The sequence below is a fragment of the Leuresthes tenuis genome, unplaced genomic scaffold (genome assembly GCF_036924035.1).
Source record: "Leuresthes tenuis unplaced genomic scaffold, fLeuTen1.0.hap1 SCAF_4, whole genome shotgun sequence".
NCBI lineage: Eukaryota > Metazoa > Chordata > Actinopteri > Atheriniformes > Atherinopsidae > Leuresthes > Leuresthes tenuis.
The window spans coordinates 34,003,873-34,148,051 of record NW_027325358.1 but is presented as its reverse complement, the minus strand read 5'-3'; the positions used below and the strand labels follow the sequence as shown (position 1 = coordinate 34,148,051).

Sequence of the window (144,179 nt, the reverse complement as noted above, 5' to 3'; positions counted from 1 at the left end):
CGATCCAACCCTGTCACCTGCATGCGTTTGTTTGATAAGCGTGTTAAGGCACTATTCAGAGATCTGCTGCTCTCAGATGCTCAGCCACAGGGGAAAGTGATTTACTTTTTCTACAGACTTGAGTTTCAGCACATAGGAAGTCCACATATTCATGCAATGCTTTGGGTTGATGGAGCACCTGAACTGGATGTTTGTGATGATCAGACTGTGTAATTTTGTAGACAGATACAGCACAACTACCTGACCCAGAAACTTGACCTGAACTGTGCCAGAAAGTCTCTGAAGTTTAGAAGCACAGTAAGAACCACACTAAGAGTTGCTTCAAGAGTGTGAACTCTGGTTGCCGGTTTGGTTTTCCAAAGCCACCCTGCACAAACACAATGATCACCACTTCAGGGGCCTTGTGTACAAAAACTTGGATTTCTTACTTAAACATGGCTTACGCACAAACCAAAATGCCCTCCAACATACAAAAATATCCAGATGTATCAATGTGTGCGCAGGCATGAATCCAATTACGTTTCTTTTGTACATCCCAATCATCGTGGAATTAAGCGCACATGTCAGAGTACCCGACTCCTCCCTGACCATGCCCCTACTTAAATATGCACATACATACTTAAATATCATATTTAAATGAGCCCTCCACCTGCGATTCCTCTCTCTGCATGATCAGAAAAGATAGAAAAAACAACTGAGTAAGATGGGGAAAAAAGAAAATCTTCACCAAAACCAAGATGGAAGTGCTACTTTCTGAAGTGGAGGTGTGCAAAAATGTGCTCTTTGGCACGCTATCATCTGGAATAAGTAGCAAACATAAAAGGAAGTGGGTGGGAGAACGTGTGCGAGGCTGAGAATGCAGTAGGGTCGGAGAAACGAACACAAGCGGAGGTCAAGAAGAAGTGGTCCGACATCAAGGTTGATGTGAAGCGGAGACTAGCTGCCCACCGTCGAAGTGTCAGTCTGAGGGTTGGTGAGAGGTGTCATCAGCCAGGTTTTAAGTGGGTAGCCACGGTCACCTGGGGTAAATTGAAAGTAGACAAAGTTAATTGGATATACAGTTTCCATTCGTTATTCTGCATGTATCACATACTATTGTTGCAAATTAACGCATAAGTGCGCCGAGGAAAAGGTGAGGCTGACACATTTTACACTTTTCGCACGGGGTTATTAACATGAGTAATTTCCACACAGAGATAATCAGGGGTCAAGATCTTATGCTGTAGTCTAACCAGAAAAAAAAACTGTAAGACACTAACCTTAAGCACCGTGTAATAGTGTGCATTGCACCACTTTGCCCATGCTTTTATATCCACTCTAACTATAATTGCAGACACATGGGCGTGTTAATTGTTTATCAGTGATAATTGTTCATCTGTGTCAGATGTGCACATCACTCATTCTGAGGACAAATTGTGTTTACATTTATTTATTATAAATGTTATGATTATCATATATATAGTTTCCCAACATCATCTCTAAGTGTCGCCAAAGAATCAACATCTGTAGAAAAGTGCTTACGACAACACTGAAATTTGCGAGGCACCGTACATTTCCACGGTAATTTCGCTCTTGATATATCTGATCGTTGACGTGAAAAAGTTTATACGCCACGTTTTTGTGCGTACGTACCCTTTGTACATGAGGCCCCTAGTGAGGATGATAACACTGGAACTGCAAAGAGCAAACTCAGACCTCTACTGCAGCTGCTGAATAAACCTGAAATTGTTTCCTTGAGTCAAGAGCTGGTCCTCTCTTGATGCAACTTGACACTGGCAGAGTATGAACGGCGCCTTCAGAGTATGAACAAAAAGACTGCAATCTACCTGAAGCGTGATCCCAAAGACTGCTGGATAAACGGGTACAAATCACATCTGCTTGCAGCCCGGGACAGTAACATTGATGTGTCCTTCATACCGAATGCTTACTCATGTATACAGTATCTAAATTGATGACTAAATACATCACAAAGAAGGAAAGTGGTCTGTCAGAGTACCTGAAAACAGTCATGAAGAATTCCAACATGGACCGATGACAATCCAGTGAAAATGAGTCGCCCCATGTCATTCTTGGAATCTTGTAATGTGTGGATGACAAGTTTGAGTGAAAAATACAAAGCCAGACCCGATACACCCGAGTATGAGGAGATGTGCTTGGCTGATTTTGCTGCTACCTGCAGGTTTGTCAGTGCAGACCACTCAAAGCATGATGGTGTTTTACTACTTCTGAATGAGCTGGGATTTGTCCCCACTGTTCAAAGGAGAAACACCCTGAGCAATTTTATGCCAGATTACTGAGACTTACCTTCCTCACTGATCTGAGTATGAAAGACGAAGTGCTGATCTTCCAACCTACGAGTCTTTTTACAACTCTGGCTGGGTCCAGCTACCAGGCTCAAACCATCCTGAGAGTGTGAAAAATATTGTCAAAACAAACAGAGACAAATATGAGAAAAACACTGAGGAGATTGAGAATGCACTTGTAGAGTTTGAGGAGAGCAGAGACCATGTGATTGATGAATGGTGTAATCTTGCTCCGGAATCTGAAGTTGTGAGGTTGCCGTGTGATGATGAACTGCAGGAAAGAGAGCCAGACGATGAATAGGAAAATGTGCCCGACTATTGTCCTCAGTTTGCTGATGTAACAGAAATGAGAGCCACCAGAGAACCCCCCGCTATGGATCCAGCTGTGCTACGACAGATGTATCAGAACCTGAACAAGAAGCAGGCCTGTGTGTTCTATGTAATCAGAGTCTGGTGCATTAAACTTGTGTGTGGCCTAAATGCAGAGCCGTTTTTATTTTATGTCAACGGTAGTGCAGGAACAGGAAAGTCACACCTGATCAAATGCATTTATTCAGAGGCATCTAAGATACTGAGCAAACTGCAACTATATTCAGTGGAGTTTGACATATCAAACCCAAATGTTTTACTCTCTTCTTTCGCTGGAACTGCAGCTTTCAACATCTGTGACTCTCTACTGAAGCTTTCACATAGTCTGAAACCACCAATCCAAGGACTTGGTAACCAACTGGATGAATTCAGAGCTGAACTGTTTAATGCTCAAATCATCATTATCGATGAGATCTCGATGGTTTCAAAGCCTCTTTTTGCTTATGTGGACACACGACTGAAACAGATCAAAGGCAATCAGAGAGCGTTTGGTGGAATGTCAGTTTTAGCTGTTGGAGATTTTTATCAGCTGCCACCTGTGCAACAATCTAAACCGCTCTGTGTACACCATCCAGCAGATATTGACCTGTGGCAGGAACATTTCCAGATGATCACTCTGACTGAGATCATGAGACAGAAAGATGATGTTGCCTTTGCAGACATACTGAACATGATTTGGGTGAAATAAAATGCAGATGAGCTGTCTCAGGCTGACAGAGATTTGTTGTCACAGGCTATCACTGAACCAGCCAGTTGTCCCACTGAGGTTCTGCACATTTTCCCTACAAATAAGTTGGTTTATGAACACAACTCAGCAACACTGGCTTTGTTCCATTCCAATATTATCACAATTGATGCAGATGACTTCCAGAAAGATCCCCAAATAGGCAGAATGGTATGAAACCATGTAACGAAATGATTTAGCAGACATGCTGAAAGTTGCTGAAGGTGCTCGTGTCATGCTCACCAGAAACTTTGATGTTCAGAATGGTTTGGTTAATGGTGCTTTTGCCACACTGATGAGTATAGTGACTTCTGAGGATGATCAACACATCACTAAGCTGGGCCTAAGGATGGATAATCAGACCGGTGTAACAAGAAACCAGAGTGGACCTCCAGAATCTGCCAATCTGGTTTACATCGAGAGAGCAGAGGAGAAGCTGAAACAGAATGGAGTGGTACATAAACAGTTTCCTGTGAGGCTGGCGTTCTCGTCCATAAAACCCAGGGCCTCACAACACATGCAGCTGTGGTGTCACTGCAGAAAATCTTTGAAGCAGGTATGGCTTATGTAGCTCTCAGCAGAGTGACGTCTCTCAGTGGGCTGTATTTACTGGATTTGGATGAAAAGCAAATATATGCAAATCCTGAAGTGACTGCAGCGCTTGAGACCATGAGACAAGCCGATGTGGATCACATGATGCCTCTTCTTCAGGTGAGAGAAACAGTAAACAGGCCTGACACTCTGACCCTTGCTCATCACAACACAGAGGGACTGCCATCTCACATCGGTGACATCAAGAGACATCATAGCTGTCTAGCAGATGTTCTGTGTCTGACAGAGACTCACCTGCAAGGCTCCTTTGTTGCACAGTCTTCAGCTGGACGGCTACAACATGTTCAAACGCAACAGACACACGTCCTACACTAAATATCCTCAGATGGCCAGCAAAAGAGGTGGTGGAGTTGCTGTTTATGTGAGAAACCACATCCAGGTGCGTGAAAGACAGTATTTGCATAATGTGACTGATCTTGAGTTTGTGGCTTTGAATGTTGAGGCTCATTTCTGTGCAGTGATTGCAGCTGTGTACAGACCTCCAGACTACAGTCTGAGACCGTTCCTGGAAAACCTGTTAAGCCTTTTGGATGTACTTGAGGTGTTGGACTGTCACCCTGTTATTGTATGTGGAGAATCAATGAGAATCAGCTACTCAGGTTAACAAAGCCAATTCTAGAGCTGTTTCAGTCTAAGGGATATGTACAGCTGATCACCTCTGCCACCACAGACAAGAACACACTGCTTGATCTCATCTTAATTTCCCAGCCACAGCAATGTCTCCAGCCAGGTGTCATGAGAACATATTACAGCTATCACAACCCAGTGTTCTGTGTCCTATCCACCAGTGAACCATGAAGAGGTCGGTGAGTCTTAAAAATCATGAAAAATGTAAAAAATTGCTGCCTGAAGTTTGTATTTTTGTTGAAAAGTATAAAGTAAAGAACAGAGTTTTGTCACCAAATCTGAATAGCTGAAATATGCTATTGATATTTAACAGAATCAGATAATACATTTTTCCCAGATACTGAAATTTTTCTCAATATTGAACGTTTCTCCTCATAACAGATTATTTACAACTAATATGATACTTATAATATAAATAATATGACACATATACGTTATAATGAATTAAATTATGATAATGCATTAAATGATAATAGATATAATAATATAAATACATTTATATGACCTCTACCTTCAACACGTTGTGGCCTGTGTATTTATCTGGGTGGGTTGGGTCAAGGTTGATAAATGCACAGGCCACCACTATCTGAGCAGCTCTATAAAAGCTGTTACATTTACCAGAACATAGAAGAAACATCAGAAAGCATGAGCTCTAGGTGTAGCACATGCTTTCTGATGTACCAATAACACATACCAGCTGATACCCCACTGGGGTAGAGGGCAAAGTGAGTTGGGGGTGGGGTGGGCAGTCAAAGAACTATAACTCTACTATAACTAAAATCATTTAGATGTTCAGCTTTGTTTCCTCCAGACAGGAGATATGTTCTCCTGTATCCTCCATAACAACATCCTCCATCACCAACTCCAGCACAACAACACATGCTTCAATATCATCTTCATCAACTGTCAGTCCAAACCAGAGCCATCACAGATAAACTTCCACATCCTGCCATCTCAGTCTTTCTTCAAAGCAGAGGATAAAATGGCCCCTGTTAACCCTCACCTGACCACCTGGCTGACACTGAGAAAAAACATACATCATGCTGCCTCAGACCACCAGCAACAGTGAACTCAGCACAGCTACATCACACAGAGACATGTCCTCCTCCTGCCAGTGACCAGGGTTCTTCTCAGCTGACAGAAGGTAGAGTGGAGATCTTCTCTTTGGAAAGACAAACATTCATGCAGCACTGTTCGAGGTACAGTATATACTTAACGTGCATCATGTGACCTTTAAAGACTAAAATTCATGACAATATATTTGTCTACTGTTGTTTCCATCAGTTCTACCTTCACGCCTGCATGTCATCATCTTCCTCTCCAGTAGAAACAAACTGTTGTTGACTCTTTGGTTGGTGGTTAGATGTCTTTCCCCCATCTTCACACACATCTGTAAAGTACGTGAAGGGGACTAAGGGCCTCACGATGAAGGGGAAAACTGTTGAAGTATGTTGATTCTGTTCATCACAGTAATACAGTGATACACTAATTTTAATCAACAATTACACATTACAACGTGTGCACTGATCTTCTGTAGTTTTATTGTTGAATCAAACCAGTATTATAAATGTTTTACTAAATAAAAGCTGCCACAATGACATGTTTCGTTCTAACTATATTAATAAGTGCTTTATTGTGTTATTTAGCTGTCATCTGTGAGGATGATTTGCATCAGGAGAGAGGAGGTACAAGAATCTATCTATCTATCTATCTATCTATCTATCTATCTATCTATCTATCTATCTATCTATCTATCTATCTATCTATCTATCTATCTATCTATCTATCTATCTATCTATCTATCTATCTATCTATCTATCTATCTATCTATCTATCTAATGGATAGTATTTGAAATCCATATTAGTTGGACATGACAGAACATGACCTTGTAATTTAAGTGTTTTTGAGGTTTTGTAATCATCTAAATATTAACCTATTGATTAACAAATCTGTTGTATTCTTAGTATTCTATTAAAATTTTTGTAATGCTTTGAAAAAGTATTGCGTCGCCTTCATAAAAACTGGACAATCATTAATTTTACTGGACAAGTTTAAACTTTAATTTATTACTTTCTCTCTAACATCAGAGTACATGCCAATGGTCATATTGGCTTATTTAAATATATGTTTGTTTCACAGCTCAACTTCCTTACGCTCTACTATCCAGCTGTTTGCTTTTCAAATGCTCTCAGCTTTCATTCAGCTCCAGGTCCTTCCATGAGTATTTTTCAGCCCATTTTCAATTAATTTTTTGCTAATTTGTTTCCTTTTTCTCAACTTCTTCTTCTTCTGAACAACTTTAGGTGTCATCATTTTATTATGATTGAAAAAGAATTAAAAATATCAACAGAATTCTTCTTCTTTTGTTTTTAACCAAGTCTTCAACCAAGTCTTCAGCAACTGTTTTTTCTGCTAAAATTGTTTTCTGCTAAAAATATTTTCAGCCTTTTTTTTAGCCCATTCAGCTCATGAGCATTCTCACTGCTGTTTCGCAGGAACAGCTTTTTCTAGTTGTGAGAATGCTGATTAAGTTCTTCCGTAAGTTTTTCGTTGTTTAACTATTCCTGCATACTTTCACCGGTTTTAACAGTTTTGGTCTCAAAACGTTCAGCTCCTTCAGGAGATTTATGCTATGACTTTTGGTGTTTATAACTTTTACACTTCTTAAATATTTAACTTTTATTAAACTTTTCCCATCATTCATATGAATGGGAAATGCTTTCAACTCTTCCTCCTCTTTCCAACCTAACTACTTCAGCACTCTCTAAGTAAAACGTTCAGCTCCGTCAAGAGGTGGGTGCAATGACTTTCGGTATTTCTGACTTTTATACTTTTCAAAATATTTAACTTTTATTTTTGCTCCTTCTTGGTTTTTATGAATGAGGAGTCAGCAGAAACACTGATCTTTTTCAGATTTTTCTGATATTCAACTAAATTTTCAAACAAATTCCATACAGTTACCTACAGAAAAAAATTATACCTTAAAATGTGGGAAAATGTGCCCTTTTTCAGCCAATGTAAATACCAAAGAGCTGACATTTATAGAATTTCAGCTATGAGCCGTGAAGTGAGAGAAACCTTTCAAATTCTCTCACTAACTCCAATGGAACATTGGTCTGACACAGCAGACAGGTTAAGATTTTTTCAACTCGTTTCAACACCTTTCACTCCATTGAAATAAAAACTATATTACCACGCTCTTATATTGTTCTCACAGGAGGTCATAGTATCCCTTCAGCCATTTTCTCCTCCTTGTCCATATCTGCCATGAGGACATCTCTCTTCCACTCCTCTGTTACATAATACACTGCAGCCGTTTTAACTGTTACTAAAAAGTACTACTTTCTGCCTTCATCTAGCTCCAGCTCTTTTCAAAAATACCTTTCAGGCCTTTTGAAACTTCAAATAACTTTCTGCTAAATTATCAAAAATGTCTGCATTGTTTCTCATCTTTTCGAATTCGAACTTTTTTTTGCATTTTACTTCTCTTTTCTGTAGTTTTCTGCTTTCATCTATCTTCAGCTCCTTTCAAAAACTTCACCTTTTGAAACTTCAGCAAATAAGTTTCTGCTATATTTTACAATTTTTTGTTTTTTTAGCATGGTCAGCTAACCCCATTCAGCTCATTAGCATTCTTACTGCTGTTTCAGAGGAACATCTTTTTCTAGTTCTATCTAGATTACCTCATACAATAAGTATTTTATACATTTTTAATATTTTCATTGGAATCTGTTGTTTTGAACTTCTTTAGTCATCAATAATTAGTCTCATTAGCCGCAGGGTCTGTGGTTTAAAACATGTGGTTCATATCAAGGGCCAAAGTTTGCATAAGGACCATAGAGACAAGTCACAACCAAAGTTTGGGAAAGACAGAGTTGTCCCTACTAATATTTTTGATAATATTCTAATATAAATTTTTTTAACATAATGCATTAAATATAATATTTTTCAATAACTCATTCATAGTATTAAGCATTTGTAGAAAACTATTTTTCCGACGTGCCCTCTTGTCACAATGTTCAGTGTTAGATATGCTACCATTTGATTGGCGGAAGGGTCAGCACAAGGTATTAAAGCCCCTCTTGTCACCACTCCTGACGAAGAGACGCGCTGTGTGGCAGAGTTGCTGTAAGATGCTTGACTGACGGTAAAATATCAGAATGGCTGTTGCAGACAGGCTTGACGCCACCAAATCACGAAAGTAAATCCTTACATTAATATTTTGTTTGATCAACATTTTTGCCCATGTTTCATGCTTTGTACATAGAAAATGTCACCAAAAAAGAAGAGAGATCAAAGGTTGTTTCACCACCTAGAGTAAGTAGTAGCTACCCACACTATGCTAGCCTTCTGGCCTAACGTAAACACTCATTCTGCTATGGAAAAGTGTTATTGAGGTGTTATGATGTCAATGTAATGTAGGCTAGGAGGATAGTTTTAATTTACATTCGCATTTTTTTATCGTTTTTTTTTTCTCTCTGTTTTTGAACTATAAACAAAGATGGTTCCATAAAGCCTAAATCTTGGCTATTCCTGTAATATTCAAACATTTTTCTAGTAAGTTTGAAAAGTGTAATGCATATAGTCATCATATGAGGTCTACATTTTATTCATTGATGCATTATTTTTAAGTACATTCAGGAAACTCAGAGATCCAGCACAGATCGAGTGCAGGTTGAGGAAGCAGCATCTGGACTGTCAGGGCTTCAATTGATCAAGTATTTTCTTGTTCAGCATAATTCAGTGACTACGTTTTTCTTTTCTAAAAGTTTTTCTTTTCTTCTAAAATCTTCGGCGAAACTAATAAACAAAAGATTGTCTACATTCCCTGAAGGAAGATTACGAAAATATTATGCATAGTTCTCGCTAGAAATGTAATCAAAATGCATACAAATGCTGATGCTTTATTAAAATGTTATGTTTTTCACAGAAAATAGGCCAACAGTCGGCCATTTTCTTTCGCTAAGGGAAACCTGATAGTCATGTGAAAACATGGCAATGGCTGTGTCCGAAATCACTCACTTCTTACTCCCTATATAGGGAAATAAATGTAGTGCACTATATAGTAAGCTCAACAGAAAAATCTTTCGGACACTACTCTCGGCACCGGTAATTAAGTCATCGCTGTCGCACAATTAAAACGTACCACATTAATGTCATCTCACACAATCTTGTCTGTTTACTAATGCATATTTGTTCAATTTGAGGCTTTTGAGGTTTTTTATTTAAGCATATTTTCATATTTGGTTCTCTTGGCTCTTTAGTAACAGCAAGTTACAGTGTAACCTCCTGGAATGTCTAATTATATGCTGTTCGTTTTACACATTTTTTTCAATGAATATAGGAAGCCATTTAAATTGCCTTTTTTTAATTTTGTAATAAAATAAACAATGGAATAAACTGGCTTCCTGTCTCGCGCCTGTCATACAACAGCTAACTACAAGCAATTCACTGGGAAAAAAAAACAACTTACCGTTATCTAGAAAACTCTAGAAAGCTCTATCGAAATACCGTCTTCTATCAATCTGGCCGTGTTACTTTCAACAATAATTCAATTAATGATGATACGGAATTGCAAGAGAGAGTGAAAGGAGAAGACGTGCTGCTCATGAAACACTAGACTAGCAAGACGTCGTCAAATTGTGAGTGTTAGCCTACTTTTTACTGCCTTTTTAATTAGAGTAATATAATTTTTTTTAAATTCTCTGAACAATAAACTACCCTCCGTCAAACTACAACCCCTACTGGCAAAACTTCTTGAACCTTAGGCACCTCCTTAATTTATTGTCTTACAATATTGGACAAAATGATTAGTCCAGTTGTGTCTGAGTAGTCACAATGGTCATATTCACTCAACTTTTAGTCACACACTGTACTCGCCATCAATAATAAATGGCGAATTAAGATTGACTTATTAAACAATTTTTGTACATTTTCTAGATAAAGCTGCAACCATCTCTATTACTAAAGTTTAAATATTAATTTAACATCCGTCTGCCATCCCTTAGCGCAGCCGAGAGAATCTATGGCAATGCATTATGGGATATCTTGCTCCGGTTAGTGACCAGCGGATGCTCACTACATTTCACAGTGAATTGTGGGATACATTGAGTGCACTATATAGTGGGCATCGAAAATCCCTAAACATTCGGACACCACCACAAAATGACGTGGTCACTATATAGTGGTTAGGGAGTGATTTCACACACAGCCCATGTAAATGAAAAATCCAAATAAAACGTAGTCTTGTTACAATTTTGGGGGCCAAATTGTGACATGACTACATTTTCTCTTGTGGACCAACGTAGCTATTACACATTTTGCTGTAAGACTGTGTTGCAGAATGTGATCAATCCTCCAACCTTCAGTTTGAAGGGTAACCACTCTAACTTCTGAGCTGCAGTTGAAACAAAAACAAAGAATTTCAAAAGACAGGAAAAAAGTTCAACATAATATGAAGTAAAAAACGAGCACAGGACATCTCAATATTAAAACTCTACAGCAAATTGTTGTTCGAATGAAAGAAAAGAGTCAAAAACCACAGACCATGACAGTGATTATCCATATAAAATTAATTTTTCCAAAAATCTTAGATCTTTGTTGGGAGAAGAGAATATGATGATGCAGCAAGGCCCACAGACTCGACCCCAGAGCATCTGACTTTAGCCACAAAGTCTTATTTGATTGATTCTTCACTTACTGATATTGTATGCATCACATACTGATAATCACTGACTGAGCCATCAGCAACTTATAAAAAGGGTAAGGGAGCAAAGTATCAAGCACATTTACCCAAGTTCTATTCTTAGATATGCTTGCACTGTATCAGTGACATCCTCTTTCCTTTGCCCTCTCACAACCCCTCAGATCTCACTGGTGTTATTGTATAAAACTGGTATAATGTCATTCAAACTCTCTTCACCTCCAGCAGCTTCAACTGTAACAGCTTTATTAATTTACTTTTAACTCAGTATTCTAACTGCAGTTAGAACAGTTCTGTATTTTTACTCAAGTGGAGTTTCTCATGCTGTACTTTTACTTGTACTGAAGTATTTTTTTCACCATACTTTATTGATAAATTTATATTTTGATACTTCCACCACTGTCGAGAGGATGTTTCCACGTTACTTCCAATATCTCCAATGGCACATACGTGCAGAATCAGTGGCTAACAAATAAAGCAACTGAAATGCTGTTAAATCTGAAACTTGACTTGAACAGACAGTATTTAAACAATCTTAGCAATTTCTATTTAACACGTGCTACATTGTAGTTTTGATACTGTAGTCATTCTTCATGATCAGCAGCTATCACGACTCTGGGTTTTTTAACATATGATTAAACTGATTCTATTTCTGTTTTGACGTTTCAGCGAACTGAAAAGTGAAAAGGGGCTCACAGGCAGCATAAAAACCACAAACAATTCTGAGCGATCGTTCTTGAGAGCTCATCTAAAATTAATCAGCACTTTACTGTCTTGTATTTTGGTGTCTTGATTTGCTGCAAGCCCTTCCTGTTTGATTTGCAGGTGTGTTATGTCAAAAAGATGGTGTGTTGAATGTTTTTCCTCCCCATGAGTGTGTCATTCCCTGTGTGTGTGTTTTTGTTGTTATTGTCCCCACACTTTTTAGTATAGTCATTTAAGTGCAGTTATAACATGAACAGCACAATATAAACAGCACGTGAATAACTATTTGTTTTTTTTATCTATATAGGCTTGCTTTTTTTTTTAAGCTTTTGCTGGCCTTATCTGGCCAAGTGACTTTGATTTCGACTCTACCCAGACCGAGTGTATGTGTACAAATGTCAAATAATGATCTTATTAACTAGTGAAAATTCAGAACTAAAGCAGGTCACTGTCGCCACCTGGTGGTGTCCAACCATTGACACGCTCTTTCACATCTGAACAACACCACTTTCTCTCTCCCGGGCAATTTCATGATCGAATATTATCTCTGCTACAAAGAATATGTGGTTGGTAGGGTTTCTTTGTTTGTTGAGATACTGTATTCTCCATGTGGTAGTGAAGTTATTGTAATTTATTGTATAAAATTTATTTCATAATTAGTCAATAACAATAATACAAGTGATGGTTATTATTACAGAAAATAAATAAATTATCAGATTATAATTCAATTAAATGGTTGTTTGTTCAAATCAATACAAGGTTGGGACTTTGCATCACTCTATAGCAGGCTAGAGGGAGAGAGAAGAAAGAATTGTGAGTGAAACCAAAGATTGTATATTATAAGATGCGTCACTATGTAAAGAAAAGACTTAATGCCTGCAGCTTTAATCGTGACAACAAACCATACACCCTAAAGGATGAAGCTGTTTACTCTCTCACACAAACATTGCTTTACGTTCTGCTATCTACAGTCACAAAATTTTATTTGTTTTTTGACATAGAATGGAATATGATGTACTATAGCTGTTGGACTGTGTACTGTGGTTATAAAATTTAAAGGTGAGGTTGATTAATTAATGAGAACTCTGAGAATACTTTTTATTTGATATAAGATTACTCTTGTCAGAAAAGAAGTCTATCAAACTTTCTGAGAAAAGAGCAATCATGTTTATGAAGCTGGATACTGGTGGTTAACAGTAATGTAGAGTGGTGAACAGGGTTTCACTGAATAACCACCATTAATTCTACAAAGATAGTGTTGTTTAATGTTTATATTTGAAGTCTAATCATATAACAGTTTGCTGTAGTGAGCTTGTTTACGACACAGAATTTATATGACTCAGCAAGAGTGAGGTGAGTACCATATAACATTTGAACTGCAGCTGCCACCCAGGGGTAGAAGAAGTAAACCTGGTCTGATGTGCATTTAAAACCTAATTATTAAATTAATTTAGAAGAGATCAGAAACAGACAGAGGATTAGTTAGATCCTGACAGAACACCATGAAACCTGCTGTATTTTCAAAGACTAATACTATGTAATAATGTGTTGCATACATAATCAGGAAATCAGTACAACTTCTTATCAGTGAATTTAAAACAAACGACACACTGCTCTTTACATCAGCAATGATATTTCCTGAGTTGTTTTTAAATTGGTTAAACTCTTCTGATGCTGACATTCAGTTTAACAGGTGTGTAGTCACTGTGGTAACCTGACCTCCATGTAGAGGAAACAGCTGGAGAGAGACAACTGACTGTTCTCCATAAAGACTCTCAGAGACCTCTCATTTAGTTTGAACTTTCTTTCAGAGCTTTTTATTTGTGTATTTTTGGTTAACCTTTGTTTAACCAGGAAATGTAAACTCTTGTGATTTAAGAACTAATTTCCAACAGTTTCCTAGATAAGATAGACAGCAGCTTTGGCCATTGGCAGTAAAAAAAACAATACACGTGCATCGATCGATTCATTTTCCATACCCGCTTAATTAATTTAAGGGTCACAGGGCGAGGCTTGAGGTGATCCAAGCTGTCATTGGGCAAGAGGCGGGGTACACCCTGGACAGGTCGCCAGGCCATCACAGGGCCACACAGAGACAAACCAGACAAACACCCATGCACAGTCACATTCACTCTTAGGGACAATTTAGAGACACCAATTAACCTGACATGGTGGTTACATGCAGACAATGGAAGAAGCAAGAGTACCTGGAGAGAACCCACACATACACGGGGAGAGCATGTAAAGTCTACACAGAAAGGCCCCAACTGGTATTTGAACCAGGAATCCTCTTGCTATGAGGCGACAGTGCTAATCACCACACCACCATGCAGCCCCAATGTACATACACTGAACTCAAAATATTATATACCTATAGATATCATAACTACTTCTTATATGTTTAAAATTTGCTTAAATCTATCCCATGAAACCAGCTCTTTAAGATTGAGATTATTTTTGCAATTAATATCGAGAAGAGAGAGCAGCATAATAAAATTCAGTTTTTAATCTGGCTGATTCAGGAGAAGTTCCATCTTCACCTCTTAAATTATAGTTTCTCAGCCTTTGTGTCAAGAGCTCTTGAGGGGACAATAGATTTAGTACTCAGGAATTATCTTAAAGTAACACCTGAGTTAGTACTAAGGAATTATCCTACAGTTCGTTGACTAAAGGTGTTTGTTTTATACTTGATGGATCAATAGGGTCCAATCTTAGAAAATGTGCACAAATCACAGAATGTCATCGTGTTTGCATATACTATACCTGTATGTCCAAATCAGATAACAAAATTATCCAAAAATGATCAGACAAAGTGTTGTCAAGTGCAATATAAATGTTCAGAGGGGATGAAGTCTGGTGGAAGTAAGGTCATGAACCAAGTTCATAAAATCTAAAAAAAATCATTAGAAGTACAATATGTAACTCACAGAACTCTGACCTTTTTTCACAAGGTTGTTAAATTGGCTAAGAGACATATTTACATAATTTTTTTTCTTGATCACACCTGAAAATGATATTTTTTATTACATTTGACACAGCTCATCACAATTCATTGGAAAGTTCGTTTTTTATTTTTCTTCTGTGAGGATTTTGCAACACAGTAACACACATATCTATAATTACACTCTATTTCCAGTCTATTTTGGGATATCTAACTTTTTGAAACTTTGTCAAGGCTGAGGCTAATATGGTAACATGAAAGCTTAACATATAGGCATTGTAGCAGAGTGAGACGTCTTGCTGTTTTTCATATCTTCGGAGAAAAACAACCCCAATCTGCAGTGAGAGAGAGAGGGGAAGAGAGAGAGAGAGAGTCGTGTCTAGCAGGTGTCATCGTCTCTTCCTCATTATAATCGAAAATCTCTGATTTAACATCTCCCTGTGATGGAGGATAAGGAAGAAGAAGGAGGATACCACCGGGCGGCGAAACGGCTGCGGACGGAGGAGGAGACCGATGTAAAAGAGCTAGAGGACGGAGAAGAAGATGATGATGAGGAGGAGGACTCCGCCAGTGAAGAGGCAGCGGGGAGCGGATGCATCGATGGCAGAAATCGGAGGAGCGGTGGGAAGGTGAGGAAGGACTCAAAGGCGCAGTCCCGCGGTCTCTGATGAAAATGTGCCCTAAACTGTTCACGGGGATAAATAAGGAGAAACATGAATACAATAGAAGCGTCACTGTAAATGCATAGGGTAAGCAACGAGGAGGAAACATTTAAAATCACCTTCATTTTTAAGAGGTTTGTTCCTTATATTTTTTTTACGATTATCACTCTATCTTTACTGTAGGAAAAAGCAAGATGTGCATTTTATCACACTGGGGCAGAGCAGTCAGGATCACTGTTTCTCAGTCGTCATGTCTGCACCATCGGCCTAAAGATTGAGCGTTTTTAGTTTTACGGCTGGAGGTTTAAGATGTTTGTGAGAAGGTGAGAATGATGTCAGGATCCTCATGTTCCTTCGTTTGTTCAATAGGTCCACAAATGCACAGCAAATTGGTTGAATATGAAATAGTGAAGCCTTTTAAGTGGTAAAGAGGTATCAACAATTTCTTTAAAGTTTTTTTTCTTTCTTTTCTGCCTTAGGTTAATTGCCAAATAAAACTGCTTAAAAGCCACTTCATCTCACCACTGTCTGCCATTTAGGACATTATGTGACTTATCAAGTGCAGCAGGTCGACCATCGTACACCGTGTAGGCACTTTTAATTAGCAGTTCCCTCTCTTTACGTGTCAGTGTCTGAACCCTAAACTGACCCCCTGATACTCTAACTAGAACTTTGAATGGCAGCTTGTGTGTGTGTGTGTGTGTGTGTGTGTGTGTGTGTGTGTGTGTGTGTGTGTGTGTGTGTGTGTGTGTGTGTGTGTGTGTGTGTGTGTGTGTGTGTGTGTGTGTGTGTGTGTGCGCGCATTTGTGTGAATAAGATCTATCCTGGTTCCAAATAAATGTCTGAATCTTTTCTGGTTGTATTTTTGTTAGTTCTGCATCTCAAATATTTAACATATCCATAATCACTGCACTGTAGTCTAAAGTCCAACATCAAAGAAAGTATAATTTGGTTTGGTTCCTGTTTTCGAGTCAACTGCCAGAATTTGATCCATCAGCAGGATGTATGACGATTTTATTTTTAGCAATTTATATGAAAAGAGAAACACTAAAGGTAGAAGTGAAAAAGCTATTCCGCAAGATCATTACACACCAACTAATGGAAGCAAGAGCAGCCCCATCAACCAAGAGGGCACTCAGAGATGTCATCTGCCTTTCACTTTTGCTGTTCTGGAAGCACATGGTGCACTGTCTGTGAACTGTCTGATGATGGGAGTCCCTAATACTACATTGGTCATTCAAGCCATTAAATCATGTTCGTGTTTCTTGTGGCCTCAATGGTGAATAACACCCAATACTGCAAAAGTCAAAATACTTGAAATACCCTAAGATTTAGGTATATGAAGTGAGTGCAGTCTCCAGGCTGTTGACACAAAATGTTGAGAAGGCAAGGTTTAAGCATTTATTTAATCGTCGAACTTTCCATTACATTTTCAGTGAGGTCATTTTAGGAGTGTTTAATGGAGATAAACACTCGGAGATAATTATGGATGTGTTTTACCTGGCAGGTGAATATCTGTATTTTTCTACAGATCTGCTTTAGTGGAATGATTGTGTTTAATGTCCATCTCTGAGAGCAAATCAGTATGCCTGTTTACCGCTCAAGTCTGGCTCTGAGTCTCTGCTTGGTGACACAATATGGCATATCAGTGAGGTTGTTGCAGTGACAGGAAGTGCTGGCAGTCAGCAGGAAGTGAAACCTTCTGTCTGTCTTTGTGATTGGACCTGTATCAGTCTCGTGACAGGAGTGCCATTAGCTGGGTCCATACTCTGGCCAGTTCCTTCTGTCATGTCGAAGGATAGATGTCCAGTACTTGATGATACATTAGTGACAATGTAGGGAAGGTTTCCACGAATCCTCTCTCTAAAAGAAACAATTTAATCGGTAAAGAGTCATCAGAGAATTTCTGCAGGTGGCAGGTAGATGTGCAGAAGTAGCTTGTGACTGTTGGTGATTTGTAGATAATTCCTTTAGTCTTTATACAGGGCCAACATTTTTAGGTTGAGCAATAGTAAAACTCAAACATGTACACATTTTGAGGAAAAACGTCCTAATCCAGAAGATGAAAACTTTAGATATCATGCTCCGAAAATGTCATCCTTAAAGGGGACAAACTGTAAATGAAATAACTTTTTTTGTGCTTGAGACCATATGGTGTCTGAAGTGACTATCAATTAAAAAAACACAACGCTGCTGCTTTGTTTGGGATTGTCTCGATCTGAAAATCTCCCTCTGTAAACCATTCAGATTTGCACAGTGCTGTTTCATCACAGTACCCTGTAGCTGTACAGTTATAGAGAATTATAATGTACAATTATCCTGCCTTCCCATCATTATCTCCACCCACAATTACACATCATGCTGCTTTGTTTGTACTTCAGAAGTGGGAAGTCAAAATTCTTTTTTGTTTTTCCTTTGCTGTCAACAGCAGATTTTTATTAGTTATAAGAGTCACTTAATTTAAGAGAAATGCTTGTATTTTGGCAAAGTGCAAATGAACAATTTTACATTCAGTTGGTAAACTACTATTCTGCCAGTCTTAAAATGTGAAAATTAATAAACCTTATTTAAAGTCCCAACCTGGATATCTTGGCATTCTTGGCACTTTCTTAGATTTCTCAATGTCACAAGTTGGGAAATCTAAGTTTCCCTTTGTTATTGAACCAGCATAAAAAAACATGCTCTGGCATGTCCTAAACTTGCTGGGCTGGCTGTTACATTACCACATAATTCTGTTTGGACTAAATTGGACCAGTTCAACGTTTCACTTATCGTACCTGCAAGAGGGTTTGGTACTAATGAGGCAAAACTATGGACGAGGGAAATGCAAGTATTTCAAAATAAAATTGCAAATGAGATATTTTTCAGTTTGGTGCGTGGTAATCTGTGGTAATGTCTTAGTTTGAGCTCTAAGGCTAGTTACTAGATAATGCTCCGTCATACAGTAATAACATGCTTCAATGGTTATTGAGTATTTTTTTGTCTAAATTTATGTTTGAGTGGACATATAAAACTGTGCCACAAATCTCAAATGAAAGCAAAACATAAAACAAGGGAAGAGGGAACTTCCCTTTCCCAAGGTACAATGAATGCAGTATGATTTGATGTTAAAGCTGGGAGTGTGATGGACTTTCCCCAGTAAATCTGCTCAACTAACTGATTAGCATACTTTTAGACAAACAAGCAAAGCGTCGGGGTTGCATTTTCTTCTTGATTTATAAGTTGGTACTGACTATATGAACTGTATATACCCAAGCAGAGATTTTTTTCTTTTCTTTTTTTTTATTACAATCTGACCTCTCTTAGATCCCAGTAATTTAAGTCTAAGTCTAAGTCTACTTTAGGACAGACTTTTGGGTTCACCACTGGTAAGACTCAAAGGTTCTCATACATGCAGACATGTTCTAGACTGGTGGTAAGAACATAAATGTCTGCAGCATTCGACTTCTTTCAGAGATTTTTCACCTATACCTATTAAAATCTCTGAAACAACAGGGGTCAGGGAATATTTTGGACCATTTGCACCTGCTGTGCGAGTGAGCATGTGTGTGTTGGTGAGAGTTTGTCCTTTCTTCTGGCCTGTGTACTGATTTCTGCTTGCTCCTAACAGTTGTGGATACGTACAAATACATACATTACTCATATCAACACAACAAGGACCCTCATCAGCTATTCTCAACAGTAAGGAAAGCACAACAATTTCCATAGCGTTATTTCTCCATCACATGCAGCCTTCTGTGGACACCGGTTGATTTGATATGAAAACCTTGTTCATACTGAACATCGGGCACCCATATATTAGCTGTAAAGAGACAGTCACCTTGCCTCCTTACGTACAGACTACCCTTGAACTAGGTCTACAACCTTAAATGTAATTAGTTATGTGAGAGTGAAATGTTTTTGTCTCAACAAGGAATACAATCTCCTGTGATGTGAATATGTAAATTGATGCCTTTAAAGCATGAGTAATTTAAGTGTAAACACAAACACACTCGCACCCACAAAGAGAGCTATGAAAAACATATTTGGGGTATTGAATCCAGACTGTGGTAATAGGCTTTATAAACGATCTATCTACTTGTCTTGTTAGACTTTTTTAAAACTCATAAGCTCAGCAGCTGATCTTGCAAAGTTTTACATTGAAGAGCAAGGCAGGAGGAAAAAGAAGAGCTAAAGAAGATGAAGGTAGTAGGAGGCATGACTAAGAATTAGAAGGAGAAGGATGAGGAAGTTGAATGGAGGAGCTGAGGCCACATAGAGCCGTAATGAGACAGAGGGCTGACAGGAAGACTGTTATATGTCACCAAACACCCAACCTTAGGCTCAAACTCACAGATAAAATGAAGACACGCATGTTCACCAAAAAAAACAAAGAACTGATGATTTGTTTCCATGGCGACAGGGCAACGTGTGTTCTGCCTCCTCTGCAGTCCTGTAAAGGAGGTGGAAACTTCTCATTCCAAATGCTGTCACAAACTATGAGAAAACCATGGTAAATACATCTCGACACTCTCACCAACACAAATTGAAATTAGAAAGTATGTTGGTAACATCTTTCCTCCTGATCAACATAATTTCTGCTTCAACCAACTGTCCACCACTTGTAGCTATAGTAACCAAGACCCATGTAAGTATTCAAGTGTGCTCTGTTACTTAAAGAGCACAGTCTTGAAAAATTCAGACATTTCTGACATCACATGTTTTTACTGATGGCTGTAGGATGAGGTTGGCTCTCACTGCCAACTCTGTCCTTCACTTCAACCAGAACACATTTTGTACAGAAAAGGTGACCTCTCCATACGTGTGTGTATGAAAAAATGTGTCAAAACTGCCTGGTGCAAACAATGCGATAGAGAGATAATCATAGCTTTTGAATGATCACAGTATTTCTGGTTTTAATTGTATTTCTGTCTGAATGAAGAGATGGCATGTATACTAAATTCAGCTTGTGTATCTCACATCTATGTTCACTATGCAAATTCTTGAATGGCATCGCACTTGTAGCAGCTTGCCCCAGCAGCTCTGGGCATATTGTGTCTTTCTTTATATCTTTTGTACTCTCACCAACATCCCTATAGATGCAAAATAAGAGTTAATTATATACTAAATGCAAGTATCAAAACATAAAGTTAGAAAATATGAAATAAGACAATAACTTAACATGTGAAAGAAAAGAAAAGAGAAAACAACATAAAGTGAGCAGTGCCATACATGGTTCAGGGTTCCCATCATGTCATGCTGAATGCTAGCCTACACAAAACAAGTTAGTGATAGGTTTCCATTTCACAATTTCTAACTATGAATTGAAAGTGAACAATTATACTGATTGCCAATTGGCTGCTAATCTCCTTAAAGGAACAACATTTTTTAACTCTGCACACAGGCATGTTGAAAGTTATAAAATCTATCAAGCAGATGGGAAAAAAAAAGAAATAAAAGAAAGTGAACTTATATACCGTATATATATATATAAATAAAACAAAAATTTAGTCTTAAATTCTGGTCTGAATGCTCTTTAGTAGTTTAGTAGCTGACTAATTCTGTTCCAAAGATGTGGTTTTAAACTTTTCCTTCATGTCGTCATAATGGAGATTTTTACCCTGACTTTGTGACTTGAGGATGATTTTATTAAAGTGAGCAACAAAGAACATTAGTCACTTTTGCGGTTTGGTAATTCTTTATGGTGCTGCAGACCATATTTACCATTCAGTAACACTTATGTTGCATATAAAGGTAGGGATTTTAAGTCGGCAACACAGTCAGACAAACAAAACTTTTAATAATCAAAGCTAACATTTAACAAAGCACAGATTTACTAGAGCAAATCATGAAAGCTTCTGATAAAACAAAGTTTTTTTTTAGAAATAGTCTCAGTCAAAGTTCGTTAGTAAAATCTAAATGGGAATCACAAATAACACAATTATAAAAAAACAACTCAGTTTAATCATATATCAATCTGAAAGTTTGCACTGAGCACATGATTAAAGCCATAGAAATACAGTGTTGGACTGATACTGTGAGGTTATAAAAATTAGAAACAACGTTGTCCCAACTATAGCTGGCAGGCCCATGCAGCCAGAGACATGAGAAAAACAGAAAGTGTGTTTCCTGCATACACTGATGTAAAGTGGCTGAGCTTGCATCCTCAACCTGCTGCAAAACAAAGGTCAGGTTGCAAAACTTTCATGCTTGCTCAACGTCTTCCTGACAAAGACAAAAAACATCTTTTTGTCAGCCGTATTGCTATGAGAAGATTTTCCGATTGTAACTGTCACATGTTTACACTCATCTCAACAATGATGTAAGATTCTCAGCTCTCTTCACGAAGAATGACACACCTTTAGTTCTATTTGCAACTATCAAGAAGACCTCCCTACCTCACCATATCCTGTTATCATTCTAAATGCAAACTCTAGACTAAACTAAATTTCATACTTGAGTCACAAATTTATTGCAGGTACCAAGAAGGTTTACGGACATTTTATTTATTTTTAAAATTCCCAGAGCTGAAAAGTGATTAAAATCACCAGGTTGTTGGACAGATGCAACAGCATTTTACTCATGGTTGAGCTAGTTAACAGTCAGATTTATTACATTAGTTTCCCAATTACAGGTCACAAATCTGTTTAATAAGTTTAGAATGAAAATGATTTTGGTAGTGCAGACATCTGTAGCATAGAATGGAACAACTACACAGATCTTATATAGAAAACACAAAGACAGAGCTGTTTTTCATGCGACTCTACTGAACACTAAATTTCACGTAAATTTAGATGGAGTACTATTATTATTCACTTTACACCAAAATGGTATCAACAATATCATCCAGTATTTATTAAAGCTGTCTTTTTCATTGAACTGAACTTTTATTGATTGAAAACATGCTCTGAAAAAGACTTCTGAAGAGTGAGGTGTTGCTTCTTTCTGCATCTGCATGTGTTTGTGGACAACTGCACAGAGATGACTTTATGATAACTGTTCACATAGGGGGAGCGGGTCTGTCTTGTCTGTCTTGCTCAAAGTGCTCCTTTGATCTCTTTGTGAATTACATTAGAGATGTGTGTGTTTTTTTTCTTTCCATCGCAATAGCGTCTGAGCAGCAGGGGTCAGGTGGGTAGCCCTCCTTCACACAGACCTTTTATCTAAGGAAATGGACACACATGCACCCACCTTATTTGTATACATTATTTGTAAATGTCTGGGACTGCCTGCACAACAATGTGTAGGTTTTGAGGACCGCTTAGTAAAAAAAAGGGCAGCATACAAGTGTGTCACATCAGTTAGGGTCTACAGTAACACCTGCAATCTGGGATTCAAACACACATACATATGCGACATTGACACACTGGTGCACTAAAAACAAAAAGCAATCCATAGCCATAATACATGAACATATGGAATTATTTGTTATTGTGAAGAGTTTAAAGTGATGAGATGATGATTAGATATGTCATTATAGATTTTAAAACAAAATTGTTAAAACAAAAAAAGTTTATTGTTGTTACGACAATCTGACTTAATGGTGCTGTTAAACACACACGTTTCAATGTTTCTTATGACATCTTATGTCATGCCACCCGTAGGTCACTGTGTTGCTCTGTGGTTTGTCTGAGATATCTGTGAGAAGCAAATGTCACTAACAAGCTGGGCTCTAGGAGCCCTGCAGTTCAGAAAACAATCTAATCAGTTGTGCTTTCAGTTGTCCACTTCTTTTTTGCAGGAGAGTGTGAAGGAGAGTCACTGCATCCCCCCGTCTCCAGTTGTCCATGTCCGAGGACTGTGTGATGCCGTGGTAGAGGCCGACCTTGTGGAGGCACTTGACAAGTTTGGCAACATCTGGTAGAAATAAACTTTTTGTTACTGCTTTTATTTGTCCCCTTTCAAATTTAAAAGAAAAATAGATTGATCCTTTAGATGATGTTTATACATTACATTATAGTAACTTTAAACTGCATTGCACATATTCCACCTAGTGCTAACACATAGTTCCAAGGTAACAATCATAACTAAAAGCAAACAACAGCCACTCTGCAGTACTGATTACTGAGTTGGATTGCTGTTGTTGCTGCAGTTGGGTGCATGATATGAAAATGTGAGGTATTTTCCAGAAGTTTAGATTTCTGTGTGCCTCATCCAGTTGTGTTTCTGTTGTCCATTGTGACAACCTGACTCTAGCACAGTAACCACAATGAGCAGCTTCCTGTACATAGTCTAGTTTTACTGCATGGTATGAGTACTTCCTCCGGTCTCTTTTGTCTACTCTGTCTGTGGTCAAAATTCTCACAGAATCTATCGATGAGGTCGTTTGTTGTTGTTTTTTAAAAGTTGAGACTACAAGTACAGAGATGCTGAGCCTAGTTCCTGTCTGTATGGTGGCGCTGTAACCTTTTAATAACAGTGAAGTAAAGGGAGACAAGCTGTTTGAAGGTAGAGGAGGCAGGTGATGGAGGGTATGTCAGATGTATGCCAGTATGAATAAGGCTGGTTTCTGCAGGCTTTGGGATCTGACTGTAAATGAGTTTCTTCTATATAAATATTACTAAATGCACTGGGTGACAAAACCACAGTTGGCATACATAGGATTGTAATAAACTTCTTTAAAAAATTTACACTTTCATTGTTTGTAAACTTTTGTTGACAATGTAACATTGGTGTAGGAGCCATATAGGGTATTGAGTCAGGTCTCATTGGGTAATCAGCGGCCATGGCTATATAAGGTAGGAATCTTCTTTGTCTAGGCAGGTGTTTCAATCGGAAGGAGAAAACAGTTTTTGACCGCTGAAGAGATTGGTGGATACAAGAGGTGTGGCTGTTTTTATGTGTACGAGAAGGAAGAGGAAATAAATGGACAAAGTGTTCAAGTGGCAATCCGACTCATACTTTCATGACATCAAACAAGGTAAAATATCAGCGTGTCAGTATTACCCTGGTGCATCACCTCAGTGGCTTAAAGCATTGGCTTGTCCTCTACAATTGGTATTAACTGTTAATTACATTATTACATATGTAACAAAATGTTACTATGATATCCCAGAGTGGACAAACTAATGGAGTGAAATCTGTGCATCTTGCCACTTGGCCTTCTAGTAATCTGGCAAACTCTTCTCTTGGGGGAAGCCTCCTCCTTAGAACAAGAGGATCTGGCTAGAATGTCTTCTGACTGGTCGAATTTATAAGGGTTTGCAGAATTGAGGGGGGAGTAGAAGACAATTATTTGTAAATGTGTACTTCCATGAAAACAACAAACAAACAAACAAACAAGTTTTTCAAGCATTAGAACACAACATATGTATTCCAGCCCCGCCTCTTACCTCCTCACCTGTCTGCTCTGTTGGCAGTTATGTGATGATGATGCCATTCAAGCGCCAAGCTCTGGTAGAGTTCGACAGCGTGGAGAGTGCTGAACGCTGCGTGACGCGTGGAGCCAGTGAAGCTGTATACATTGCCGAACAGCAAGCTTTCTTCAACTTCTCCACCAGCCAGAGAATAACCAGACCAACCAATGCAGATGACCCCACCAGCAAAAACAAAGTCCTGCTGCTGTCCATCCAGAACCCACTGTACCCCATCACCACTGTGAGTGCAGTATTTCCTCATCTCTAACTTCTACTATGGTTTGAACTTTTTCATCTGTTGGATGACAAATGATTTCAACTGATATAACCAGAACCATCTTTTCACCTTTTCTTCTTTTTTGTCTTCAAAGTGATACTATCCTAATTTTGGGCTATTCTGCCTTCTTAACATGTCTTCTGAGACAGTGGTAGAAAGATCTTACTTGGAAAATGTATTCACTCCATTTGGTGTTTTTCCAACTTTAATGTATTACAACCTGTCATTTTAGTGGATTTTATGTACAAAATCTAATAAGAAACAGTTCAAATCGGTTAATTAAAATGGAAAAAATTTAAATAAAATATCTTTAAAAAATCTGGAAATGAAATATGAACCTTTGCTGTGAAGCCCCTGAGATTAATCTGGTGCTACAAAACGCACTAAATTAGGTCCATACATATGTGTCAAACACACACACACGTATATATATATATATATATATATATATATATATATATATATATATATATATATGAAAATAGGAAAAACACTAAAGAGGGATGAATACTTTTGCCATCCATTGTGTTTATTTAAGTACATCTTGCCAATGAACAGCAATAAAATTTGATCTTTGAAAATAAAATTTCTTTCTGCATTTTGATGGTATTTCTAAAATAGTGATAAAAAATGTATCAAAAATCACTTATGGACAAATATTGATTTTAAAATGTAAACAAAGTGAAACAGGAATTTTGAATCTGCCTTTATCCAGTGTTCACTTTTCGGTTCTTTTGTTCACATATTCAAGGTTATTTTTAGATATGGAACCTTAGTCACATATTTAAACATAACATTTAAGGAAGCTTGTTCTGCAAAATAGATATGAAAAAATCTGTTGGACATTTAATATGATAAGTTCTGATTTACTTTAAGATCTATTTTTCATCTATTTTACATGAAACAGGCAAAACAATCCAATTTCATGAAGAAAGTAAATATAATAAAAGAAAAGAAAATTTGAGTTCAATCTGGTCGAAGGTTCAGTTTGTACTCGTTGATACTCATGCCAAAGAATGCAGTGTAAGTTGCTGTTTGACGGTGTGATCTGTCTTTTTCTCACAGGATGTGCTGTACACTGTCTGTAACCCTGTCGGTAATGTCCTGCGCATCGTCATCTTCAAACGAAACGGCATCCAGGCCATGGTGGAATATCCTGACTGTGTGTGTGTGCGCGCGCAAGTGTATATGCATTTTTGCTATTCAGTAGAAGTTAAATTTTTTTTTGTAGTTTTGTGCTTCATTGGCTTAATTTATTTAATTATTTCACTCCTATTGATGCAAGATGATGATGATGATAGAAGGAGGATTGCGTAGGGAGATTCAAGCTGACAGGACTTGTTTTGTCAAAGTCAGGTCAAGTTTAGTCAGCTCCCCTGAGGTTTGTGCGGGTCCAATTTCTGTCCTCTGATTGTCTCGTTGCTTGTTTTCATGATGAGTCATCCTTAATGAGCTTGTTAACGTTTGAGTCAGTGGAAGATGCTCAGAAGGCCAAACTGGCTCTGAACGGTGCTGATATTTACTCTGGCTGCTGCACACTTAAGATCGAATATGCTCGGGTAAACACACACACACATACACATTCTCCAGCACGCAGCAAGTGCACGCATACATATGCACTCTCATTCTCATGCCCACGCACACACACCCACCCAGAGGTGCTGTGCTCTGTCGCCCCCTGCAGCCCAACAGACTGAATGTCGTCCGCAATGACAACACCAGCTGGGATTACACCAAACCCTTCCTCCTGCACCGAGGTAGGACATGCACAAAAACACATGCAGCTAATCTGACTGTTACACTCAGTGTGAAGTTAGAAATGTTGGAAATAGTTTATTCTGATCAATCAGCTTGAATTTTCAAGCACTTACATTATGAGTAAAGCAAGCTAAAAAGTAACTGTTTTTATCTGATCCTTTATCAGTTATAATGTAAAACAGATTTATATTTCATGATTTGTTAACTGATTACATGAGTAATTGCTTACTTCTGAGTTATGATATTTTTACTGTCACCAAATGATCCTACATATTTGCCTCATTAGAATTTCTTTAACTCAAACATGAGCCATGAAAAATTAGTGTTACATAAATAATAACAAATCTTAATTATGTAAAATTCTCTGAACTAAAAAAGTGAACGCAAGAGTTGAGATGCAATGACTGCATTGCTAAAAATAGGATGTGGTTCAATGGGTCTTTTTTCATGACAATGCTGTTGATCTGCGCACAAAATGAAAATTCAGATTGATAGTATCAATACTTTGGAAAAAATAAAGATGCCTTCCTAAGATAAAATCAGCTGTGGCATAAGGCATGCATCTAATTTAAGTCAAATTGTGACAGACAGTTCTCTGTAATTTCCAAAGAAAAGCTACATGATAGTTGACAGGCTTTGCCGAGAAACAGACTTTAAAAAAAAGTGGTAAGTATGATGCTGTTAAAGAAGAAGAATAGAATAGAAAAATACTTTATTCATCCCCCGTGGGGTAAATTCAAATATTTTTTATATTATGATATAATAATATATTATATATAATAATTAATATTCAATAATATTACATATTCACATTCAAATAAGAGCAGACAAAATCACAGAGGGATGAGTTTTTCATGCATTTTTGTGTTGATATTCATAAACTTTACTGTCCCAGTCAGATAAATAGATAAATAAATTAAAATGCAGCAGTGTAACTGATAAGTGAAATCCAAGCTTGTTTACTAAGCAGCATCCATGGGAATATATCTATATTATTATATTAGTAATGGATATTTCCTACTTACTCCTTATTTTGTAAAAACTCTGCTGTTCTTATGCAGTGCTGCTGCTGGGCTGTTGCACTGATACAGTCTCATCCATATCTCCTTTTTGTACCGCAGTGTCACCAGTAATGAATTTTTTATTTTTTAATGGCATGAGAAAATGTACGTGTGGTGTGAGAACATGAGAGAGTTATTAAATGCATGTGGAATGCATCAGACAGTTCAAGTTGAACATTCTTGCCAGCCTGGTTCAGGGGGGTTGCCAGAGGAATTCACATGGTTTGATGATGTAGGTTGTGTGATCATTTTTGTCATTAAGGTTTGTCTATTTTGACACTGTGAAATGGAAATTAATTTTCCTTATGATATCCTTATTAAAAACATTAATTAGAGAGCTAACACAGAGACAGACAAACAAATTTACCTAGAATCACCAATTAAGCTCAAACACATTTATTAGGAGAAAACTGGAGCAACAAAGAAAAATCACGAAAGCACAGTGAGATCATGCAAATTGCATGTAGCACGAGCCTAAGTGAGATTTGAACCACAAATCTTCTAGCTGAGGTGACAATGCTCATAATGCTATTGCTATTGCATGGCAACCAAACACAACCAAAATATATGTAACACAAGAGAATGCTCCTACAGGGTCTTTTGTCATTCACAGGACATTTTGCATGCCACGTGCAGATGTATTCAGTACCTATTAGACCTTATTATGGTATATATACAGCCTCTCAAATAATTCAACTCACTGGCACCTGCAAGTACTTTTTCTTTCAAATATAGGCCTTTGTTAATAGAAATATTGTGTTGCTCACTGATTAACATTATATATGTATGTACACCCATGGCAATCCTCAGACTACAGAGCCATGACTTGACAAATTAATATCTAACGTTATCACAATCCGATAACAGTACAACCGACTTTTAAATTTTAGACTGTAGACAGAACTCAAAAGTTGTAAAATTCTACTAGAATTCATAAATAAATAAAAACACAACAGATGAATGCAAGAAAGCACTGGGAAGCAGAGACTAAATTACCTAAACTACACAAATTGTATGATTTATAGGTCAGATCTATCTCAGAATTTCAGCTGTATTCATGATCTTTGGGTAGAATCAAAGAATGAATAAACCCTGTATGGTGTTGGGCTTATCCTAATCAACAACATGTCGAGTTTAGAGCTCGAAGTAGAGCCACCGCTTCCCTAAAAAGTGGTTGATTAAGGTTTCTCTGGCATCTGATTGTCCACAGGTTTTCCAGGCATTTTCAGATGTGAGGAGACCAAGGGTTAGACCTGAACCGTGCAGAGAGATCATACATCTGATTTGAGTTTAGAAGGACTTGGGTTCCCTCTGATGGAGCTTGAAAATATTACTTGCAAGAGTCCTTTCTGGACTAACTTACTTAACCTGCTTTCACTGCAATCCTGAGTGGCAGAAAGTAACTTGATGCATGAATAAAAGATACCAATGAATTATACCATTCATTTTCTGTTCCTCAAGTGTTTTTATCAGTTAGACTTATTTTCTTGATTTAGATACTTTATTGGATCTAACATCCTGTGCCTTTTAGTAAGGCCCAAGCTTTGTGGGGGGTGAAATACGACAGAGCTGTGTTTGCTCTGCCTAGAGCCTCAAAGGGTGAAGCCAGTCAGTGGCTGGTGAGTGTACTAAAGCAGTGTTTCTCAATCCTGGTCCTCAAGGCACCCTGCCCTGCATGTTTTCCATTAACAAACCATTCATTTGAATCAGGTGTGCTGGAGCAGGGACACATGGAAAACATGCAGGGCGGGGTGCCTTGAGGACCAGGATTGAGAAACACTGTGCTAAAGGTTCTGTGGAGGCTGATAATAGAAATAGTTATCTTTCTGTCCTTCACTCTATGCCTGCACTCTATTTCTACACTGTAACCCCTGACAGAGCCTGACTAGTGTTTTTTCTTCTATGTAGCTTATTGTTTGCTTTGATGTTAGATCCTCATTGTAAGTTGCTTTAGATAAACGCATCTGCCAAATGCATAAACATATCAAAGAGAGAGAGTTCTCACTTCTCACGTCTACTCAGAATTTATTTTGTTCAGGCTCTGCTTTCACTTGACATTACACTGAGACCCCCATGTTTTAGTGTTTGTGTATGTGTGGGTGTGTCCCTATAAAGTCCCCATAAATGATTGAGTTTTATGATGAGTGGGAACTTTGTGTAAGGTGAGAGAAAGATTACTGTTAGTGTCAAATATGTTCATAGTTACTCTAAATGGCTGGAAAAAAATGAAAGCTGAATTGGAAAACTGCTAAGTGTGGCGATGTCACACACAGGACAGGACACACAGGTGACAATGCCATGGAAACATCACTTTCCTGTCATGTTTTATTTACCTTAAATGTTGTATTAATTTATGTTGCAGAGCGGGGGAAGGGCAGGCAGCGTCAAGCCATCCTAGGAGAGCATCCATCCAATGGCTATGGTACTGCCTGTCTGTCTGCATTACCTTCTCTCTGTCCTTAAGTTTTGTTTCCTGCTCCCTCTTTCTAACCCCAATATATTTTGTGTGTGTGTATTTGTTTGTTCCTGTGCCCACAGGTCCACACTGCCCCCTGCTGCCTCTGCCTGCTAACAGCAGATACAGAAGAATTGGTGAGCAGGTACAGGACATGATCTCTTACCCACCACTCCTGCCGAAGACCTTTCCTTCTACATCTTCTTCCTCGCTTTTGGGCTCCAGTTCCGTTGCCATGGTGAGTGGACTACATCCCACCAAGATGAACTGCTGCCGCATCTTCAACCTCTTCTGTCTCTATGGCAACGTGGAGAAGGTGTGTGTATTTTGCTAGGACCTTTAGAGTGATGTAATCACTAGAATGTGCTCGGAGAACCGCTGTATGGCTGTTAGCCATATGGCTAATAACTAATATCTAATATAATAGCTGTTATATATTCCTATGTAATTATATAATTAATATAATCCCTAAAAATAATCTACATTTGGTTTGATTTGTAAAATTGTATTGATTTTATTTACAATATAGTATTGCTAATCCAGAATACAATACATTTCCTTTTAGGTTGAAAATAGAAAGACAAATAAAGAAACAATTTAGACAAAAAACATACCGTATTTTCCGCACCATAAGGTGCACCTAAAAGCCTTAAATTTTCGCAAAAAACGGCCGTGCGCCATATCCAAAAATCTGTCACTGATACCGCCGAGCTTTCATCGGGGCATTAAGCCCCCTCCTCATCACTCACCGCGCCGCTCAATGCCACGTTCACTTTTGCCGCGCCTCTTCGTTCTAGTACATTGGAAAAGAATGGCAACTGGCCACTTCCGTCGCTTGCTTTGCGTTCAGTGTGAATCCACAGTTAGGCGGATACCAGCCATTCACTCTGAATGGGGCAAAGATTGTATTGAGCTTGTACTTAGCGATTGAATCGTGTCATCATTAATGCTTTTGCCCATGTCCCAGTGAGTGCCTGTTCTTCAGTCTGAGATGGGTGATGCAGACCGATGTGCAGTTTATAAGTTTATAAGTGTAAAAACGACCGACGATGTTGTCCTTGACCGTCGATGTTGTCCTTGACCGTCGGACCATTTCCAGCTGACACAGGGACTTAATACATACACTGGCAGCTGGCAGCGATAAACCAATCAGAGAACATTATGTATTATGTAACATTATGTAATACGTATGCCTTATTAAGTACAGAAATGGACAGAAATGTAGCTCAGGAGGAAGAGCAGTCACCCACAGTCGGTGGTTCGACTCTGGCTTCCCCAGGATACATGTCGAAGCATCCTTGGGCAAGACACTGAACCCCACGTTGCTCCCCCAGTGTATCATTGGGGGTATGAATGTGTGTGAATGCTTAGAAAGCACGTAGTTATATCTTAAGACGTGCTGTATGAGTGTGTGTGAGTGGGGTGAATGCGGCATGTAGTGAAGCGCTTTGAGTGGTCAGCTAGACTAGAAAAGCGCTATACAAGTACAAGTCCATTTACCATTTACCCCATAACTTTGTGCTTTATAATCAGGTGAGCCTTATAGTGCAGAAAATACTGTACTTTTTATTGACTTTTCTCTTTAAAATACTCTCTTCTAAATGATATTGGACATTCTGGTCTGCATGTGCAGAAAATCTGACTGAAGACAATATATATATATCAATAATTTCCTTATATGTGGAAAACGAAAAAGTGTCTGCTAGATGATTGAGCTCTCAAATGTCCCGTGACAGAGAATCAAAGTGCCAAATTTCAGTGACTGTTTCAGAATTTCTTAAGATATTCTTGGGATCCTATGGCCTCCTTAGGCTGCAAATAAATCTTAAAGCAGTTTCAATTAATGTTTTTGGAAATTAAAGCTGGATAATCATGTTAGCATCTAGAAGCATTTCACAAAATGGGGCACTGATTGGTTGTGTTTACAGGTAAAGTTCATGAAGAGTGTTCCTGGCACAGCATTAGTGGAGATGGGTGACGAGTATGCTGTGGACCGAGCTGTGACTCACCTCAACAGCATCAAGGTGTTTGGCAAGAAACTCAATGTCTGGTGAGCACTGACGCATCCTCAAACTTCAGGAAAACATGTGGAGCTTAGGGTAGGGGTTGGGAGGAGTCTGACAGTCCAGTGCTAATTATCTTAAACTCCTAACTAAAATGACATGATACGGGCTGTGAATATTTATGGTCGTACTTCCTTTCTCTTGTTGAAATAGTCACCACTCAAAAGCAGAAATAATGGCATGAACAATTTTTCTGGAAAGACCCACCAAAGTAAAATAATTTAAACTTACCAAAAACTGATGTCTATGATGGGTAAAAGCTCCTCCAACACATTAGTAGTAACAAAAAAAATCACATTAATTTCCATGCTGCTCAAACACAAGCATCATAAGCCTGACTGTCTAACTTGTTCCTGTTGTTCTTTTTGGCTTTTCGCATCATGAATCCGTCCACCTGTCCCTCCTCAGTGTGTCTAAGCAACAGGCAGTGATTCCCAGTCAGGTGTTTGAGCTGGCTGATGGCAGCAGCAGCTACCAGGACTTCAGTCTAACCAGAAACAATCGCTTCAGCAGTACACACAGCAGCAGGAACATCATCCAGCCTCCTGCTGCTGTGCTTCACTTTTACAATGCACCCCCCACCCTCAACCAACACCAGCTGCTCAAGGTGAGGTCACACCTGCGTGAGAATAATTTTTGATGGAGGACTATAACTTAACAAACAAAACCTGTCTAAGTTATATCTAAATTTCTTCTCGGTAAATAAGAAAAGACAATTTTCTCATTTCTCTTTCATCTCTTTCCCATCTATAGCTTTGCTCTGAACACAATGTTCCTAGCTTCACCAAGTTCAAGGTCTTTGATGCCAAACGTGAGTTTACCAATCACACTGCAGATGCTAAATGTCACAAACAGCTTTATACTCAGATATCTGTATTTCCCTCCCATTTCCTTTGTATTCCCTTCAGCCAGCTCAAAGACTCTATCTGGTCTGTTGGAGTTTGACAATAAAACTGAAGCTGTTGAGGCTTTGACTGTCCTCAACCATCACCAGATCAGAATACCCAGTAAGTGATTTAGGGTACATTTGTTATGCATAAAGCTTCATAGGAAGAACCAGTCACACAGAAGGTGTCACACACACACATATATATATATATATATATATATTATGGCATGCCGTTCAGGAAATTAATCTTTGAATATATTGAATGAACCTTGAATATATGGAATGAATCTTGAATATATTGAATGAACCTTGAATATATTGAATGAAACTCTGAATATATTGAATGAACCTTGAATAAATTGAATGAACCTTTGAATATATCGAATGAAACTCTTAATATATTGAATGAACCTTGAATATATTGAATGAAACTGAATATATTGAATGAACCTTGAATATATGGAATGAAACTTTGAATATATTGAATGAACCTTGAATATATTGAATGAACCTTGAATATATTGAATGAACCTTGAATATATATATATATATAAGGCATGCTGAGGTTGGCCTGATAAACAGCTGCCTGGCCTGTTGTCGTAAGTCTGCCACGAGCGAACTTCTTCATTAGAAGAACTGGCAGGATTATCGGGAGGATATCGTTTGGCCCGTACATGCATTCGCCAGTGTGTTAAGGATGTCGTCATTCTTTAATATTCCTCCTACGATATTCCGAGCGCACCGATTCATTGTCATTCGCTTTTCAGCACAGTATCTACACTTTAGACAAGATGGCCGCTGGCACTTCCGTGAAGTCTGACGTCAGTCAAGTTTCATTCAATATATTCAAGGTTTCATTCAATATATTCAGAGTTTCATTCAATATATTCAAGGTTTCATTCAATATATTCAACTTTCATTCCATATATTCAAGGTTCATTCAATATATTCAAAGGTTCATTCAATATATTCAAGGTTCATTCAATATATTCAGAGTTTCAATCAATATATTCAAAGGTTCATTCCATATATTCAAGGTTCATTCAATATATTCAGAGTTTCATTCAATATATTCAAGGTTCATTCAATATATTCAAAGTTTCATTCCATATATTCAAAGATTAATTTCCTGAACGGTATGCTATAATATATATATATATATATATATATATATATATATATATAATAAATAAAAGTAAGGATCAGAGAGGATTTTTTAAATTTACTTCTCTTCAAAGTCCTAATACTTATCAGGTGGTAAAAGAGAAATAATTTCTAAAGTTTCTAAAGTACTTTGTTACCAGTTCATTAATGTGAAGTGTGTTCATTCTCTTTGACCGGCAGGCAGCTCTAACCCCTTCACCTTGAAACTCTGCTTCTCCACTTCTTCCCATCTGTGACCCAGAGACTAGATGGCTACCACAGATACAAAGATCTTCTTGGAAACACCATATAGCCCATTCCTTCATTTTGAAAACAAGGAGGGCTGGGCAAAAGATTCAAATTTTGAATGGATGAACTTTGCATGGTTCATGATGAGGCAGTCTAAAGAAGAGAAGCAAGTTGACGACATTGCAGTAAACTAAATCAGTGACAACTAACAGATACTTGTATCTGTTAAAATACTTAAAGGTTCCAACTAGTACCAATAAGTAAATGTGAAACAGAGGAAAGCTGGTGTGGAGCTAGTGTATAACAGTATATATTTAGTAGGTGCTGTGTTTAAACTTTTCAAACTTGGTCCCTCCTCCCTGGTGCAGCAGAGTAACAACAGAGGTGTTCAAAGTGACAAACAGATACATTCACAGTCAAGTGCCCTTAAAGAAGAAAAAGGCATAATTTACCAGTTCTTTCTCAGTAGTTATGTTTTAAAGCACAAATAAACACATTCATACCGCGAGCCATCAACTGGTCTAAGGACTGCAACTGAAAAATATCCTGAAAACAGGAAAATAGAAAGTTTGTTAATTTTGTTATGGTTTGAAACATATTTTATTATGTATTCAAAGAGGAACAATATTGTAATATCTTAAATGATGATCGCAAGGTTCCTCATTAAACTTGTAAGATTGGATGTTTGAGCTACACAGTAAAATCTAACTTGTTACAACTTAAAAAATGACCCTCACTAAATATTCAGATTAAATCTGATGAAGAAAAACAGTTTGTCCCTCTGACACCACAGATGTTACCCTGAATAAAGATGACATTCTGTATATACTCTAGTCTTAATTTGTTGAATACATTTGTTTGTCAAACAGCATAAGCAGTTGCTTGTACTCATTTTCATTCTTAAGATGTATGGAATGGAGTTCCACAAAAATGATAAATCTGTTGAACAATAAGAAAAAGAATAGGGAAATATAATTACGGTAATGAAATCATAGGTGTTGAAATAAGAAAATATAGAAATATGAACGAAAATAAATAGGGATGAATTGATGGTATATTTTTATTCCTAATTTTAATACATAATGTAATTTATTTATTTGTCATTTTATTTTTTATTATTTTTTGCAGTTGTGTTTTCTGTTTCACTATTGTTTTGTTGGTGTTTTCTTATGTGTCAGAAGCTTTTTCCTTTGCAAGTTTTTTTTTATTTTCATTGCTTTATTTCTCAAATCTTTTGCTATTACCATTTCTTTACTGGTTTGCTTTACTTGATTGCAACTGCAATTCAATATTAGCTTTGCTTTTGTTTGTTTTTCTCAGTGGCTTTTGCTACTCCTTTTTCTTTTATTATTTTCCAGTTTTTGATTTTCGCTTCACTGAATTGCTTTTGCTTTTTTCTTACTTTGTTACCTACTCTAGTATTAGAGTGTCATGATCTTCAACCTGCAACTTCAAGCCAACAAAAGTATCAATTGGACTATTCCTGCTAGACTAGAGAGGATGTGTGTTAAACTCCTCCTCTGGAAAGATCTTGGTAGCAAAGACAATAGGATACAACACATTCTGATAAATTACATGCAATGTGTGACAATGGTAGGAGTTCTTGAGGAACAGGATTTACTTCCCCTCCATGTATGTGTGCAGCCAAGCTTTAGTAGGAGCTGGCAGTGTCTCCCCCACCCTGACCCTGGACCAAATCCTGCTTCAAGCATACTATGTATATACAAGACTGTAACATCTTCCTCCATTACCAGTCTCTGACTTTGCCTCTCTGACCTAGTGGTTGGTTTCACTGATTTCTTAGCCCTAGAAATCTTTCTTGGCTCGTTCAAGACCAGATGTTAGGGTCAGGATCTGAGAACAACACAGAGTGAGAATATAGAAAAAGGTATTTGTAGAAGTGAAAATCAATTTATATGATAAGGGATAACATAATAGCAATAGCAATACCAGTAAAACTGAAAATGAGAAAATTAAAAAGCTATTCAGAAATGGTTATAGCAAGAGTTACTTGGAAATAGCAAAATAATAATGATAAAGCAAAAGTAATATGGAAATTTTTTTAATCAAATTAATTAAAATGAAAAATATAAATATTTACACATTTATTCCAAATTTTATATCCCTTTTCTTATTCCCACTTTTATACTTTGATTAATTTCTTTTTACATTTCCTTTTTCATTGTTTTATGCTTTCACAGATTTATTTTTGTTGAACTCCAATCATTCCATAAAGATGTTAACAGTTTATTAGAATGCACAGTTGTCATTCCCTTGTTCCCCAACATTCCCTGTGCTTCCCCAACAACTGCTTTTAAGTATCTTCAGGAAACTGAAAGTATTTTGTTGGTAAATTACTGATTTATATAGATGCATTACATTTTAAATTGTTGCATTAAACTGGATATGTGACCTTTTTTTCTTTTCATGGGTGATGTCTCTGAAGAAACTTACTCTAGCTGATAGTTTTCCTCCAAATTAATGGTTTTACTAAAATTAATATCTACATTGTGTCAAAATAAAGAATTAGTCACAATAAAACAACGTTTTAGACTGATGTAGTTTTTGTGGCAGCTGAGATAGGATCCAGCCCCCTGTGATCCTGAACTTGATTAAGCGGGTATGGAAAATGGATGGATGGATGGATGTAATTGTTTTTTAATTATGAGGTTCACAGTAAACTCAGGAAGGAATTGCTAAGAAAAAAAACCGAAAAAAAAACCCAGACAGGTCCAGTGGAAAATATACTCAAAAATATTAATACAATATTAAATATTTTAAATGTTTACATATAATAAGTTTTGTTTGTTCTTTTTTGTGCTGTTAAAAGTATAAATGACACTTAAAAATAACAACGTGACTGCAACTTTCTTTAATAGGAAGGCTTGGCAAGTGACAGTACATCTTCACTTTATTGGTATTTTTCTTTAATCGTGTGTGGATTGAATTTAATTAATATTTGCAGAGTCACAGTAGAGTCATGAGAATAACTAATTAAAAACTAAACCACTTGGAAGTGCTTATATGTATACGCACTATATATTCACATTTATGCTGTCAGACAGTAACTCACAGTTAATTCTACAATTAATACAGCTAATTATCCCTTACAATAACAAATCCCTTAACAGCTATACTTATTTTTTCCTTTGGTGTAGTTTTTTTTTTAAATTATTTGTATATGTATATATGTATATATATATATGTATATATATATATATATATATAAAAAAAATCTAAGTAAATATTATTTTATCTGCGTTTATCATGAATTATTATCCAATTTATTGATTTATCAATGTTACTGCCTATTGTAAGGTATATACAAATGACTCGTGAAGGCAAAGAGAAAGAGAACAAAACGATTGTTTCGAGTCTTTCAATTCTAATGATAAAGAGTTTTGGTCTTTCCTTTATTGGCTATTTTGAAGAATTTAAAATATAAAACATGTTTGGAGTTATTTCACACTTTTTTGTTGACTACATAATTCAGTATGTGTTCATTCATAGTTTTGATGCTTTCAGTGAGAATCTACAATATAAATAGTCATGAAAAGAAAAAAAACAAAAAAAAACATTACATTAGAAGGCGTGTCCAAACTTTTGACTGGTAGTGTGTACACACACACACACAAACAACTTGTTTTCACAGCAGTATCATCAGTCAGGTATCTGAAGATCATAAAACAGCGAGGAACAGGGAGAGAGGAAGCCCAAACAGTTGGAGAGAGACTGTCAGTTATGTGCCACATGGGCATAAGTGCAGACGACTTGAGAAAGAAGATTAGAGGGGAGCTGCTAAGTGCATCAAGAGAGCTCCCCCTGCAGCCTGGGCCTATAGCAGCATAATAAAAGTGCTAGGTAAACTGAGGAAGCATCAACTATATATATATATATATATATATATATATATATATATATATATATATATATATATATATATATATATATATACATATATATCCATTTTCTATACCAGGGGGTTGGACTGCTGGAGCCTATCCCAGCAGTCATCGGGCGAAAGGCGGGGTACACCCTGGACAGGTCGCAAGTCCATCATAGGGCCACATAGAGACAAACAACCACACACGCTCACACTCACTCCTAAGGACCATTTAGAGTTACCAATTAACGTAACATGCATGTTTTTGGACGGTGGGAGGAAGCCGGAGTACCCGGAGAGAACCCACGCATACACGGGGAGAACATGCAAACTCCACACAGAAAGGCCCCAGGCGAGGATTGAACCTGGAACCCTCTCGCTGTGAGGCGATGGTGCTAACCACCACATAAATATATTTTTTAAAAATATAAAATTAATGACCAGTGATGATTGATTATGACCAGTCTTGGTTGTGTGTTCACCTGGGTCAGCCCATGATGGACTAGACCTGTCCAGAGCATATGCCATATGTGTCAGTTGGGATAGGCGTCAGCCCCCTACAACATTAAATAAGAAAAAGTTGGTATTATTGAATTCTTTAGCTGCCCAGAGTAAAGGGAAGGACCTTACGAGATTTCCAGAGCCAGAAGATGGTGCAGAGGTGCTGAAGAGGAGCGAGCAGCAGAAGAGCCAGAGCCAGGCAGAGGAGTCGAAGTCAGAACAGACAGATGCCAGAGGCAGAACACGTGGTCAGGGACAGAAGGCAGGTAAGTTCACCAGGAGGCAGGCAGGATCAGCAACAAGAGATCAGGCAGGTAATGGCTGCTGGAAAATCTTGCATGAATGCAGTAGAACGATCTGGTAAAGGTGAGAGCTTATATGCAGGGCTGATTGGGAATGAGCTGCAGCTGAACTTGCAGATGAGTGTAGTTGGGCTGATTAGGGAGGAGTGGCTGGCAGGTAGAGTGGAAAATTACTGAGGCAGAGGGATAGGAGGGGAGACAGGGAGGATGAAACTGTGACAGAAATGGTCTATACTTTGTACTGCCTTATTTCCTTGGCTAGATTCTACAAAGTACTTTCAACACACATTGTTTCCCAAACTGACACATCAGTGGCATACAGGTGCTAAGCAAGGTGCTCACCTGCCATTGGAAGGAACAAGTGGTTGAGTGCTTTTCCCAAAACACTTCAGCACATCGAATTGTTAGGGATTGAGCTGCCAACCTTGGATCAATCAACCTGTCATAATATCTACATCATAGCTTTGTCCAGACATTATAAAAAACTATTGAAAATAACTAAGTTTGAAAATGCCTTGGAAGAAATTTGATTACCTTGGATATGAACCCAAGCAGCTGGTAGACAACCTGTTAGAACCACAGTCTTTGTAAGTGATATTGTAGAACCTGCTGCTTGCTGTTGGTCACTAATTTATCTACTGCTTTAAAACATGTTGCATAGGGAAATTGCTATGTATGATACAAAATAAAACATTGTAGATCTATTTAAACTTTGTATCTTTAGCCTAACCTCTATGCTCATAAAACATTTGAGCATATTGCATCATAAAATGACATGCCAACATATTAACATGCGAACAGCTAGGTTTGGATGCTATAATGATATTAGGTCATTAAATTTAGAAAGCTGGATAATCCAAATGTGGATTGCTTTTAATGCGGTCTATTGTATGTATTTGTTTAGCAACAAACTTTACTAAAAGATCTCTGTTCCTAAAATAGTTTTCAACTTTCTACACCTTAAAACTAGCAGCATTGATTAAATGAGCAGGGAGCAGTAACACAAATGTGTAGTAATGGTGGATGAACTCTTAAACATAACAATATTTGAGGTGGACTTGTGTATAATGTAGAAAATCACCATTCAGATAATCATGCCACAAAAAAATTCTAATCTAATAAATATTGCATGAAGTTAACTGTGAAGTTATTCCATTCAAAATGACTGTCACAGTTGAGTGAGAGTTGGAAAAATGAAAATGAAGTCCTTGGATAAGCTAGTTGGTACAGAGGGACACACGTACAGATGGACAGCTGTCCTCCTGAACTGTTGCATTGTGATGATCTCAGTATGTGCGTTTGGCTTTGTTCTCGGATTCTTGTGTTGCTTGTCCTGCGCTAGCAAGGCTTTGTCAGGGTCTGTGTTTTGTGTCAGTTTCCTGTTTCATTTTGATAGTCTTGTTCACTCCCTGTTTCCCGTTGTGTTTCACTTGTGTCTTGTTATCCCTTCCCTCCTGTGTGTATATAACCAGTGCTCCCCTCTGGGTTAGCGCCAGATTGTATTGTCTCCTAGAGCAGATTTCCAGCATTTTGTTAAAGAGAATTCCCCGTGTCTGATCATTTTTGTTCCCAGTTTTCTGAGTCTAGCCTTCCGATTTTGCACCTCTGCCTGTTCTGACTTCTTGGATTTTGACCCTTGGACCGAATAAATAACCCTGAGAACTGAATACCGTCTGTCTGCCTGCATTTGTATCTGCCAGTCTCTTAGTTCTTGATAGGCTTCAGTTTAGTTTAAAAAAGAAACTATATCTATTTGTTCATTATCCAACAAAATGTTTGATGTTTGATGTGATTAAAAAAACTGTTTTATGGTTGTGCTTTTCTTTCGTTACGCTTTTAAAGACTTTATCACATCTGTACACGTCTTAAAACATGTAAAATGCATGGACAGGAAGAAGGGACTCACCTGTTGAGTAACACACATCCCCTTATATGAAAAGCCTTGTCGGACCTTTGCATGTTGGAATGGCGGAATGGCGGTTGCCAGTAAAAGAAAAAAGAAAGAAAGCTCAGATGACCTTTTCTAATTTTCAAATAAAGTTTTCACAAATCATAAAATGTGTTTTATATGCTCTGTATCCTGTAGAGAATAATTCCATCCAAATTTGATACAAAAAAAAAGTAGTAAAATGGCCCTGCTCTGCATTTTAACTAATCAGAAAAAGGTTTTACAAATCCCAGATTTGGGTAGTCTAACTAATGTAGTTTCCATACAGGACATAGTTTAGGGTGATCAGAATGCAAAAAATGCAGTAAAATTACTCTGTTCTGCATTTTCACAAATCTCAAAAAAGGTATAAATGAATCTACAACCTCTTTAGAATAATTCCATCGAACTATTGCAGTTTCCATACAGGACCTAGTTTAGGGCCTCTCGCCCGATTACTGCTGGGATTGGCTCCAGCCCCCCCGTGACCCAACTGACTAAATTAAGTGGATATAGAAAATGGATGGATGGATGGATGGACCTAGTTTAGGATGATCAGAATGTAAAATGCAGTAAAATGGCCCTTTATCACCATCCCTTTAATTTGCGAATTCGGAAGCTGTGAATCAGAAGCCAACTTCAACATCTTCCATGCTGAGCAGCCTACTACATGCATGAGCTCTATTCAATTCAATTCAATTCAATTAAATTCAATTCAATTCAATTCAATTCAATTCAATTCAATTCAGTTTTATTTATATAGCGCCAAATTACAACAAATGGCACTTAAATAATATAGTCCAATTCAAGCCAATTGGAATTCAATTCATTGTAATCATAATCCAATGAAATCCAATTAATTAATTTAAAAATAATCCAATTCATTCATAGAGAGCCAATTCAAAAACAATATCCTAGCTAAGGAAACCAACAGATTGCACCGAAATTGTCTTCAGTCCAATCCCCCGTCCTGAGCGTGCATGTGGCGACTGTGGAAAGGAACGACTCCCTTTTAACAGTCAGAAACCTCTGGCAGAAACAGACTCAGGAAGGGTGGCCATCTGCCTCGACCAGCTAGGGTTTGAGAAGACAGAAAAGAGGGGGGGGAAACACCATAACACCATTAAAAGGTGTTATGGTGTTTCAATGCTCACGTGGGCAATGACAGTGAGACCTGGAGGGGTGTGATTGGGAGGAACGGCCCCCCCGATCTGAACCAGAGTGGTGTTATGTTGTTGGACTTCTGTGCTGGTCATGGACTGTCCATAACGAACACCATGTTCAGACATAAGGGTGTCCATATGTGCACTTGGCACCAGGACACCCTTGGCCGCAGTTCGATGATCGACTTGGTGGTTGTATCATCGGACTTGCGGCCGTATGTCCTGGACACTCGGGTGAAGAGAGGGGCGGAGCTGTCAACTGATCACCACCTGGTGGTGAGTTGGCTCCGCTGGTGGGGGAGGATGCCGATCAGACCTGGCAGGCCCAAACGTATTGTGAGGGTCTGCTGGGAGCGTTTGTCAGAATCCCCCGTCAGAAGGAGCTTTAACTCCCACCTCCGGCAGAGCTTCAACCATATCCCGGGGGAGGTGGGGGACATTGAGTCCGAATGGGCCATGTTCCGTGACTCCATTGCCGAGGCAGCTGATCGGAGTTGTGGCCGTAAGGTGGTCGGTGCCTGTCGTGGCGGCAACCCTCGAACCTGCTGGTGGACACCAGTGGTGAGGGAAGCCGTCAAGCTGAAGAAGGAGTCCTATCGGGCCTTTTTGGCCAGTGGGACCCTGGAAGGAGCTGATAGGTACCGACAGGCCAGACGGGCTGCGGCTTCGGCGGTTGCTGAGGCAAAAACTCGGGCCTGGGAGGAGTTCGGTGAGACCATGGAGAACGATTTCCGGACGGCCTCGAAGAGATTCTGGTCCACCATCCGGCGTCTCAGGGGGGGGGAAGCGGCTCACAGTCAACACTGTTTACAGTGGGGACGGGGCTTTGCTGACCTCAACTAGGGATGTTGTGAGTCGGTGGGGGGAGTACTTCGAGGAACTCCTCAATCCTACCAACACGTGCTCGGAAGAGGCAGAGTCGGAGAGCTCGGAGACGGGGCCTCCCATTTCTGGGGCTGAGGTTGCCGAGGTGGTCAAAAAGCTCCTCGGTGGCAAGGCCCCGGGGGTGGATGAGGTCCGTCCTGAGTTTCTCAAGGCTCTGGATGTTGTAGGGCTGTCTTGGCTGACACGCCTCTGCAGCATCGCGTGGACATCGGGGACAGTGCCTCTGGACTGGCAGATTGGGGTGGTGGTCCCCCTCTTTAAAAAGGGGGACCGGAGGGTGTGTTCCAACTATAGGGGTATCACACTCCTCAGCCTCCCTGGTAAGGTCTATTCGGGGGTATTGGAGAGGAGGATCCGTCGGATAATCGAGCCTCGGATTCAGGAGATGCAGTGTGGCTTTCGTCCTGGCCGTGGAACAGTGGACCAGCTCTATACCCTCGGCAGGATCCTGGAGGGTGCATGGGAGTTCGCCCAACCAGTCTACATGTGTTTTGTGGACTTGGAGAAAGCGTTCGACCGTGTCCCTCGTGGAGTCCTGTGGGGGGTGCTCCGGGAATATGGAGTGCCGGACCCCTTGATAGGGTCCGTTCGGTCTCTGTATGACCGGTGCCAGAGTTTGGTCCGCATTGCCGGCAGTAAGTCGGATACGTTTCCGGTGAGAGTTGGACTCCGTCAGGGCTGCCCTTTGTCACCGATTCTGTTCCTAACTTTTATGGACAGAATTTCTAGGCGCAGCCAGGGCGTTGAGGGTGTCCGATTTGGCGACCTCAGAATCGGGTCTCTGCTTTTTGCAGATGATGTGGTTCTGTTAGCGTCGTCAGGCCGTGACCTTCAGCTCTCACTGGAGCGATTCGCAGCCGAGTGTGAAGCGGCTGGGATGAGAATCAGCACCTCCAAATCCGAGACTATGGTTCTCAGCCGGAAAAGGGTGGAATGCTCTCTCCGGGTCGGGAATGAGATCCTTCCCCAAGTGGAGGAGTTCAAGTATCTCGGGGTCTTGTTCACGAGTGAGGGACGAATGGAGCGGGAGATTGACGGGCGGATCGGTGCGGCGTCTGCAGTGTTGCGGGCTCTGCACCGACCCGTCGTTGTGAAGAGGGAGCTGAGCCAGAAGGCGAAGCTCTCTACTTACTAGTCAATCTACGTTCCCATCCTCACCTATGGTCACGAGTTGTGGGTAGTGACCGAAAGAACAAGATCGCGAATACAAGCGGCCGAAATGGGTTTCCTCCGCAGGGTGTCTGGGCTCTCCCTTAGAGATAGGGTGAGAAGCTCAGTCATCCGGGAGGGGCTCGGAGTAGAACCGCTGCTCCTCCGCATTGAGAGGAGTCAGATGAGGTGGCTCGGGCATCTGGTTAGGATGCCCCCTGGGCGCCTCCCTGGGGAGGTGTTACGGGCACGTTCCACTGGGAGGAGACCCCGGGGAAGACCCAGGACACGCTGGAGAGACTATGTCTCTCGGCTGGCCTGGGAACGCCTCGGGGTCCCCCCGGAAGAGCTGGAGGAAATGGCCGGGGACAGAGACGTCTGGGTTTCTCTGCTCAAGCTGCTGCCCCCGCAACCCGACCCCCGGATAAGCGGCAGATGATGGATGGATGGATGGACCATTAAAAGGATACCTGTTGGAACAGGGAAACACAAGTTAATAACCACAATAATGTCACATGTACATAAAATCATTTGAGAAATTAAACAGGGGGAAAAGAGACCAAAGTGAGGAAAGGTGTGACAGATGAGGCCTCCCAGCAGTCTAAGCCTATACAAGCTTAACTATGGGATTTTTCAGGATCACCTGAGTCATCCCCTTAACTATAAGCTTGATCAAAAAGGAAAATTTTAAGCCTAATCTTAAAAGTGGAAAGGGTGTCTGCTTCCCGGACATTTACTGGCAGCTTATTCCACAAGAGAGGGGCCTGATAACTGAAGGCTTTGCCTCCCATTCTACTTTTGGGAGCAAAGTGCTCTGTTAGGAAAATATCTTACAATGAGATCTTTAAGATATGATGGGGCTTTATATGTGAGGAGAAGAATCTTAAATTCTATTCTGAATTTAACAGGGAACCAATGAAGAGAAGCTAAAACTGGAGAAACATGATCTCTCGTGTTAGTCTCGTGGACTAGTTTCTCTACATCACCCTGAGACAGGATTGTAACAGCAAATGTTGACTAGTAGGTATTCCTGGATTACACATGTCCAAACATTGTTGTCCTTAAAAATCCACTCCGAGCCCAGGTAAGTTAAAGAAAAGAAGATAGAAATTTATTCCACAAGTGTTACTCAAGTATCCATAAATCTGGCTTTGAATACAATATAGGACGGGACATGGTAAAAAATCATGTATCTCCACTGCTGGTCTAGCGTTCACAACTCAGCTCAATGACCACTCCCCTTTGCCACCGTGCGAGGCTGCTGCCTTTTAAAGTTACAGTACCGCCAGCATTAAACTGAAATGAAATAGCCCGTTCCAGACAGAAAAGATTAACAAATAGCCATATTCAATCAAACTGTTTCATCAATGACTATTCAAACTTGAAATCCAAAGTTACAGTAAAATATAGTTAAATTATATAAGTAGAAATAAGAAATCAGCAAATCTGTTCATGCCACACAAGGATTTTCCTGATTTTGGCAATGTTACGAAGGTAAAAGAAGGCAGTCCTAGAAACCAGTTTTATATGTGCGTCAAATGATAAATTCTGGTCAAAAATAACTCCAAGGTTCCTCACTATAGAACTAGAAGCCAAGGAAATACCATCTAGAGTAACTATATAACTAGACAATTTCTCCCTGAAGCGCTCAGGTCCAAAGAGAACAACTTAAATTTTGTCTGAATTTTGAAGCAGACAGTTATGAGTCATCGGGGTCTTTATGTCTTTAAGACATGCTTGTAGTCTGACCAACCTATTGGTTTCTTCTGGTTTCATAGATAAGTACAGCTGAGTATCATCAGCATAGCCATGGAAATGTATGCCATACTGTCTAATAATGTTACCTAATGGAAGCATATATAAAGTAAAAAGAATCGGTCCAAGCCCAGAAGCCTGAGGAACTCCACGACTTACTCTGGTGTGTGAGGAAGATTCTTCATTTACAAGAACAAACTGGAATCTATCAGATAAATATGACTTAAACCAGCCTAATGCAGTTCCTTTAATCCCAATAACATGTTCAAGTCAATGCTGTGATCGATTGTATCAAATGCAGTACTGAGATCCAACAGGACAAGCACAGACACAAGTCCGCTATCAGAGGCTAAGAGGAGATCATTGGTAACTTTCAAAGAGATTATTTTTATGTAAAAGATCACAAAGTTGAGCTGAAACTATTTTTTCAAGAACTTTAGACAAAAAAGGGAGATTGGATATTGTCACAGTCGGCTATAGAAGTTTATGTAATGTCAGTTGGTTTAATCATGGTTTCAGTTATGTTCTAGTCCTGTTTTTCCCCTGCCACCTCAGTTCACTCAAGTCACCTGGTTAATTGTTCACAGCTGCACCTCATTCACTGATCACTCCCTCCACAGTATTTAGTCTTCTGGTTTTCTTTCAGTCACTGCAGAATCCTTACCTCACTATCCCTTCATGCTTCCACGACAAAAGATAAGTTTGATTGCCTGCCTCATAGCCTGTTTAAGATAGCGTTAGTCATAGTGTTTTTTCATAGCCTTGTTTTGTTTAGTGTTTTTTCATCTTAAGTATTTTTGATAATCCGCCTCTGCCGCGCCTTTTGTTCTTGCTCCCCGTTTTGTAAATAAACCTTTTGATTTTTGAGAAGAACTGCATCTGGGTCCCTTCTCGCACCACGCACCGTGACAGATATAGGTCGATAATTAGCCAACACTTCTGAATCAAGAGTAGGTTTTTTAATAAAGCTCTTCCCATATTAATGTTCTTTGTTTACTTTGAAATGCTAATTTGATGTTGCTACAAAATTAAAAAGAGAAGCAGAGAAAGCCCAGTGTTTTTCAGCGTTAATAATTTTGAGTTGGTGGATGTTGATTTTGGATTTCTTTTAACACTTGTAGTGATCAAAAAGCTCTGCAAGCGTTGTCAATCAAGCAAGTTAAATGTTAACACCTGTGACTATAGGCTTCCTGATTTTAAATGGAACCACAGAGTCCAGGATGATTTGGCAAAAATAATCAAATCCAGAACTAAGCTCTATATCAGAGGATATGTCCGGAGGGACAAAGAGGTAATTAAAAGCAGCAGAGAACTGAGGGGCAGGGTTAAAAATCCGACAGCACCAAACAGGAGCACAAGATTTAACAAGAGTTCGTTTCAGATCAACATCAAATAAAGCTGACATATGATACAAAAGTTCTGAGTCACAGATTTGTTAGACATAGGCAGACCATATGAAAAACAATAATCCAGTGAGTGTCTGTGCTTGTGTGTGGGGCCAGGTACAGACTGTACCAGGTTAAAACAGTCAATGAGGCTTAAAAAGTGTTTTACCAGAGATTTATCGAGATAACACGTGAATATTGAAATCCCCAAGAATGAGAACATGATCATAGTTCGGCGTAATCCCAGTTAAAAGGTTTGAGAAATCATTTATGAAGTTCTTATTGTATTTAGGGGAACAGTACAGAACAGCGCAAAAAAAAAATCGTGCTTGTGCAACTCACTCAAATGAGGTTAGTTCAAAGCTAGAAAATGAAAGCTGCAGAAAACAGTTTCAATTTGTAGTCCTTTTTGTTGTTGTTCCTCCTCTCCCTGAGATCCGTGGTGAGTAATAGCAGCAATCTGTTGAAAGTTCAGATAGAGCACTGGGCTCACCATATCTCAGTGATACACAGAGAATGTAGTGCACAGGTGATGAAAAAGACCATGAGAATAAAAGTCTTATTGACCAGGAATCTGGCGTTCATCAGTGCGTGTTGCATGGACTTGTTCCAATCGGGGAGCGGCCTCCAGAGATTCCGGCGCAGGTTGAGGCCAGGGGCAATGGCCCGATGACCCTCATCTTCATCAAAGCCAACCAAAGGCACCAGGCATACATCGACTGAGTCCAGGAAACAACGGGCGACAGAAATGAAAATGAAAATGAAAATAGTCCATTAAACAATATGCGCCAAGGTGATAGTGATGTGTCGTTCGTGAACGATTCGTTCATTAGGAACTAATCTTTTATATGACTCGGGAGTAACGAGTCGTCTCAGTGAGTGATTCGTTAATTTTCATGCCCTCTTTCCAACCTAACTACTTCAGCATACTTTCAGCTAGAGACACCATTCAAACTTTAAATGGGTCACAAGACCAAATGATTCAGCTTTTTAAAATATTTAGCCAATTTTGAAATATGACAGTTTAAAAAACATGAACATTTTTTATCCTTCTTGATTTTTATGAATGAGAAGTCAGCAGAGGGGCACACTGATCATTTGAACCTTTTCTGATATTCAAACAAATTCCTATAACTTTCATACTGTTTAACACAGACAAACAAATTATACGTTAAAATGTAGGAACACTTGTCCTCTTTCAGCCGATGTAACTATTAAAGAGCTCACGTTTACAGAATTTCAGCTATGAGCCTTGAAGCAAGAGAAACCTTTCAAATTTTCTCACTAACTCCAATGAAAATTTGGTCTGACACCAGATACAGGTTCAACTGTGTTCAACTCGCTGCCGTTTAAATATTTTTCACTCCATTGAAATAAAAACTACATTGTCGAGTTTCTCCAAGCCTTCTGGTTCTTATGGTCTTCAAATTATTTTCCTCGCTCTTCCAGTTTTCTCACAGGAGGTCATGGTATCCAAAAAAGCCATTTCTGCAGGTTATACAGGGAGAGAGCTCGTTAAGCCGCAGCTGTTTACAAACATTCCTATCACTGTGATGACATCACTCTTCTACTCCCCTACTGCATATTACACTGAAGCCATCAAGTTACTCACTTGATTTCTGCTAAATTTTCATTAGATTCAGCTTTTTGAGCATGGTCAACTAATCCCATTCAGCTCATGAGCATTCTCACTGCTGTTTCGCAGGAACAGCTTTTTTCTAGTTAATACATTTGTTTTCCACTGCCTGAGCTAATTGATATTTGGTATTGTTAGCCCGATTTTTTCATTGGAAGCTCAAGAACAAGCTGGAGAAATTGTTTATTAAAAAAGTATTTATTAGTGGTCACAAGTAGAGTATATTGCAGCGCTGGACTCGGAGTGCCAGAGCTCCCGCAGGAAATCCGTCAGGCCGAGCCCCGTTATCCGGAAACATGTTATATTTATATTCAGCTTTATCTCACAGAAGTTGTTTTCACACTTGTCAGAGTATAATTGGCCAGTTTTGGGTGACGTGTTCAGGCCAGCTGCTGTCCTTGTTGTGTTCTTTGGATATGATAAACAATGTGTGTGTATGTGTGAGTGCTGTTTTAGGCGTGGATCTAATGTACCAGACCTATCTGCCCTAATAGAGATGTTTTGTCTGACCCAGTTGTTTATGTCCTTCTAAGGTCTTGGACTATTTAAGGTCATCTGTTGTGCAGTATGAGCAAAGTGGAAAAGTACCAGCTAGGAACATAGGTTATTTAGGAAAATACAGAATATGAATTTAAATTTTGTTGAGAACAGATGAGTAATGATAGTGTAAAAACTGACAATTTCTTTTGAGTGAAAATGTTATGATAACATTGTGCAGAGTGGTGTAGTGCAGCTCAGCCTCTTGTGGTCCAATCCTGTCACTGCTTGGTGTTTGGTTGTCCTTCTGGCTGAACCTCAGTTCAGCAGTCTGAGCTAACTAGGAAGGAGAGGTTACCAGCACTTCACTTCCACAAAGGGGTGTTTACCACCCATTTTCCCTAACTAATCTTTTTCTTTGGGACAATTCAGGAGATAATTCAGATTATTTTGTTGACAGTGGTTGAAGGTTGTGTGGTTGTTCAACCATTATCTTGGCATGATGATCATGCCTCCCAGAATTTCAGACTGACGTCTTGTCAGTCACTTGGCTGTGAGTCCTGTAGAGATTCTGCTGCTGATGCAGTTAATTTAAGCTGTGGGTTAATGTTAGCAGGAGAGAACCGAGCAGCACAACATGTCATTTTCACAATGTTCTATATTCAGTAATTCCCTTTTAACAGTTTCAATCCCAGTATTCATTGGTCGACCAATTATGTTTTCATATGAACCCCAAACAAAAACAAATAAATTAACCGAAAACAAATAAAATAAAATAAAATAAAATAAAATAAAATAAAATAAAATAAAATAAAATAAAATAAAATAAAATAAAATAAAATAAAATAAAATAAAATAAAATAAAACAAAATAAAATAAAACAAAATAAAATAAAATAAAAATAAATGAAATGAAAAACAAAACAACTGGCCAGTTGATAGACACCATGTTTTAGGACAATACCAAAATGCTCACCAACCTGCTGTACAGCATTAATGTGAAATCCAGTACCATCAACTTTTTCTGTGGAAAAAACTTCAAACCATTTAGAGAAGACAGCAACACAAAGACAAAACACAAGACAACATAGAACAAAAGACAAAAGAAAGACAAAGACTCACAGAATTTTAGGAAAAACTTGAGAAGTGTTAGTAAACTATGATTAATTGTTGTTTCTCGACCCCCGATGAGACTTCATGAAATTTCAGCATGATCTGCTTAATTGTCACTTGTTACTTATTACTAAATTCTATTTAATTCTTACCAGTGGCTGTGTATCGTGATGCTGAGCCATCCACAGACAGTTCAGGATCAGCATTCCTTTTTAATTTTTAATTATTTTTTTTAATTAAAAACACTTCATGTGGTACCAACAGTGTGACATCAGAGTTTCTTATAACATCACATGATACAGTAACATATTTCCATACAACTTAGAATCAAAGACAAAGGTTTATTCTATTTTTCTATTTGTCTTAATTCCTCATTTATTTATTTTTTAGATGTGCCTTGTGCTGCTAACTTTTTCCTTAGCAGTGCCACAGCATCGTGCTTGTGTTGTCAGACATCAGATCTTTGGTTGGTTATTAATCACTGTTACCTTGCATGCATGCTTTGACCTAAGGGCCCAGATTCTTGATATTATTTTGTAATATTTTTCTTTTCTCGTAGCAGTTTTGGAATGTTAGCTAAATTGTTCAGGATCTTTCTTGTTTTTCCTTGACATGAATTAGGCCTTTAATCGTGTAGTTCAAAGCTCTGTGCTTTACCTTACTTCGAGCAGCTCTGCCTCAGTTTATTATGTTTTACTTAATCTTTACTTCTTCCTTCCAGTATGTGTGGATGTATGTGGGTGTATGTGTACGTATAGATGTGCGTGTGTGTGTGTGTGTGTGTGTGTGTGTGTGTGTCTGTATGTGGCCTTGGGTTTCACTGTTTTGTTTTATTTTCTTCTATCTTGTGAAGCACTTTGTGCTACATTTTCTTGTATGTAAAGTGTTATAAAAATAAAGTTTGATTGATTGATTGATTGATTGCACCAGATTAAACAATTTGGGTCATCTCCCGTGTAATTTCTCAAATGAACCAGAACACATGATTAAAACGTTCTCACAGAACATTTTATTCATCCCATTCATATCTTTTTCGTTCGACCAACATGTCATGACTGAGCACAGATCGGATTGTACATATTGTTTCTCAATAAATTGCAATTGAAGTGGGTTGTTACCATTTTCCAGAGATCTTTTAGTCACCTGATGTGAAGTGGTGGGAAGAGAGGGTGTGTCCAGATTATTGTTGTAGTTCTTTGTCACTTGAGCTTTTAATGTCTGACTTGCACACCGGAGAGGTGTGAAAATTAGTTTTTGTAACCATTATTGTTTCTGCTACTGCGGTTCTACAGCCTAGTCTCCACAGTAGTGTTTTCCTTTGGTTTCATCGTCAGTGGTCCGTTCAGTCTCTGATAGAGTTTTAGTCCCCGTGGTCTAGTCTTTGTCAGTAGGTGAGGTTCCTAAGTCAGTCCGGACCTCAGTTAATGTTCTTTCGGCAGGATCTTGAGCCTGAGTACAGTGATCCTTGTGGATCCAGTTACTCAGTCTATTCTCAGTCAACCATACCTTTACACAATGTGTTGTAGCTTCTGCGTCCTGTCCATATAGGAGAGGACCAGTTAAGTTTGTTCACTTTCCTGGTCCTGTTCCTTGGTGAGTATTTATGTAACCTGTTGAGATATCCTCATCACCGTGTTATTCAGTTGTTTCACATTCACACAAGTTTCCATACTGTAGTACAACAAGGGGTGAGCCTGTTGGTGCAGTTGTAAATGGACAGGGTGTATCCTCCCTGTCATGACCTCATGTGGGACAACATGACAACATTCATGGTGGCATTTGGAGTAAATCTTAAGTTAACACAATACGTAGAGCTTCAGCCCAGGTTAACTGTGTGTCTGCACAGACTTCTGTTTGGCCTTTTTGATGGTTCTATTTGCTCTTTTCACTAGTCCTTGTAAAGCTGGGTGAGAGACTGCACCGAGCTTATGTGTAATTCCAAACATCTTTTCTCTTAGTTCTTCATTAGAAAAGTGAGTGAGTACCATTGTCTGATCTTATCACTTCTGGTACCCCAAATCTTGGAATAATTTCTCTTGTAAGCCATTTAATGACTTCTTTTCCTTTTTCGGTTTTAGTAGGTGTGGCTTCTACCCATCTAGAAAAGGGATCCACACATACTAGAAGATTTCGTTTACCTTCAGTCGTGTTCGATGCTCCCATGTCAGTACAATCAATTACTATCTGTTTCCAAGGGGCATCAGGTACTGGGAAACTTGTCTAGTCCTGCTTTGAGAGATACTTTTGGATTGAACAGTTTGCAAATTTCACAAGATTGCACAAGATATTTTATTGTGTCTTTTAGGTGGGGGTGCCACCAGTGTTGTGAAATGAGCGCTGTTACTTTTGAGCTAGCACAGTGAGCTCTACTGTGTGCTTCTTAACCTGGCAAATTTAGTAGTCCAGTTGGAGCTACTATTTTGCCTTCATGATTCCTCCAGAGACCTTTGGAATCTTTTTTTTTTTTTTCATTCCATGCTTGCTTTTCACATGGTTAGCAGTGAAGTTCTTTAATGTTTTCTGAGACATCTGGTTAAATGCAGGATACCTTGCTTTTGTTTTTGCTGCCTTATCTGCCGCATTGTTGCCTCTCGCTACTCTCCCATCTCCCTTTTGATGTCCTCTGCACTTGACTATAGCAACTTGTTTTGGTTCAAGTATGGCATAATATAGTTTGAGTAATTGATTTAAGTGTTTAACCGGGGTGCGTGCTGAGGTCACAAAGCCTTTCCTTTTCCAGTGACACATGTCTGGTATAGAGGCATGTCTTTAACTGTAAACACTGTTTTTGTTTTTATTTCACTAATTTATTCAATGTTTATTGTTAGATTAATTAATATTTATCTGCAGGGTTAGAATTTGCTAATAGTATTAATATATTGTTCAGCTGTACAGCTCTCTAGTTGCTGTGGCTGTTTTTAAATGTGCCATGAAAACAAACCTTGACTTGACTTGTTATGAGTCAGACTTACTGCAGCTGTCTTTAAATTTCTTTTAGAGTTTTCTTCTTCAAGAAACTCATTGGTGATATCTGACTCTCGTTGTGCCTTTTATTGCTGGGTTTTTGTTAATTTCCTAATAATCTAACTCACTTTAAACCTTTATATAAAGCATTTTGCTGCTCTGTTAAGATAACAGATCCATTGATTCATAGATATGCTGCAGTTAAATAGTTAAATGGTTTAATGAGATTAAATATAAATACTGATGATAAATATTAACTCAGAATTGGTTAAAAGAAGCAGAGGAGAAGTATTTATATCAGCTAAATTTTAAGTCATGTTACTGTGATCTCTAACACAATAAAGGTTAACCTTTTAATGCTTTAAGATGGTAAGAAACTGTTTGACACTTATCTGCCTGACCTTGCTGTTAAATCATGATATTTTCCCATTTGTCATATGGTCTGACTGTCCGGTCTCAGACCTGCTTCAGGTGGAAATCATAAAGTCTCAATTTGTAGAACATCTTTTGTTCAGGCAGTTTTTCAATTAAAGGATCAAAGATTTAAATGCTGTGTTTGTTTGTCTGACTTTAACTTTTTAAGAGAGCTGTTAAATCTTAATTCAACAACAAACTGGTTCTAATGTTTAGTTTTAAACAGTCTGTTCTTCCTGGATTTATTTTGGAGTTATTTTTTAATTTTTTTTACACATTTGGATTTATTTTGGACATTGTATTGCTTCTTATCTCTTCACTGTGATACTTGCATTGAAAAGCGGTTTTCAGATTGTCCATTCAATGTGGTATTTCTCCCATTCAAATTTATTTAAAAATAAATTATTGAATTGATGATAAATGCTCTAGTAAAAACTTCCATTATCATTGTAAATTTTTCGACTAAATAACTATATGTAACTCTGGTACTCTTTAAGTACAGGCCAATGACTTATCAGAATCTGTCCTCACTCTCAGGGCTGAATGGAGGAAGAAGGAAGCAGGGTTGGGATGAGATAATCTTAGGGTGAGAGCATTTATGACAAAGCTAAGGATATCTAACCTTGTCTTTTCCAATTACACATGTTCACATGTACAGCCTAAGCTGTTTATGCTGAATCTGTATAAATGGTCAGTTTTTTCTTTTGCTAAATGGCATGCTTCTGTCATTGAGTGTGATGTTAGGAAGATGTGTCTTATCTTCTAGTGTAGTAGGATGTGTCCCTGGAAAAGATGACGTTGTGTCTGGCACATGCTGTGTTAGTTGTGCAGAGGACTGCGTCTGAATAGAGAATTTAACTTCTCCTAAAAAAAAATGCTGACAGTCTGCAAGAAATGTTCTTTTTTTTCCGTCTTTATCTGCCCTTGCTTTCTGGAATAAACCTGCCTCCTTTAGCTTTGCTGTAGCTTGATTCCTACTGCCTGTTGCTTGTTTTGAAAACATAAAGAAATCACTCAGTTGCGGTGGAGCACTTTCACACCCTCCAAACATTCCTTTCCCTTGCATTTCTCTCGTCCAGTTTACAAATCTATCTGTCCCTCTTTTTTCGTCTTCTCTTGGAACTTTTTTTTTTGCCATCTCGTCAACGTGTCAAATAATACCGACCCCAATGAGCCGGGTTTACATGTTTTCCACTTATCAACAAAGGTTTGTGACATATTCAGGTATTTCACGTGTTAATCAGAATGGGTGAATGGCACAATGCCCGAGTGTTGGACCCGACCAAGAAGCTTCTACACAGAATCTTTTACTCTGTGCGCTTGATCGCTGGGGGTTCACCCAGTGTCTTCACTCGTTTTAATTCACCAATCTCTGTAACACCCTAACTAAATTCCCCTTTAATTTGTAGTCCAATGCCCCCCTTTTACAGAACCACTTGAGATCTGTGTCAGTGCAGGAATTCTCGATCAGTCTCGACTGCTCGATACACTTCCACTAGCACAGTAAAATATCAAGTAGCAAACCACCCCACATTTTCATGAAACATAACAAAACTTAGCCCTGTGTCCTTATGCAGAGATAAACCCTTAGTATATCGTCGATGCACAACAACTGTAGAACCACCGCCGATTGCGGAGAGAAAAAAAAAACAAAAAACAGACACACCGCTGATCGCGGATTTTACAGTCCAACCACCAAACGTGAAGTAATACAGACCCACCGCCGATTGCAGATAAAGGTCCAAGCGCCCTCGTGCACAGAAATTACTCACTCAGTCTATTGTGACGTAATACAGACCCACCGCCGATTGCAGATAAAGGTCCAAGCGCCCTCGTGCACAGAAATTACTCACATCGCCGGTCGTGCAGTAATACCGAGATTACTCACACCGCGATAGCGGACTAATAGACCCCCGCCCATTGGCATCTAATTCCTATTCAGTTTAGAAGACAGGATGAATTTATGTTATCTTAATTTATGTCTTTTATTTGGCCAAATTGTACTAAACTAGGACACATATGACGCTCCCTATGTGAGACTATGTGTTTATACTTTACATGTGACCACTCAGTAAACCTGTAGACACAAATTTTGTGCTTTTGCTTTAGTGATCGGAGGACATCCTAATTCAGACAACTTAGTTTAGAATGACCAATGTGCAGAAATTTCACATATCCTGATACAAGAGGTTTTCTGCTCACCTTGTGTTTTAGGCGCCTTGAATTGTCTGAAGAAGGGTCCCCTCCAACCAGCTCCGGAAGTCCTCGATCGGACACGGTCTCAGAGTCAGCCAATCCGGGTCACGGCGCCAATTGTTAGCCCGATTTTTTTCATTGGAAGCCCAAGAATAAGCTGGAGAAATGGTTTATTAAAACAGTATTTATTAGTGGTCACAAGTAGAGTATATTGCAGCGCTGGACTCGGAGTGCCAGAGCTCCCGCAGGAAATCCGTCAGGCCGAGCCCCGTTATCCGGGAACATGTCATATTTATATTCAGCTTTATCTCACAGAAGTTGTATTCACACTTGTCAGAGTATAATTGGCCAGTTTTGAGTGGCATGATCAGGCCAGCTTCTGTCCTTGTTGTGTTCTTTGGATATGATAAACAATATGTGTGTATGTGTGAGTGCTGTTTTAGGTGTCTAATGTACCAGACCTATCTGCCCTAATAGAGATGTTTTGTCTGACCCAGTTGTTTATGTCATTCTAAGGTCTCGGACCATTTAAGGTCATCTGTTGTGCAGTATGAGCAGAGTGGAAAAGTACCAGGTAGGAACATAGGTTATTTAGTAAAATACAGAATATGAATTTATAATGTCTAAGAACAAAGCCAATTATAACAGTGTTATGTATCGCAAAGAAAACTATTCTCATGAACTGGGAAGCGAAGAACAATTTAGTGAAATCTTGTGAAAACCAGTTTAGAAATGTTCTTTTAGATTATATTAGCATGGAAACAATGTGTGCCTCCTCAAAACATCAATTTATACTATACTATGTGTTTATACTTTACACGTGACCACTCAGTAAACCTGTAGACACAAATTTTGTGCTTTTGCTTTAGTGATCGGAGGACATCCTAATTCAGACAACTTAGTTTAGAATGACCAATGTGCAGAAATTTCACATATCCTGATACAAGAGGTTTTCTGCTCACCTTGTGTTTTAGGCGCCTTGAATTGTCTGAAGAAGAGTCCCCTCCAACCAGCTCCGGAAGTCCTCGATCGTACACGGTCTCAGAGTCAGCCAATCCGGGTCACGGCTCCAGTATGAAAGGGTGTGAAAGGGGTTCATTGTTTAATTCTCATGAATTCTCATGTGACATTTTAATGTCACACAGTCTGGGCTGCGAAGAGTGAGAGGATTATGTGCCACAAATCGAGTGCTACTCATCCCAGGCTCCATGGGCGGCAGTGAACCATCCCCCACCCATCCCCATACATTTACATTAGGTACCAGGTTAAACCAGATCACAAACAATAGCAATCTGAGCAGGTCAGAAAAATGAGTGGAAGAAAAAGGAGTGACATTTAGAACCACTTTGGTGAAATTTCAGCGACCAGAGCCAAGTGTAATATTTTCAAAATACTTTTATCAACCCAAGGAGGAAGCACTTCAAATTTAAGAAGACACCTGAAAGCAGCCCACTGTTAACTGTGCAGTTAACACAAGTGAGGGTGGAGAGTGACGATGGAGCCATTGCAGCAGCTGAAAATATTTCCACCAGCAGCACTTCATCTGGACCTCCAATCACTGCTGCTGCAACACTGGCTACAGCTTCTGCAATATCCAGTACAACAGCAGCACCCACCACCACCACCACCAGCCAAGCAGCAGTTAGGCCTCAGAGGCCACAACAAACACTGATGGGCACTTATGTGACAAGGCCAATGAATCCACTCTGGCAGAGTAAACTGGATGAAGCACTTGTAAAAATGATTGCTTGTGACTATCAACCATTCTCCATCATTGAGGACAAATGCTTTAAAGAATTTTCAAAGACCCTGGACTCTTCATACACTATGCCTAGCAGGAAAACACTGTCTCAAACTTTACTGCCTAACATGTATGGAAAGCTTAGAGCTGAGATACAGGAAAAAAAATCAAGAGTGCTCCCGCTGTACGTCTCACAACAGACTGCTGGGCATCTGTGACAAGTTACATGTCTGTGAAACTGCCACTATTTTCAGGATTTTGTCATGATCTCCCATCTCCTGGACTGTTTTGTCTTCACAGACAGACACACTTCTGCTCACCTGTCAAGTAAACTGAGGAGAGTGACAACTGAATGGGGTGTCAGTGACCAAATTGTAGCTTGTGTCACAGACAATGCAAGTAACATTGTGGCAGCCCTGAGAGACCACCTGCACTGGGACCACATACCATGTTTTGCCCATGTGTTAAACCTCATTGTTAGAGCTGCCCTTAGGGAGGTTCAGGGCACAATTAAAAAAATAAAAGCTGTGGTTGAGTATTACCACAGAAGTACAGTTGCTTCAGACAAGCTGAAGGCCACACAGTAACAGATGGACCAGGAGCAACTGCGTTTGAAGCAGGATGTAGCTACAAGGTGGAATTCAACATTCTACATAATTAAAAGATTCTTTGAGGTGAAAGATCCAGTCATCTCCACCCTGGCACTTATCAATGCACCACTATCCACACTGTCCACCGAGGAATGGGGAATTGTCCAAGAAGCAGTGGACTTTATCAAGCCTTCTGAGGAGGTCACTGTTGAAGTGAGTGCTGAGATGTATGTAGATAATCATTAATGTTTATATTAAAATAGAATCACTTTTATTGGATAAATCCGTGTACACATAGAATTAATTTGACTGCTATCTAACTTTGCTCTTTATGTACATGCACCTAATAAGTACAAACACCATATTTTAAACAAAAAATATAGTTAGTGATGGATTCTGAACTGTATCCTTACTGTTAACAAAGAAGTACGACATTGACTTTGTAATGGTACACTATGTAACGTAACTATGTCTGTCTGTAGGTTTGTGACAGCCAAAGTTATCCTGGTGGCAAGGGGTCTTCAGAGGATTGTTGCCCACCATCAAAGAAATCTGTAATTCCATCAACCAGTTCAAAAACTGGTGAACTGCCTGATGGCAGAGATGCAGAAGTGGTTCATCAAGGTGGAGCAAATTGAGAAGCTTGCTGATACTACTTGTTTGGACCCAAGGTTAAAAAAGCATGCCTTTGTAAACAACAAGGCAGCAGATGATGCTGTAAAGAGAGTAACACACAATCGCCCCAGTCACAGTGAGGAGGAGGAGGGTCAAGATCCAACTGCGGCTGATGATGAGAGGGTAGCAAACACCAGGGCTTCCACTTACTCTGATCCTGCCACACCAAGCACCTCAACTACTGCCATGATGCAGATGTGGGCCTTCCTTGCAGAGCCACTCCTACCACGCACATCAGACCCTCTGGCATGGTGGGAGATGTGCTCGCCAGTATTTAAAACTCTGTGCGATGTGATGCATTGTGGCCACATCTGTGCCCACTGAGAGAATTTTCTCAAAGACTGGGCAGATCATCACTGACAGAATCAAGCTCAGCCCCTCCCAAGGTCTGCAAGCTTGTTTTCCTTAATGCCAACTTGCCTTAGAGCAAGCCCTAAACTGCTTGATATAGCTTACTTGTGTTACCTTTACTTAATTGTGAAACATTGTTTTTGTTGGTTTGGATTGTTTTATTTAACTTTATTCTTATTTAACTTTTGCTATTTAACTTTAATCATGTGTATATTTTTTGTGTATATGTGTGAAGTGTGTTAATAAATAAACACTTTTGAAAATTATATCAACATATTGATTTTGTGTTATACTCTACCATCAAATAATATAATATAATAATAATAATAATATAATAATAATAATAATGATGATAATAATGATGATAATAATGATGATAATACTAATAATAGTAATAGAACACAATAAATGCACCATGTAACATTTTAAGGAACTTATTATTACTTTTTTCTCACTTAATTGTGTTAATAATAAGAGTTTTTCATTCACTTGTCCTCAACCAGCTGTCACATACCAGGGCTGAACAGATCGTTCTCGTTCGTTCATTTGTCACGTGACAGCTGCCGAGTCACTGTCGTGCTTTAAACAACAATGGCAGGGAGGATACAGACACAAGTCACCTTATTGTGTTGTGTATTTGCTTTCCCAGGTTTTCACATGGTTTGAATTGTTTGGGGCATTTTGTGTATTGTACTTTGACAGCTCAGCTAAAGCAAACTATGTTGCCTTCAGTGTTAAGTGTTTAGAACCCTGGCCTTTTTGTGCAATGCCCACAGTAGGGATACAGCGCCACCTGCTGGAAAAATTAACAAAATGACTCAAAAAAGATTTGTTCAATTTACTGTTTGAGAGTAAAATATCCGAGTCAGTAAAAAGAGTTTGAACTTCCCAACACTACAAGGTGAACTTCAGCTTTACCATCCAACCGCCTCTTTTGCTGCCTCGTCGATGACGCTTCCGCCGCGAAGGTAGCGTGTGAACGCGGTAAGGAGAGTTGGAATCCCTGTCAGAAGCTGGGGCAATGTTTAAATGTAGAAATAGAAAATACACTTTATTCATTCCCCAGTGGGGGAATTCAAATTAGTCAGCTGAAAAAAAAAAACTTAAATATTTGCAATGATTGTATGTTAGAACAACAACAACACTACAACTACTTCTACTACTACTACTACTACTAATAATAATAATAATAATAATGATAACAATAAATCAATAAATAAATTTGAGAAAAACATGTCAGCAGTCACTGTCCCCACAGTCACTGGCTGTGGGGACAAAGAACTTCCTGAACCTCTCAGTCCTGCAGCGCAGTGAGATGAGCCTCTCATCAGCCCCTTTGTGACCCATATGGGGCCCACATGTACATGTTGGCTGGGAAGGCCGAACGCAGCAATGATGTGGGATATTAAAATAATTCATTTATATATTTTGTTTGTTTTATATTCCATGTATAAAAGTAGCATTGTGTAATGTACACAGAAAAAAACTGAACTTAAACAGAAGGCCATTTTAACTATTTGAACTTGGTGTTATGGTGTTTTTCCTCCCTCTTTTCTGTCTTCTCAAACCCCAGCTGGTCGAGGCGGATGGCCACCCTTCCTGAGTCTGGTTCTGCCAGAGGTTTCTTTCTGTTAAAAGGGAGTCATTCCTTTCCACAGTCGCCTCAAGCATGCTCAGGATGGGAGACTGGACTGAAGACGAGTTTGGGTGCAATCTGTTGGTTTCCTTAGCTAGGATATTGTTTTTGAATTGGCTCTATATGAATGAATTGGATTATTTTAAATTAATTAATTGGAGTTCATTGGATTAAGATTACAATGAATTGAATTCCAATTGGCTTGACTTGGACTATATTATTTAAGTGCCTTGAGATGACATTTGTTGTAATTTTGCGCTATATAAATTAAACTGAATTGAACTACTAAATAACTGCGCTGCATGTTGTGCAGGCTGGTTCTTTTTGAAGGATGATTTCTTCGGTTCAACTGTGACCTGTACCACCCGTTATGGCTGCATGGAGACCCTTGGTTCATCTGGACGTGAAGTGATATGGAAGTGATAGTGTGGACTTAAGTTTCATTTCGTTTTGTGGATTTAAATTGTGTGGAAAGAACTGCATTTGTATTTTAATGTGCGTAAGGCTGAACATTTTATGTTGGGAAATATCTGAATATATACATATATACCACATTCTATGTTGTGTGTGTTATGTGGGCTGGAGGTTTATTGCTCTCATGCTTCAGCGCTACTGCCAATCTCCTTTTCCAAACCTAGTTGATCCAGAAGGAAACTGAAGCAGAGTTACACAAGTGATAAGCTCAACCCCATATTAAAAAAATCCCCTCAAATAAAACATGTTAGATACAGTTACAGAACTTCCCACAGTACTTATTTTAGTTGTGCTTGGTGAATCTAAGGCGATGAATATGCTGAAACATTATATGTGTTCAGATAGCAGGTTTGTATACTTTAAAAAATACAAATGACAGTAAATGACAGTTGAAGGCTTGTGATGTGTTTCAGTTTAAACTGCCTAAAATATGATAACTGCAGATCATGATATCAGCCTGTTTTGTTTTGTTGAAGATAGAATACCAGCGAAGAGCCAGTTTGACCGGACTGTTATCAGAGAGCACTTAACCACACTGACATCCAGGTGTTAAGACAGAATCTTATGCAAGCAAAACTAGCCCAAAACTAGCTGCTGACATCCTGTGACACACTACACAGATGGGAAATTAGGTCAAAGCTATGCTGTCTTCTTCACAATGTTCCCAAAACAACTGCTTTTTCTGTCTGTCTGAAAATGTAGTGACATCCTATTGTGCCTTAAGTGTGTATTCATTCACAGACACAGACTGTTTCTCCGTGAACATTGTTATGTAAGGGGCAAGAGGGAATCAGTTGACTGTCAAATTCATTTTCTACAAAAATCACAAGGTTTCAAAAACAAGTCATGACATTCAGGCTGAATTAACTCTGGTTTGGAGTGTATCGCCATCTCTGCAGAACTTTCCCCAACCCTCTTAACTGTTCCTAACTTTTTCTCAGGGATGATTTGAAAAAGTCACTTTAAAAACTAAAGCTTCAAGTACAGTTGCTGGCTCCTCATGTGCTCAAATTGTCTGCGTCTCCCTTGTCTTGGGCCAATGTGTTGTAACTTGTCACGTTCCTCATTCTAGCGCCTTTGTTCCACAGAAACCCATAGTCCTGAATCCTAGAGCCTGAAGTTGAGATCCTCCTTCAGAGCTATCTTGATTTGTGAATGATTCCATAGCCATAGTTTAGCCTCGCTAAGTTTTTCATAGTCTGTTTTGTTTCCTCCATTAAGGAGTGGTTTTTCTTTCTTGCTAAATTTTCATAGAAACCTCCAATAGTGGAGTTATTGAGGAGGGTGCCTCAGGATTTTCACAGTCCCTTTGTTTTGCTCTGTCTGGAGACCCTCGACTTGTTTACGGTGAATAAACACTCTTGTTCTGAAAATTCCCTGCATCTGTGTCCCGTGTTCAACTGGGCTGTGACAATGTATGCATGTTTATCATGGCTGCCTCGCATATCCTGTGTTCGCTTGGTACGTCAGTTGTGCATGTCTTTAGAAATTAACATTACTGGTAGGTAGGCAAGCTGCAATATGTGGGTGACCGGTGGAGGTGGATGTTGGATTGATGTTTTCAATCTGTTCATAAAGAAAGTCTAAAAAAAACATCACAAATGAACAACTGCTAGCCTTCACCCAATAAGTAAACACAATGCCAATGTTCGCCAGAGGCGAAGAGGGGAGCATCCAAAGCAACAGAGATAATGTGCATGCCAATATACTACCAGTCAAAAATTTGGACACATCCAGTCACTTTAAAAACTAAAGCTTCAAGTACAGTTGCTGGCTCCTCATGTGCTCAAATTGTCTGCGTCTCCCTTGTCTTGGGCCAATGTGTTGTAACTTGTCACGTTCCTCATTCTAGCGCCTTTGTTCCACAGAAACCCATAGTCCTGAATCCTAGAGCCTGAAGTTGAGATCCTCCTTCAGAGCTATCTTGATTTGTAAATGATTCCATAGCCATAGTTTAGCCTCGGTAAGTTTTTCATAGTCTGTTTTGTTTCCTCCATTAAGGAGTGGTTTTTCTTTCTTGCTAAATTTTCATAGAAACCTCCAATAGTGGAGTTATTGAGGAGGGTGCCTCAGGATTTTCACAGTCCCTTTGTTTTGCTCTGTCTGGAGACCCTCGAGACTTGTTTACAGTGAATAAACACTCTTGTTCTGAAAATTCCCTGCATCTGTGTCCTGTGTTCAACAGGGCTGTGACAATGTATGCATGTTTATCATGGCTGCCTCGCATATCCTGTGTTCGCTTGGTACTTCAGTTGTGCATGTCTTTAGAAATTAACATTACTGGTAGGTAGGCAAGCTGCAATATGTGGGTGACCGGTGGAGGTGGATGTTGGATTGATGTTTTCAATCTGTTCATAAAGAAAGTCTAAAAAAAACATCACAAATGAACAACTGCTAGCCTTCACCCAATAAGTAAACACAATGCCAATGTTCGCCAGAGGCGAAGAGGGGAGCATCCAAAGCAACAGAGATAATGTGCATGCCAATATACTACCAGTCAAAAATTTGGACACATCCACTCATTCAAAATGTATAGAAAAATTTTCCAAACGTTTTACTGGTATTGTAGTTCAGAGTTTGAAGATACCTAAGGTAGATAAACCAAAGATACATCCAAAAATTGTTTGTGATGGTCCAGAGGGAAAAAAAATCTAAATCAAGACATAACTACTCCTAAAAAATCATTACTGAGTTAATGTAAATACTCTGACTCTCTAAGTGTGCAGACAAAGGTTTTCAGGATTAAGTTTGATCATTAAGCCCATGTTTATAGCAGGTTATGATCTCTTTAGGTCAATTTGCCATAACAACAACATCCCGCACAGTGTAAGGTTTGCATAAGAAATTATAATTGGCTAAATGAGACTGGATCCAAATGCTTACCCCATTTCTTGAACATCTCTGAAAAAGAAAAAATGAATAAAATCCTAAAAATTATTTCAAATTTGTTTTTGTCAAATCACCAGACAGTTACTGACTTTTTCTCAGTCCATCTAAAATTAAGTACGGCAGAGAAAAATTTTAAACATTTCTAAATTCTGCGTATACCATCACTTTCCTTTGTCTGGTCATTTGAACTGCATTTATGGATGCTGTGAAGAACGGTGTTCACTGACAATGGCTTACAGAGGTTTTCTGTCCAATGCAGATTTATATTGTTTTTTAATAAGTGATGTAATTAGTCATGTAATAAATGGTGTTTCAGTAGTGGTTTTCAGCCTTGCCACTGCATACATAGATTTCTCAAGATTCTCTGGGTTCTTATAGTTGTATTGTGCATCATAATATGCATAAAATAGTCAAATTAATTTGTGTTGTGTGGAAAAATGCGATTGATAGGGGAGAATGGGTTAATACAAGCCCTTTTTTTATTCATGTGGTCTTCAAAATGAACGAAACTGAGACAAAAGTTTGGAGAAAGCATCCCACTAAATTTCAGGATATTTCCTATCAATCCCAATGATCAGAATGCATTTATAACATGACAAAAGGGTCTAAAAATATGACTTTTAAAAAGTGTTTCTACAGTTCAATAGTTCCATTGAGTGTTCAGTTCTCTGAATGGCCAAATAAAGCAGTTCATATGGGTTTGTGTGTATATGCATACATGGATGTTTGACAGACAATTTTTTCCAGTGAGAGTTGTGTTGACCAAATTGTTGTAATAATGATCACAGGAAAAAAACAAAAAACTGTTACGACCAGGCTGGATACAGGACGTAGATGCAGGATTTCCTCAATGAACAATCTTTAAGGCAGAGAAACAAAGACAGGCTATGAAAATTATTCCTAATACACTTCTTCCAAAAGAGGAAGAAGCATTGCTATAAAAAAATACCAAAATAATATTTGCTCCACGATTAGGAGGAACACACAAAAGACTATTATAATCACTTTTGCTACGGAAGAAAAAGTCAAAACAACAAAAAAACACTTCTGAAAACTGGAGGCACTAATCTATGAAAAAGTTAAGAAAAAAAAAAAAACACCGCTCCGCACGGAGGAAACAAAAGGCTATGAAATCTTTAACTATCTTAAACTTATAAAACTTACAAATCAAAATCACTCTCTCGGAGGAAACAGAGCAAAACACAAATTACTATTATGATCAAGGCTGTGGTAATACTATGACAAGGCCAGAATGAACGCACAAAGACAAGCAGTGGCGGTCCTGCTTGTGGTGCGCCTTGGGCGCCCCCCGTCGTTTTTTCGGTTAGTCGACTAATCGGATCATACATAAATTGAATGTAAAACATACAGCTTATCCCACCAGGATGCAGCTGCTCTTATATAGCCATCATTATCTTTCAGCTTGGAGTGTTTTAGGTATATGCTAACTACAAAAAAGACAATATCATAGTTCACTAACCCTTTAATGAAATACGCAGCTTGTTGCAACAAACAATTATTTAACTGTGTAGCAAACACAAAAATAAATACTTAAGGTTTTTTTTCTTTTGTTTGTTTTTTTTTAGTTTTCTTTTTCCTTCATTTGTCTCTGGCATCAAACATAGCTGCATTTAAATCAAATGAGGTAGGTACCTGAAACTAATTATTATTAATTAATTAATATTACTAATTATTCACAAAAAGTTTTGGTCTCACTGACTAAAATATAACACCAACATGTTCAGTCATGGAGTCAGTCAGGACATTTGCTTGCTGAGGTGTGCATGTAGCTAGCTTTGTAACAAAGCCATCCATTGAAGATGAACATACTTTTTTTAGCACTGAAACGGAACTTACTGTGACATCATGGCTGACCCCGGTTACCATTACTGCGCATGTATGTCAAGGACAGAAACGCAGACGCTGCAGTGGAAGGTGCTACACACACCTGCGGCAGCTTTGAGAAAAAAACAACGTTTGAAAAAGAAAAAGAAAAAAAAAATGACGCGTCAAATATTAAATTAGTCATCTACGATTTTAATAGTCGACATAATCGTGACTAGTCGACTAATCGTGGTAGCCCTAACGTCAACACGGCCGCCATCTTGGGACGGGGTTTCTGACAGAAGTCAAACTATCAGAGCGGGTCTGACAGTTGTGAATCTGGCAAAATGCCAGACTTTTGTGCCGCTTACGGATGTTCCCGTGAAAGAAACGCCAAAGTGAATAAACTTGGAATAACATTTCGCAATTAAGAAGTTGTTTTATATTATTTAACTGTTATGAACGTGTTGAACATAAATTAAACTCTTATAACTCTTATCTTATCATTAGCTTATGTCAGGACAAGAAAACAAAATATGGTTTTGTTAGTAAGACATCAGTAAGATGATGAAAGTGACATTTGGCAATCAGCCACTGTATAAAATTGTGCTAAGTAGGCCATGTTATTCCTAAATGATCTATTGAATCAGTTTCACAGCACTAGCATTAACGTTAACTGCTAACGTAAGTTATGTACCTGAATTGTAGCTACATAAGCACGGAGAACTGAGTGTGGAGTTGTTTTGTGTGTAGGTTTCCAAAAGATAAATGGAAGAGGCGGGCATGGGCAGCAGCACTCAGGAGGAGAGGTTTTATCCCAAAGGACCGTTCAGTTGTCTGCAGCTGTCACTATAAACCACAAGTCTTTGACAGGACTGGACAGTCAACTCATTTAAAGGAAGGAGTGAAATCATCCCTTTTTAATTTTCCTGGCCATCTTTGCAAAGTTAGTGTCATGACAAATTCTCATATAATCTTAATATTTCACTAACACAACGCAGTGCCCACTAAATGATAATAAAATACACAATTAGAAATTGTTCCGATTGAATGAACCCTCATATAAACCTTTAAAAACATCAGTGTCACCTTACTGATGTTAAAATGCACAATTCTATTAACATAGAAGACATACTGTTTTTTAAAAAAAAAACAACGCATGATTGAGTTATCCTTAAATACCTGAAATCTTTGTCTAAATAATTACATTTCTAATTTATGTATGATATAAATAAAATCGTATAAAAACTAATCTATATTGTATCACAAATATATGACTGAAGTTTATATTAAACCAAACGGCTTGAAAATCGGTTGGAAATTCAGTGACTTGTGGTGATTTTAATCGTTGATAGCCCTCTGGCTCAGATGACTTACTTATGCAGTTAATAGACACGGCTTCCCCAGTCCCAAGACGGCGGCCACGTTGACGTATCGTTCCAATGGACAGCAGCGTTGGAGGCGGCATCTTGTGTATGACTTCTAGCTATTATTAGCAAGAGGCTAATAATCACACTAATTGACGCTATTTGTTCCTTTTCTCTTCTTCTTATTTCCTTCTTTTCCTGAACTGGGCACCTCACAGCTTTTTTGACCTTTTATTTTCCATCCTTCATTGAGAAACGTGAGAATGTTTTTCTTCTTATTAATATGTAACTTAGAATACTACGCAGCAACAATTTCCATACCATGTGGACCAGCTCGACTAGAGACTATTGGTGATGGCTCAGGCACTCTCCTTTCCCTTTCACTGTCACGATATATTGTCTCTCGCTTTCTCCCTCCTCATCTTGATGATGCTCTCCCCCCTCCATATCTTCATTACTGTGGTGTTCTCCCACCTCCTCCTGTCCCTGGTCACCTTGGCCTTGTATTCTATCTCTGTCACGTTTCTGTTGCCGCTCTCTCTCTCCTTCAACCTCATCTCCTCCAAGTTGTTCATTTTCTACTTTTCTCGCCTTTCTCTTTGGTGAGAAAAACTACATATGCTACCTTTCCTCATATGGAGCCAATTCAAAAAATAATATCCAAGTTTTCCTTGACAGACTGAATATTAGCTTTTGTAGTCTACTTTACACAGGACTAACGTCAGACCTAGGCTAGGTAACCTAGCTAACATTATATATAGTTAGCGAAATAACATCCTTCACCCTAATTTTTATCATCTCAAAATCAAAATCTATACTAGCACTGTGCTTTCATTATAATTTAATTTCTTGATAGATAGTTAATCAGTTTTTGCTCCGGTCTCCTTTCCTCGCGACTCTCGGCTCTCTCGCTTCGCGCCATACAGTTTTCCAAACAAAGCAGTGTCTTGCAGCACTGTATCATCGGCACTGGCGTCATCGCGTGCTGCATTCATCATAGTCGGACATTGGTTGATTTGCACTCGGAAATGTCAAATTGGCCATAATTTTTCTTTTAATACGTTGCTGCCAACTGGGGTGGCATTAGGGGTGGCAAGGCTTTCGTTTAGGCTTTCGTTGCCACCCCAGTAGATCCGCCCATGACTTTTTTCTTCTTCTTCTTCCTCTCCTGGCGCACCCTTTCACAGATTGCGCCCTGGGCGATTGCCCACTTCGCCCATACCAAAAACTGCCCCTCAAGACAAGTACGAAAATAAACACACTGGCTGGCACCAGACAAAGGGAGAGGCAGAGTCTTATACACTGGGTGACAGGGAAAATGTGGAAACATTTAGCAGACGATCAGACGTGGAAGAGCAAGTGACCTGAAACGAGAGGAAAGTTACTATTTCAAAATAAAACAGGAAATGACTAGACAAGACAAGAAGACAGGACAAAACAAACCCATTTGATCTTGTGACAAGAACATTACCCAGTTCTGAGTTTTCCCATTGTTTTTACATGAAATGATCTTTTCATAAAGACTGTCAGCAGGCTATATGCTGTTTTAAATAGGCCTTGAATGTATTATTTTGTTTTCATTGTTTTAGCAATTGTTGTCTTCTAAATAAGTCTAGTTATCAATAGTTTAAAGTATAAAAGGACTAAGAACCAGTTCCTCTGACAAATAATTTGCATCTGTATTGGTAGGAAAAGATGCTAATTTCAACAAATACGGAAAACAAACAACCACATTATTGTGCAACTGTGCAGGAACAAGAATTCATCTGAGGTACAACAATAAAAACAAACAAAATAACAATTGTATTTTTGTAAAAATTATATAATTTTCATGTTTACTTGGTAGCAGTAGTAAACGTCCCTTTATCTTGAAATATGGTCAGGCAACATAAGGAACAGAGATGTTTTATGCTAAAATCAGCTAATTAGGCTCAGGGGGCGGGGCTTTTGTCAGTATTTTAGAACAACGCTGGACGGCTCGGAATACTGTGACGTTCGAGCAGGCTGCTCCTTTCAGCAGGTCAAGAAAGATGGCGGAGGAGGAGAACAGGTTGAAACAGCGGAATCATAAAAACAGCATCTTCAGAGCAGGTAGTCTTACTATTATCTAAAATTAGTTATGTTACTGACGTGATAGGTGACAATAGATTTTCCCTGTATTTGTGGTTTCTACAGTCGCGTGCTTATATGTCATGTACAATTAGACAATAAACGTTATGAAATGACTGGAGGCAGCGCTCCACCTCGTCGAATAATCTCATCACCCATCATTTCGCACCCTGCTGCGATTCAAAGCGTTCGGTACGCTAAAGGGGTAAAAACATCCCTGGAAACATGGCACTAAATTGGTGGTGACAATGACTGTGGCCTGTGATTGAACTGGCGTGGATTTATTCGCGCTACACATGGTGTATTGTCATAAAGCACTCGTTGTTAAATGTTTTGTTAAACCGGCCAGCTGCCTTCACCTGCAGCTGACTTTGTTTGTTGTTAGCGGTTCAGCTAACATAGCTGATAGCCCTTTTTTTTCCTTTTGAAGTACATAACGGCTGTTAAACAGCAGTTTCAGATAGTAATTTGCGCCTAATGCCTTTAAGCACTTAAGTTAAAGCGGGGTGAAATTGGTTTTATATTCGACATTTGCCTATTTTCCGGTGTTGTAACTGTAATAGCGTCACGAAAACCACACCAATTACCCTCAAGATGGTATTATTTTCTACAGAACACTAAACTAACATTTCACAGGCTTTATCAACTCACCAAAATAACGCAGTCTGGCGAAAGATCAAAGTAACCGCACTGAATATACTTCTTAGTCCCTTACGGCAGCCAGAGCGCTTAGGGACCGTCGCAAAAGTGCAACGCCTTTTTAAAAAATGTTTTATTATTTATTTTTTAAATAATAATTCGCTGAAAATTCATGCAATGAACACCAAACCACTTCTGATGTGTTCGTGAACTCATTGTGTAGTTCCCACACTCTTTATTTTCAAGGACAAGCTTTTCATTTTTTTAATCTGTGTGTAGCTATTTTGGACCTTTCTTATTTGATACCTCACTTGTTTTTCCATACTATCAAGAGTATATTTATTAACTCATTATGAATCTGTCACAGCCCTGTAGTTTCAAGAAAAAAAGTTTGCAAGTTGTTTAGATATGAGAAATCCGTGTATATATTCTATTAATAACTCACTTGTTTTTCTACATATAGACTTCAGAACACTTCTGATGCGTTCATGAACTCACTATAAAGACTTCACAGCTTCTTGCTTTTCTTTAAAGCCCTTATAATATTCTTAGACAGAATAATAACAGTGGGCATCATTTGATTACATTTTTAATTTTGTCGTCACTGTTCTTTTTATTCCAAATTGCTGCTGTTAATTCAGATCAAGCGTGCAAATTGTTATTCAAGCATGAAACATTTAACCCTTCCGGTAGTTTAGCATTAATTGTGAGTTGGTAAAGCAAAGTGATTAGCCAAAAATATGATTACTACAGCCAGACGTCTGTATCTGTACTTGACCTTCAGCTACTGATGCTTTCCAAAATAGAAAATTGAGAACAATTGTAGTGAGGAGTTAAAATACTACGAATAGTGTTTGTCTTTTGTTGAAAATAGTAGTTGCATATAAATTGGGCTGCACAGTAATTGAATACGTAAATTACATTTTCATTCATTGTCTTACAGTGGAATCATTTGATTGGTGACACATTGGAAGGGATGCTATCTGAAATTTAAAGTGTTTGTTTTACATTGCACACATAACAGACACATTCAAAGTTACTTACAAACACTTTAAATTTAATTTGTAGTTATTTAAGAAAGGTCTTAAGGTTCTGAATAAATGCTTATATTGCAAATGTTGAAGCGCAGGCAACAGAAGACGTTTCCGGAGGTGGTCTATACGACCACTAAACTGGTCAAGGCAGAACGGGTGAATTTACAACACTGGTTCACCCACTGAGAGACCTGGATGAATAAAGGCACTTTCAATACTTTCGGCTATCAACGGGCCATTTCGTGAGCTTCTTCGCCGTATACAGCCATTAAGACCGGAAAAAGCAACTGCTGGTAATTACGTTCTGAGTGGACCAATCACAGCCCTTGCGGTCCACGTCAAAGTGACACGTAGTTAGAATTTATTTGGAGGTGCACGTCAGGCTACGGCGTAGGGGTCCACACCGACACCATAGCTACGACGTCGAAATGATGGAGAAGCACAAACTACGCCCGGCCATTTGGTATGTGATACCGGCTGACAGTCATGTATTTGGTGATCTTCTCGAGAGTGCCAGCAGTGTTTCACCAGTGTGTTGCTGCTCTCATTGAGGTTGGTTAACTTTATTGCCCTTTGAGTGCGGGCAATATTAGCAACCCAGTCACTTATGCTTACTGACTTGGCGTTGCACCATATTTGACTGACTGTACTTGCTGCTCTCATTGTTTCCCACATGATTTTAGGAGACTGTGGTGGGAGAGCCTCTGACTCTCGAGGGTTTTAATGTGTGTGTACATTTTTAAGCCTGATGATCACACTTAAGTGCATTTTGAGACCATGGATGTAAATTGCTGTATATGAACATACGTTGACGAATAAGAACTTACAAAAGCATATCAGAAGTATTTTAAATTTAATTCAGAATAAAACAATACCAAAAAATAACTCACTCACTTGAACAAACAATCTTTTGAACAATCTACTGAATGAATGAATGAACAAACAACATTTTGGACAGGCTATTTACACACTCTGTACCCAGGTGCTGAACAGCACCACAGCACTGACATAATAAAAATCTCGAGGGCTGGGTCCTTTAATGGAGATCCTCAAGCAGGCAGCGAGGTGTTCCCCCTGAAGTTGATTATGGAGGTCTGATTTCACCTAAAAATTAAGATAACTGCAATTAATCAAAAGTAATGAAAGCAGGAGGAGCCTTTGGAACACACATTTTGTACCCTAGTCTGGTAATGTATACGGTTCCCTGTAAATGGATTAAATATTAGGCACACCACTCAGCAACTCCAGTCATGCCATTTTGCCTTACTCGATTCATTGTGGAGAAGTCTCTCTCACACAGTGATGAGATTAACTTGATTGTATAGTATAGTTGGGTTATGCTCCTTATCTGAGCAAGGCTAATTATCCTTGGATATATGGCGGTGAATGAATCGAATCTCTGGCACAAAACATGCAATACCGCAGTACGATAGGTAGCGCTGTACCCATTTTAACTATCGCTAATAGAGCCACTTGAGCCGGTTGACGTCTTCACTACCAACAACAACAAAACTAAGACATTCAGAAAGATGGCGAACGAAGAGCAAGATGAAGCTACATCCCTCTACATTTGTGATGAGCATGGTTATGGCACAAACGCGATGCACAACGGCGCATTCTCCATTGCATTCTTCTTTTCTGACGGTGGCGACAACAACAGTAATATCGTCTCCTTCAACTTCCGGGTGACGATCGCGGTAAAAAAATTTCGACTGCGCAGAACGCTAGCTCCGATCCACTGTCGTCTACATGCACGTTCAGTGGGCATTTGGATTGAGTTATCCCGGGGTCTTAATTCAATCGCAAGTTATCCGATTCGATTTCTTGTCAGATTAAGGTGTCTACATGAACTGAATAACTCAGTCTTATTGTAATTTAGTCATTAATCCGATCCGATGGCCCGCATGTAACCGCACTGACTGTAGTGTCTGTGGAGCAAATGCAGAATTTCTTTTTATGAGACAAGTTGGCCCGGCCACTCTTAAACAGCACGTTATGAAGGATGTTTACTACAGATGCACTGCACCACTGGCCCTAACTAGTGACTGAACAAACAATTGTAATTGTGAAATGTTGGAGTTACATCAAAAAAGTGTTTATTTAAATCAAGAGAAGAGAATATAAAATAAAAAGCTGCGCCAGCTTGTTGGTACAGTAACAGCCTGCTACTGTACATTTAAGTTACAGGTGATTGTGCTGTGTGCCTGCCCGGACTCTGAATGCACAGTGATAATGAAGCAGCGTAGCCGCCTACACTACTGAAACTCAGAAACCAAGGCGTCTGCGGTGCACCCGGTGGAAAGCGACCAACGCCGGTGGCCGTGGAGTAGTTATTCCGCAGCGTGGGTGGATCACTCAAGCCACTGTAACCTCACGTTATTAGTAGGGGATCAGTCAGTGGGTCTGGCTCAACAGTAGCTAATAGCACTGGCGTAGAGGGATGAGATAAATGGTGTGTGTGCGGCAGAGGGAGAAATAGCGGGAAATCACACCATGGAGGGCAGAAAGTTGGACTCGGTTTGGTATGTTAGAAGTTGACTGGCTTGATGAGATTAACAACATAGCCTACTGCTCCATTATTGACAGATCTGTTAGTTGTAGTTTTTGTTTTGCCGCCACAGTCTCCTTCATTAACAGGAAACTAGGGAAGTTTTTAAGGCTTTTTTTGAATGCAACAGGCTTGGAACAATTTTTATGTGTGCATAATTTGTACCAACACTTAAGTGAAGGAAAAGCATGGATTGTTTTAAATCTATAATAGACTTATTTTGAAAAAACAAACCCATTCAATTACACATAAGTCACAAGTTGAACTCTCATATGAAGTTTTCACATTTCACTTGTGGGAGCTCTGGCTTCCAGATATGTTATGGCTAAATGAATAGAGGATATATATATATATATATATATATTCTTTCATTGTTTTTGATTTTAGAGACTTGAACTCTTGAAAAATTTGAGAAATGTTGGTCATTCTATAACTTCAAAATCCTTCTAGTTTGTTCTTGTGACTTTTATGTCATATGTACATTGCATGCAGGTCATTTTAAGTCAACTTAACATGAGCTCTTGCTTTGTGCCCGCAGTATTATCAAAGCATTGCCCGTTTGTGAAAGCTGCCAGAACAGGACTTTCAACCAACTCGTACACAAATTTCAGCTTAATTGAGGCAAGATTCTAATGCACTTCCGAGGTGTGTAATGATGCAGTGCCTAATGTAAGGGGTCCAGTTGAAATTGATAATGCTGTTAGCCATTGGCCAGCTTGGCATTTTAATAGATAGGGAATATGTTTAGACACTGACATACTAGTGAACTAATTTAAGAAACTCAATCATCGCTTTTGCTGGCAGATATTAAAGTATGCAGTTACTTTTGATCCACCTTGCAGTTAATTGAATATTACACAAAAGGAAATTTGTTAATGGCATAGATTTTCATCCACATGAAAAGTTGATCAACAACAGCCAGATCAGTCGTTCACTTCAATTCAGAACCTTGTTTTGATAATGGGAGAGTCTAAGTTCATCCAGCTCATCCAAAAATTCTCAGTGGGGTAAAGATTTGGACTCTGTGGTGAATTGTCCATGTCTGATAATTATGTCATGCTTTCTGATGCCCTGTTTCACAGTTTGAACCCAATGGGTCCTGGCATTGTTATCCTAGTATATGCGCATGACATCGGGGAAGAAAAATCTATTGATGGGGTAAAAAAAAACTTGGTCATCCAGTATATTCAGGTGGTCAGCTGACCTGAATATACTTTAACATAACATTGCTGAACCTAAACCAGACCATCTTAGGCAATGTTAGATCATATAACCGCCAGCAAAAGCTTATACAATAGGCGTATGGTAGGATAGGTGTAACACTTCTACCACTTATCTTACCCTGCTATGCCCAACACTCTGCGACACAGTAAATCTCAGATAACATGAGTTATATAAAAAATTAAGGCATCCTAATCAGATGTCCGAACCAACTCAGTTTACTCCTTTTGAAACAGAGAAGCAGCATCTCTACTGAAAGCTCCTTCGGGATACCTCACTTTTCTTGTATCAGTTATCTAATTTTTAGGGCATTACCCAAATCTGATCATAACTGAGGGTTGAAATGCACTTGATACTGCTGATGAAGCCCCAAATTGTCTAGCTCTTACTTGTCATCACTCATGAACAAGATCCCGATACACTTTAACTCTTTAATGTGAGGCAAGGACCCATCTCTGACAAGAGGAGAAAGATGACTGAGAACCATGGATTTCGATGCTCTAATGCTCATCTTTTCCACGTCATACTCTGCTTTTTTCCATTCCAGAATTATTGCTAAATCATCAAATCAATTAAAGTGAGAAAATGACAACAGAGTCACACATCATTAGTAGGCATCTACAGCTATTTAGGTAACTCGCGATCGTTGTATATCCATATAACAGAGAGAGCAGGGCATGGACAATACAGGCTCTAAATAAGGCATTGTCTTTATTTCACCAATACTTTAAGAAGAATGAATGAACTAACGCGTACCATTACTCTGTTAGCACCTAGCTACTGTTATGTGGCTACTTGCAGCTATAGGAGAGCCAAGTTATCTAAATAGCTTCTGATGAACGCCGACTTTCGCCAAACTGTTCTCGGTGAGTAGATGAATGTATTTCATGCCAGAAATAAGGTCTAGGCTTAAAAACACCGGCATTCCCCTTTTTAAAAGTTGAGACCAGTTGAATGGGCTGAAGGTGGATGCAGTTAATCACAGAAGCAAAAGAAAGTTTAGTTGTATAGGGGGACCACAACTATTAGGGATTATATTCCCATAGGGGACCATAACTAATACATGTTTTTTTTTTTTTTTTTTTTTTGGGGGGGGGGGGGGGGGTGTGTTTTCTTAATCCACTTTTTTTTTTTTTTGTTTTGTTTTTCCTCTCCTCTTGTCCTGTACAGCATTATGGCAGCAGAATTGTAATCTGAATATGCCAAACAGCCAAACATCTGCTTTGCCAAAGGAAGCTTTATGAATGTAAAGCTCCCTTTGATGCCCATTTATTTATTTTTGTTACAATATTTAACATGTAATAGTGATGAACTGGACAGGGAAAGAGGAAGAGCAAAGAAGAAAAAACAGAACAAAAATGGAAAGAAAAACCAGACAACCAGCTGCTACACCTGTTAAAACAAAACGGAAGACAATCCATGGCCTCTGTGGGGAATCCAGTCTTGGCACCACCAGGAGCACCTGAAAGCAGACAAGCAGAGAAAAAAAAACAACAAGCATAGCATACAACACAACTGTGGGTATCGATGACCTCAAACAACAGGATAGTGTGTGTGTATGTGTGAGAGATACACGTGGCACAGGTTCTACATGATAACTGTGCTTAGTTATCAGTGTATAAGTGTACAGAGCCACAAGCCCCCCCCCCCCCAGTCAGTTCATTGCATTGCTGACTGCAAAGTACTCGCATTCGCTTATGCTCCTATCCATGACACTGTTGGCTGCTCTGGCTTAATCCGTTAGCTTAGTAGCTGACCTGATGGCAATGTTAGCATTAGAGCCACCGTGTAATCGCAAGCAAATACATTCAATACCTCTTTTAAGTTATGACTTTTCTTATTTGATATTCATTTTCTATCTCTACTTGTAGCTTTCATTTAAGATGTTGGCGTGTTCAACATTGCTGCTGTCATGCAAGGAGAGTTGAAAGGTTAAAACTGACTCAAACACCAATCATGGCTATATTTACTGTAAACCTCCAGCTGGTCCTGCTATCCAATGATGGCAATGGTTTCTCCTAAGCTTTTCTCTTGGCTGAGTTTCTGTGAAGCTTCACTAACTGACCACCACAGTTAAATGAGTCTGTCAGACTCTAGAGAGTTATGACACAGCTGAAATGCAATTTAATATTTTTTTATTTTATTTTTATCACCATATGTTTGCACAGCTGTGTGCTGTTTGGCACCGTCACCTCACAGCAAGTGGGTTCCAGAGTTGGGTTTTCACCGGGTATTCAAACTTCCTCCCAACCTCCTATAAACAAAAAAACATGCATTCAGGTAATAGTGTGTTTCTACTGACCCCAGGAGTGAGTGTGCATGGTTGTTTGTCTCTGTGTGGCCCTGTGATGGACTGACGACCTGTACAAGGTGTACCCACCTGCTCGTGGCAGCTGGTATATGCTGTAATTTTGCTTTTATTATGTCTGATGCAGGTGTCTGCGGAGCTGGAATAGAAGTTCATTACATATAGCATTGGTTTGGAAATGTTTAATATTCATCTTATCACACACCAGTATTAACGGCAGAACGAATCGGGATTAAAGTTGTGCTTTGGTGTGGACCAGAAAACCAAACTAAAAGTGTGAACACCCTGAATATTGCTGGAAGCTTGTATCAAAAAAAGTAGCTGTTCCTGAACATTAACACACTAGCTGCAAATGGCATTTGTAAGCACTCGGGACATGAATTTGCAAATGGAATGACAGAAACACAATGATCTGTGGAAAAACTGTTTCCCGTTGTTATGGCTCACAACAGAAATTCAGTGTAGTCTAAAGGGTGGTGCAATTAGTTTTGAGACTTTTAATGACAAGGCAAAAACAAAAACTGCTTTTCTTTCTCACAACCAGAAACGCACTACAGGTTTCTGATAGTGAGAAAGAAAAGCAGTTTTTAAGATTCTAAAGTTGAAGCTGTTCCAAACTGACTCTATCGCCAGCACCTGTACTCTGTTTTTAGGCGTTTATCCTTTTTACGTAGGGAATTGGGGGATTTATGTATTTCGAATTTAAAAACTAGTGGGGGTCTGCACATAGGCTCCTTCACGGGTCCACAGAAAGGTGATGTGAAGGTAAGCATCTTGTGAGTCACAGCAAGCAGAAGGTAATCTGCATCTCTCCAGTCTTGCTCTGGGCTCCCCCTCTTGACTTCAAATAAGGGTCCTTTGTGTCAGAATTGCACATATCTGTTAGAGCTACTTTTAAGTTGAAGATTCACGAACACTTTTCAGTTGCTATGCCAATCATTTGTGTTGATAGAAAACTGATATTCTTAAAGCAACTACTATTACTGAGCGCTCACTTGTGGATTCTACAAAATCCCAGTCAGTCCACACGTGCAGTTCTGTCTGTTTTGCAGTTTGGGTCAGTTATACTAAAGCTTTCCATGTTTTCACATTATTCCATCTCCAGTCCTTGTACTTGTTCAGTGCAGAGATGTGGATAACTGCAACCTTGCTTTGTCTCTCCTCGACACAAGCTTCCACGTTGTGCTTCTTTTTCTGCTTATTATCTTCTTTGTGTGCACTGGGATTTGTATCCCAAGAGTCCTGCTGGATCTGACACAAATGTCTGATCATGTGGCCATAAAAATAAACTGCTGTGTCGGAGTGACACAAGCCCTGGTTCTTTACTACCTTTAACCGCAATGACGAAGTCAGCAAAGCTGAGAATAAGAATAAAGCATGTACTGTTGAGAACTCGGGTATAACATTTGAGTCAGTTTCTGTTGCTCGTTCATCTGTTTAACGGTTGTTAAACAGATGAATGAGGAAGATTTTACAGCTGTGGTTGTGATTTATATTTAGCTGCGATAACAGTGGGAATGAATGAATAAAGGAATAACAGAGATATGATTATTTGCAATATCCCTCTTCATAGGGATTAGTCATCCAAGTGGTCATGTTATCCCATTATTGAATTGCCCCCTGTGTCCTGTACTCCTTGATGAGTGTGGTCAGATTTGAATCATGTATCATTCTTTCAGGAGGCCATGGGTTTAAATCTGAAACATCCAGGATGAGATGCAAAGATGGTGATGATGTCTTGCTGGAGGAGGTGGGTGTTGCCAGGCCGGTACAGATTGTGGTGGCGAACGAGGAGGAGCACTCGTTTTCACTGCAGGAGGAGTCACTCGAGTGGCTGCTTCTACAGGAGGATGTGCAGGATCTTCATGTGGTGGTTGTCTCAGTGGCCGGCGCTTTCCGCAAGGGCAAGTCCTTTCTTCTGGACTTCATGCTGCGCTACATGTACAAACAGGTACACAGGTAAACTGTTAGTGTGTCAAGCACAGTTAAGGTGGGATTAACATATTTGTGGAGGGGATTTTTATTTCTGGCATAAAATACGTTCATCTACTCACCGATAACAGTTTGAAAGTCGGCGTCTCGAGATCCGCGTAGATCCATATAACGGGAGTGAACGGGGCAAAGACAATTTAGCCTCTAAAGAAGGCATCATCTGTCTTTATTTCACCAATACTTGAATTAATATACGTATGAATGAACGCGTACTATTGCACTGTTAGTCCAGCGCTGCCGTGTTGTTGTTATTGTGGGCTATCGGGGGGGGGGGGCCTTTCTACACACGCGTTTAGTGGGATGATGTCATCGCCACGCACCGCTGCAGCACAGCTTATTTAATCTGTGCTCTGTGACGGTCGGTATCTTCACACGGAGCTTGCTACTGTTACTGTGCCATGTTGCAAAAAACCAGCAGTAGCAGTGTGACGATAGCTGTGGTTGTGATTATGTGTAGAAATCCCCCCGATAGCCCCCAATAACAACAGCATGACAGCTCTGAACTAACAGTGCAATAGTACGCATTCATTCATTCATTTGTCCTACAGTATTGGTGAAATAAAGACAGATAATACCTTATTTAGAGGCTGTATTGTCTATACCCTGTTCACTCCCGTTATATGGATATAAGCGGGCTGACTTTCACCAAACTATTATGAGTGAGTAGATGAACGTATTTCATGCCAGAAATAAGGTCCAGGTTTTTTTTTTTTCAAAAACACAATGAACTTCCCCTTTTTAGGTTGGTTTATTTGTACAGTGTTTCAGTTTTGGTTTGACTGGAACTCATTTGGCTGGATTATTTTTCCTGTTAACTTCATGTCATCTTATGATATCAAAACCTTCAGCAGGAGATAAATCCATTCTGTTCGAAATGGGGAGGGCTTTAAGAAAAAATTAAATATCTGTTGATCTCTGAATGAACCTTTGTCCACGTTAATCGACAGCTCGATCTGAGGAACATTCTGTAGAGTTTCATCATGCTGTAAAGAGGATTTGAAGTTGGCACAATGCTTGCTCTGTCCCTTGGCCTCCAAAACTCACTCCTGATAATTCCACTCATAAAGGCCATCTTCATGTATCAAATAAACCCTGTCCAAAATACAAGGTCATGGTAAAGCTGCTGCTGACAACTGTTACATGTATTTAAAAAAGGGACTTGGGGAAATTTGACTTTGGGTTATTTCCAATTTCTAAAATATTTGATTGACTACATTACTTTTTTTTCCCCATATTTTAACAAGAGACACATTTATTCTATTGGTCTAATCTGGATCTTGATCCATCATTGTATCTGTGTGCGCTTGTAGCCTGAGGCTCATAGCTCTGAGCATAGAACCTTTTTGCATTAAAATTATGTCGCTTGAGCATCATCAAAACTGCTGTGAAACGGCTCCATAGAGTGGGACTGTGCAATTCATGCACAGCGGCAATGAATGATTGATAAAGGCGTGTAGACAAAATACCAATTTGAGGAGAAAAAGGAAAGTACTCAAATATGAATATGTATTAAGTGCTCACAACAAACACAAAGGTGCTCTCAGTTGTGTTCAAACTGCACTTGCAAGTTCAGACACATGTTGAGTGCCGGTAATAGACGTTAAGCTGTTAAATGCAGTTTTAGGTAGATGTATATGACCATAATAAGCCTGCCACACATCCAACATGAAGATGTACTACTGAATAAAATGCACAAAGCTGTATAGTCAACATACAAAGCATATCAAACATCTGCCAGCTTTGGTTGAAATAAAATGGCTACTGTTATTTGCTGCTTATACTTTTTAGCTTCAGACTTTCAGTTGAACCATTTCACTGTTAAGCAAACAAAGTACTAAACTGAAATCTGAACCCTACCACCAACATAATTACCTGTGGCCCATATTGATGCCAGCTAACATTTCTATATATAAATTTCATTAGATTTCCAATGACATTGGGGAAACAAAGCAGCAAAATATACTCAAAAGCTAAAACTATGTTTTAAAGGTTTGAAGTTTGAAGTATTGGACATCATAGGGTTATTAACATTTTTCAGAAAAGTTATGAAGGATTTAGGAAAAGTAAACTGCTCTTCAATGAGAATCTGACCGCACTTTTACTAAGTAGGTCAGGAGCATGTGATTCTATTCTTGAATAAAGGATGGTCCACTGTTTCCTATACTAAAGATGATTAAGGAAATAATATATATTTTATTTATTTTTAGAAAATTTGAACCGCTCCTTTTATGGCATTTCATTCAGTTGGAAACCTTCATAAGCAGAAATTACAATGCAACTGGATGCCTGCTCTTGTCCAAAAGTCTTCTAACCAAACAATGCCACCTCCTAAGTAGATCAGACAAATGGTTGTTCTGAGGGGTCAAGAATGAAGTTTCCTTGATTTCTGAAGCTTACAGTATGGTTGCCGCGATGGCTCGCACGATGACGTCACGGTGTTGTGCCGGCCATATATAGTGGCGCGAGTCGATGCGCCAGTAGTTGCAGTCTTCTCCGTCACAAAGGTGTCGCTGTTACATGAAGGTTACCGCTAACTACTTTACAACAACGAAAGTGGAGAAGAAGAAGTTGCAGAAGTTGAAATTTCAATAGGTGTGTTATCACCTTTTATAGTCTGATCTAGTACTTAGAATATTGTTACAGGACTTTTAAGAGTATTGTGTTACCGTTTGTTTGTTATGAAATGGTGTGCTTCAATGGACAGACTTGGGAATTATCGTTGCCTTTCAGGCTTTCACGTATCTGTCCTGTAGCTTCTTCCACGCACTCTTACAGCTACTCTCTCTCTTTCCCCAAAGTTCTGCCAATCTCTGTCCTCGAGTTACGGGAGTTGACGTGGTCAGTATGTTGTTTCAGTGCAGTGTCGTACAGGTACCTGTACAGACGCACTTCCTCGCGGAGTCTGTTTTCGAATTGGTCCATCCGGTTTGGTGTTCTCCGCGCGCCAAGTTACAAATTTTGACTGGTGCACGACTATGTGGCGCGCCGTCTTTTCATGGTGCGACTCAGGCGGAAATACGTCATTTTGACATCGCGCGGCATGAGCAACGCGTCAACTATAAAACAAGCTTTGGGGTGACATCAACAGATCATTTGGTTTTTGAGAGCAGTATGTAATTGGCATTGACAGTGTAATAAGCTTTCTGATTGTCCATGTTCCAGTCGTACTCATGGATTGGTGGTGAGGAGGAGCCTCTTACCGGCTTCACTTGGCGAGGTGGCTGTGAGAGGGAAACCACAGGCATCCTGGCCTGGAGTGAAGTGTTTGTGGTGGAGAAACCAGACGATAGCAAGGTGGGTTATTCATCCGACAAGAAGGTTTCCAGCACCCTTTTTAAGTGTCTCTTTTTGAAGAAGTAATTTTATGTAGATGTGTTGCATGCACTCAGGGTAAGACCCCCAAGTGCACGCTACAAGCAATAATAGTTGCCTAACTGAAGCTGAGCTTTTTTTTTTTTTTTTTTTAAATTTATTTATTTAAATCTTTCTTTTCAGGTTGCAGTTTTACTAATTGACACACAAGGTGCATTTGACAGCCAATCCACAATCAAAGATTGTGCCACACTGTTTGCCCTGAGCACCATGACCAGCTCTGTCCAGGTGAGTGAGACACCCTTTCCTACAAGTAAAGAGAATTGTTTTTGTCCTTCTCCTTTTAAAGGAGTTGAAAGCTGATTAATTCAGCCTAATATTACACTTCCTATATAGCTTTGACATTTTTGTGGCAAACTTAAGTTTCATCTTTCCATCCATCTGGATTGAAGTTCTGTCTTTTTTGGGAAAGATGTAGATCAACAAAGGTCTGACTTTCATGGCACTGGTTTACTAACCGGTTAATCAATTAATTTATTTGTTTTAGGTGTACAATCTATCGCAGAACGTTCAGGAAGATGACCTCCAGCACCTCCAGGTCTGTAGTTCTTCTCATCAGAACAAAAAGTGTTACTAAAACCCCCTCCAAAAATTTTTTTTTCAAACTTTTTATTTATAATTTATATTTAAATTCATTTAAAAATGAATTTTTCTTTTTTTTTTAATCCTGTCTGTGTTTGTCTTGAGCTGTTGCCAATAACTGCAAATTTGAAAAAAAGGCACTGAGACAAAAACAATATTTATTTTATTTTATTTTTTTCCATCTTTCGATGTTCATGAACGAAATATTAAGTATAGGGGGGAAAAAAGTATTTAGCCTTGATTCTAGACTGGCAGCGAAGCTGGCTTGCTGGACCCTGGATAAATCCCAGTTTGTCGCCTTTAAATTGTGGTGGAGGTGGACTGTCGTTTGCCTGTCCTCCGGCTCTGACTGTACACCTTACATCAGTGTTTCTCAATTCCAGTTCTCTAGTACCACTGCCCTGCATGTTTTTGATATTTCCCTCCTCCACCACACCTGATTCAAATTAATGGCTCCTTATCAGGCCACTACAGAGCTTGATGACCAGCTGATTATTTGAATCAGGTGTGGAGGAGGAGGGAATAATCAAAAACATGCAGGGCAGTGGTACTCGAGGACCAGAATTTAGAAACGCTGCCCTACATCATGTTCCCCAGGACTTCAGTGCAGGGTCTTCTGTGGCACACAGGTGTGGGCTATGGTTTGACATGAACGGTGACAAGACCTTTACCATTGCTGTCCATCATAATGAAAGTGCATATTGAGTGCACACAGAATCACTCTACATTGTTAATGTGTTATAAAGCAGTAAAGGACAGACTTTTTTTATTTGGACTTGATACTGGTGCATAGTTCTGTTCCTCCTCATTTTGTTCATATTGAAGTTCAAGATTCCTGAGGTAAAATCAGATCTTAAAGTCCAAGCTGAAACATGCCAATGAACACTTATTTTATTCCACAGAAAATTAATTTTGTTTCTTGCTTTCCTACAGCTTTTAAACTGTGTTTAGAGTTGCAAATGGAAAAGCTTTCATGGGCCAGATACTGTTAAATTACTGTAAGACATATTCACTCATCTGTTCCTGCATGGATAGCGCTGTTATCACTGAAGGGTTTGATTTTAAGCTGAGTGGTTGTTTCCTCTCCTCAGCTCTTTACAGAATATGGAAGGCTTGCCATGGAGGAAGTCTACGAGAAACCTTTTCAGGTTTGCTGTGTGTATATGTATGCATATATGCACATTAAGGGGAGGGGAGGGGAGGGGGGTGTCAGGTGTCACATTAATCCTGAGATCAACAATCTCAATGTGTTCCTCTTTTCAGACACTGATGTTTTTGATCAGAGACTGGAGTTACCCCTACGAACATCCATATGGTTTGGATGGGGGGCAGAGCTTCCTGAAGAAACGACTGCAGGTGAGTTTCACTACTGAGGCTTTTCTTTGCAAACTGCAAACCTAGTTCTGAAGTGAGGAAAATATATTCTTCAAAAAACTTTAAAGGTGAATTAAACATGTTTTCACTGTAATTAGTCTGACATTAGCTATCGTACCTGCTATTAAAATGTTCAGGTGAAACAGAACCAGCATGAGGAACTGCAAAATGTCCGGAAACACATCCATTCCTGCTTTTCTAACATCAGCTGCTTCCTCCTCCCACACCCTGGCCTTAAGGTGGCCACCAACCCACACTTTGATGGCCGGCTCAGAGGTAAAATACTCAGAATACAGAAAAAACGGCAGTAACTCCACCATAGAAACTATGATCTTCAGTTCAGCAACTGACAAGTTGTTCTCTGTTTTGCAATTTCCTTAACTTGAAAAATAGTTGGTCTGAACTGGACTTCACTCAAGTGACTAGACAGTTATTTCTTTTTTTCCTCTCCTTTTTATTATTTAAACTGCAACTGGTAGGACAGTTTTAAAAGGCATAGAAATTACTATTTCACAATCGGGTGTCAAATCTTTAGATGGGAACCAAAAAAAGTACACATGAACTACTGCACACAAACGGTAAACAATATGCAGGGCAATTACAGGTTGAAATATGTAAGTATAAAAGTCAAGATTAAATTGCCAACGAGTTATTAAATTTCAGTAGTAAAATACAACTTCTAGTATAAATAACACTGTGAATGCATTTCACACACATACTTATGGTACCTTTTAACTTGCCCAATATTCATATGTTACCATTACCGTTAAGCGACACACCCATTATCATTCAAATAAGCATACACTTTCTCTGACCATGCACGTTTAACAGGTAATTCAAACAATTACATAAGTCCAACAAAAATGTGGTTTCATTTGGCGAGCATACAGAGAAATAGAAAGTTGTGATCACTGTCACAGTGCTACACTAAAGAACAGCAATCTTCCGTAGAAATGGCATGAAGTGTCTTTTCTTATCGGCTGCCTCTCTGGTCTTTGCAGATGTCTTTCCTTTGTGTAATATTCCACAGAACACTGGAGCAGTAAAATGTTTGTACTTTCTCGTGGCATCTCCTCCTGACTCAACTCCCAGTGCTATTTAATTGCTCACCTGTTGCTCCCAGCTGTAGAGCATAACGTAAATGGTGGCCATTATTTTCTGCTCACACTCGCCAAATGAATCCTCAACATTATTGTGAATCAACTTTTTTCCCAAACACTTTTATTACAATAAATAACCGCACGTTTTGGTGGAACAGAAAATATGAGGAGAAATCATTGGAACGAAGCTGTAAATACTTGAATTGATTTTGATGTACACGTTGATGAGGATTTTCAGTCATCCAGGTCATGGTAGTCATAAGAGCTTGAATAAGGGCAGCTGGACTTCTTTTTGGATCTTGAAGACATTTCACCTCTCATCCGAAAGGCTTCTTCAGTTCTAAACTAGATGGTGGGGAGTAACCGCTTATAAGCAGAAGGTCATATGACCGAAACTCGCCCTTTCAGGCAGGTAGACTATTCCGAGGTGACAATGACTCTAACACACATTGGTCAGGGTGTGCAGTGACAGATGTGACTGTAACTACCCTCTCTGCTGGTAAGGTGATACTCCCCACCATCTAGTTTATCTATGAAACCATCTCTTCACAATTGGATGGAGACTAAACTAATGTTAAACATGGCTGTTATTCCACATAATCTGCCCAAAACACTTGCAGACTGCTGTCACTATGAAACCTGGCATAGCAGCCTAACGCTGATTTCAAACGGGCTTCCAGCAGCATTTGTTGAAGCATTTAAAAACCTTGTTTAAGCGGTGACATATTTCTGATATGTGCGGTTTGTCTCAGATATCGACGAGGAGTTCAAGAAGGAGCTGGTGAACCTCATCCAAGCACTTCTGTCACCTGAAAATCTGGTGGAAAAAGAAATTGGAGGAGTAAAACTCACCTGCAGAGACCTGCTGCACTACTTCAAAGTGAGTGTAGGTTTTATACTCAGTACCCTGAGTTTGTAAGAATCACACCTTTCTGCTAGATTCCATCCATCCATCATCTACTGCTTCTCTGGGGATCGGGTCGCGGGGGCAGCAGCTTGAGCAGAGAAACCCAGGCGTCCCTGTCCCCGGCCACTTCTCAAGGCGTCCCCAGGTCAGCCGAGACACATAGTCTCTCCAACGTGTCCTGGGTCTTCCCCAGGGTCTCCTCCCAGTGGGACGTGCCTGGAACACCTCACCAGGCACCAATTTTGCAGTACATCTTATTAACTTTTTTTTTTTTTTTTTAACCTAACAGTAAAGCTTTGAACTGCATTGTAATTTGAGTTTTGTGCCATCTGTCTGTGGTTGTGAAGTTAAAAATTAAATGTTTTCCTTCATATGCCGGTTAAAACTTTTGTTTCTTTAATTGATCTACTTTTTTCCGAAATGTTTTTACAATGTTATATTGTTGTAAAACTTGTTCTTATTATTACCATCTTTGTTATTTATTTTTCTGACTAGTGTCTCCTCTTCATCTTTGGTTATTTTGATATTATTTTTTCAGGCCTACATGAAGATCTACCAGGGAGAACAACTTCCCCACCCGAAGTCTATGCTGCAGGTCAGTTCAGTTGTCCAATGCTCTTCAGTCAGCATGTTGTTGGAGTAATACTAGGCACATTCCCACTGTAGGAACCTTTTGCAGTTCCTATAACCTTTTCAGGAATAGGGCCGTTTTTTCGCGCATTCGGACATACAGGAACTAGGGACCACGGCCCTCTGTTCCTATAATCATTTTAGCTCCTTCTGAGGCAGGGTCTTTTCTGGGTTCCATAGAAACACATGACGTAGGTGTTTGGTGGTTGGTAGCTACACCCCTTGTCTGAAATGTTTACTCATACGACACGGATACAAACGGCGCATGTTTAATAAGTTGAACTTAGACATCGTCTCCTTTGTCTGCGGCGCTCTGTTCTCCTTCTTTCATGAAACAAAGAAGTATCTCCTGCTGCTCGATTCTTCGTCTCGATTCTTCTTGTTCCCCACGGACTGCAAAGGGTGGGAGAGTTGTGAGCATAGGACAGAACACAATGAATAATGTGAAGCTCTTATTTCCAGATGTAACCAGGGAGGTTTGGAGTTGCTTAGCCCATTCAATGCTGAGGCCACCATCTTTCTTAGAAGATTGAGGAATTGAATTCAGATTCTAATTAGTTTGTCACCCCATTAATAATAATTTAAAAAAAAAAAACATGAATTAATTCATTCATGCATAAACCATGTAGAATTATTTCTCAGATACTTACATTTCATAAAATTGTATGAAGTTCAGACACTGAGAGATTGAATCAATCCCTCTTTGTAGCTCACTTTCTTCTGTCCAGCATTCACATAGACCAAGTTGTTAAACTGGTCTTAAGTGGTTCCTGCACATACACAGTATTTAGCTAACTTTTGCTGGAACATTACCCTCAAATATATTTTTCCACTGGGCTCTTCTACACCCTGAGGCTGGGAGTAGTAGCATTAGAAGTAGAAAGCTTAGTAGCATCTCGAAGATGCATGCTCTTCAGTACAGCTGACCACAGGACATTTCCACCAGAAGCTGTCTTCATCCATCTAGCAGGGTTGATGCAAGCAGGAAGGACTCAGAAGTTGAGGCTTTGCAGAGGAGATGGAGCGCACTTGACAAGTAATGAGAACTTTAAAAATAAAAATTTAAAAAATCCGACCGGCTTGTTGCATAAGGAACTTTACAATAAAGGAGCCCTAAAAATGGCAAGGTTTTATTTGGGGGGGGGGGGGGGGGGGGGGGGGGGGAGTTTTACACTCACTGGTGGCTTCAGAGATCCAAGCATTTGCTCTTAAAAGCGGAAAAAAAAGAAGTTTTTTCCCCACATAATATCCTCCTTAAAAGGCCCATGGCATGCTTATCCATGTTTTTCTGGCTTATCTGCAGTGTTACAGTGAAGTATTATCACCTTAAATATCAACCAGAGCAGATAAAGACTCAAAGTCAAATTTATTTGTATAGTACATTTCATGTACAAAACAATTCAAATTGCTTTACATAAAATAAAAGCATTGCAGCAGGGAGCAGAAACGGCATTAAAAATATGTAAAAGAATATAAATAAAATTAATAAAAACAAGCAACAGTCTAAGTTAAAAGATACCGTGCAGATTTCATGCATAGACATATGAGAAAAATCTTTTTAACCTGGATTTAAAAATGTCTATATTTGCTGACAGTTTAATCTCCACTGGCAGTTTGTTCCACTTGTTTGCAGCATAACAGCTAAATGCTGCTTCACCGTGTTTAGTCTGGACTCTGGATTGGACTAACTGACCTTGGATCTAAGCCCTAGCTCTGCTAGGTTTATATTCTCTGAACATATCACAGATGTGTTTTGGGCCTAACCGTTCTGGGATTTGTAAACCATCAGTAGGCTTTTAAAATCGATTCTGTGACTGACTGGAAACCAGTATAAAGATTTTAAAACTGGTGTGATGTGTTCAGATCTCTTAGTCCTGGTTAAAACTCTAGCAGCAGCGTTCTGGATGAGCTGCAGTTGTTTAATGCTCTTTTTGGGAAGTCCAGTTAAAAGACCATTACAGTAATCAAGTCTACTGGAGATGAATGCATGGATGAGTTTCTCCTAGTCTTTTTGGGAGACAAAACCTTGAATTCTGTTGATGTTTCTGAGTTGGTAAAAAGCTGCCTTGGTAACAGCTTTGATGTGGCTGCTGAAAGTTAGGTCTGAGTCTATCAACACTCCAAGGTTACAAACTTGGTCAGTGATTGTAATGGCCCGAGTCTCAAGGTATTTACCAATGCTGACCCTCTTCTCTTTGCTACCAAACAGAATGATCTCGGTTTTGTTTTCATTTAATTGTAGAAAATTCTCTCGCATCCAGGCGTTTATTTCCTCCAGAGACTGACACAGTACGTCTGCTGGGCTGCAGTCATCTTGTGACAGAGACACAAAGTTTTTGTGTTGTCTGCATAACTGTGATAATTGATGTTAAAGTTCTGCAATATCTGACCCAAAGGTAGCATATACAAGTTAACATGTAAGATGTATACACATTTAGTATTCATACAGAAATAATTATTTGTATCTATTGGTCTAAGACTTATCACTTGCAAGACTTATTTTTCTACATTTGTTTTTACTAGCCTGTCCTAGTGAGTGAAAGGCAAGATTTTATTTCATGGTAAAATTCTCCGGGCAGTGCATGCCCATGGGAACCAAAAAGTGTGCATGTTATACACTACAAGCATTTTGAAAGAATAAGCTATTGCACTGCAAGAACCCAGTGATACTTTTCAGAGAATGATACTTTGTTTTTGGTTTGGAGAAGTCTCCAAAAATGTGTTTGGTTGTTAATGCAAGTTGACCCTTTTCAACTACCGCAAAGACCCAATAATCTTGGATCTGGGGATCCAGTTTTTTTTTTTTTTCTCTGGGTAGCAAAACGGTTGGAAAAGGGTTTAGATTTGTTTGCTACAGTTCAAATGTCAGTTTTATGAACAAGATCCGGTATGATGCTGGCTAAAGCTAAAAGTCAAACACAAAGAGGTCTCAAGTCTGAATTGCAAATGGTGAGGGAAACGGTTTCAAATGTCTGTATTAAACTCCATTCATACACCTAATGCGCTAAAGGCACTTTGTCTAAAATATTTGTACATGAGCACAACAGGGGTGAGTAATGTATTCGAAAACAAAATTTATCAACCGTTTTTTATTTATTTATTTTCTTTCTCATGTTTGGGTTGAAGGGAAGTTCTGCATCATCACTCAAATGTTGAAAAAAAAAAAATGTCTTTTGTTACCTAGGCAACAGCTGAAGCAAATAACCTAGCAGCTGTAGCAGGAGCCAAAGATGTATACATCAAAAGCATGGAGCAGGTAATTCATAGTGCTCCACTTGCTATTGGAGATCTAGGTTTTATTTACTGAAAATGTATTTACACAATGTTTTGTATCCTGGTCTCAGATTTGTGGTGGAGACAAACCCTATATCTCTCCAGCAGAACTGGAGCGCCATCACATTGGGCTAAGGCAGTCATCTGTGCAACATTTCTGCACCGTTAAGAAGATGGGCGGCGAGGTTTTCTGCCGGCGCTATCAGGAGCAGCTGGAGGCCGAGCTTGATGAGGCCTATGCAAACTTAAGCAAGCACAATGATGGCAAAAACATCTTCTACGCCGCACGGACACCCGCCACTCTCTTTGCAGTCATGTTTGTCATGTATGTGGTGTCGTTTGTCACTGGCTTTGTGGGCATCAGGTCTGTGGCCATGCTTTCTAATCTTGTGATGGGAGTAGCTCTGATGGCGCTTTGCATTTGGGCTTATGTAAAATACTCTGGAGAGTTTCGTGAAGTTGGAGGAATCATTGACCGGGTGGCAGAAACCCTCTGGGAACAGGTGAGACATCTAGCTATGCAGGGGAAGTCTTGCATACCCTGCTTTGTTCTCTTGGCTTTAGGTACAAATACATGTTTAAATTTAGTTGAAAGAAAGTACACCATCTCATGATTCTAAGGTTTTGCCCTGAGTAGTATAGAAATAAGGTTTTTATCATAAGGATTATTTTTAAAAAATTATTATTTGCATTTATTAAGACTAGGTTGAAGGCACTTAAAAGATCATTAATTAATAAAAAAACAAACAAAAAAAATCCATGATTCATTGTTTTGTAGAACCATAGAGTCAATCATTTGAAGTGATTGTTTTCTGTATGATGATAAGTTAAGTCTCTTATATTGCCATGGAGGAGATTTGGCCCACTTTATATCGCTCCAGTTCGTTGCAGCTCACTGGAATTTGTCTATACAAAGGTCCCACCACAGTATTTCAAACAGGCTATGCCTGGACTGGCAACAGCTTGATTCTTTTCTTTTTCAGACATGCTAATTGACATTCTGTTGTAGATTTGTTGCTTGGTTTGGATCATTGTGCTGTTGAATGACCCAGTTTTTCAGCCAATAACCAGACTCTCTTTGCCTCATCTGTCCAAAGGACATTATTCCAGAAGTATTTGAGACTGAGATTGTTCATATGCAACTTTGCCAACCTAAGCCATGCTGTCATGTTCTTTTAGACTTAAGAGGTATTTATGGGTATTTTCAGAAATGTGTGAAATTATCTCAAGTATGGGCAGCACTTACTTACAGCACTACTTGGCAGTGGATAACAAATGAACAATCCAGGACAGCTCACCTGTGCTTCCTCTATCCGTCCATTGTCTTCTGCTTATCCGAGGTCAGGTTGCAGAGGCAAAATAATGTCCATGAAAATCCGAAACTGGATCCAACACGCACTGTAAACAAGTTCGACTTAGTGCCAAGAATGCAGACACAGCTCTAGCTTTGCTTTTACAGGGACCTAATATCTCAGAAAAAGCGACTCCGGTACCTCGGTACTCAGGTAACTGATACCACGTGCTGTGTGTTAAGGTGAGCCCAACTATATCTAGTTAGTACCGCTCCATCTCACATACCAGCTCAGGTTCTTTCCCCATTAGTAAGTTGACGTTCCACATCCCAAGAGCCAGTTTTCAACCCCAGGAGTCTGCATGCCCAGGCTCCTGTCTTGAATGTCTTCCACACATAAATAATCTTACTGTAGAATAATTGACTTCAGATTTGATGGAAATGGCCTTATAACCCTTCCCACATGGGAGCAACAATTGCTTCTCTAAGATCATTGCTTATGTCTCTCCTTCTTTGCACTATGTTGAACATGTGAATGCCTTAGATCAGCAAATTGACAAAACTTCAGCTTTTATAGATTTGCTGAAACATGCTGATGATCAATTAATCAAGTATGTTTAATTAGCTGCTTCTTATCCTCTTAAATGCTGTGAAGCAAATGAAGGTGGGTGTATTTATTTTTTTATAAGCACTGCTTCTTTGCTGCTTAGTTTTATTAAATGTATAGTGACAGTAAATGGTAAAATTTATTTTTTTGTGACAAAACATCGAATTTCCCACATTTACTCTGGACATCACAGACCTCCTAATTCTTAATCTGTATTCTTTCCCTTCCTGCTTTCAGAGGACTCCACGAAAGGTAAGCTTTTCTGAAAGTAAAGTCACCAATTGTAAACGGTTGTAGGACTCTTAACCAGAGTTCCATTCAGACACGCAGTTGCTTCCATTAATCAAACAGCAACTGAACATATTTGTCATTTTGAAATATTGTGAAAAAGTACTATGGTTCTCATTCAAAGATTATCTGACTAGGTCAGGCTTATAACATATATATGTATCACTTTAAACACGACTGATCAGACACACAGTGGGGATGGTGTCCTGTAAAGAAAAATGGATGCTTTTCTCTGATTGATAACACTGTTACTGAAGTGCAACACTCTGTTTAGCAAGCTTAAGCATGGAGGAAAAACCTTTTCAGCTTTTGTCCCTTCCCAGTATGTTTTACACAACCATGATATGCTAATTGAATACTTTTGGCAATATGACTTGTTGTTGGGGAAAAAAACAGAACTGATAAAACTCACTTGGTTTACTGTCCACTCTCGTGTGAATAGCAGATATCATGAGTTTCGGTGTTACCATTGACTGGATACTATGGCTTTAACAGGATGAAGACAGTAGTATCTCATGTGAACTTTTTCCACAGCTTTAAAATCTTTGGTCAATTTGCAAATTTTATGTGACCTGACTCCCCCCTCCCTTCCTCCAGGTTTTCTCCAAACTCTTCGAGGTGGCTCGGAGTCGAGTTCCGTTGGGACGCCTCATCCAAGGTCCGCGGCCCCGACTCACCTCAAACAACAATGTCAAGAAGAAAAACTAGCAGATAACTAGCCACCTTGTCCCATTTATTCCCTATCGCCTTCACCTGCTGCTCAGTTTTGAAACCGTTTCAGACACAAATGAGTTGTTGTTTTTTTGTTTGTTGGTTTGTTTGTTTTTTTTTTACAGTAAATAATGGTTCCTTTATGTGACGACTTTATGTTCCAGACTAAGTGGTTTAAGTATCGTCTCCCTTGTCACAGGGTTGGGTTTGGGTATTTATTGGTGGGAGGGGCCATTGGCCTGTCATTGTGTTCCCAGGTGTACGTTCATCGGTTGGATGACGTCCCCACATTGATTGCCATTTATGTGAATGTATGAATGAAGAGCATGACCTCTTATTCCCCCCACTGCTGTCCTCCTGACTCCCTCATCTCCACCCTCCGTTCATCTTTATCAGCTTGTTTCAGTTGCTGGGCGACATCAAGAGGAGTTGCAACCAAAGTTTACAGCTATACTTGTGGACCCTTTCAGGTTGAATTGACTGACAGACTAGTGTGAATGGTTTATGGGGCTTTAATGGAAATTTGTTTCCAGGGAAAAGTTTTGGGTTTTTTTTTCTTTTTTTTGTTTCCCAAAATCGTGTGTTTGTATTTAAGCTGTCCTGAACTATGGAGGTTGATTGTCTTTACTGGTTGAGATTTAACTAATAGTTAAAGCTCTACTAAGTGCCAGACAGCTGATAGACTTAACTTTGAAACAGAAATGCTTCGTTTGTCTACTGGAATTGTCATAGAGCGTCAGTCAGTTTGACGCTTCATCATGTCACTTCAGTACAGGAAATGCCTAATATGGAACACATTGGGATTTTTTTGTTTTCTTTTTCTTTTGTTCTAAGCAAACATATTACTATCTGAATATACAAACCTCTGCAGGAAGCCTTGACAAGAAGGGGGGAAAAATAAGGAGGGGGAAAAAAAAATCAGCTCTATAAAACCAAATCAAGCATTAAGCTTGATCCTTCTCACTAGTAAGTATTTTACCACTAATACAGTAAAAACTCCTTTCAGGTTTATAGGTTTTCTCACAATGCCCGAAAATTTTGACAAATGCCTAGTTATCATTTTTATTGTCCAAATAGTTTAGATATTGTTAGATTAATCATTGCAGCACTGGTATCATTCTGGTGATGATAATGCTTCTATTAATTCCTCTATGACCAGCTAGCATCTGGTTGACTTCGCCACTAATTGTTTCTTGCAGATGTATTCAGTGTTTTCTCTAAATAAGTACACATGCTCTAAAAGTTTAATCTGTAAAAATTATATTTGGCACTACTTCTGTAAATGGTTACATGTGCTTTTCATCATACTCCCACGTTTTCATGACTTTCAGTACCACCACCACCCCCCCATATAATTATCATGTCTGTGTCTGAAACACATTGGAATCAAGGGTGACCAAAAACTATTTCTTGACTAACAAAATGTATCCTGCTGTGGTTCCAGCAGTGTTCCTGACCTATGACATTTTTTTTATGTTTATGTATTTAGCAGATGCTTTTATCCAAAGCGACTTACAGGTAGACATGTAGGGTAAGGGGGTCTTGCCTAAGGACCCCTACTGGAGTCATGTAGGGGATTTGAACTTAGGTCTCCCACATGGAAGGGGGCAATCATACCACTACACTATCCAGTCCATTTTTACAAAGTGTTAAACTCTTGAAACTCTATGAAACATATTCATATTGAACCTGGTGTTAAGTGTTGAATCTTGAATCAGTCCTGATCTGACCACCAACATTTCACAGAATAAAGGTCTTTAATTTTCCAGTTCTGCTAAGGTTAACATTATTTTAATTCTGCCTTTTAACTTGAGTGTTCTTCCCTCTGTCATTCCTGCTCCTCCTGCTTTTAAAAGCACCACAAGACATTAGTAAAACACTAAAATGTCAAAACTCTATCTGTTGTGGTTTCGCCTACATGAGTCCTTTAAGCTCAGGTTCCTGTTTCTGTTATGAAAAGCCAAAAACCATTGATTTGGATGAGCGACGTTTGTCCCAGCTCGGTCAGGGAGTCGGAAGTCATCACATTTTACTGAATCAGATTTTCTTTATTTCATCATCAATCCAGCCATAACATCACGACTGTGTGCTCTTTTTATTTTGTTTGCTTGTTTGTTTTTTTTACAGCCTCATTTGCACACTGGGCATGTGTATGAAATGTATACATCTATAAATATACATCTTTCTAGACCTTTTTGTAGCTAGAAGAGCAGCGGTTTGGTGGTAGACCAGATTCGGTTCACTGGATGTAAAGGAATGCTTTTGTGATTATTATTATTATTATTTATTTATTTTTTTTATATTACATTTTTTTCTGTGTGTATATGTCTTAAAAAATTTTTTTTTATTTAACATATATATTTGTAAATTTAATGAGCACTGCTACTCCACCTTCTGCTGGCAAAGAATGTTTAAAAAATCTGGTTCTTTTTTATTTTTGTTTATTTCACCCTCTGTTGCATTTAAAAGTTGTTTTCATTATTTTATTTTTCAATACAATATTAAACAAAACTTACAACACACAGCGTTATTGGTCTTATTTTATTTTATTTTTTTTTTTAAGGCCTTCTTAAGGTTTCTTTTTTGCTGTGTGGAAGTAACTTTACATGGTACAGCTGTTCATTTAGTTCAAATAAAAAGCTTAAACGTAGGTTGGTCAAGTGACGTGTTTGCACTATCCACACTCACAAAGTCAAAAGGGGAAAACGTTGACATGACTGGAGTCGTACACAATGCAACAGGGCAGAGAACCCACAAGACGACAGTGTAACACTATATGAGGAGGCAAATTTTCAAAGAAAGCTACAAACCAGAAGTGTTTGGCGATTTCTGTGTGGACAGGGGAATTGTGGGCCACAAACTTTTAGCTTTAATGTTTGGGGGGGACAGAGCCTCGTACAAAAATAAAGCCTGAACCAATGACAAAGAGTAGAAAAATGAACTCATTAGATTTAAAATCAAAGAGAAACAAACATGAGATTTTGTATTTAGCTGAACAGCAAATAGTCAACCTAAAAAAATAAATGAATAAAAACTTGAAATAATTTAATCTTTTTTTTTTTCAGAGATGAAAGTTACATATGCAGCAGCATTACTCTTCCTGAATAATCATGGGTTAGAATTAATGAAATACAAATGTAACAAAGTGCTTTCTGTGTTGTTATGTCTGGTTGACTTTATCATTGTTTTGTGTTTATTTCGTTCTGCCTCTAACTATTTGGTGAGTACAACTTCCAGTTCATTGGCACGTTAGTCAAGATCACCTCTACATCTGAATGGCAGCTCAAGCAGTAACACATTTTCATGCAAATTGTCCAACATGTCATTATTTTCGCTCTTTAATGTGAGGTTTTTCTTTCAATATTTAATTTTTTTTAATTTTGAGATTTTTTTTTCAAATTGAACCAAACAAGCTATGAAGGTGTAAATTTAGTCTCTATTAGTATAATATCATTGTATTGATATTGAGTTATCAAATTCTGACTTAAAAAAAAACCCCAAAACAATGCATACATTTTCTTGATACAGTATGAGTCTCTGGATGTTCCTATAAAACAACTTTTCTCAGACTAATTACAGCCTACCATCGTATTATATTAAGCATTACAAATTAAGAAGAGTTTAACAACTGTTTATAATTAAAAATGTATGTGGCACTTCTATGAATCTGAATGTTGGCTCATTTGAACGAGGCGTGTGTAAACCAGGAAGTGTAAAAAATTCTAGATGTTCAGATTTTATTGAACAGGATTTTTAAGGTAGAGTGTTCTGTAGTGGAGCAGCTGAGGATGCTGGGATATTGTAGGATGACGCAGATGAAGATGGGGATGACGAGGAGGAGGAGCTCTGACGTCTTTTTTTTGTCTTTTTTTTTTTTAACTCCGCAGTGCTGCTGTTTGACCTGATAAACCGCTGGAAGCTGCAAGACGGAATATTACTTTTACCCTTCTCCACCCTTCCTCCTCCTTCTCTCTCTGCCTTTATCTCCATGCGTCTCTCCCCCACGTACCGACACAAACATCGGGCCCTTCCGTAGTCGCCGTCTCGGCCTCTCCCTCACTCCAGCCAGCGGAGCCTCCCAGCTGATCGCCACCGAGGTAGCCTGTCTTCGTCGAGAGATGCTGTAGCCAGAGCAGCCGGCGCAGGGAGATGATTTTTTCAGACTGAATGCAACAGAAATCCGGCGAGAGAGCGGGAAGATGTCCGGCAGGATGCCCCTGACCCCCGTGAGCGAGTCCGAGCAGGTAAGTCTACTTCGATCCTTCCTCCAGTTTAGTTATTGATTAATCACTGAGTTTGAGCCCGAAATTACCGAGGGAATGCAGCTATGTTTTTCAATCACCGTTAGGTTTTTTTCTGTATAATTTACTTTTTTTGATAAGTGTATTGATGATGTTTTTTGATAGGTTTCTTTTACTATCAGTGTGATGTGACCTCTGTGATACTTCAGTCTTTTATCAACAGAGTTTGAATCGTTTATTGTTGATGGAGGTTATCATAAGTATACTGTATTTTGTCATTGGTGGGGTTAGACTGTATTCATCACCAGTAGACAATTTTTTTGACATTCCATTATTCATATGGTATTGTTGTAGTTCATTTTAGGTACTAAAGACAGTACAAATAAAGCTACATAGTTTTTCGCATTTTAGAATTATTGGTAGTTATGGCAGATAAAACGTAACTGTTTTTTTAAATATTGATGAAGCAGGAGGTCAGACAGTTGGACATACAGACTGAATGTGGGTCAGCTGATCAGCGTCTTGCAAAAAAATAATCAATTTTATGCACCATTGGCAGGTGTCGTATAGTAGTGTAGGGAATACGTGACTAGTCAGTTCAAGATTGAAATCAGAAATTCCTAGTTGTGGAATCTAACCACATCAGGCCTAATTAATTGATTATGACAGTGTTACAGAGGACCATAACCTTGAAGGGGTGCATTCACAGCTTCAAAAGGGGTGTATCAAAACAGCCATCCCTATTATTTTTTATGTACAACCGCATAAGCATGCAGCAGCATTTCTTGTCACTCATTTCCTGCCTCACTCTAGCTAAAAAAGAATGCATTTTCACTTCTAATTCACTGCTTGTCATTACAGCTCCTGTAGCAGTAGAATACTTGTTGATCACCTGAAGCTGCATTTTGACTTTAGGAACCAGGATATGTTAGGGATATGTCCTTTCCTCAACCTGGTACTTTCAAGGTGGGACTTGCAGTGCTGAACACTTCTGTATGGTGGACTATTCCCAGCATCTTTCCACATTTTTGTCATCTTATGTTTAGTATTTATTTTAATTCATAAAACTTGTTTACTTTAAGTTGTACTGCAGGAATAGTTGTTACAATTTGTAAACTCAGAGTAGAACAGATGGATCTGCACAGATCCCCTTTCGCCTATAGGGTTTTATTTGCTGTTGTGACATTGCAATCACCACATTATTCTTCAGGTCTGGTGCTCAAAATATATCTGTCCACCACATGTTACACAATAGCATATACAACTCTATACGGGAGCTCTGGTGTGTAGACCTGTCTATTCTTTTCCATGACTACTGTAATTTGATTCTGCACCCAATCCAGTGGATTTTAATATTACATACAAACTCAGCATTTCATGTCTTTATAAATTTACGAATTGTTCATCTTTGATAAAAGAAACCAATTGAGATGTCAAATTTCAGTCATTATTTCCTTATTCTCGTCCATTTTCACCTCCTTCAGCTGCGACCGTTTATCTCAAAGTTTCCGACAACAAACAAGGTGATTTGTCAGATTTGCAGCTGACAGATGGTGGTCAAAGCTACTAATAACGTTACATCACTCTCATTTCAACAGGAGCTTTTATCCAAAGTAACTTACAACTGACTTTCAGGTAGAGAGGTCAATGTGGGTTCAATATCTTTCCCAAGGATTCTTTAACATGTAGCAGTTAATTGCTTATAAATTCATTGCCAAACTCTATAAAATGAAAGTAGTTGATTAGTTTTCCAGTTAAGTTAGTTTGGAGCCTATTCCAGTTCATAATTAACCTAACGTGTACAGACTGTGGAGCGAAGCTAGAGGAGCTAGAGCTACAGGAAGAACTTTGAAATGAAAATGGCCATGTAAAAGTTCTGTAACCTTCTCCATGTTTGTTTAGCCCACTTCACTGTTTCCTGTGAGCATCATAGCAATAAGCAACATACTAGGCTAGCTCACGATGGACTTTTTCAAAATAAAAGCCGGTGAGCAACAGACGTTTACAATAATAAATAATAAAAAACTGCGTTAATGGGAGACAAATAATTGTCGCGATAATGAATTTATTAGTGAAGGCAAAAATAATGCGTTAATGTGCCCAGCCCTAATTTGAAATTTTCTTTCAGGTACAAACAGAATTTTATGAATGATCCAGACCTGTCTTAGGAGTAACGTGAAATAGTCCGCTGTTTTAGGAATCAAGTTTGCTTGACTAATGGGTTGTATATTTAATTACTTTGAAGATATCATAAATGAATATATACATAATACCTCATAATTATGCTGACATTATTCTGTTTGACTTAAATTAAGCACTAATTGAGGTTATTTGACTCTGTATATTACAATGTCAATGGGAAGTGGCTTACTTTTGGATGCCTTAGCGCATCAGACTCTTGGAAGAGAGCGTGTGCCATGAACGACGGTCTCCCACTACCTGAACCAGCCAAGGCAGATAACATGCCAGAAGACCCCCCTCATGGCCCGCCCCATCAAAGTGCCATCATGATGAGGCAACAACTGATTGAACGACTTAATTGCAGTCAACGAGCGCCTGGCCATGGCGAAACGTTTCTTCTCTAAGCCATTCTCCAAACCATTTCTTCTTTATTTTGGTGACATTATTTACTACAGGTGACACGGAATTAACAGCACTCGTAATGGCTTCCCATTTCTTTGCTTTAGCAGATCCCGTATTCCACTGCTGACACTGCTAAAAATGACAGATTTTCCTTTTTGGATCTCTGAAAGCAGAACTTCCACCTCACAGCCCGTAAAGTTGTTCTTTTTGCGCCTTGATGCCATTCTCATGACTCAGCACTCAACACTTCCTGGCACAGGAGAGAGGAAGTGTAGCCTTATATGGTATTATTTTGGGCGTGGAGTATGCAAATTTACTATCTTCGCGCACTTGCACTTAAATACACACGGGTGGAATTCATCATGTGTTTGTTTGTTGAATCTGACGTGGCGTGCTCGTACGAGACCATACGAAAAAAGTGAGAGAAATTTAGAATAAGAATACGAAAATGTTCTTGCATGAGGCCCATTATCTCTACTATAACATGAAATCATCATATTGCCTAGTCATATCCTTTTCTCCTGAGTTTTAGCAGAGCTTTGATTACCTTTTACTCCTGTCAGCCATACAGCTGGCTCCTACTGTCTGTTTACTATTGATTTTTCCTAAAATAAACTGCAGGATGGGGTTTTGCAGAAGATGGTAATCTGAATTAGCCTCAGTTTTCTAGACGTCACATTCAAAATTCTCCAAAATGTCAAGACAGATTTTGAAAACAATCCAGGCTTTTAGTTTTACCTACAATGTGTCTAAGTGCTGTCACGATTAATACATTTTAGATTACAATTAAATGTTGTAGATAAATAATCAACATTATCTATGGAATTGTCTTTCACTATTTGTGCTGCTGATATCGTATAATATTGTACAGTAATATAGTAGATCATAATCTAATAAAGCATTACTGATAAAACATCAGAGGAAGTGGATAGGTATGTTTTTTTTGTTTGGTTTTGTTTTCTCTTAGTTTTTGTTGAAATTCTGAAAAACTTGTCCTCTAGCTAAAAACTAAACAAAAAAATAGAAGGTAATTGAAATGTGCCCACTGAAATATTTTAAGTTAAAGGTTTTGCAATAAACAGTACATGATGAGAATTATTTACTAAACCTCCAATGAAACAACTTTAGACAAAGGGGCACAATGAGATGAAAACATTAACTGCACTTAAACCTCAAACTCTGTTAATGCTGTACATCTCTACTAGTTGAATCCAGCTATTTGTGTAAATATGCATATTTATGATTCTGACACTTATGCAGAATAACTGTAGTTATATAGCAAGAAATTGTGTTTAGAAGATAGGATATTTTTACAGGCCTTGTCATGGTCTAAGTGGAGTATTATAGGGCTTTTCTGGACCTTAGCTGATGTTTGAACTGTGAAAGACGATGTTTCATGTTGGAGTAAATATGTCACCAGAGCTGGTAATGACTATGACAATTTTGCTTCAGTCTAGCTTTTTTTTTTTTAATCAAAATAAACTAAAAGGAATTTTACATCTTTAATCTCTATGTGAATTTAGACTGTTGCAGTGTGCAACATGGACCAAAAGCAGAGCTGAAGAAGCCTCTGGCTGATAAAGCTTATAAATAATATACTAGCACAGAATCAGCCTTTTTTTTTATCAGATTCTTTGACTCCCTGACTTGGATACTACTACACCATGAGATAGCTGCAAAGACAACTGCACAATTCATCACAGACTTAGAAGACATGCAGCCTCTTTCTGCAAATATTATCCATACTATGAACATTGAACAGTGAATTTAAAAAGAAAAACATTGAAATAAGTACATTGAAAATAGATATATTGAATAAATTATGAGATTTATGTAGCATGCTGAAAAGCAAAGCACACTCTCCACCACACACTAGTAGAGTGCAATCTGCTTTCCAGCCATCTGTTGGAGCAGCAGCATCAGAGCTAGATACTCAAAAATTTTTTTAACAAACTGATAAAGAAGGCTCTATGCTGGGGACTGCTGTGGGGTCCCTGGAGCTGATTGTTTAAAGAAGAATCCTGGATAAGTTGGTTAATATAAAGAAAAACACTGACCATCATCTTCATAACTTAATTTTTTCACTGTAAGCTTACTCTTTATATTTATTTCAGGCTGCTCTCACCCACAATTCGTGAAAATAAACATTTAAAAATAGTCTCAACGTTATAATACACTGGTGAAAGCCAAAAGTTTATTTTTACAATCCCAGGTGGGTGCATCTTCGTCCTCGCCTTCGCCAATGGAAGCCCAGGTGGGCGCATCTTCGTCCTTGCCTTCAACAATGGAAGCCCAGGTGGGCGCATCTTCATCACTGCCTTCGCCAGTGGAAGCTCGGGGCGAGCTCACGCCGTCGCTAGTGGAAGCCCGGGCGGGCTCATGTCCGTTCTCGCCTTCGCCAGGGGGAACCCGGGAACCACTGGTGAAGGCGAGGACAGGCGTGAGCTCACCCGGGTGCGGGGATCTCCGAATCCAGCCCCCACCGGAACACCTCCAGGAAGTCACCAGACAACCATGTCGGCCCCATCGGACAAGCAAATGGCCAAGTCCCCGAGTCGGCTCTGGAGAGCCTTGAAGACTGCTGGGTCCATTCTGGCGAAATCCTTCTGTCAGTAACAATGGTGCAGGAAGGGAGGACCCAGATGCAGACTTCCAAAAACAAAGATTTATTCCAAAGACAAGGGAAGAACAAAAGCAAGAACAAAAGCTGGAAAAAATTTATTTAGCTTCATTTGTCAAATACCTGATATTTCGCCATATTCTTTCAGGTTGTCTAGTAGGGCTGGTATAGATGTAGAGGGCTTGCTTATATATGTTAATAAATCATCTGCAAATAGCGATGTTTTGTGTTCTATGTCCCTTTCCTCTTTTATTTATTTTATGTTTTTATTTTGTCTTATTGACTCTGCTAATGGTTCAATACTTGCAGCAAACAGCAGTGGGCTCAGGCAGTCTCCTTGCCTGACCCCTCTTTTGAAGTAAAAAAATTCTGAGCAGCAACCATTGTCTCTGATCCGTGACTTGGGTTTTTTATGAAAAAAATTTACCCAGTTTATAAACGTTGAATGAAACCCAAGAAGCCTTCAATGTTTGATATAGGAAGTTCCACTTCAGGCAGTCAAAGGCCTTTTGTGCATCTAGACCAAGCAGCATGGTATCTTGGCGGTGATTTTTAGTGCATGATATAAGATTTAACGTTCTCCTAATATTGTTAGACCCTTGTCTCCCCGGGATAAACCCAGTTTGGTCTGGTTTGATTAGTTTAATTATATGCTGTTGCATTCACTGTGCTAGTATGCTTGTTAATATTTTCAAATTATTACAGAGCAAGCTGACAGGTCTATATCCCTCACATGAAGTCGGGTCTTTGCCCTCCTTATGTAGCATGGAGATTATGGCTTCTGACCAAGTGGCGAGTCTTGTGTTGACAGAGCATAATTGAAAACCTTGCACAATACTGGTGTAATCTCTTCTGCAAAACATCCATGAAATTCTCCTGGGTAGCCATCTGTACCTGGGGATTTGTTACTTTTAAGGTTTTTTTTATAGTATTAGCTATTTCTTGTGATGAAATTGGTTTTATCATAACCTATGGATATCATGAACAAGCATACAGATTTTCTTAGAGACATATCGATTAAGTTTTTGACTATCTGACTGTCTCTAATCACGATAGCCTACAGAGACTGAAAATAGCATTTGTATGTGCTAAAGTCAGCTATACACATATATATGATGTTATAAAAGATCAGTCTTTCGAAGTCTCAAGCAAACTTCAACCAATCAGATGAATGAAGTGGAATGACCCACAGACCCGCTTAGAGAGCAAGAGCTGCCATCATTGATGGTAGTCACACATAAGATCTGATCCAGTATTGGATGGTGATTTAACTATTTTGTTTCTAACACAAAAGGATAGCTTGTAACTTGCCCAGATAGATTCTCTCATGATTTTAAATCCTCAGAGAATCCATCTGCTTCACCCTGTTGCAGATTATTTGTGGTAAAGCTGCACTGGGAAATTTGAAAGTGATCATATTTCTTGATAGATGGATATAATTAAAACAGCCTTATTACATAGTCAAAACTGAACTAAACTTATATTGTTTACCACCTGCCACTGCAGTAAACTCTTCAGTTTGGTGTGACTCAATGAAATATAATCTAAATGTTCATGATAAATCTGTTTTTAATTCTCTTTCAGCCAAAGTCTTCAGACGGCCTTCCAGAGCCACCAGCCCCACCCACCAAATCATCCAGCCACCGCAGTCTGCCACTGTGTCGCAGCCCTGTTGCAACAATCACAGATGAACAGCCACACGTCGGCAACTACCGGCTGCTGAAGACCATTGGCAAGGGCAACTTTGCCAAAGTCAAACTTGCCAGACACATCCTGACTGGCCGAGAGGTGAGAACACACTGCAGAGTTCAGATAGTCATCAGGGCAAAACTGCTTGTTTGCTTCTATTTACACATTATTTACAACAGAGACAAGTGCCAAAATACATAATGGTAACATATTCTTTTGCATTAAAAATACATTGAAAAAGGACAGATATTGGACAGAAACAACCAAGAAGGCTCTCATATATATATATATATATATATATATATATATTATCTCCATCCATCCATCATCTACCGCTTATCCGGGGGTTGGGTCGCGGGGGCAGCAGCTTTAAATGAGAAACCCAGACGTCCCTGTCCCTGGCCACTTCCTCCAGCTCTTCCGGGGCGACCCCAAGACGTTCCCAGGCCAGCCGAGAGACATAGTCTCTCCAACGTGTCCTGGGTCTTCCCCGGGGTCTCCTCCCAGTGGGACGTGCCCGGAACACCTCACCAGGGAGGCGTCTCGGGGGCATCCTAACCAGATGCCCGAGCCACCTCATCTGACTCCTCTCAATGCGGAGGAGCAGCAGTTCTACTCCGAGCCCCTCCCGGATGACTGAGCTTCTCACCCTATATCTAAGCGAGAGCCCAGACCCCCTGCGGAGGAAACCCATTTCGGCCGCTTGTATTCGTGATCTCGTTCTTTCGGTCACTACCCACAACTCGTGACCATAGGTGAGGATGGGAACGTAGATTGACCAGTAAATAGAGAGCTTCGCCTTCTGGCTCAGCTCCTTCTTCACAACAACGGGTCGGTGCAGAGCCCGCAACACTGCAGACGCCGCACCGATCCGCCCGTCAATCTCCCGTTCTATTCGTCCCTCACTCGTGAACAAGACCCCAAGATACTTGAACTCCTCCACTTGGGGAAGGATCTCATTCCCGACCCGGAGAGAGCAATCCACCCTCTTCCGGCTGAGAACCATATTCTCGGATTTGGAGGCGCTGATTCTCATCCCAGCCACTTCACACTCGGCTGCAAATCGCTCCAGTGAGAGCTGAAGGTCACGACTTGATGACGCTAACAGAACCACATCATCCGCAAAAAGCAGAGACACGATTCAGAGGTCACCAAATCGGACGCCCTCAACGCCCTGGCTCTGCCTAGAAATGCGGACCAAACTCTGACACCGGTCATACAGAGACCGAACGGCCCCTATCAAGGGGTCCGGCACTCCATACCCCCCCCCCCCCCCCCCCCCCCCACACACACACACACACACACACACACACACACACACACACACACACACACACTTGCACGTCCCATACATCCACACGTCCTCCCTCCCTCAACTCCGCTGGGGTGTGGCGCAGCGGGCACACCAGGGGGCCAGCATCCCCCCAAAAACCACAGACCTCGAACCAGCAGGGTGAGGGAAGACCCCTCCCCTCACCCTTCCGGCTCTTCAATATTTCCTAATAGTGAGCGATTCAAATTGAGGGGCAGCCAACCTTGTAGAACTGGGAGCGCGGCCCTCTGGGCAGCCTACATACCCAAAGAGCCCCGCCCACCAGATGCCACCACCCGCCAAGACCTAATGTGTGTGTGTGTGTGTTTGATAAGGAGTAATGTCTAAGGTGTAATTAAAACAGGGGCAGGGAACTGCAGAGTGCAGTAAAGGGGACCACCTACGTGGCCCCATCCACTACACCCCACAGAACACACATGCCCCCAAAACCCTACTTGTGTGAGTGTGTGCTGTGTACAGGAGCTAGAAGGGAGAGGGGTATGGGGATATAGACCGGGGGAGAGAAGCTGACCCTGGGACCCGCCACAGGGCAGGAGGGCCTGATGTCCACCAGGCTCGGGGCCTGCAGCGACCATATTCAGGGAGCTACTGTACCCCCAGAAGGCACCCACCTGCCCCACCCCTCCTCACCCCTCAGGACCTCTACAAAAACAAAAACAAACAAACCACGCAGTCACACCAGTCGCAGCCTGGGCCTGAGACCCCCCCCCCCCCCCGACAGGCAGAGCGCCCAGACACCAGGGCCCAGGCCCAGCACCACCACACATGCCAGAGCGGTCCAGCCACCCGGTACAGAGCCAGCAGCCACCACCCCAAGGCCCCCAAGGGACCCCACCCCACGCCGCAAGACAGCCCCACCCACAAGCCCCCAAAACTGCCCTCCAAGCCCGACACACAGTCCCCCCCCGATCTACCGGAGAGACCACTAGATGCCCGAAGCCACACAGTCCCCCCCAGCACACACCCAACCGCCCAGAGCGACAGGACAGCAATCCACCACCACCACTATGTGATAAAGCTAATCAGCGAGCACCAGAGAGAATGAAATTCAGCCAATTGATGTTTAGAGGTGGCAGACATTGTTTCCATGCTAATATAATCTAAAAGAACATTTCTAAACTGGTTAATACACAGATTGTTCTTTGCTTTCCAGTTCATGAGAATAGTTTTCTTTGCGATACATAAAACTGTGAGAACCATGTGTGCTGAGTTAATTTTCACGTTGATGTTGTTTAAGTCACCCAGTATGCACAGTGTGGGGCATGCAGGAATGCTACACTTAAGCCATGTTTATAGGTCCTCACAGACTTCAAGCCAGAACTTCTGGACAGGCGCACAAAACCAGAAAGCGTGTGTAAAATCATCAGGTTTGTTGTCTGTGCAATGTGAGCAGATGTTTGAGTGTGTCAGACCCATCCTGAACATCCTTTGTCCCGTGTAATGTGTTCTATGAAGAATTTTGTATTGTATGAGCTGCAAATTAGGATTTCGAGTCATTCTGAAGGTGTTCAAACATATTTGTGGCCAGAAGCTATGACTAGAACTGATGGATAAATCTGCCTCCCATTTTGAGGATGGTAGAGACATTGTGTCATCTATCTTAGACAATAATTTATATATTTTTGATAGTAGTTTTGAGGTGCAGATGCTTAGAAATTCTGCTACCCTAATCAGGAGTTGTAAGTCTGGTTGGTGGAGGATATATTTCTTTGTTATTATAGACTTAAGTTGTTGATATTCTAGGAATTTATTGCTGCCTATCCCATGTTGTGATATGAGCTCATCAAATGAAATAAAATTTCCATCTTGGATTATATGTTCCAGATGTTTGATTCCTTAGATCTTCCACAGAGTAAAGTTTAGCGTTTTTTTGTTTTGCAGGATGTCAGGATTGTTCCAGATGGGAGTAAGCTTACACGGGAGAAGTGAAGACTTTGTTATTTTAAGAAATTCCCATCAGGCTGTCAGAGAGGAGCTGATGTTAATGCTTTTGAAACATTTGTGATTTTTTACGTTTTGACTAATAAGTGGCAGGTCAGAGATTTCCAGATTATCACACAATGCTTGTTCTATATTTATCCATGGTTCATCTAGTGGGCTAGGTTTAAACCATTTTGATATATATTGTAACCTATTGGCTAAGAAATAGTGCTGAAAATTAGGTATATCTAATCCACCACTGTCCTTGGTCTTCTGTAGGGTTTTTAAACTAATACGTGGTGGTTTGTTTTTCCACAGAAATTTGGAGATGCATGAATCTAATGACTTAAGCCAAGTAGCAGATGGTTTTATGGGGATCAAATTGAGAACAAATAGTTAACTTTTGGTAGTATTATCATTTTAATGGTTGCAACTCTCCCCATAAGTGATATGGGTAATGACTTCTGAGTGAGATCGTCCTCTACTGTCTTTAATAATTGTACATAATTTAGCTTTGTTAGCTCTGAGAGCCTGGCGGAAATGTTTATGCCCAAATATCTAATATTTCCTGACTGTAAAGTGATCGCAGGTATATTCTGGACCCTACAGTTAATGGGCAGAACTGTGGTCTTAGACCAGTTGATAGAGTAGTCAGAAAGTGCTGAGAGTGTGATCGTGTGAGTGAGAGACATCTGTGAGTTCTGAAGGAAAAGTAATACATCATCAGCATAAAGACTAATTTTATGCTCAATATTTTGGGGTTGGATGCCTTTAATATTTCTATCTTGTCTGATAACAGCTGCTAAAGGTTTGATGAAAATAGCAAAAAGTGAGGGGGAAAGTGGGCAACCCTGTCTTGTACCTCTCTGCAGACTGAAGCTTGGATAAGTTTGATCATTTGTCTTGACACATGCATTTGGGAAGCTATATAATATCCTTATCCAATTGATAACCGAATTTGTTTAATGCTGTGAATAAAAATTTCTAGTTCACTCAATCAAATGCTTTTTCTGCATCGAGAGAGACGATTGTGGTTTCCAAGTTGTTAATGGTATAGTCTATGAGATTAATTAGCCTGCGCGTGTTAGTGGATGAGTGTCTACCCTTTATAAAACCTGTCTGGTCGGGATGTATTATATTCTATTCTTTTGACGAGGGCTTTACAAATATTTTGAAGTCTGCATTTATTAGAGATATTGGGCGGTAGCTGGATGGAAGTATGAGGTCTTTTCCTGGTTTCTGTAGCAGGATAATGTTAGCAGAGTTCATGTGTGCGGATAATCTGCCATCCTGCTTAGCTTGTAATACCATGTTGTAAAATGTAGGTGCCAAAACAGTCCAAAATTCTTTGTAGAAACTGATCTATGTTACTGTCTGATGGATCATTTTGTAATGAATATAAGGTTTTATAGAAGTTCCTGAAAGCATCGTTGATTACATCAGGGTCATGGGTGACATTTCCTTTTGAGTCTTTAACAGAAGTGATTGTTGTTTTCTCTTTGTTTCTCTTTAGTTGACTAGCTAGGAACCTTCCAGATTTATTGCCATGCTCAAAGTTCTCCAAGCGAAGTCTCAGAAACTGTGTTTGTTGATCAATAACTTGATCGACAACTTCTAACGATTTAATCCTGAGTTCTAAATTTGATATCCTTGAACTTTCACTCTTTTTCTTATTTCATTGAAAAGAGATTATTTTTGCTTCTCATAACTGCTTTTCCGGCTTACCAGAGAGTATAAGCTGACATTCCTGGCAGGTAATTGTTATCTAAATATACAGACCATTGCCTTTTGAAATAATTAATAAAAATCAAGGTCTTTTAGTAATTATGTATTAAATCTCCAATTCCTAGCTGATGGTGTAACTCTGTTATTCTTCAGTGTGATAGAAACTGGAGCGTGATCACTGATGGGGTGGATTTTGATGTCTGAAATATCACTCATCAAAGAACTGCTGACTAAGAAATAATCTATTCTTGAATGTGAGTGGTGTATGGAAGCGAATCTTGACCATATTTCAAATTAAAATGCATTTGCAGAAGTGCTTTTTCATTTTAAGAATGTGGCTGTATTGTTGGACTCATAAATAAAATTAGTAATCAAGCCTTCCATTTGCGTTTGCATTTTCTTCTTCAAGACTGCACATTATTTCTTTTTCATTTTCATGGTCTGCCTGCAAAGTACTGCCCACGATTCGAAAATGAAAAAGCAATTTGAGCGGCACAGCAGAGTGACGTCAGCTCTTCTTCAGCTCCCTGCTGACCCGAGCTATCCATCTTGTTCGGTTGGGGGCGGTGTGCACATCTGCATTGCATTACATTGCAAATGTGCCGGGAAATTGATTGAATTTCCAGGTCTTTAGAGGACGCATCACAGATCATGGCACTGCCTCAAATTGTGCAAACATCGTTATAATTAGCTGAGCAGGTAGAATCTAATAATATATCTGGGTCTGATGCCCGTGGCCGAGTTTACACACTAATTTACACACTAATGAGGTTGCCATAGTAAACCTCTGTTCAGTCCTGGAACAACTGGATGCTGTGGAGCCTCAAATGGGAGGAGGACGACAAACCATCAACATGCGTTCGAGTCCATTGAAAGCTATTTATTAAATGGTTTAAAAATAAAAGAAATAGCGGAGCTGTGCGGCGTAGGCCACCAGACAATCCGTGGGAGGATGCAAAGCTCTCTGTGTATCAACGGTACTCTCTGTGTAGAATCTCTAACAGAGACATACAGGCATCAAAACTGGATCATTTTTATCGATTGATGTTAAAATGTCCTTCGAATCATTACCATCATTACCAGCTGGAGACGTCGACTCTTCATTAAGACTTCTTTTGGAGGTTGAAGCCTTGTTGCTGGCAGATGGGGTTTGATTTCTTTTACCCATGAAGATCCTGTCAAAACACTCATTGATGTAATCCGTAAGGCTATCCAGGCTTTCTTCACTGTACTCCAGTGTTTTGTTTTTGTTTTACCCGATGATATATTTATTTAAACAATAGTTATTGGCGTAATTATAATCTTAGTATATTGTTTGCTCTGCTAGAGGCGCGCCATGTTTGTCATCACTACAGCCAGCTGAAGCGTAATGAACGCACAACATGTCAAATCTTGAAGAAGATGGGCTACAGCAGCAGAAGACCACACCAGGTGCCACTCCTGTCAGCTAAGAACAAGAAACTGAAACTACACTTGGTAGTACACTTGGACAATAGAAGATTGGAAAAACGTTGCCTGGTCTGACGAGTCTCGATTTCAGCTGCGACATTCAGATGATAATGTCAGAATTTGGCGTAAACAACATGAAAGCATGGCTCCATCCTGCCATGTATCAACGGTACAGGCTGCTGGTCGTGGTGTAATGGTGTAAGGGATATTTTCTTGGCACACTTTGGGCCCCTTAGTACCAATTGAGCATTGTTTAGTCTATCTAACTATTGTTGCTGACCATGTCCATCCCTTTATGACCACAGTGTACCCATCTTCTGATGGCTACTTCCAGCAGGATAATGCACAATGTCTCAAAGCTCATATCATCTAATATTTTTTATATATAAATATGTGTATATATATACTGTATATATATTGCAATTTTCTTGTCTAGTTAACTACTCAAAGCATTTTTACACAAAATGTCACATTTACTCATTCACACACTCATAGAGCAGAACTGAAACAGGAGATTATCACTTGAACTTTTCTGAAGATTTTTGTTCTTCTTGCTTGGAGGGTTAAATAAGCCTGAAACTGTGATGTCATCAGCTGGAGGTGGCAGCTGGAGGATTGATTTTTTTTTTTATGCTGTAGACCATAGCAGCTCAAAACCAGATGGTCACAAGATCAAATGAAGAGCATATGTGATGTTTTCCATCCCTGCACTGCAATGCAAGATCCATTATCTGAGATGCTCCATCTCTCTGGAGACATCAGATATTGGCCTGAGAGAAAGAAATGGAGAGAAAGCAGAAAAAGATACAGAGACAATTACAAAAGGGAAGATTACAAAGAGGAGTGACGAGATAAAAGTTCAAGAGGAATACAAAAGAAGGAAGTGAAATAAACAAGACCTACAAATGACCAGAGGAGGTTTGAACAATAATAACCAGCTGATATCTTAGCTGAGTATGAAATTCACTCTGCTGCTTTCTGCTATCGATTTCAATCTCATTGATCATCTTTAAATTAGTTTCTGGACTCAAGCCTGGTCAGACTATTGAATTTTAATCCTGCTGAAGCCTCCTACTGACTCACTGTATCTTTAAACCCTTTATTTGCTCTAGAGTAATCTATTGTTGGTATAAAGGCCTATTGTTCCTCTCAAACTTCCTGTCGCACTTTTTGTGACAAAAAGCCCTAAAAGTGTCTGAAGTTAAAATCTATGTAAAAAAGTTAAATGTCCGAGTATATTAGAAAAGGAAAGTGGAGCATTGAACTTTTTATTTGGTTTTATCAACCTATCATAATACCAGGAAGTTGCTTTTGAAAAACCTTGGTGGCTCACTTGCAGTACCGCAATAACAATAGTATTTAAATGCAATTATTACATACAATGAAGTTTTTACTGCATTTAATGCTAGTTAATGCTGTTTTGTATCACAGTGAACTGTGGAATTTTCACCAGATTTCTATATTTTTTATTTATTTGATACTTGCAAAAATAATTTACAGCTTAAACAGCAATGGAAATATGAATCAATTTAAGCCCTGCTCACTGGATCAACAGTTTTAGCTTTGCCATTTGCACATTTACAGTTTCTAGTGCTGTGCTATTCTTTCCTTTTTGGCTGTTGTAGCATTTGAAATTTACCCTTGTGGGTTGAATAAAGGTATATCCTATCGTATCTCATTTATCCTCAGCAGATGGGTAGAAAACCAGATAAAAAAATTGTTCAAACAGGTAATGTTGACATTGTATTGTATATCGAGGTACACATTTATGCAACACACGTACACTTACCTTGCATACTTTTTTTAACATCCCTACCTTTTAATAGACCTATGACAGCTGCAAATGCTAACATATACCAGTGAGCAAGAACATCTATAATTGTAAACAAAACTGTTTATTGTTACTGTTGTTGTTTGTTTTAGAGATAGCAAATGTTTCATCTGTCCAGAAATACAGGTCTGCTGACACTGATATCTCAATCGGGTCATGACTTGACCTTTTATTTTGCTTCCGCTTGCAGGTTGCCATCAAGATCATTGATAAAACTCAGCTGAACCCCACTAGCCTGCAGAAGGTATACTCTCGACTTGCAAACCTGATAAAATTCATTATCTAAATTTACCTCGGAGAAATTAGATGATTTTATTGCGAAGACCAGTGCTTAATGTTTTGGTACATTTTCATCCACACATCTACACATTTTCAGTTTCCATGCAAAAACTGAGCAGAAAAGCTTTCACAAAAGCTGAAAAATGAAAATGATCATTTCAAAACATTACAAAAAAGGAAGGGTTGGGATACTATTTGATATCTAATCTTTCTCAGATATTAGTTTGTGTATTTGTTACAGAGACGGGCTTAAGTCACTGCTAGCTTTGCATTACAAAGCACTGCTAGCTTTGCAGTGACTTAAGGCAATAAGGAACTGTCGATCTACCTTTGAAAAACATTTCAAAATCTGTCTGATATCATGAAATGTGTTTAAGATTCAGTTTGCTGACTAAAATTATTTCTTCAGCTCTTCCGAGAAGTCAGTGTGATGAAGATACTCAATCACCCAAATATTGGTGAGTGCCCCTCTCCTTGTCTGTTCTTTGCTTTCAAAAGAAAAAAAAGCTTTCAGATCTCTTTCTCTCCACAAATTTCACTGAAATGAAGGGTAGCAGGAGAGACAGTACTAGGACAATGAGTAGTACTAGCATTCAGTGTTTTCTCGTATATTTTGGCCAAGATAGTAATCAGTATTAACCTGCTTTAGAGCTCAGTATTTGACTGTAAGGATTCTAGGATTCTAACATCTGCTTCAATGTCTCTGTTGCATTTTTTCAGTGAAGCTGTTTGAGGTGATTGAAACAGAGAAGACTTTGTATCTGGTTATGGAGTATGCCAGCGGAGGTAAGAGAGATGAGCTTAAAAATTCTAAAAAAAATTTTTATTGATCAGCCATAAGATTATCACCACTGACAGGTGAAGTAAAACATTGATTATATTATTACAATGACACCCAGTAGGACAATATTGTGATTACTAGACAGATATCACAGCATCTCCTCAACTGCAGCTTTTGTGGGATAGGGTCATGGCCAAGACTCTTCAGTAGAATAGAATAGAAAATACTTTATTAAAAAATGTAGATGTATGTAAATGTAGAGAGCAATAGCTAGCCTAGCTATTGTAGCTCAAATTGCTGAAAGTTTGTGCTGGTCCGAAGAAGAGGTGTAGGAACACAATGCAAAAGTAGGCAATGTATAGTTTGAGGAGCATAATGATTTTGGGTGTTGATCCATCCTCAAAATTCTCCCAATCAGATGTGCTGAACAAGTGAGTCCTCGCCATGGAGGCCCCACATTACTTATAATTTACAGGAATTAAGAATTAAAGGATATGCTGCTGATTGCTTGGTGCGAAATATCATGGCTGCTTTGGCAAAAAAAGGGGTCCATGATCAATATTAGAAGGGTGGCCATGCTATGGTTGCTCGATGTTCCACAAAGTGTGTTATTCACAGAAGAACTCATACAGCACCTCTAACTGTATGCTAAAGTTCAATATATGCATCTGTATTTGCAGTGCTTTTTCTCTTGTACATCAGGGGCACTGTGGGGTTCATTGTTTTGCTCAGATGGAGGGGGTGGGGATCAAAGTGGGGATCAAAGCACCAGCTTTCCGACAGGAGGCAGTTTAGAGGTCCGTTTCGGACAAAGTCCTCTGGAGGTTTTGTTTCCTTGCAGACATGTGTCACATCTGCTCACCTCTCTACTTGTGTCTCAGGGGAGGTCTTTGACTACCTCGTGGCTCATGGACGAGTGAAGGAGAAGGAGGCTCGAGCCAAGTTCCGCCAGGTGAGACGTGTCTGATCCCATGTGTCCACTATTTCACTCAGTCCCGTTCTGTTGTTTCGGGTACATTTAGAAAGATTCTGTTAACTTTTAAAGTCTGAAAATGTCAAGCAATTATTAATGTGCAGAAGACTCAGATGCCTTCCGTATTAGGCATATTCATTCATTCATTCATTCATTCCACTTTATTAAAGACACATGTAGGTCCATATGAAAAAAAAGAAAAACGGTGAGAAAAATCCACAAAGTCACAAATCTACAAAAAGGCCAAAATGCCAGTGGTTCCACATACTAGAGTAAAACCTGACTGAGGTTTGTGCAGGGTCCATCGGTGATAAGATGATGTAGTTTGTAGAGTCCGCTAATCTACACGTACATAAGACTGCGTTGTACAGCAGCACAAGTGGAGACATCAAAATCATCAAACAATTGACTTGCACAAGTCCATCTCTGCATCCTAAGCAGCATCCTCATTCCATCATTATATGCCACTTTGAGTTTCTGCATACTGCTTTGTCTATAGCGCCTCCATAAGTGAGCAGTATACAAAGGGGTACAGTATGCTTTAAAAAGTGCAACCTTTTCTGTGGCAGAAAACATACTGAATTTGCGTATAGGCATATCAACTTGTGCATAGATTAAGCAACACTGTCCATGTCATCAGCCAGATCATCAGCCAGTATTGTTTCCGTCACATTTTTAACATTTCAACCAAATAAAGAAAATAAATTAATCTTTATTAGATGGATTTGAATATATGATTTAAAAGCACCTTCCCAAATAAAATCACATGAAATTTGTGAGAGGTGTCAGTAGTCTGCTTAATAAGTCTATTTGTTTTTTGGTAGTGTTAGTTTATCTGGTACTACTTTCTTCTCCAGTACGATTACAACAGTTACCAACGTGTTGGAGCTTTGAAACAACATTTTCAAATAAAAGGGGAAAAAGTGGGTACATATTTTTTATTAATTGTATCCAATTAATCACCTGCTACAGTATCTGTACCTAGCTAATGCACACTGTCACTGTTATTTTCTATTCTTTGATTGTTCATTAAGAAAGGTGGGCAAAGTAATTTTGGTCTTGGATTTGTTCCAGATATTTAGTCAATATGTTTTGACGATCTGTTTTGAAAATCACTGAATGGGCTTAGGAACACTTCCAGAAATCATTGTCGGTGGACACAGTTCACCGTGCCATTCACAAATGCAGGTTAAAGCTCTCTCATACAGAGAAGAAGCCAGTCGGTCTCCTCAGTTCCCAGATGGTTACAGACTGTTGTTAAAAGAAGAGTGATAAAGGTGGACATGTCCCAATTTTTGAGACATGTCACTGTCAATAAAATGTAAGATGAACTAATATTTTTAAATAAATGATCAAATGTCTTACTTTCAGCATTGGATGTTTTCTAATTTCTGTTGTGAAAAGACGGTTCATATATATATACACAGATCATTGCATTTTGTTTTTATTTACATTTATTCATATGTCAGATGAAGCTGTGGTTATAAGCTGTGTGAGAGAAATGCATTAAGCCACTACGAGTTGACACTTAAGTGGTTGATTCTCAGTCACAGTTTCTGATGCGCATAGCTATCTGACAGAAAAACAGAAAAATATGAAAAAAATGAGAACAGCTTTGTTTGGGATTCAACTATAATAATATACACTTATACTTTATTGTGTTTAAAGATACAAAAAGATGGAACTTTGGAGCATTTGTGGAGCACCTAGTTCCATTTGAGTTAAGTTGAGAAAGCAGGTGGGATCTGATCTTCAATTGCATTAAATGGGTGTGTTAGTCTGTTTTTGAGAAGCTCAGTTTTGTACAGTTTAGATTCTTCTAACGTGTCTATATGTATTGTAAAGTCCGTTTTTTGTTGAACTAACACAAGGAGTCATTTTTTTCTAGTGTCATGTAAACATTGTCCTGGCTGCAGAATAGTCTATCTACATACTTGAATCACACTTTTAGCTCAGATCAGATAATGATGCAAAGGCCTTGTCAACCATACTGTTTGCTGAGAGTGAGGGCATCGTTTTAGCTGTTTGAATGTGACGCATAACCTAACATAAATATGGTTCTGACGAACCTGCTGCATTTTTGTGATAGTGATGGATTGATAATTAGTTTAATTTTCTGTCAATCATTGTTGTATGAGGAGACAAGCGCACGCACAGTAAAGACCAAAGCAATGCTTACACACTTCAAACTAAAGTTTAGGTGATCAGTCACAAAAACAGATAACCCCAGATGAAATCTGTTGAAGCCAAGAAGCATTAGATTTGATGCCCTACAAGACATTTTAATTTTGTCCAATAGGGACCACTGTACACACAACTTACTGTTACATTGTGCGACTAACAGACAAATGCATTTTAAATCCATGTTTAAATAATTTTTATCTTGTGAATTCCTGTGCATTCAGTTTGTTAACACTGATTAAAAGAATCAAAAGTCAAAAGGAAGTCTAAAGGAAGCCCTATTTGTGTTTCTACTTCCTCTGTTGAGGGTCATGGGACATTACTGTTGGAGCTTTTAGTTACCTGCAAGTCTCCCATCATTAGAATATTTCCTCTGGTGCCACCTTCGGGATAAACATTAAATTACACTTTAATATTCTAGCCTTGTTTTGGGGAAAATCTCCAAACAGCATTACACAGTCTCAGATGGCTGACTACAGACAGCTGTATGATGTGGAACTGCTTTTAACTAGTTTTTCTTGCATAACCTTGTGTTTCTGTCAGATTGTTTCAGCAGTGGAGTACTGTCACCAGAAGAGGATTGTACACCGTGACCTCAAGGTATGTAAAAAACAAACATTATAGTGTCAGCTGTGTAAAATGAATGCATGTCTCTCTTAATTTTTTTCTATCTTAAAAATCCAGTAGAAATCAGTTCTGCATCCCTTTTTGTCTTTAAAATGGACATAAATAAAATTCAAAATGGATATATCTTGCTTCGTAGAAGTGCCACAATGAAGAATAACTAGAAAAGAGAGAAAGTAAAGTAGGGCATATACACAGAAATAAATAGATAAATGTGAAAATTTATAGGCAAATAAGTAAAAGTTGAAATAAATTAAGTCAGAACAAAGTGAAGATTGTGAAGATTCTGCATCTTTAGTGTTTATTTCTTGGATAAAATGTGTTCAGAAACAGAATTTGTTGCGCGGTTAAATGACATAAGCAATCTATCAAGCATATTTCTATTACACCAGGCGTAGCTCATTAACAGGAAGCATCTACCATAAATTCTGGACTATAGAGCGCACCTGAATATAAGCCGCACCCTGTAATTTTAAAAAGAAAATCCATTTTGTACTTGTATAGGCCGCACCGGATTATAAGCCGCGGGTGTCCACATTGTAATATGAGATATTTACACAGAAAGTAGTTACACGGAAAACTTTTAAACCTTTAATTAAATGTGTATGGTAACATAAACAAATAAATGTTTTTTTTTTCCGAACTGTGCCCGTAACACCAATGGTTTTACCTTAAATAAATTTGTAATGCACAAATATGTGGCATAAGTGCATTTCTTTCGAACAGTGCCTGTAACAAGGCTGGTAAAAAAAAAAAAAAAAAAACAGTAACCTACCAGGAAAAGTCATTGATCGCCTTCTTCATCTTCCTCCTGTGCACTAAAACCATCAAAGTCATCTTCTTCAGAGTCCGAATTGAACAGCCTCAGAACTTTGTCACTCACTTCAGTCTCTTTGTTGTCGTTCTCACAATCTAATCTCAGATTGATCGCCGTTAGTTTAAAAGCTGCACCATATGCATTTCTTCGTTTGTTTTCCATGTTGAAAGTGAGTACAAATGACCAATTTACAATAATTTAGCAGTGTGTTTGCTTTATCGTACAATTTAGTACAATTTCATTGTGAACTATTCGTTAATTTTATTGGTCCAATGTTACAAAGTAAAATGTTTTTGGCGGCATGAAAAAAAAACAATTTATTAGCCGCACCGTATGATAAGCTGCGGTGCTCAAAGCCTGGGAAAAAAGTAGCGGCTTATAGTCCGGAATTTATGGTAATTCATGCTCACAGTGGCGCCACCATGGGGTGGCCAGGAGTGGCCACGGTCCCCCCTACAATTTTGCTGGCCACCCCACTCGCCAGTCACATAGATTCTATCGTCAGTTATGCGTTTCATCCGAAATCATTTGGGTCAAATGAACAGGCCCAGGAAGTCACTCAGCTGTTGCATGCTCTAACAGCATGCGTGAGACCGGTCACTGATCTCAAAAGAAGTGACGAGAGAAGACGGAGAAGACTACTAGTGAGTAAGTAAGTCATAAATTTCTTTAGTAACAGAAGAGGGGGAGTATGCGTCGTGAAGGGCTTTATTAGTGGCGAATGGTGCTGTATACAGCACCTGTTACAGAAGCCTTTTGACTTATTTTTTTACATTTGAAACTGAGTTATGTAACTAACGTTAGCTGCTGCTTGTATATGTTATGGCAATTTGCAGAAAATGACGAGAAAGTCCACAGAAATCTCTTCTTATTTTAAGAAAAAAATTAGTACAGTACGATAGAGAGAGCCGACAGGGGAGCAGCAGAGGCTTAGTGAGGAGGAGAAAGAGGAGGATGGAGGAGAGGAACAGACAGAGCAGCATGCCAAGGTTACACAGGCACAGCCAGCATCACTAAGAGAGCACAGTGACCAGGAAGAGCATCAGAAAGCAGCAGACCAGTAACAGTCAGCACCAACAATGGTCACAGAAGTGAGGCAGGAATCAGCAAAAGCAGGTGTTCGACCTGCTCCTGGACCAACAGGTGAAGTTATGACTGTGTGGCCCTAATAATGAAATTGATGGCTCGGCCAGATAGTAACGTCATCTGGAGAAATGTATGTTTATAGTGTGTTTCCATTAAATTTCAAATCATGCCATAATCACTTAAATATTTTTGATTCATGTTTATTGGTAGTTCAGTTTGATTAGTCTGAATAGAAATGCCTATAGGCTATTATTGTAGCTATAATTGATAATTACTATGGAGAAGGGCTAAGTATTATTATTACTGCCATTCTAATTATTTTAATGTCAAAATAACGGATTCATTCATCATAGATATCTCCCAGTCAAGAGCAGAGCAGCCCAAGCAGCCACAACTTCCAAACAAACTTCCCTCAAACCTATCAAGGGGACAGAAGACGGTGCTTCTCTAAAGACTGGTACAACACCCATAAATGGCTGGAATACTCTCAGAGTAAAGACTCTGCCTACTGTTATGCCTGCCAGCACTTCAGTCTCCCCTCCTCAGGTGATTCAGTATTTACATCTGAAGAGGGGTTTAAAAATTGGAAAAAGGCAACCTTCAAAGATGGAGTACTTTTAGGCCATGCCAAATCTGAAGCACATACTAATGTGATGGTAGCATGGGCAGAGTATGAAAAGTCCACTGCAAGCACATTCTCTCTGTCAGCCTCCTTAAATGCAGAAAATAATAAATTAGTGACGGAAATTAGAAAGTACATTAAAATTGTTGGAGAAACCCTGCACAGAGCACATAATGAATCAGAAGGTGAGAATAAAGGAAATCTTCTCTCTATTATGGAACTGCTAGCCAAACACAATCCCATGGTCAAAAGAAAAATGACAAGTCAAAGAAATGCAACATACCTTGGGCATGATAAACAATTGTGTCAAGGTCATATGTGCACCAAAGATGGTTTGAGGTACAGAGTGAGATGTTTCAGGGGCCCCCAAGAGAGTTACAAAGGCTGATGGAGACACGGTGGGCATGTAGGTATAATGCTTGCAAGACACTCAGAGACAGACTGCCAGCCATCATAACTCTACTAAAAGAAATATCAGAGGACCAAAATGGCAACAGAGCAATAGAGGCAAGAGGTTTATTAGCCCAAATAGATCTCAAGTTTGTTAGCCTCCTTGCAACATTCACCTGTGTTCTTGGTGAGATAAAATATCTTTCAGATATTTTACAGTTCCCACAACTCGATTTGGGCACAGCTGTCACACTTGTTGACTCTCTTGTTGACACATTGGAGAGTTACAGAGAGAGCTCTCTCTTTAATGACATCAGGGACAATACTCTAACTCTTACTGAGCATTGCAACATCAGTGCTACACCTCCAGGCCGTCAGGTCAGACCAAGCTCTAGGCTTGAAGGGCATTACATGTTCATTCCAATAGTCTAAAGACAAGTCAGCACAGAGATGGAGTCATTTCGGACAGGTTCATTCATTCCAGTTATTGATGTGCTTCTCTGAGGTGAAGAGAAGATTTTCTAAAGAAAATTGTGTCATAATGAAAGGAATACATGCCTTCAATCCCTGCAGTCCCACATTTTGTGAGAAAGATGTAGTGTTTCCATTTGCCTCACAAAACAACTACAGCACTGAGGATCTACAATATGAGATCCTCCAGCTTAAGCGAATTCTTGAGAGGAAACAAACTAGAGGTCAGGAAACACCAAAGAATTTAACAGAGCTCACTGTCTTTCTGGAGCCATATAAGGATGTTTGCTTTACCTGTGAGCACTGCATCCTGTGAGCGCAGTTTTTCTATGCTAAAGTTAATCAAAACTGCCATAAGATACTTCTTATGCCATGACTGATGAGCCATCCATCCATCCATCATCTGCCGCTTATCTGGGGGTCGGGTCGCGGGGGCAGCAGCTTGACTGATGAGCGTTTAAGCAATTTGGGTGTGCTAAGTGTAGAAACAAGAAGGGCTATGGGCCATAAATCTTGATGACTTTGTGGATGTGTTTGCCAAAAAACACAGCAACAGGCGAATAAAACTTTTCTGAAACATGCTGTATAGCCTGGTAATCAGAATCAAAGACTATTGATCCCTGGTGGGAAATTCTTCTTGTAACTGTAAATCTTTTTGTTACACATAGCAAAGATATGAGTGTTTGTTAAACATACTGTATAGCCTGGTAATCAGAATCAGAAAGACTATTGATCCCTGGTGGGAAAGTCTTGTTACATAGAGCAAAGATATGAGTGTTTCTGTACTTGCTTCTGTTTGTATCTACCAGTACCTTCTTTTTCCCAGTAATTGATTTGATTACAATAAATGTACACCTTTAAATTAAGCTGTATGTGTCTTTTTAAGGAAAAGGATAACTAACCTATTTTAAAAACAATGAATCACCTAGCATATATACATAACACAATAAAAAAAAAGTTTGTTGTGGAACTCAAAATGTTAACTGTACTGTTAGTCTATGCACATTAGATCATTAGTACCATTAAATGTAACACAATAAACCCAAGTATATCAGTAGGTGTTTCCTTAAGTATTTCTGATAGTTTTCTAGTAGCCTGTTTACCAGAACAGTATAATAAAATCCTGAAATGATGACTTTTAGTTTTGGTGTCCCACCCCAAGAATTTAAGTGGCCCCATCTGCCACCCCTATGAAAAATGTTTTGAGGCTCCACTGCATGCAAACATGATTGTCTCAGGACAAAGCTGAAGGTACAGCAGTGACAATGGAATTAACAGAATAAATTAGAAAAAAGGGACAAGATTAAAGGAAAAATAAAAGGTTGAAAATAAATAAATTACATTGTAAAAAGATTCAAACTTTTAAAAAATATGAATATGAACAATTTACATAAAATTAAAAAAATATATCTATTTCTATATGTGGAAACTATTATTACTGATATAATTTATATTCCTCGATTTATTTTGTTATTATTTTCCAGATTCATCCTTTTTTGTGGCACTAGAAGCATAAATAAATAATAAATAAATAAAAGAGGAGCTCATTTATTAAAGGCTTAGATGATTTAACTACTGTTAAAAATATTACCTTTTTGGTCCTTAATATTTCTTATTTTTGTTCCACCTTCCCTATTTTGTGCAATTTTTACTGCATTAGAATGATTTATTGTCAGACATGGGTGTGTTTTAAGTTGATGAGGCATATTTTCATTTTGTGTTCTGTTGTATGTATGTGGTTTAAATTGTTGTCTTTTTTCTTTTTTTCATAAAGCAGCATTATGGTTTATACAAACAAAAAACTTTTAAGGTGAAATTTTCCAGAAAGTCTGTGTAATATTTAAGTTAATAACCTTTGAATTAGAATCAGAAAAAAAAAATTCAATATCTTGAACTCGCTAAGTTTGTGTGGTAACTTTGAACTTGATCAAATAAGACTAACTTAAAATGGAGAATGTTTGATGAGATCGAGCCATGTGAGAAGCATGATGAAGTCAGCTCAGCTCAGTGTGTACCTTAATGGAGAATGCTCTACAATGAATTCAATCTTTTTTTTGTTGTTTGTTTATCAGAGGTAACATTACGTTATTGGTAAATCATGTGTTGTTGTTTTTTTTCTCTGTCTCTTTCTAAGGCAGAGAATCTCCTGCTTGACGCCGATATGAACATTAAAATAGCAGACTTTGGCTTCAGTAATGAATTCACATTGGGCAGTAAATTGGATACTTTCTGCGGCTCTCCTCCTTATGCTGCCCCTGAGCTCTTCCAGGTGAACACCGCGCACCTCCCACCACCCTTCCAGTACCCTCTCTTCTTCTCTCTTACTCTCTTTCTCAATTACACATATTAAGATCAGTCTTATTAAGAGGTGAAAATGCAGCAGAGTGAAGTCATTAAGTAGTGGGATTTTGGGTAATTTAGTTCTGTGACCCTGCAGGGGAAGAAGTATGACGGGCCGGAAGTGGATGTCTGGAGTCTGGGGGTGATTCTTTACACACTGGTTAGTGGCTCCCTGCCCTTCGATGGACAGAACCTAAAGGTTAGATAAAAGTAGACATAGAAATACTGTTCAGTGTTGTATAGTTGAACAGCATGAAAACTTGAGATTTTTATCATTAAATCAATGTTTTACAAAAGCTGATCTTCATGTGCTACTTCACAAATATTCTACAAGGTATGCCTCAGCTGGCTGTTTTTTAAAAATAATTATAACAAGCTCAGACAAGAGAGTGTTTGATTATTCTATGTGTGTGCTTGTTTGTTTGTTTGTTTAATCAAAGTAGTTGCAGATTAAAACTGTGCTCAATAAAATAGTCACATTCAATAATTGCATTGTGAACATTTTACTTCCCTCATCCCATGAATGTATGCTATTTTGCGTTTTGAAAGCACCCTAAGTAATTCCTTTGTATTTGATTAATAAAGAGCAACTTTTTAGCAGCCACTTAGTTCATGTTCCTTTTTTTGGCGATGGTTGTCACTACCTGGGAGAAATCATTGCCCAATGTAAGGAGCGCATATTTAGAGAAAAAACACATGTGCTACAACAACATCAACTTCTGTGCGCTAAAAAAGGCAAAAAGTCAGGGAAATATTGTTGTGGAAATATTTGCTTAGTATTTCAGACTTGGTGAGGAAATACCAAAACCCCTCTTTTTGGTAAGTAAATAGGGGGATACTCTTTCATCTAGTCTGAACATCCTGAGACTCACATGCTGAGCCCACTACATCTATACAAACATGGTCTCAAACATTTTTTATACTAAATATTATATTTTCATCTTAAACAGTTATTGGTGTGCTCAAAAGTGACTGTAAAACTATTAGTAGAAAAATTGAGACAAGGCCATTTTTATCAGTATGCAACATCGCCTTTTCGCTGTTGACAGTCCATGAACATCTGGAAACTGAGGAGATCAGCTACCCCGCCTTTGGGAGAGGCCTATTCATGTCTGATATAGAATTTTAGCTGCTCAACAGTCCTAGGTCTTCTTTGTGTTTCATGATGTTTTAAATTTTTCAGTTGGTGAAAAATCTGGATTGTGGGTTGGCCAGTCCAGTACCCAGACTCTTCTACTGTGAAGCTATGCTGTTGTAATAGATGCAGTTTTTCTTACTGAAGTATATTGATACCTTGCAAGATGTCTAAGTTGCCATTTCAGAATTGAGTGCAAATAACAAGCTGGATGGTCACTCTTCTCTTTAGTCTGGAGGACTAACCTACATTTGTGGATGGCACTATGAACTATGTTAACTGACAATGATATCTGCAAGTTTTTCCTGAACCCTTGCAGTGATTTCTTATATTGATACCTTGCTCACAGAAATGTCTCCAGATTCTGTTAATATTTTGTATTCTGCAGCCAATGGAATATTCAAAGTCTTCACAATTATACGTTTAGTATCATTATGCTGAAATTGTTCAATAATTCAAAAGCTCTTAACTTTGCCGATTGCTGAGACTCCATCTTTACTTCAGGGAAACTCTGCCTCTCTGAGCTGTTGCTAATTGACCTCATTATAGTGGCTTGCAAAGTATTTGCCCCTCCTGCCATTTTCCCTCCTGCCTTTTTTCTTTTCTTTTAGTGCTACAACTTGTAATTTGAATAGATTTTTTTGTGGATTTCATGTAATAAATCTTCAAAAATAGTCCACATTGGTGATAAATATAATATATGCTTTTTTTTTTACAAATTCTAAAAGATGAAAAAACAACAACAAGTAGTGCGCACATATGTTTTCATCCCTTTGCTGAGAAGTCTTTAAATTAGAACTGGAACAACAAACCTTCAGAAGTCATATAATTAGTAATCTACATGCAACATGATCTCAGTATATATTCTGAAAGCCCCAGAGTCTGCATCACGACTAATGAACAGGCAGCAGCAAGCAAGCAACAGCATGTAGTAGCAAGACCAAGGAGTTCTCCAAAAAGGTTGTGGAGAAGAACCAACCATCCATCCATTTTCTACACCCGCTTAATTCCAATTTAGGGTTGCAGGGGGGCCTATTCCAACTGTCATTGGGCGAGAGGCAGGGTACATTACAGGGCCACGTAGATACAAACAATCATTTAAGCTCACAGGGACAATTTAAAGTCACCAATCAACTTAACGTGCATGTTTTGGGTGGTTGAAAGAATTATTATTATTACAGCATCAACACAGATGGGAAAAAAACAAAACATGGCACTACAACAAACCTATCTAGAAAGGGCTGCCCACTTAAAAGGGTATTTTTAAACCTAGACCTTATTTCTGGCATGAAATACGTTTATCTACTCACCGAGAACAGTTTGGTGAAAGTTGGCATCCTTCGGAAGATATTTAGATCACTCGAGATCTGCGTATATCCATATAACAGGAGAGAGCAGGGCATAGATAGACAATACAGCCTCTAAATAAGGTATTGTCTTTATTTCACCAATACTTGAAGACGAATGAATGAATGAACACGTACTATTGCTCTGTTAGCACATAGCTACTGTTTTGTGGCTACTTGCAGCTATTGGAGAGCTAACGGAGGGAATTATACTCACACCTATACTGGGACGACTTCATTGACACGCATGGCTGCAGCACAGCTCATTCACTCCGGTAAGAACGTCCATCGTAAGATGTCGTAAGTCGTCGTTCATGTTGTCAAAATCTGATAAATATCCTGCCATGTTGCACAAAACTAGCAGTAGCAAACTCCGTGTGAAGTTATCCGACTGTCGAGCAATGAGTAAATAAGCTGTGCTCCAGCTGGCTCCAGTTAGCTCTGCTATAGCCTCAAGTAGCCACATAACAGCACCTATGAGCTAACAGAGCTATAGTAGACGTTTGTTCATTCTTTTGGGTTAAAGTATTAGTGAAATAAAGACACATAATGCCTTATTTAGATATTTAGAGGCTGTATTTTCTATGCCCTGCTCTTTCCCGTTACATGGATATACACGGATCGTGAGTGATCTGAATATCTTCCAAAGGACGCCGACTTTCACCAAACTGTTCTCATGAGTAGATAAACGTATTTCAAGCCAGAAATAAGATCTAGGTTTAAAAATACCGGAATTCCCCTTTAAACTCACAGACCAGGCAAGGAGGACATTAATCAGCAACAAAGAGACCAAAAGTAACCCTGAAGGAGCTGGAGATCTCTCCAAAAAGGAAAATCTGTCATTTTTAGCAGTGTCAGCAGTGGAATTGCAGGATCTGCTAAAGCGATGAAAGCAATTACAAGTGCTGTTAATTCCGTGTCACCTGTAGTTCATAATGTCACCGAAATGAAGAAGAAATGGTTTGATTATGAAAATGGCTTTAAAAAAAACGTCTCGCCATGGCCAATTAGTTGTTGTCTCATCATGATGGCACTTTGATTGGGTGGTCCATGAAGGGGATCTTTTGGCACCACACCTTCTGGTCTGCCTGGGCTGTTTCAGGTAGTAGGAGACCTTCGTTCATGGCAATATTGTGCAAAACGCGGCATACCAGAATAATCTGGCATGCCTTCTCTGGGCTATAGACCAGTTTGCCTCCCACTGTATCAAGACACACCCACCTGGCCTTCAGCTCAGTGTGCTCCACAACGGCAAGGGTGCTTTGAATGATGCCTATGTAGGCAGTCTATTGCTCTGGTTATGTTTGGCAGTCCAGCCATGGCATGAAAGTCCCTCTTAATTTGTACTTGTTCGACAGCGGTGGATGAGAATTTGATGTACCATGGGTGATAAACTGATGAGAGCTTTGATGACCAAGGGGAGCGCACAACTCACAGAGGACTGGTGCACACCCAGTCTGTCCCCAATCTCCCTCTGAAAAGTTGCTGTGGCCAAAAATCCATGGGTGGTGAGGACCTGAACATGTGGGGGAATTGGGTTTGATCGGCGTGTTTCAATTACACTTCCCATTGACCTTGTTATATACAGAGCCAAATTAACCTTCAATTAGTTCATAATTTAAGTCAAACAGAATGTCAGAATAATTATGAGTTATAATTTTATGATTACTTCAGAGTAATTAAATATACAATCAATTAGTCAAGCAAACTGGATTCAAATGACAGCATACTATTTTACGTGACTCCAACGACAGGTCTGGATCTCGTAAATTCTGTTCTAACCTGACAGAAAACTTAAAATACGAAAACATTGGTGAATGTGCAAATTCTCTTAAATAACTTGTACGTACGACTTAAGAACAAATCTGTTCGTACGAACGGTTCTTGCATGAGGCCCAATGATCCTAAGCATACCGCTAAAGCAGCACTCGAGTAGTGTAAGGGGAAATGTTTAAATGTGTTGGAGTGGCCCTGTCAAAGATCATACTTCAGTCTAATTGAGGATCTGTGTTATGTTAGATTGCTGTACACCAGCAGAACCCATCCAACTTGAAAGTGCTGGAACAGTTTTACTTTGAAGAATGGGCAAAAATTCCATAAGCTAGTTGCAGCAAGCTCATAGAGACATAGGGTATGAAAAAGATGGCACTACAAAGAATTGACTTTGGGGTGTGAATAGATATGCACACACTCTTGTTTTATCTTTTGTATTTAGAATAATTTTTTTAGAGAAATTTTTTGTAAATTTTTTTACATAAAATCCATTTTAAAAATTCATTTATTATCCATTTTGTAATGCAAAACAGTCTAGTGTGGTGAATAGTTGCAAACTGTTTCTCCAGTTTCTTTTTAATTCAATTCAATTCAGTTTTAGTCATATAGCACCAAATCACAACAAATGCCATCTCAAGGCACTTCAGTCATACAGTTTTCGTAGCGCTTAGTTTTCCAGCCCGTTGATGTTCCCTTGCCTACTTTTTTGAGACATTTTGCTGATGTTAAATTCAAGATGAGACAATATTTTTCATGAAATAATAAAATGTCTCACTTCTGATAAATTGTTATTACTTTATGAGATATGCAAATCATTGCATTCTGTTTTGATTTACATTTTATACAACATCCTAACTTCTTGGAAACTTTTGAGATTGCTCTGGGGTTCCAAAAAAAGTTTGCATGAACTTTTTCATTACTAAATTAAATGAGATGGCTGTTGTTGTGTTGCACAGGGTATCAATGGCATTCAAAACTTGAACATCTGCAACGTTATTTAAAAGATTTTTGTTTACAGTACTCCAGATAGCATTTAAAATTCAAGGTTTGTGAAATAAATGACGTGTACATTTAGAAACACCAAAATTAGATCATTTTAAAAATCTTTTCACTGATGTAAGTACACTGACTCTGTTTGTGTGTGTGCAGGAACTAAGGGAGCGTGTTCTTAGAGGAAAGTACCGGATTCCCTTCTACATGTCAACTGACTGTGAAAATCTGCTAAAGAAGTTGCTGGTCCTAAATCCGGGCAAAAGAAGCAGCTTGAAGGTAAATCCAATCCAATCTGTCACAATCCAATACTCTACAAACTTCAACTCTCTACTTTTAAAAGTCCTAAATATAGCTCTTATCTTGATGTCAACCAAAAGCTGTCAATGACCTTTCCTAAATCTGCTTCATAATAAAGGCCTTTGATTAGAGTCCTGTTTGAGGATGTTCTGTGAAGCAGCCAAGTCTTGATTTTCCATCCACAGCAAATTAACTATAGAAACTAGATAAGATTGGTGATGTGCCTTAACATGAAGAAAAGATAAATGAGCAACTTAAAAATCATTGTTTCTTCCATTGTCTCTTCTAAATGATTGTTCTTGCCTGTATCACAACATTCCTCTCTGTTCCTCAGCAAATCATGAAGGATCGATGGATGAATGCTGGCTACAAGGAAGAAGATCTGAAACCATACACTGAACCTGAACAAGACTTCAGTGACCTCAAACGCATTGGTCAGATACAAAGTAGATTAATTTGGTAGAGCTGGTCACCAAAGTTAGACACACAACTGGCTACTGTTTTCAAAGTCTTTAGCATCTCATAATACAGTATTATTTACTTGATGCGAGTATCACCTTTCAATAAGCCAGGCCTAATCAGTAAAATTAACATTTTGTATTTGAAGTCAATGAAGTTAGGACTTCACACAAGTAGCAAAGGTTCATTCATGCCACCACTTTGGTGTTCTTGTAAAACCATATTTCGAAAAGTATTCACCCATCCGAATGATTAAATTCAGGTGTTCCAATTATTTCCATGGCCACAGGTGTATAAATTCAAGCACCATTCAAGGCATGCAGACTGCTTCTACAAACATTTGTGAAACAATGGGTCGCTCTCACGAGCTCAGTGGATTCCAGTGTAGTACTGTAATAGGATGCCACATGTGCAGCAACTCCAGTCGTGAAATGTCCTCGCTAAATATAACTAAATAGTCCACAGTCAACTGTCAGTGGTATTATAACAAATATGATACGAAATCGATTGGGGACGACAGCAACTGAGCCACGAAGTGGTAGGCTACGTAAAATGACTCACAGTGCGCAGAGGTCGCCAACTTTCTGCAGAGTCAATCGCTACAGACCTCCAAACTTCATGTGGCCTTTATATTAGCTCAAGAACAGTATGTAGAGGGCTTCACGGAATGTGTTTCCATGGCAGCTGCATTCAAGCCATACTTCACCAAGTGCAATGCTAAGCGTTGGATGCAGTGGTGTAAAGCACACTGCCACTGGACTCTAGTTTAGTGTAGTGATGAATCACGCTTCTCCATCTGGCAATCTTATGGACAAGTCTGGGTTTGGTGGTTGCCAGGAGAACGGTACTTATCTGACTGCATTGTGCAAGTGTAAAGTTTGGTGGAGGGGGGATTATGGTGTGGGGTTGTTTTTCAGGAGCTGGGCTTTGCCCTTTAGTTTAAATGAAAGGAACTCTGAATGCTTCAGCATACCAAGAGATGTTGCTCTAACTTTGTGGAAACAGTTTGGGGATGGACCGTTTCTGTTCCAACATGACTGTGCACCAGTGCACAAAGCAAGGTCCATAAAGACATGGATGAGACAGTTTGGTGTTGAAGAACTTGACTGGCCTGCACAGAGTCCTGACCTCAACCCGATAGAACACCTTTGGGATGAATTAGAGCGGAGACTGCGAGCCAGGCATTCTCGTCTAACATCGGTGTCTGATCTTTCAAATGCGCTTCTTGAATGGTAAAAAATTCCCATAAACACACTCCTAAACCTTGTGGAACTCTTACCCAGAAGAGTTGAAGCTGTTATAGCTAAAAAGGGTGGGCCGACGTCATATTAAATCCTATAGATTAAGAGTGGGATGTCACTTAAATTCATATGCGTGTAAAGGCAGATGTGCGAATACTTTTGACAATATAGTGTAAATGCACTTTGACTTTTTGGTTCTGCTAAGATCAGGTCAATATTTATATTTTTCCAAAAGTAATGATGCTCCAACCAGCCTCAGTGGGATTTTGATTTACTGCAAATTAGCAAATACTTGCATCCTAACATAATTAGATAATGAACATTACTACTGCTTAACATCAATGTCTGGCATCTTGTTGGCATGCTAATGTTAGTATTTATGATTCAAGTACATCCTAAACTACTAAAACAGCTATTTCCTTTACATAATGTTAATGTTGTATACTATAAAAGCTGGACAAAGACACTGTGAAGTCACCCACTGGTTTGAGTAATATTGCTTTTGGTCCTTGAGTTAACATCATTGTCTTGGTTTTTGGAAACCAAACATGACAAATGAGGTTTGGATTTTTCATTGTTATTTTTATCAATTTGGCTCTTTTGGGCAATTTGGGTCTCATAAGCCAAAATGTGGCAAAGGCTTTATCCCTTTTTGTGTCTAACTAATTCTTTTTTTTTTGGTGTCTTTTGGTAGATGACACTGTTATGCTCACTGCTTTAGACTATAATTTATTACCCTTCAATCAAAGCTGGGTGTTCTGTGTATTTTCTGACTAATCAGAGCTGATGGAAACGATGGGCTTTTCTCAGGAGGAAGTAAGGAAGGCACTGGACGGCCAGAAATACAACGAAGCGACTGCAATTTATCTGCTGCTGGGGAGAAAATCTGCAGAGGTTTAGAATATTCCCTTGTTTTTTTTATTCTAAGAATCTGGCTTTTGAGTATCATCTGTATATGTTCATTACAAACATAATTCAGAACCAGTTTAGCCAAGATTAGCTGAAAGTTTGAGAAAAAAAACCATAAATTTCCATTTAAGGGCTATCTGATTACCCCAAAATGTTACCTTCTTCACAGTCTGTAAATAAGCCAAACTTCTACTCAGAATCCTTTGTTGTCTCTCCACTAGTTTGAAGTCTCCTCTGAGTCTTTCTCCAGCTGTAACCTGGTTCAGAGATCCCGACCCATTAGCAACCTTGAAGGTTCCAGTCAGTCCCCTGCAAACACTCGCAACGTGACCACCACACAGAGGCAGCGGCGTTTTAGTGATCATGGTAAGTTTGTGTCTAATCACACTGATATTTATATTTTAATCTCTCTCACTCTATGTGACATATATTGATTATATGTATTGGTAAACCTATAATACTACAATTCCTGTGAGAGTATTCAGATTATTATCAACACATCTCAGAGCACATCTGTGTTTTGTGTCTTAGTGGCGCCCTCTATCCCCCCACCTGTCTCCAACACCAAGCGATGTCATGCCAACAGTGTGGAGAGTGAAAAGAAGGAGGAGCCATCCTCACCCATGGGACCTCCAGACTGCAGGAAGTCTGCCACAGCTTCAGGGGTAAAATTATTCCGATTTTTCTCTGATGTTCTACTTCAAATTGCAGGTTTTAACCAAGGTTAAAATTCAACGACAGATATTGCTGTTGTTAAATCAGACAGTGATTGCACAGATCATGAGCACCCTTGAGAAAAACATAAATACAAGTACCTGCCAAACTCTGTTGATGGGGTTTTTCGTTCCTACTAACGAAGTCCCACCTTAAACAGAAAGAACCACACAAGAGATCAATATAAAGTTCAGCTTTTGCAAAAGGGGAGAACCGTCGCTGCTTCAGCCACAGGTGTATGTGTCTAAGCAACCTACAACAATCTCCGACTCCCTCATTACAGCAGCCTGGTTTTATTCAGAGATAAGAAAGGGGGAAGAGCTTTACAAAAACAAAGGGTTTCATAGAAAAGTCAGAACGTCGGTCGTTTATGTATGCATCTCCAAATGGAGGCAAATCTGCCAATTAGAGTGTGAGACCTTGACGACAATCATACAAAGAGATACATCAATAAACTAGTGTGAATCAGCCATTGTTGGTTTGTAGTGTGAACTCGGGTGAACTCGGTTGACCTCTGGAAGACTCCGTCCTGAAGCATCTCTCTTTGTTCACAAGCACCCTTATTTCCTCGCCACATGACTGGAACTAATGCAGTATATGTCATATAGGATATATATATGGTATAGCGTGGGAAATGCAATTAAAGCATAGCAACACAATTAAAGGCACAGTAAGGTAATTGTAACACAGGGTATATCATGAGATAAATGTTAAAAACCCTAACACCTGTCATTTAATTTAAATTCCGTTTTGTTTATGGAGTCACAACAAATGTCATCTCAACGTACTTTAAAGATACAGAGGGTCCTTGGTTCGAATCCTGGGGTCTCATGTACAAAGGGTACGTACGCACAAAAAAATGGCGTACACACTTTTTCACGTCAACGATCAGATGTATCACGAGCGAAATGACCGTGGAAATGTGCGGTGCCTCACGCAAATTGCAGGGCTGTCGTACGCACTTTTCTACCACTGTTGTTTCTTTGGCGACACTTAGAGGTGATGTTGGGAAACTGTTATAATAAATAAATGTGAACACAATTTGTCCTCAGACTGAGTGATGTGCACATCTGAGACACATGAACAATTAATACACTTGTCTACAATTACACAAGTGGATATAAAAGCATGCGCAAAGTGTTGCAGTGCATACCTTTAAAAACAATGGCAGCTTTAGCGGTATTAGAAGAAGTGCAATTAGAAAATAGCGTGTTTTAAGAGACTGAGAGGATTTGCTGGCACATGATGACAACTGGCTCATCAGCCGTTTTTAGGGCAATCCTCCTGGAACTGTGCGCAGAGCTGCGGCCGGCGTTGGAGCGCAACACAGCGAGGAGCCATGCGCTGCTTGTGCCACAGGTGATGTGCACACTGGGGTTTAAGCAACCGGGGCATTCCAGAGGGAGCTGGCCAACCGATTGGGACTGTGCCAGTCGAGCCTGAGCCGAGCCATGCCAGCTGAGTGGGAGGAATTATCTGCATCTCAGCAGGTATATCAAATTCCCACAATGCAGTTGAACAGGCCAACATTGAAGCGCAATTTGAAGCGAGAGCCGGTTTTCCTAACGTAATCGGAGCTATCGACTACACACACAGTGCTATAAAAGCCCATCACATGATGAATTTGTATATCAACAGGAAACATTTTCATTCCATCAATGTACAGATTGTATGTGATGCGCAAATGCTTTGTGGGGGTGGCCTGGTTCAACGCACGATTCATACATTCAGTAACAGAATTGTTGGGAACAGACTACAAGCTGGCACTGTGCGTGATGGGTGGCTTCTTGGTGAGTAACTTTATTCGTGTAATTGTCCTAATATTATTCCCCGTGACGTGCATTGAGCGTGTGCGCCCCCAATTTCTATCCCATCTTCACAGCATCATAGTTGGTCATTAAAGTTAGTAACTTGCTGTTTTTTACTGGTTAAACAACATCTTAAGATCTTTCTAACAAGCCCCTGATCGTCTCTGTGTGCAAATGTTAATAACCCCGTACGTAAAGTGTGAAGTGTCATAATTAGCTTCACCTTTTTCCCGGCGCACTTCTGCTCTGGTTACTGTATGAACATGTTTGTTGTGAGTTACACAAATGTTTACCTTTAATCAGAGTCACCCACACTCCCACACCCAAACCCCTGACAGAGCAGTGTCACCCATAGTTTTTCACCTCTGCTTGTGTGTGCTTCTCAGACGCCTCAGCATTAAAGGCCTCGCTCCCGCTCCCGCTCTCCCACCCACTCCTCTTATGTTTGCTGTTTATATCGTAGGACAGTGTGCCAAAGAGCACATTTTTGCGGGCCTCCACTTCAGAGAGTAGCACCGCCATCTCGATTTCCGTTAAGTTATTCTTTTTCCGTCTTACTCATTCTTTTTTCTTTATTTTCTGATCGTGCAGAGAGAGGAATCGCAGGTGGAGGGCTAATTTAAATATGATTTGCATATTTAAGTAGGGGCGTGGACAGGGAGGAGTCGGGTACTCCGACATGTGCGCTCAATTCCACGTTGATTGGGATGTACAAAAGAAATGTGCTTGGATTCATGCGTGCGCACACATTGATACATCCGGATATTTTTGTACGTTGGAGGGCATTTTGGTTTGAGCGTATGACATGTTTCAGAAGAAAATCCACACAAGTCTTTGTACATGAGGCCCCTGGTGAGGCCTTTCTGTGTGGAGTTTGCATGTTCTTCCTTCTGCAGAAGCAGAAGTGAAAAAGAAGTGATCCGACATTAAGGTGGATGTGAAGCGGAGAATGGCTGCCCACCGCCAAAGTGTGGCCAAAACAGGCGGGGGGGACAGGAGAGTCCTGTTTGAGTCATGTTTGGGTATGCTGTCCCAACAGCATGACGTAAGTGTGCACCAAGTAATCTGCATCCAGTTCGATTTGGATGCACGCCATCAGGTCTGAAATGCTCCTTACAGTTCCAAAAGATATTAAAGTTATCAATGAGCTTAATCCCATGGGCGATGCATGCATTTGATAACCATGTGTTCAGGCCAAGAAGTCTGCTGAAAAGTTAAATTCCTTTACCCACAGTAGGAATGGGACCTGAAATGGAGACACAGTGTGCTCTATAGTGACACAGTCTCTCCATCAGCAGTCTGAAGTATTTCTTCAGGATCTCAGAGCCAGTCTTCCTTCTCAGATCAAAATACCCTGTGTGGACAAAGATCCTCATGCCATCTGGATGTGTAGACAGAATGGTCGGCAAGATATCTATCAGTTCCCTGACTGATGTATCAGAAAAAGTTCTATTTTCCGTCTTTGCCATTCTGACATACTGTGTTACAGAGTCCCCAATTAGATTGATATCTATTCCGTTTTGTGTGGAGGTGTCGATTACTTCTATAGTCCTCACCTTGGTTGTGGGATTTTTTAAATTCATTTTTGCATTACATTCACCATCACATATTGTATTTGAAATTAACAGATTGTATCTATTATGCAATGGTACTTCAGGTGGTGGAGTGAGTGCTGGGGGTTTAGGTTTTCTGCTGGGTTTACCTCTGCGACGGACAACATGAGACCAGGTCTTGGCTAGGGTTGATGACTTTGGTTTGGCACCAATACTGTTCCAGTAGATGTCAGTCGGACCGTCGGGTTTTGGGAGCTTCACCAGATATTCCAGTGTCATTTGGACACATCCAGGAAAGTGTTTCAGCCAGGTCTGCAGTGTGAGACTCCACATCAGCTGTTATCCTGCGTGGAAAAATCTGAGTTAGTCCTTTGGCACATGAAGGCTCCACAGCCTGCACAGGAGCTATAAAAGAATCTATAAATTCCTTATTCGCACGAATGTCTTGTTTCAATCCTCTTCTCAAGCTGTGGTATCCTCACAGAGAGTCGCTCACACTCTGTGCAGCTCACTGATAATGCAGGGTTCTGTCCGATTTTCTTTGCAAACAGGAGGGCTAATATCTTTTACAAATATACACTTAAAAGAAAAAGAATAAAATTATATCCAAGACTAGGAATGGGACCTGAAATGGAGACACAGTGTGCTCTATAGTGACACAGTCTCTCCATCAGCAGTCTGAAGTATTTCTTCAGGATCTCAGAGCCAGTCTTCCTTCTCAGAATATCAAAAGACCCTGTGTGGACAAAGATCCTCATGCCATCTGGATGTCTTGTTTCAATCCTCTTCTCAAGCTGTGTTATCCTCACAGAGAGTCGCTCACACTCTGTGCAGCTCACTGATAATGCAGGGTTCTGTCCGATTTTCTTTGCAAACAGGAGGGCTAATATCTTTTACAAATATACACTTAAAAGAAAAAGAATAAAATTATATCCAAGACTATTGGTAAGAAGTAGAATGATTTAAAAGCGAATAAAGCAGTAAGCAGCAGGAGCAAGCAGAGAGGCGTCACACTGAGCAGATCCTCTTTGAAGTTTTCTCTCATAAAGAAAATTGAGACACTGTCTCCATAACAACTAAAATTACAAGTGGCAGATGCAATGAGGAGACCTAAAACAATGCTATGAGAGGAACATGGAACAAGACGCCATCATGTGCTTTTATAGCAATGTGTGTGCAGTCGATAGCTCCGATTACATGACGAAAACAGGCTCTTGCTTCCAATTGCGTATTAATGTTGTCCTGTTCAACTGAATTGTATGGGAATTTGATATACCTAGCTGAGATGCAGATAATTCAGTCCCACACAGCTGGTATAGCTCGGCTCAGGGTCGACTGGCACAGTCACAATTGGTTGGCCAGCTCCCTCTGGAATGCCCCGGTTGGAACCCCAGTGTGCACATCAAATGTGGGCACAAGCAACGCATGGCTCCTCACTGTTGCACTCCCGGAGGATTGCCCTCAAAGTGGCTGATGAGCCAGTTGTCATCATGTGCCAGCAAATCCTCTCTATCTCTGAACACACGCTCTCTTCCAATTGCAACATTTGCAATGTTTTCCAATGTTTTCCAATACCACTAAAGGAGCCATTGTTTTTAATGGTATGCATTGCACCACTTTGTGCATGCTTTTATATCTACTCATGTAATTGCAGACACAGGGATGTGTTAATTGTTCATCAGTGTTAATTGTTCATGTCTCAAATGTGCACATCACAGTCTGAGAACTAATTGTGCTCACATTTATTTATTATAACAGTTTCCCAACATCACCTCTAAGTGTCGCCAAAGAATCAACAACTGTAGAAAAGTGTGTAACTTGAGATGAAAATTTTTTTGCGTACGCACCCTTTGTACATGAGGCCCCTGGTGTCCAGGCTGTACCCTGCATCTCGCCCAATGACAGCTGAGATAGGCTGTTGCTCCTCCCTGCAACCCTAAAAATTGATTTAGTGGGTATACACAATGGATGGGTGGACGAGTCCACATCCTATGGAACCAATTTTTTAAAAAGTCGCTTAACCAGGGAAAGCAACAGATTAAACAGTGTGTCTGCTTCCTGAACCCAAACTGGCAGCTGGTTCCATAGAGAGGGGCCTGATAAGTGAAGGCTCTGCTCCCCATTATACTTTTAGAAAATCTAGGAACCTCCAGTACACCTGCTGTTTGAGAGCAAAGTAATCTGTTAAGAAAATACCAAACTTTGAGATCTTTAACCTATGACAGACCTTGGTCATTAAGAGCTTTATATGTGAGGAGAATAATTCTAAAGTCTGAAGAAAAGCCAAAATTGGAGAAATTTGATCTCTCCTGCTAGTTATCATCATAATTCTGGCTGCAGCATTTTGGATCTGTCAGTTTTATGTCATGTTGGATCATACTGAGCTGTCTGTCTGTGTTACAGAACATGACTCGGAGAAACACGTATGTTTATGAGAGGAACAACACTGAACGCCACTCAGGTGGTATTCCCAACGGGAAGGACTACAGGTGAGATGCATTCTAAAAGTTTTTTTAATTTTTTTAATACTTTCATTCTTTAATGCTGCATTTCTCCAAATAAATAAATGGCTGATCTGTTTGTCTGTGTTTCAGTTTGCCTGAAGTACCATCTGCATCCCCCTCTCCATCGCTACGGGCACCTGTCTCCTCCACACGCCCCCGTCATGTTAAGTCCATGTCAGCTTCGGGACATCCCATGAAGTCCTGCCTGCCTCCCATTGATGACAATGCAGAGTATCAGAGGTGAACAGTCTGTTTTTTATTCAAATTACAACCAACCAGTTATTTTATGCAAATGTTGTTACAACATGCTGTCCTCCCACCCCAAGTTCCCATCATCAGAACCCATCATCACCTTCAGCCTTTAGTGTCACCAGTACTGCTAGCACTACCACACCAGAACGGGCTCGCTTTCCCCGGGGCTCCTCCAGCCGCTCTACCTTCCACGGCGGTCAAATTAGAGATTGTCGACCTGCCACTTACAACGGGCCGCCTGCCTCTCCCAGTCTATCCCATCATGGCAACTCCACCTCCCTCATTGGCAAGATCACCTCCAAGTTTGTACGCAGGTCAGAAGCAGCTGTGAAACGTGTCTTCCAGACTTAATACAACTCAATTTGTAGATAGGGCAAGTCTTAACATCTTCCCTTTAATGTCAGCTGTTTACTATGAAATCTAGTAACCTTAAATTTCTGAGGTGTTTTAATTTCCAAGGATTTCATGATGGTTTTATGTTTGTGTCACACCAAATAATGAGAGACTGAGGGACAATAATGACTCAACTCTTTCAACATAAATATTGTGCTCTGCTTCCAGCATTATAAAGTCTGAGATTGCATGGCAATACAGAAGACAGCGAGACAGCTTAAATCCACTGAAAAACTTCTTGTTCTTCAATATTTAAGAAACGACCAACCTGCCAAGTACTGTAGCCAACAGTGAGCTTGTGTAGAGGAGAACTGGAGCTGTTTCAAAGCAAAGAATTTTCACACCTTTTGCCTTTGAAACAGTACATTCATTTTTTGATTTCCCAAGGGTGAAACCTACTGGGAACAAAAATAACCTCATTGAACATAACTAAAAGCTGATGGTGTCAGTTTTGATTTTAAAGACATATTAGTAAAAGGGAATTAGTTTCTCCTCTTCTGCTTTGTTCATGGTTTTGACATGATGCTGATGTGCCTTAGTATGTATGGTGTCTCTGCACTGAGTTCCCCTGAAGAACAGACAAAAAAAAACAATGGTGTTTGGATGTGAAAAAAAATAATTGAGTAATAGTTTATTAATTTCATGAATACAAAAAAGGAAATTTTAGATATTCAAAAGAAACAACTCTTCCAGATTAAATGTATCACTTAGTCCAGTTAAGTTTTCACCACAACTACTTGTCAGATATTTACAACCTGGATAAATCATATAAAACTAACTGAATGGACAGACAACATTGCAGGTCAATAATAAAAGATTTTTGTACAATGTAGATAAAGATGCAATGCAATAAAGATGACTCCATGTTCAGAGCTACAGCCTGGGGTTTCAGTTGTCTGTATAACAAATGATTGTCTCTCTCCTCTAGGAGTTTCTCAGGGGAGCCCAAAGAGGAGGGCAGAGAGTCAAAACCGCGGTCCCTGCGCTTCACCTGGAGCATGAAGACCACATCATCCATGGAGCCGGGGGAAATGATGAAGGAGATACGAAGGGTTATGGATGCCAATAATTGTGACTATGAGCAGCGTGAGCGCTACATGCTGTTCTGTGTGCATGGTGACGCCCGCCAGGACAGTTTGGTCCAATGGGAGATGGAGGTGTGCAAACTGCCCCGGCTCTCACTAAACGGTGTGCGCTTTAAAAGGATCTCTGGCACATCCATAGCCTTCAAAAACATTGCCTCCAAAGTGGCCAATGAGCTTAGGCTCAGTTCATGTTAATCTGAATCCAGAATGTTTCAAAGGTGGAAGGTCTTTAGTTGGAATGTTTTTTCACCCTGTTTCTCATGATTGTAAATTAGGGGTTTTTGTTATTTTGAAACCACTCCTAACAGATCAAAGCAAAAGGGTTTCTTTGGGTCTCCCCCCTTTTACCGGTCATCACGAGTATGCTACAGAAATAAAGAAGACCAAATTAAATTTGTATTATCTCTTTATTTGACTGCTGTGGTGGTGATGATAATGGTGACTTAAACTCTAAAGTGATCATTGCATATGCTGTCTCTGACATTGTACAAAAAACTTCCATTTGCAAAGAAACGTGTAACACACAATAGCTTCTGGGATGCGACAGCACGACTACGGTTGATAACGTTGCAAATGTAAGGACAGATTAGGTTGTGCATGTAAATGATGGACTGTGATATAAAACGATACCTCTCAAAAAGATAATTGTCTGGAAATGCTATAACATCTATGCGCGGTCTGATAACCATCTCCCAACGAATATTTAATTCTGTTATGTCTCTGTAATGTTGCACCTTCATCCATGGGATCGTTGTCAAAAGAACATGCCATGTTCGTGAAAAAAGTCACCTCCTACTGTGCCTAATGAACTTCTAGAACTAGAAGAACTAGACTACGCCAAAACTCGCCTGCTGACTGAATGAATAAATGAGGAAATCAAATGGTGTGTGTGGCTGAAAGAGGGCGAAGACAGAGAGAAACTCAAGGTTTACTGAGAAAAACCTGGTCACGACCAGGTTAGGTTCATAGAGTCTGTTACTACGGTAACTGAACGAGAGCTTAAGTTACCTCTCTTTCTGAAACAGGCAAGAGTTACCCCTCTTTCTCTGGTTTAAGTTACCTCCCTTTGTGAAACGCAAAACTCAGAGTTACCCTTCTTTCAGGGTTAATAAACCTCTGGCTAGCTAATCAATTGTAACGTGAGGGTTCGATGTGTGATGGTTGGATCACTCTTTCTAAGAAGAAACAGCAGGATGGAGACATAACTTCTTCAAGCAGCACTTTACTCAGTTCCACACATAACATCTTTACTTCCTTGTTTGCACTTCCCACGTGACTGAACTAACCAATCAGAAGTCAGGACTTCAAATAAGGTAAACTTGAGGTGAATCAGAAAGGCAGATTTAACAGACTATCTTAACTGTCCTAAAGATGCACTTGTAGATAATAAATGTGTAACATAAATATGTAAATAGTTAGCTGATGTAAATTATAACATTGTAAATGCATTTTTAGGAAATTAACCCAAATATAAATTGTATTAACTTCTGAGCCTTACAGCTTTCAATTATAAGTTAACTTCACTTCTTAACCAATACACAATGTTGTTTTATCAGTGTAAAAGTCAAATGAATTCTAACAGGTTTCAGTGTAAGAACTCAGTTAATTTGATAACAACTACTGGATTAGTTGAGGGTTTTGAAATTATCCACACAAAACCATTGAATTAGCAGACATTAGACATCTATAAATTCTAATAATATTTAAAAATAGTGGTGTAAAACAATTAGATGAACATAACGGAAAGAAAACAAGCATGATGGCTTTCCTATAACCCTGTCATTTAGCTCCTAAGTTGCATATCGATGTCTTCCAGTGTCGTTTTACAAGACATGGCACTGTGAGAAAATAAACTTGTAAAGACTGCTGAGCATGCTATGATAACTATGATAATCTAATTGAAAATTAAAAATGGTATAATTACTCGTAGTAAATAAATGTGTAAACAACCAGTGAAAATATCTCTTGTGGTTATAACAAATCAATTGTAACTAAATTGTAATTGTATAGGAAATCTTGTGCACATGATCTACATTAAAGGTTTATGATATCACCATAACCATTGCTGGCCAACCACAGTAGCCTAATGTCTGCTGCACTACCTTTTTTACTGATTGTTTGTTTTGGGGGGGGGATTAAATACAGTAGATATCTTTTTTGTTCACCTTTTTTTTTGTGTAAACATATTTAAAGATTTATTAAGATGTGTTGAGACTGGATCCACAGTGGAACTGTAATGGAAACTGTATAAATTTGATGACTTTTTTTGAAAGACAAATCCAGCAGAAATTAATTTTCTTTTGAACTTGATGCAGAAATTGCCCTTTAATCCTATTATTGCTGTTTTCTTTAGCATTCAGTTGTACAGTACCTAATGATATTAGTTACCGTATTTATATATATATTTTTTTTTTTGTATTGAATTCTCTCTTACTAATCTTTGGCTGTCCATCAGTAGTGCAAATAGTAGGTCTGCTGGCCTCTACGGGGGTCCTGAGGGTTCAATGTACAATGGTTCTCTGGAATTACTGAAACTCAAAAATGACTTGTACTGTATGTTGTAGCACTGAAAACAAGGAAATGAACAAGCTAATGTAACATCCTTTGTTTGATGAGAGCGTTTACTCAGTGCAGTGTCGACGGTTGTATTGTTGTGTGGAAAACATTGTAAATCTGAGTCTTCTCCTTGTAAGTAGCTTTCCATTCAGTTTTTAGTTTTATGTGTCCTACTGATTGTCAGACTTATCACTGGAAAGTAGCTTAAGTGTGGGCATTCTAATAAAAGCCACTGTGGTCACAGCTCTTAAATTTCCATAGTGGGATTAAATGTTTTATATTTTATTTGTACACAAAGCAGTAATTTGACCTGTTCAGCTTTCAGTGTCACTATCTCCTCTGTGCTTTAATCATCTTGGTGTGGCTAAAAGCAGCTGGTCAACTGACTTCAGTGATATCTTGGGAGTGTGTACAGTTAAAGGGTCAGCAAGGTTGGAAGGGACTTACTCATTTAATAATTTAAAAATAGATAATAAAATTCTAAAATCAACTGGGGCCCAGTGCAAAGAATTCAAATCAAGCGCAATGTAGTCTCATGTGTGCCTGTTAAGAGTCGAGCTGCAGGTTTTGGACAAGTTGTAGATGAGAAAACAGGGACTGGTTGACACCCAAAGAAAGGCTAACATAAATCAAATGCTTGACATTTGCACAAGCACTCAGCTGGAAGAAGCTGGTTCTGACAACATCCAACAACTTCTGTTTTTTTTGGGGCTTTTCAATGCCTTTATTGATAGTACAGTGGAGAGAGACAGGAAACAGGGCAGAGAGAGAATGGGAATGACACGCTGCAAATGGCCCTCCAGTTTGGGACTCAAACAGGGGCCAACTGCATCGAGGACTAGCCTCTGTATATGGGACGTCTGCTTAACCCACTAAGCCACCGACCACCCCCTCCAACAACTTCTGTTTAATAAGAAACAGTAAACCAATAAACTAATCAAGAGCAGATCCTTTAATGCCCACATGATAGTCCAATCGAGAAACTGGGACACCATGATCCACCATGTCAAATATAGCACTCATGTCTAAAAGCACTAAAACAACAAA

At 39.3% G+C, this 144,179-nt stretch overlaps 3 protein-coding genes across 6 annotated transcripts; all 3 read left to right on the top strand.

Annotated features, from left to right (window-relative positions):
• The first annotated feature begins 15,310 nt into the window (after positions 1-15,310).
• Positions 15,311-36,934, top strand: LOC140304782 (heterogeneous nuclear ribonucleoprotein L-like). Of its 2 annotated transcripts, none has more exons than XM_072383556.1 (13): positions 15,311-15,614; positions 23,368-23,486; positions 24,986-25,223; positions 26,325-26,410; positions 26,722-26,818; positions 26,944-27,016; positions 30,441-30,500; positions 30,617-30,771; positions 32,462-32,583; positions 33,005-33,203; positions 33,350-33,407; positions 33,505-33,603; positions 34,830-36,934. In XM_072383556.1, the coding sequence occupies exons 1-13, from the start codon at positions 15,429-15,431 to the stop codon at positions 34,883-34,885; spliced, it is 1,548 nt and encodes a 515-aa protein (XP_072239657.1). In that variant the 5' UTR covers positions 15,311-15,428; the 3' UTR covers positions 34,886-36,934. The 2 variants fall into 2 exon arrangements, with proteins under 2 accessions (XP_072239657.1, XP_072239656.1); XM_072383555.1 differs by having other exon boundaries at positions 15,312-15,614; positions 30,617-30,849.
• Positions 36,935-70,156: 33,222 nt separating this feature from the next.
• Positions 70,157-96,637, top strand: LOC140304781 (atlastin-2-like). The gene is made up of 14 exons (XM_072383554.1): positions 70,157-70,264; positions 79,712-79,983; positions 83,187-83,318; positions 83,520-83,624; positions 83,884-83,934; positions 85,070-85,126; positions 85,242-85,334; positions 85,490-85,628; positions 87,205-87,332; positions 87,898-87,954; positions 91,174-91,245; positions 91,334-91,765; positions 93,398-93,412; positions 94,046-96,637. Exons 1-14 carry the CDS (start codon positions 70,204-70,206, stop codon positions 94,154-94,156), a joined length of 1,725 nt encoding a protein of 574 aa, XP_072239655.1. The 5' UTR covers positions 70,157-70,203; the 3' UTR covers positions 94,157-96,637.
• A 1,393-nt stretch (positions 96,638-98,030) lies between these two features.
• On the top strand, positions 98,031-143,355 carry mark1 (MAP/microtubule affinity-regulating kinase 1). 3 transcript variants are annotated; one of them, XM_072383551.1, is made up of 19 exons: positions 98,031-98,403; positions 105,188-105,391; positions 113,741-113,794; positions 114,239-114,287; positions 114,550-114,615; positions 115,492-115,562; positions 118,308-118,364; positions 120,645-120,837; positions 123,913-124,043; positions 124,212-124,313; positions 129,518-129,637; positions 129,993-130,092; positions 132,140-132,252; positions 132,489-132,633; positions 132,799-132,932; positions 138,746-138,831; positions 138,937-139,086; positions 139,173-139,412; positions 140,420-143,355. In XM_072383551.1, the coding sequence occupies exons 1-19, from the start codon at positions 98,359-98,361 to the stop codon at positions 140,769-140,771; spliced, it is 2,412 nt and encodes an 803-aa protein (XP_072239652.1). In that variant the 5' UTR covers positions 98,031-98,358; the 3' UTR covers positions 140,772-143,355. The 3 variants fall into 3 exon arrangements, with proteins under 3 accessions (XP_072239652.1, XP_072239653.1, XP_072239654.1); XM_072383552.1 differs by lacking the exon at positions 120,645-120,837 and having other exon boundaries at positions 123,909-124,043; XM_072383553.1 differs by lacking the exons at positions 120,645-120,837; positions 123,913-124,043; positions 124,212-124,313.
• Positions 143,356-144,179: the final 824 nt, after the last annotated feature.

What these genes read in the sequence shown, in the direction of transcription:
- LOC140304782 (XM_072383555.1), top strand. Translation starts at nt 15,429, where the DNA reads ATGGAGGATAAGGAAGAAGAAGGAGGATACCACCGGGCGGCGAAACGG. An exon ending in CACTGTACCCCATCACCACT is followed by an intron (nt 25,224 to 26,324) that starts GTGAGTGCAGTA and finishes TTTTTCTCACAG; the next exon opens with GATGTGCTGTACACTGTCTG. An exon ending in GGCAAGAAACTCAATGTCTG is followed by an intron (nt 32,584 to 33,004) that starts GTGAGCACTGAC and finishes GTCCCTCCTCAG; the next exon opens with TGTGTCTAAGCAACAGGCAG.
- LOC140304781 (XM_072383554.1), top strand. Translation starts at nt 70,204, where the DNA reads ATGGCGGAGGAGGAGAACAGGTTGAAACAGCGGAATCATAAAAACAGC. An exon ending in TGCGCTACATGTACAAACAG is followed by an intron (nt 79,984 to 83,186) that starts GTACACAGGTAA and finishes TCCATGTTCCAG; the next exon opens with TCGTACTCATGGATTGGTGG. An exon ending in ACCCGAAGTCTATGCTGCAG is followed by an intron (nt 87,955 to 91,173) that starts GTCAGTTCAGTT and finishes TTTGTTACCTAG; the next exon opens with GCAACAGCTGAAGCAAATAA.
- mark1 (XM_072383551.1), top strand. Translation starts at nt 98,359, where the DNA reads ATGTCCGGCAGGATGCCCCTGACCCCCGTGAGCGAGTCCGAGCAG. An exon ending in CTCGAGCCAAGTTCCGCCAG is followed by an intron (nt 115,563 to 118,307) that starts GTGAGACGTGTC and finishes TGTTTCTGTCAG; the next exon opens with ATTGTTTCAGCAGTGGAGTA. An exon ending in CTTCAGTCTCCCCTCCTCAG is followed by an intron (nt 120,838 to 123,912) that starts GTGATTCAGTAT and finishes TTTCTAAGGCAG; the next exon opens with AGAATCTCCTGCTTGACGCC.